This window comes from Furipterus horrens, unplaced genomic scaffold, assembly GCF_987537825.1.
Source record: "Furipterus horrens unplaced genomic scaffold, mFurHor1.1.pri manual_scaffold_10, whole genome shotgun sequence".
Taxonomy (NCBI): Eukaryota; Metazoa; Chordata; class Mammalia; order Chiroptera; family Furipteridae; genus Furipterus; species Furipterus horrens.
The window spans coordinates 46465403-46574272 of record NW_028327180.1 but is presented as its reverse complement, the minus strand read 5'-3'; the positions used below and the strand labels follow the sequence as shown (position 1 = coordinate 46574272).

General features: G+C 51.2%; 5 protein-coding genes across 9 annotated transcripts; 1 reads left to right on the top strand and 4 right to left on the bottom strand.

The window, feature by feature from the left end:
* Nucleotides 1-38375: 38375 nt before the first annotated feature.
* AP1M1 (adaptor related protein complex 1 subunit mu 1) lies at nt 38376-60033 on the bottom strand. Of its 2 annotated transcripts, XM_090289862.1 has the most exons (12): nt 59926-60033; nt 54229-54385; nt 53545-53612; nt 51785-51915; nt 50974-51121; nt 45439-45565; nt 44460-44602; nt 43883-43954; nt 43076-43234; nt 39886-40011; nt 39204-39279; nt 38376-39095 (listed from the first exon to the last, which is right to left on the bottom strand). In XM_090289862.1, exons 1-12 carry the CDS (start codon nt 59965-59967, stop codon nt 39073-39075), a joined length of 1272 nt encoding a protein of 423 aa, XP_090145988.1. In that variant the 5' UTR covers nt 59968-60033; the 3' UTR covers nt 38376-39072. The 2 variants fall into 2 exon arrangements, with proteins under 2 accessions (XP_090145988.1, XP_090145989.1); XM_090289863.1 differs by lacking the exon at nt 59926-60033 and having other exon boundaries at nt 53545-53616; nt 54229-54338.
* A 1497-nt stretch (nt 60034-61530) lies between these two features.
* On the bottom strand, nt 61531-67030 carry FAM32A (family with sequence similarity 32 member A). The gene is made up of 4 exons (XM_090289860.1): nt 66901-67030; nt 66631-66772; nt 62958-63011; nt 61531-62656 (listed from the first exon to the last, which is right to left on the bottom strand). The coding sequence occupies exons 1-4, from the start codon at nt 66972-66974 to the stop codon at nt 62588-62590; spliced, it is 339 nt and encodes a 112-aa protein (XP_090145986.1). The 5' UTR covers nt 66975-67030; the 3' UTR covers nt 61531-62587.
* Nucleotides 67031-69557: 2527 nt separating this feature from the next.
* CIB3 (calcium and integrin binding family member 3) lies at nt 69558-75309 on the top strand. Of its 2 annotated transcripts, XM_090288877.1 has the most exons (6): nt 69558-69608; nt 69811-69845; nt 71497-71608; nt 72546-72693; nt 73564-73759; nt 75209-75309. In XM_090288877.1, exons 1-6 carry the CDS (start codon nt 69558-69560, stop codon nt 75228-75230), a joined length of 564 nt encoding a protein of 187 aa, XP_090145003.1. In that variant the 3' UTR covers nt 75231-75309. The 2 variants fall into 2 exon arrangements, with proteins under 2 accessions (XP_090145003.1, XP_090145004.1); XM_090288878.1 differs by lacking the exons at nt 69811-69845; nt 71497-71608.
* Nucleotides 75310-76736: 1427 nt separating this feature from the next.
* Nucleotides 76737-85422, bottom strand: HSH2D (hematopoietic SH2 domain containing). 3 transcript variants are annotated; one of them, XM_090288876.1, is made up of 7 exons: nt 85149-85422; nt 82439-82588; nt 80568-80657; nt 79213-79378; nt 78609-78743; nt 78498-78503; nt 76737-77437 (listed from the first exon to the last, which is right to left on the bottom strand). In XM_090288876.1, the coding sequence occupies exons 2-7, from the start codon at nt 82561-82563 to the stop codon at nt 76874-76876; spliced, it is 1086 nt and encodes a 361-aa protein (XP_090145002.1). In that variant the 5' UTR covers nt 82564-82588; nt 85149-85422; the 3' UTR covers nt 76737-76873. The 3 variants fall into 3 exon arrangements, with proteins under 3 accessions (XP_090145002.1, XP_090145000.1, XP_090145001.1); XM_090288874.1 differs by lacking the exons at nt 78498-78503; nt 78609-78743; XM_090288875.1 differs by lacking the exons at nt 78498-78503; nt 78609-78743 and having other exon boundaries at nt 80606-80657; nt 82498-82588.
* A 3914-nt stretch (nt 85423-89336) lies between these two features.
* RAB8A (RAB8A, member RAS oncogene family) lies at nt 89337-107667 on the bottom strand. Its single transcript, XM_090289856.1, has 8 exons — nt 107501-107667; nt 103043-103103; nt 101142-101202; nt 97717-97794; nt 96212-96301; nt 95534-95599; nt 94057-94107; nt 89337-90635 (listed from the first exon to the last, which is right to left on the bottom strand). The coding sequence occupies exons 1-8, from the start codon at nt 107622-107624 to the stop codon at nt 90543-90545; spliced, it is 624 nt and encodes a 207-aa protein (XP_090145982.1). The 5' UTR covers nt 107625-107667; the 3' UTR covers nt 89337-90542.
* Between the last annotated feature and the right edge of the window lie 1203 nt (nt 107668-108870).

Here is a 108870-nt window from a genome sequence, read left to right as displayed (position 1 = left end):
TTCTTCTGATTTTAAAAGAAATTAAGGCATTTCTGTGGACTCTGAAAAGTCCTAGGGCCCTGGCCTACGGTCCCTGTAACAGCCGGCCCTGCAGAAGGCGCCTTCCTTCCAGCCATGTCCTATGAGGGATGGTGATGGCAGCGGTTTCCTTACGTGGCCCTGCATGACATCTCCCAGGCCCCTGGGTGTATGGGGCCTGGAGCCAGGTTCTGGGAAAAATCAAGGGGGAGAAGTGTTGCCTGTGCAGGCCAACCTGTCCCCACAGAGATGCTTCCGGCCCTAGTGGGCTCCGTTTGAATACAAGGAAGCGTGAATCAGACCTCAGCGCCCCAGGAGGCAAGCCTGAGTGAGGTGTCCTTTCATGGGGCCACCCTGTGTGCTCACCCCTTTGCTCACTGGCCTTCCGGCAGCCTGGGGTTGGGGACCAATTTAGATCGTTTGTCATCTGACTGAAATAAATGGACCTTCAAAGAATTCCCAGAGTCTTACCAAATTCTCTGTCACCAGTCCTTTCTCTAGGACCCCATCATGAACTGGGGACATCTCAGCGGTGCAGGCCCCAGTAGGAATGGCTCAAGTGAGGCAGGTGGGTCAGACACATGGGGCCACAGATGCACAGTTGCCTTTGCTTTCTGCTGGGCTGTGACTTCTGTGAGTTTTGGGATTTCTGCCCAGCCATGAGAAGCAATGATCACAAAGGCTGGTCTCCAGATTTAGCAAATAGAATGCAGAACACACAATTAAATTTGAATTTCAGATAAACAACAAAAATTTTCTTAGCATAAGTATATCTGAAATTTTGCACAGAATGGGAAATTTTTCTTGTTTATCTGAAATTCAAATTTAGCTGGGCACCCTGTGTTTTCTCTGGCAACACTACACAGAGGAAACAAGAAGCTCAAGAAGGGGGAATGGTGAGGGAGCAGCCATCTTGGCTTAAGGTCACCGTGGCTCTGAGGCCACAGCTGGGGCTTTGCTGACATCTTCTTAAAGCATCGCCCGACCTGCACAGATGAGGAAAAGGAGAACCAGAGGAGCCAGTGCTGCATGAGGGCCTTTCCTGGAGACAGCACAGGGAGCTGTGGGCAGCAGGTGTGTCCCAGGGGCATGGAGAATTCAGGCTTAATACTGTCAGGGTCAAAATGGAGCAGGATTCCTCAAAAAGTTAAACATGGAATTACCATGTGACACAGCTATTTCACTCCTGAGTATCAACCCTGAAGAATTGAAAACAGATGTTCCAACAAATTCTTGTACACACATGTGCACAGTGGCAGCGTAATCACCAAAAGGCAGCGAAGACCCAAATGTTCATCAATGGAAGAATGAGCGGATGAGCAAAGCCTGGTCCGTCCGCACAGTGGAACATTACCCGGCCATAAAGAGGACTGAGGCACTGACACAGGCTGCAATGTGGATGAACCTGAAAACATCCTGCTGAGGAGAGAGGCCAGACACAAAAGGTCACATAGTGTGCGATCCCGTTGATATAAAATGTCCAGAACAGGCACATCCATAGACAGAAAGCAGATCAGTGGTGGCCAGAGACTGGGGGAGGGGGACGGGGAGTGACTGCTCATGGGGATGGGGGCTCCTTTGAGGTGACGGGATGTTCTGGAACTAGATAGAGGTGATGGTTGCACAACAAACACCATGAATGTACTAAATTAAGCACCTCTGAATCACACACTTGAAAATGGTTAAAATGGCACCAATTTTGCATTATGTATATTTTACCACAATTTTTACAGAATCAAGCAGGGGCTTGGGCTCTCATCAAGCCCACAGCCAGAGTCGGGGTAGAGTTGTGAGCAGGAAGCAGGAACCCTCTTTGTCTGGGTAGCTGCTTCCAGGAGCCATGCTGGATGCATCTCAGCTGTCAGGTCCCAGTGAATCCTAGGAAGCAGGGGTCATAGGTGGAAACTGAGGCCCAGGAAGTCAGTGGACTTGCCCAGTGATGCAGCATGGCCCAGGACAGTCCTTCCAGGAAAATGTCATCTATAGTCCGAGGGTGCCCAAGTCACAGCTGGGGGTGGCCCATGGGAGAGCCACCATGGAACCGAGCCCCACCTGGTGGGGGGGGCATTAAGGAAGAAGGGGGCTTAGGGCAGGCAGCCTCCTGGGCTGTGATCCCCCACCCAGGCAGGAGCCGGGGCCCCAGCATAGACTCTCCATGTGGGGGCCAAGTGACAGCCAGCAAAGAGCTGGAATTTCAATAATCAGGAGACACTTTGGTAAACACCTCAGTTCCTGGGGCCAGGTTGCCCTGTTGGGCTGGGGGAGGGACTTCACCTCTTTGTGCCTCAGTTTCCCCTCTGTGCCTGCCCCCTACCCCCATGGGTTGGCAGAGTATTAGCAGAAGGTGCTGCTGCATGTGGGCCGGTATGCAGTGGAGCCCAGCCCCTCGGGAGTTTGAGGTCACCCAGGAAATCTCAGCAGGAATAGATACCCCTTCCCAGAGGGGCCTGGACACCAACTTATTTTTTTAATGGAAAAACTCAAATCACAGAGAGCATGGGTTCGTTTTGAAATGTTTGAGACAGAAGTCACCCTACTCTGCTGGAATGTGGGGACAAGGAGTGACTACTCAGAGCTCAGCCTGCACCCAGGCTCTGGAATAATCTATCGACCAGTCATCTAGTGACATTTTCTCCAAATAAAGGAAACGGGTGCTCTGGCAGGCATGGCTCAGTGGATTGAGCACTGGCATGCGATCTGAAAGGTCGCTGGTTCAATTCCTAGTCAGGGCACGTACCTGGGTTGTGGGCCAGGTCCCCAGTTGGGGCTGTGCGAGAGGCAACCAATTGATGTTTCTCTCACAGATCAATGTTTCTTTCCCTCTCTTTCTCCCTCCCTTCCCTTCTCTCTAAAAATAAATAAGATCTTTTAAAAAGAAAAGAAAAGAGGGCAGAAGAACTGGTCATCTTTTTCTTGGAATACAGAGTGGTTCCCCACACAGGCAGAGCTGTGCAGAAATGCATACATCCCATGGAAGAGATGCTGAGGGCTACAGAAGAGAGAGAGAGGCAGAAGGCAGAAACACAGAGTCAGAGAGAGGCAGAGAGAGCAGGGCCCTTGAGATTGATTGGTGATGGAATCTGGCCCTTGAGCTACTTGGAATTAAAGCCCCCGATGAAATTCAACCCTTCATTTGACAGACAAGGAAACCGAGGTCTAGAGCTCCACGGCAGACATCTACTCACCGTCACCCAGGCCTGTGGGGGCTGCCCTGGCCTGAGGCAGCCCTCGGCCTCACAGACGCCCCTCTGCCCCTTCTCACTGCATCCCCAGTCCATAACTAGTCCCCTTTGGCCAGTTAAAAATAGCTGGAGGACGCGATGACTTCTGAAAGAGGCCTCAGAGCCCGGGCGGCCATGGTCTGCGGGCCCCAGCCAGCAGCGGTGCTAATTGTGGCAGCCCTCGTGTTACAAAGGCGCCGTTCAGGAGGCTGGCAAGTCTGGATCCGATTTCTGCAGGGCAAACGTTTCTTTCATTTCCCCAAGCCCGGTGGGGATCTGCCCTAACGGTGGAAGAAAACATCCTCCCCTTGGAGGGAATGTTTTCATCCTCTTCTGGAGCGAGGGCACGTGGGGGGGCCCATTCTCTGTGAACAGTGCACCCATGGCAGCCCCCAAGCTAGAATGAGTTGCCAAGGCTTCCTTCCTCTCCAGTTTTATAAGAGCATCTGGGTAAAACCAGCATTTTTTCTTCCCTAAACGTGTGGGAAATTGACCAGGGACACCCTCCAGGCCTGGAGGTTTCCAACACCCTGCCGATGTCCGCCATGGATAAAAGGACTTCCTGGTGATCTGTTTCTTTGAGTGAGCTTTGAGAATTGGTGTCTTTCAGGGAATTTGTCCATGTCGTCAGAACCATTGATTGGCATCAAAATCTTGATAATGTGCCTTTGTGATCCTTTCAACATGTGCAGGATCTGTCATGGGGTCCTCGCTCCCCTTCCTGACATTGGTCATTTATGTCTTCTTTTATTTTCCTGAGCTGTGTGGCTCAGTCCAGGATGAGGCGCCCCAAACCCTGGTGCCAGGCTTGTCCCCCAATGCAGGCAGTGCCCAAGCCTTGTTGTCACTGTTCCGAAGGCAATGACGGTCCTATTGGAAGGCAACCCCCACCCAGCTCAGAGCATGGAAAACCTGCCTCCGTGAAGGGTGATGATCGTCCACCCCCATTCCCCACCCTGCACCCTCCTGACTCCCAAATGTTAACTTCTAGGCATAGAGCAGAAAGAACCTGGGCCCTGAAGTCAGAAAGACCCTGACCCAAATCCCTGCTCCTTTTCCTCAGGGCTGAGATAGAGTGAGGAGGGTGAGTGAGGCATCCAGGTACAAAATGGCAGGTGGTGTTCTATTGGCATGGGGAAGGCGAGGTTGGAAGAAACTCCCCAGATGAATTAGCCATGTGGTCTCAGGTCCCAGTGACAAAACATGAGGCCAGTCCTTGCTTGCTGTACCTGGTAAGAGGGGTGGCAGAGACAGATGATCCTAGAGCTGATTCACTGTTTAAATGAGATAATATACAGGCATGCTTTTTCCAGGGAAGTGACGACCCTGGGGGGTATGATAAGAAGTCATAATAATTGCTCAGCCCTGTATAGCACCCACTGTAGGGTCTCCTCTGAGTGTTTAGCATTTACATATGTTAGTCCTATTTTTACACATGGGGAAATTGAGACCCAGCGTTACAGGGCAGAGCCAGGATTTGAACCCTGCCTGCCAGCCCCTGAGACTGTGTGCACAGGCAGCCAAAACCACAGCTGAGTTCTGATAGCGCCTGGAGGTTGAATTCTCTGCTGGAGAAAAAGGATTTAAAACAAGAACACCCACAATGTCCCTGACTCTGAGTAAGCTCTGGAAGGGAGGCAGCCTTGGGACTAAGCTTGGATGTTTTTCCCAGTCCTGGGGCGCAGGGACAGGGGATTGGCCCCGCGTAGGCCCCAAACCACCTGCTCTGTCCGGCGTCCAGCCAGCCTGCACAAGAGTGAGGGAGAGAGGGGACCCTCCACTCTCTTTATATACTGGGGTTATTTTTAACCCGGCCTTCCAGAACATTACGAAGCTTCCTCTCTCCGACGCGCAGGAAGCCCTACTTGGCCGTGTTTCCTGCTAACACGCGGCTCGAGATTGCTGAGAACAACAGACCCAAGACTTCTCGGCTCCGGGTAGGGGGAAACCTGGCCCCCTTTCAAAGCCCTGACAGAAACCCTTTGAGAGCCCTGCTCTCTGCTAGCCGGAGGCGGCCCCTGAAGCGCGGACAAACTGGCAGAGGCCATGCCCAGGGTTTCCAGGCCAGGGCTCCAGACTCCATGGTCCCTTCCCAAGAGGGGAAAAAGTGTGTACCCACTCTCTCCAACTGGATAGGCAAATGCTTGCATTAGCGGGTTTTTCTTAGGCTTCTGTTTTAAAAAATTTTTTATCCGTGTATTTTTATGGAGGTGAAATTCACATAACATGAAGTTAGCTGTTTTAAAGTGGAAAGTTCAGTGGCATCAGGTACATTCACCATGTTTTGCAACCACCACCTCTTCATCACTGCTAAATAAAACCCTGTACCCATAGCACGTTTCCATCCCCCTCTCCACTCCTGGCAACTCCTGATCTGCTTTCTGTTGCTGTGGATCTGCCTGTTCTGGACATTTTGTATCAATGGAATCATTCACTCTGTAGCTTTTAGTGTCTGTCTTCTCTCACTCAGCATGATGTTTTCGAGGTTTGTCCGCGTTGCAGCCTGTGTCAGTGCTTCACTCCTTTTCATGACTGAATAATATTCCATTGTGTGGCTGGACCACATTTTGTTTATCCACTCACCTGTGATGGATGGATTTTGTGTTTCAACATGATTTTAAGACTTGGGTTTGAAAGAAATTATTTTTGTCACCGTCATGTCATTTTCTTTTTGGAAACCTTGCCATCTGCAGAAGAGCCATTCACAAATGCTGCCTCCTGGTCGATTGGCAGAAGGCTCAGAGGAAAGGCACTCAGAGCCAAAGTGACCTCAACTCTTCATTCTGCTGTGATGTGTTCTTCTCACATCCTCTATGCACAGCAATAATTCCTCTCCGGGGAGGCTGTGGGGTGCAGTGGGGAGCCAGGATCTGGTGCAAATCTAGCCTCCTTCACTTACCAGCTGACAGAGGCTAGGCAAAGCCCTTCAGTTCTCTTCAAACCTGTAACCCACCCTTTGTGCCCTGACATTGGCCCCAGTGTCCAGAGGAACTCTGCACAGGAAGGCCCTCCCTGTCACAGATGGGAAAGTGAGGCTTGAAGAGGGTATGTGGCTAGCCTAGGTCTCACAGATACAAGATGAGTAGGGATGCAGCCCTGGGCCCCACTTGGGTGGGTTCCTTTCCTAGGGTGGGAGTGGGAGGTGTCATGAACCACCCCATCTGGGCTCCACACACTTTTATTCCCAGAGCCAATCTGTGTGGTGTGGTCTGGTGGGGGGCGGGGTTGGGGGGCTGCGAACTATGGTGCGGAGGCCAAATCTGGCTCTGCGCCTGGCTTTGTACAGCCTATGAGCTGAGGGTGTTTGTTCTCCTTTTTTTTTAAATTGTGAAAAAAATACACATAACCTAAAAGTCACCAGCATAGCCATTTTTAAGTGCACAGTTCAGTGGCATTAAGTACATCACATTGCTGTGCAAACATCACCACCATCATCCAAGAACTTGTTTATCTTCCCAAACTGACACTTTGTTCCCATTAAACACTAACTCCCCCTTCCCCAGTCCTGACACCCACCTCCTACTTTCTGTCTTTATGGATCTGACTCTTCTAGGGACCTCACAGTGTTTGTCCTTTTGTGTCTGACTTCTTTTGCTCAGTATGTCTCCAAGGTTCTTCTATGTTGTAGCAGGTGTCAGAATGTCCTTTTTTTAAAAGTATATTTTATTATGTTATTACAGTTGTCTAAATTTCTTTTCCCTTTATTCCCCTCTTCCCAAAATCCCCCTTCCTCCAGCAACCATGCCCTAATAGTTCATGTCCATGGGTCGTGCATATAAGTTCTTTGACTCCTCCCTTTCCTATATTATTCTTAACTTCCTCATCTATTTTGTACCAACCAAATATGCTTCTTAATCCCTGCACTATTTCCCCATTTCTCCCCCTTCCCCCTCCCAGCTGATAGCCCTCCAAGTGATCCCCATACCTACAATTCTGTTCCTGTTCTTGTTTGCCTAGTTGGATTTTTTTATTTTTTAGATTCAGTTGTTGATAGTTGTGAGTTTGTTATCATTTTAGTGTTCATAGTTTTGATCTTCTCTTTCTTAAATAAGTCCCTTTAACATGTTACATAATAAGGGCTTGGTGATGATGAACTTCTTTAGCTTTACCTTGTCTGGGAAGCACTTTTACTGACCTTCCATGCTAAATGATAGCTTTGCTGGATAGAGTAATCTTGGTTGTAGGCCGTTGCTTTTCATCACTTTGAATACTTCTTGTCAGTCCCTTCTCGCCTGCAAAGTTTCTTTTGAGAAATCAGCTGATAGTCTAATAGGCACCCCTTTGTAGGTAACTCTCTGCTTTTCTCTTGCTGCTTATAAGGTTCTCCTTATCTTTAAACTTTGGCATTTTAATTATGATATGTCTTGGTGTGGTCCTCTTTGGGTCTAGCTTGTTTGGGACTCTCTGTGCTTCCTGGACTTGTACGTCTATTTCCTTCACCAAATTAGGGAAGTTTTCCTTCATTATTTTTTCACATAAGCTTTCAATTTCTTGCTCATCCTCTTCTCCTTCTGGCACCCCTGTGGTTCAGATGCTGGCATGTTTAAGGTTGTCCCAGAGATTCTTAAGCCTCTCCTCATTTTTTAAAATTCTTATTTCCTCACTCTGTACTGGTTGACTGTTTTTTCTTCCTTATGTTCCAAATCATTGATTTAAACCCCAGTTTCCTTCTCTTCACCATTGGTTTTGTGTGGGTTTTCCTTCATTTCACTTAGTATAACCTTCACTTCTTCCCTTATGCGTTTGCCATACTTAAGCATATCTGTCAAGCTTGTGAACATCTTTATCACCAATGTTTTGAACTCTATGTCTGTTAGGTTGGCTATTTCCTCATTTGTTAGGTTGACTATCTCCTCGTCTGTTAGGTTGGCCCTCTCCTCGCTGCTTAGTTTTCCCACTGGAACCTTGATCCATTCCCTCTTTTGGGCCATACTTCTCTGTCTCCTCATCTCAACAGGCTCCTGTGTTTGTTTGCCTCTTGTTTGACTTCCGTGCAGCTTCATTTTCTGCAACTTCTGAATGTCTCTAGTTTTGAGGTAGTTGTATTCTTAGTTGTGGAGGGAGACACAGGTAGAATGTCCTTTTTTTGTGACTAATAATATTCCATTAGCCCTGGCTGGTTTAGCTCAGTGGATCGAGCGTCGGCCTGCGAGCTAAGTGTCGCTGGTTCGATCTTCCAGTCAGGGTACATCAGAGAAGGAAAACTCTGACTCCAAAAAAAAACCTCCGCTGCCTTGCGGCATACCTCTTCTGGGGAAAGGCTAAGGGAGTAAACCCCGACAGAAAATCCGGAGCCGGAGTCCCTAAGGCGGTTTGACGTTGTAGTCAACACCGGCAACTCCTGCGGCGCACCTGAAGCCAAGCTGTATCGACTCCGTCTTTCCCTTGGACCCTTCAGCTGCGAAGAGAGGGGGGGTCTGCTGCATGGGCAACAGCGGACCCTCCATATCACCCTGCCCAGGCTCTGTAGCTTCAGCTCCACTGGAGAGGACACTCCAGCGTCATCGCAAGATGTCGATTCAACACGGGAGGAGACAGATACCGTGTCACTCCCGAGTCGGACTGCACAGCCATTCTCGGCGGTGCAGATAGACACTTAAGAAGCTACACCATCGTCTCTCGAGACGGACGGCTGCCGACGAATAATATTCCATTGTATGGATGACCCATATTTTGTTAATCCAGTCATTTGTTAATGAATATTTGTGTTGTTTCCACTTTTGGCTAGTGTATGTTTTTCTTTTATAACAGCTTTACTAAGATATAATCCATACACCATACAATTTCACCCACTTAAATTGTACAATTTAATGATTTTTAGTACATTCACAGAGCTGTGCACATCCATCACTATAGTCAATTTCAGAACATTTCATTAACCCCCCAAAAAACCCCGCACCCCTTAGCTATCACTCCCACTCCTGGTAAGAATGGTGTTTACACTTTTTAACAGTTGAAAAAATTTTTAAAGAAGAATAATATTTCATGGCATGTAAAAGTTCTATGAAATTCAAATTTTGGTGCCCACCAATAAAGTTTTAATGGCACACAACCTTGCCCTTTTGTGTACATCTTGGCTGCTTTTGAGCTGCAAGCAGAGTTAAGTCATTGGACAAACTGTGTGGCCACAGAGCTATATCTACCTCGCCCAGAGATGCCGACTCCAGCCTCCTATTTTCTCCCCTGCTGACCATGGTGCCCTGGTGGGAGTGTCAACTGTACCCTCTGCCTAGGTCTACAAGTATCACCGAGGGTGGCATGTTCATGTCTCAGCCCACATGTCCCCTTTGACGGCTCCCTTGGTTCAGGAAATTCTCACGGTTGGCACCACTGACCCCTGGGCTGCATCATTCTCTATGATGGGGGCCTCCTGTGCATTGCAGGGTGTTGAGCAGCAGCCCTGGGGGCAAAATAGCCCCTGGGTGAGAAGCACTGCTATATAACCCATTTGTTTTTAAGAAAAGCTTTTGTTTGCTTATTTTTAGAGAGTAGGGAAGGGAGGGAGAAAGAGAGGGAGAGAAACATCAATGTGTAGTTGCTTCTTGTGCTTCCCTAACTGAGGACCTGGCCCACAGCCCAGGCATGTGCCCTGACTGGCAGTTGAACCAGCCACCCTTTGGTTCACAGGCTGTTCGCACTCGATCCGCTGAGCCACACCAGCCAGGGCTGAACCCCTTCATTCTTTTTTAATCTAAGCAGTTTAATAGTCAATTTTATAAATGTATGAAGTGTGTAGTTAATTGTTTCCCTACTGATAGATGCCTCAGGGGCCTCCAATTTTTCAACATTATTAGGAATAATGTAACATACATCCTTGCATGTAACACTGGACTATAATTAAATCACTGTCACCTACATGAAACTAAACTGGATACAGATGCAGTATTTTTCTATGGTAGGTTCTCCTCCTCAGCACTGCTGATGCTGGTAACTCTTTGGGGTGGGCAGGATGTTGGGCAGCATCCCTGGTCTCCACCTTCCTGGTGCCAATAGCACCCACTCCTGCAGTTATGACAATCCAGAATGTTTTCAGACATCACCCAAAGTCCCCTGGAGGTTAAAATCACCATCCCCCCACCTCCTGACACAGACAGACAAAACCCCAACCAAGTGCTGACTCTTGGGTGGACTTTCTGCATTCAGCATCTCCCCAACCTTTCACCACCCCCTTGCAAGGTGTGAATTACCTGCCCCTTTAGCAGATGGGTAAACTGAGGCCCTGTGAAAGAAGCCTCATTGTCATCCTGCTCCCCACCCCCCAGTGTTCTCAGAGCAGCAAAAATTATGGCCCTAAGAAACCAAAATGCTTCCCTGCCCCTCTCTCCCTACAAGGCAGTCACTGAACACAGTGGCCTGTGGCTTAGACTCCAGAGCAGCAGGGATAAAATAAGAGATTCAAATCCCATTCCCTGGAGATCACAAGCTTCAAAGAAGGCAAAGGGGTCTGGTCCCTGAGGACGGGGACCTGAGTGTGTTTGTACTCTGCTCTGGGAAACTGCCACAAGTGTCTGGTTGTGGGGGTTGTCAAAATGAGTCACTGGCTGGGTGAGCTGAGAAGGAGACTCCTACAGAATTTTGGGGGTGAACCTAGGACTCTGGGAGGGAACGGGGTGCAGCCCATTTGTGGGCATGGCTGAGAGGTCACCCCCTCCAGGAAGCCTCCAGGAGTGCATCCATCTGTCCTCATATAGTCCCCTTTATGGCTCTTGTCAGGGTCAGGGAAGCGTCTAGGCTGCCCCTGGACCCTGCTGATTCTTTACCACCTGACCAGATAACACATCAGGGTGAGGGAGCCCCAAGATAGACATGGAGGCTGTGGCTAGCAGACCTTTGTGAGTTCTGTCCAGCTGTGCCTGAACATTGGATGCCTGGAGAGGGGAGATTTAAGGCATACACATGTGATTCCACCAACTGAACCAAGAGAGCACAGTTTTAACATCACCAGCAATGAAGTGAGGCAACAACAGGTGCCTCCTGAGATGATGCACTGGGGAGGGTCAGCATTGCTTCTGCAGATCCTTCCTCAAGACGCACAGCCTGAAGCTGGGCAGAAGTCCCAGCAGTCCAGGCCACTGGGGGTCATCCTGCAAAATAATTGCCTAGACTCCCTCAAAATGTCAACATGTGCAAGACAAGTAAGAGCTGAAAAACTGTTCCTGATTAAGGGGAGGCTAAAGAGACATAAAAACAAAAGACAGCAGGTGAGCCTGGATTGGCTCCTTAACTGGGAAAAGAAAAAGTTGCCATAAGGATCTCCTCTTAATCCAGAATACCCAAGGCTGAGCGGTACAAATTTCTCTCTCTCAGTTCTGGAGGCTGGAAGTCCAAGATCAAGGCACCAATGGAATTGGTGTCTGGTAAGGCCCACCTCCTGCTTTGTAGATGACACCTTCTCACTGTCTTCACGTGGCTCTCTGGGGTCCCTTTTATAAGGGCACTAATCCTGTTCATGAGGGCTCCACCCTCATAACCTAATCACCTCCCAAAGGCTCCACCTCCCAACACTATTATATTGGGGGTTAAGTTTCAACATAGGAATTTTATGGGGACACAGACATTCAGGCCATAGCAGATCTAATTAGGGCAGCTGACTACAGAATGACTAGATACTGACTTTTCTCTATGTGAACTTTGAGGAGTAAGACATTTTCCCTAGTTCTTGGGAGATGCAGGTGGAAGAATTTAGGGGTCATGGAGCATGACGTCTACAGGGCACACTCACCTGATTCAAAATGATATCCTATTGTACTGTCATGGACGAAATATTTGCCCCTCCCCCCTGCCCACCCGCCCCAATCTGTATGTTGAAATTCTAACCCCCAGAACTTCAAAATGTGACTGTTTTTAGAGGTAGAGCCTTTAAAGAGGCTATTAAGTTAAAATTAGGCCACAGAGTGAGCCCTGATCCAATTGATTGGTGTCCTTATAAGAAGAGGAATTTGACACAAAGAAACGCCAGGGGTGGGTTTGCACTCCAAGGAAAGGTCATTCAAAGGGGCAGCAAGAAGGAGGCCACCTGCAAACAAAGGAGAGAGATCTCAGGAGAAACCAGCCCTGCTGACATCTTCATCTGGAACGTCCAGCCTCCAGAACTGTGAGACAGTCATTTCTGTTGTTTAAGATACCCAGTCTGTGGAATTCTGTGATGGCAGCCTGAGCAAATTAATACAACATAAAAATATATAAACTATATATCATTTATATTAATTGTATACATATATACATATATACAGAGAGAAGATGTGGGGAGATTGTTGGCCATATGTGAGTCTGGGTGTTGAGGATTTCACTGCATTTTTTTAATCCACTTTTCTATAGGCTACGCATTTTTCTAAATAAAATGTTGCAAAACACAAAGCAGAGCCTTGATTCCCTGGCCCCACCGAACTCATTTGAGTCAGACCCTCGGGCATGAGGTGGGCACCAGGATTTTTGGAAGCGGCACACCGGCTTCAGAACGGGGGTTCAAGGTGATGTGGGAGCATCCACAGTTGCAGCAGGGGGAGCAGAGCAGGGGTCTTTGTCCAAGGGCCAATGAGGGGGTGTTGGGGGGCATGGGGTGTTGGGCATAGGGTGGAGGCCTGGGCAGAGAGCTGGGCTGCCGCTTCTCCACCCCATCGCCCATCTGGGTGACTCACATCTACTGCACTGTCTGGTCTCCTGAGTGGCCCTGCCCTGTGTGACAGCAACGTTCGCTCCACTCTGCAGAGGGGGGAAGGTGGCAGGTCTGCTACATGTGCCTGAGGACAGGGAAACTCATCCCATTAAGGTTTCCCACCCTCTTGCCTCTCCCACCGCCCCTGGTAAGTGCCCAAGTGCTCTCTGCATCTACGAATTTGCCCGTTCCGGACATTTCATGTAAACAGAGTCACACAACACGCGGCCTTTTGGGTCTGGTTTCTTGCACCTGGTGGAACAGTTTCAAGGTTCATCTGTGTTAGAGCATGAATCAGGGCTTCGTTCTTTTGTATGGCTGACCAAGTATATTATTGTCTTTAAATCAGGGCTTTGCTCATAGAAGAGCAAAATGCTATATTTGGCAAACATGAAATGGTGTTTGGTTTTATTTATTTCCATTCCCACCCCCCCACAAATAGCTCAAAATAGACTCAAGCTGCCAGACACCACACACTCCTAGCGCTCAGCCCCAAGCCTGTGGGTCTCCTGTGTAAGGGATTCCGGGCTCAGGCAGCCTTGGACAGCCCCCGTAGGAATAACATTTTAATTAAAAAGTCTTACAATTACAGACTCCACACGTAAACTTGAGTTGGAGGAGGCCCCAGCCTGCCAGGGCGCGGGCATGCCTGACATTCCAGGCTGGCCTCCTTGGAGCCCCAGCAGCCGCAGAAGTCCCCAGGCCCAGCCAGGAATAGCTCTGCCTTTTATTTGGAAAGAGAATTACAGGGCACACAGCCCAGCCTGAGCTTGCTGCCTTGAAGCCGTATTTTTGAACATGACCCTAACCGCACACTTGCTTTAGATCATCTGTGCCAGGCTAAATGCTGCCAGCTGCCTAGACACTCGGCCTGTGACGCTAAACACAGGTTCTTTTTTATTCCTGTTTTAAGATCTATCTGACTATTTCAGTGCAAAAACACATTTAAAATCTTGTTGGCTCAGGAGCCCCAGGCAACCACCAAGCCTGCCCTCTTCTCTCTGCTTCCCCCGAGTGGATCTCGACTTTGTGTTGTCCACAGGGATTGTCTTAACTGGAGAAGCTGTCTCTGATCCCCCAAATCCCTCTGCCCCAGATGGGGGAGTGTGGAGCTCTGAGGTCAATAGGCCCACTGGCCAGGATGACATGTTTGGTTCCTGGAAGGAGAACTGGGTGTTACCAGAAAAGCAGGATGGATGATGGGAAAGAAAATGATCATGTAGTCACCATGGTTGAGCCAAGACTTGAACTTGGGTCCTAGTTAGGTGAAAGTCACAAGGATTTAAAAATGCTGAGCCCTTGCTGGGAGGAATGTAAAATGATGCAGTGGTTGAAGTTTGGCGATTCCTCAAAAATTTAAACATAGGATTACCATATGACCCAGCAATTCCCCTGCTAGGAATATAGCCCCCCAAATGAATCACAGGTGTTTAAACAAAAACTTGTACATGGATGTTCATCGAAGCACAATTCACAATTGCCAAGTGGTGAAAACAAACCAAATGTCTACCAATAGATGAACAGATAAACAATAAGGTCTGTTGAGAAGGAACGAAACACTGACGCAGGCTATAATGTGGATGAGCCCTAAAAGCATCGTGCTGAGTGACAGGAGCCAGACACAGAAGACCACATAATCTGTATATCCCACCTATGTGAAATGCCTAGAACAGGCAAATCCATAGAGACTGAAAGCAGATCAGTGGTGGCCAGGGGCTGGGGGCCATCACCTTTTGGGTGATGAAAACATTCTCAAACTAGGTAAAGGGTCTGGTTGCACAACAGTATGAATGCACTGAATGCCGCTGAATTGCTTACTTTAAAATGGTAAATTTTTATGTTATGTGAATTTCACGGCAATTGAAAAAAAAAAAATTCAGCCCTGGCTGGTGTGGCCCAGTGGACTGAGCGCCAACCTGCGAACCAAAGGGTGGCCGGTTCGATTCCCAGTCAGGGCACATGCCTGGGCTGTGGGTCAGGTCCTCAGTTAGGGAAGCACAAGAGGCAATCACACATTGATGTTTCTCTCCCTCTCTTTCTCTCCTCTCTAAAAATAAATAAAATCTTTTTAAAATTATTTTTAAAAAAAGAAAGCTCAGTTCTGCCCTTGAGTTTAAGGAAAGGAAGTGATCAGGAGCAAGTGGGGGAAATAATGGCATGTCAGCAGCACCTGTGAGAAAAACTTAACGTTCGGTTGGTTTGATATGACTCAGCAAGGGGAGGGAGGTGGGGCCTGGGATGCAGTGAGTCTCTGCCACATCAACAGAGGTATAGGATCCAAATAGAGTCAGGTGGGCTCTCTGGCCAGACCACAGTGGAGGAGTTGGGCTCAAATCTAGGGAGGAAGGTCAAGGACAAAGTGAGGCTTTGGGGAGGGGCTCAGCAGGGCTGAGAAAATTTGAAAGCCCATCCCTTTGAGGAGAAATAGTACAGTGTGAACTCTAGAGCCAGCTGGCTGTGTTCAAATCCCAGTTCTGCCACATACCAGCTGTGCGACCTTTTGCAAGCCACTTCACCTCTCTGGGCCTCAGTTTTCTCATCTGTAAAATAGCATAACAATAGTATCTGTTGGTCAAGTTGGTCAGACTGCTTGGTTCTCGGGCGCTTGGGCCTGTGGTTACCCTGGGACCAAGGGGACTGGAGAGAGGAGCAGCGGTGGAAAGGGGTTGGGCCTCTCAGAGACATGACAGACAGGCACCCAACGCCTCCTTCTCCCTCCCTTCCTCATCCAGCCTATGGAACCGCAAAATCAACTTGTGGACACATGTAGAGTGGCAAAAATTTGAGTCATTGACACACATCTTCCCAGCTGAGCTGGACGCTGTGCCCTCTTGTTCTAGCTTTCAGATTGGAAACAAGTGTCTTTTTTTTCAAGCCTTCATCTAGTGCCATATTTCTCCCATTTTTATGCTTTTTCTTGGTGATTTTGCTGTTTAAAATGGCCCCAACCATAGTGCTGAAGTGCTGTCTGGTGTTTCCAAACACAAGAAGGCTGCCATGGTGTTAGGTGAGCTTCATTTAGGCATGAACCATAGCACTGTTGGCCATGAGTTCAACATTAACGAATCAACAAGTTGAACTAGACAAGGTGTCTTTAAACAGAAACACACACAAACTCTGGCTGATGTGGCTCAGTGGATTGAGCATTGGCCTGCGAACCAAGTGTCACTGGTTCGATTCTCAGTCAGGGCACATGACTAGGTTGCACGTCAGGTCCCCAGTTAGGGGTGCGAGTGAGAGGCAACCACACAGTGATGTCTCTCTCCCTCTCTTTCTCCTTTCCCCTCTCTCTAAAAACAAACAAATTGTTTTTAAAAATTTAAACAATAAAAAAATTTTTTAAAAAAGAAACACAAAACAAGATCTTGCATTGACCCTTTGATGAAAATGTGACCAGAAGCTCATAGAAACCTAACCCTGTATTTCCTGTAGGAGCAGTGGTCCAGCATTTGCTAATTCACTGTTTTCAGGCAGTCAATTTATATATATGTGTGTGTGTATAAATACACTTGCATATTATATGTAAATTTGTTGTATATGTAAATATATTGGGTATAAGTATATGCTTACATTTATATATATATTACATATAAGTTTAAAATATATATTTTATACTATATACCCTTTTTTTGCAGTTAGTTTGTTTAAATCCTTTTCCAAGTCACTGTGGCATTGGGTTGAAATGTCTCCTATGTTCCTTTAAGTTATAGCTTCTCCTCTCTCCTTTTTGCCCCCTTTGCTGTTCCTTTGAGGAGGAACTGGGTCTCTTGTCCCACATTTTCCCCTAATCTGGATCTTGCTGCTAGCATTTCTTTCCTTTCCCTCCCCTACCCCAGAGTTGCCCAGGGAGTTGAGGTTGATTTTCTAGCCTGTGGCCACATTGGCTGACCTCCCTGACACACTCTGTGGGTCACTGAGCTCTGGGACATTGGCAGGATGCCCTCTGCCCCCATCTTTTGGCAAAGCCTCCCAGGATCTCTGCCTGGAACTATGTCTTCTCAGGGTTTTCATTTGGGGCTGGACACCTGTCCTTCTGAAGCAGGTTCCCCAGGGACTGGGGTGAGGACATGAGAGGGACTCTTGCTCAAGCTGGGTCAGACTTGTCTTTATTTAGAATGTTGATAGTTTCTTCATCGTGGAAGTTTTTGTACTCACTGTGATTTTTACAAATATTGCCTGGGCCTCCCACCTCCCCTCTCTGGGCCCCTGACTTTGTTCCTCATCAGCTTGAGAGAATAATAATCATCTCTCTTCCCCCTGCAGAATTGGGGTGAGGCCCAAAGGAACCCACAGGCAGGAGAGTGTTTTCTACCCCATCCCCCCAGGACAAGGTGCCCTGGAAGGGAAGTGGTTCAATGGAGGAAATTGAGAAAGAAGAGGGGCAGCGAGGTCAATGGGGCAGCAGGGGGGTGGACTGGAGACAGTGGACTTGGCCGCATTTCTGCTGTTCGTGGCCCCGTTGCTGCCTGCGTCATGAGGTCTCAGCCCTGTTTTGTGCCTCCTTCTCTGTCTAAAGACTCAGGCTTCCAAAAACTAATATCCCTTGGTTCTCTGAGTTTACTGAGCACCTACTATGTGTCAGGCTTGGTCCCCCCACCCAGGGGACACAGCAGCTAACAGGACAGACTCAGTCCTGCCTCTGATAATTTCATTACAAGTCATAATAGAGCCAGGAAATTCTATAAACAGGGCACTGAGAGAGGGGACTCTGGAAAGCTGCTGTAGTCACAGTGAGCATGTGTGGGTGCTGAGGGCCCCTCTCTGAAGAAGTGACATTTGAGCTGAGGCCTGAAGGAGGTGAGAAAATGCACTATGTGAGGATCTGGGGGAAGGGCGCTCCAGGCAAAAGATGGCACATGCAAAGGCCTGGTGGAAGCCAACAAGCCGGACATCCAAGGAGCCACAAGGCTGCAGGTGTGCGGTCCAGGCAGAGCGGGCGAGGTAGGCGGATCCAAGAGATCAGTTCAGGGGAAAGCACACTAACATGCCTGCCAGACATAATTTCTCACAACATCTGCCATTCTGGGGCCCACTGGCTGTCTTGTGCCTCTGAAAGCCCCCGGAAAGGGCTGGCCTCCCTCTGAAGAGGGAGCATCTAACATATAATAATAGTAATAATGGTGACAATGATATGAATGCACAATCTAAGTGAGACAGAATACTGTAGTGAGAAGCTAGGAAAATTCCTTGGCAAGTGGAATGGGGAAACAGAGACAGAGAGCTGAGGACCAGGGCCGAGCAATTTACAGCCAAATAGAGAAGGTCACCTCCCTGGAGGTGACATCGAGGCCTCAGTTGTAGTTCAGCTCCAGTTCCAGAAAAGCAGCAAAACCAGGTGGGTGATGCCAGGACCAGCTGCAATGACTAAGACCTACCCTGGCACTGACCAATCAGTGGAGATCAGAACCCTACAAGAACACACCTGGAAAACTGATGACTGTTCTGCTGAAACCCTCCCCGGAGACCTCCCATGAGATTCCATCTGCAAGAGAGAAATAAAAACTCAAGACAACAGACTCAGCACACAGGAGCTCTCCTTCTGGGGAGCAGCCCACACCATTCCCTTTCCTGTCTTCTTCCCTCACTTCTTCCCCAACAGGCATGTGTCCCCTAAACTTAAGGGACCCCGAGACTTGCGATCAGGGGAGCAATGGGCAGCAACAGTTTGTCCCAGGCTAATCCCCTGAACCTGTCCCCAAGGCCCCCTTTTCTCTGATTTCCCAGTGAGTTAAGGCAACTCAACCTGGGCTCTGGCATTGCTTCTGTGCTGAGCCCCTCCTTGTTTCACTGTCCTCAGCTTAGGAAGCATATCCTCACAGTCACCTGGACTCGTGTTGTGAAATCCTTCCTGCATGAAGTCAAGAACCCACAAACCACCGCTGGCCCTCGGCAGACCAGGCCCAGGCCCCTTGTCCGGTACCAGAAGCAGAGGCAGGATTTGAACCCAAGCCTCATCTGTTGGCAATATGCATTTATTTGAGATCAAAAGAAGAGCTGTTTAAGACTCGCTGATTCGGGCCGAAGCCCGAACAGTGTCTGATTAGGAGAACAAGGCGGGGGGTGTTTATGAGTCAGCGAAGGGAACAGTGGCATCAACAGCAGGAAGGTGTTTCTGTCGGTGCAGGTGACGTACCACAGCGGTGCTGGTTCCCAACAATGTTTTTAATGTTCAGCCTGTAGTCCCAGTCTGCTTTCTCGTTGTCTCTGCAAGTGTTTTTGAGGCACAAGTTTGCATGGGCCCAGTCCAGAGGTTCGGGGGCGTCGCTTTGCCTTGTTCCAGGGTTCAAGGTATAAGACGTGCGCGACAGTTTTTCTGGCATGGCAGCCCCGACTCCGTTTTAAATGGCTCCATTTATTTATTTATTTATTTTGGACACATCACTTTTGATTGTTTCTTCGATCCCGTCTTCCAGGGGCCCTGCCCCCGCCAGCCTCCACACTCTCTCACCCTAGCTGGATAAATGCCTGCCTGCCTCCCCATCTTGGCGCTGTGTATTGAGGATCACAATCGTCCCCACTGGCCTGGGAACCAGCTGTAAATGCTAAGGGCTGGGGACAAGGGGAATGGTGATTTCTGTGATGCCAGGTCCCCTGGGGCTTCAGGTGTGGGGGCGTGTAGGAATGCAAAAAAGCCACAGGACCCCCAACCTGGCCCAGGGATAGGCATAGGTATGCTGGAAGCCTTCTCAGAAGCGGCGTCCAAACTGAGGCCTGTTCCCAAGCAGCCTTACTGGGAGGGGTCTTGCTGAACACTGTATCCCAGGCCCAGGCCTGGAGCTGCCCTCAGCCTTGAGAAAGCTCCACCCCCACCCCCTGCAGGTGATTTCTCTGATCAGGCCCTGGGCTCAAGGAGATGGTCCCTGAAACACAGGAACAGAGCTTCTGGCCTGGAGCAAAGGGTCCTTTTTCATTTCTTTCTCTAGTTTTGGGATTATTTGAAGGCAAGGGGAAGAGGGAGAGATGGGCGTGGAGGCCTGGACAGGCCTTGGGGGCTTCCCAGGGTCCCACTGCACAAGCTTTGCCTCTTGGAGGTGGGAGATGGGGCTGGACCCAGCCTGACACCTCCCAAGCACAAGATCTTTGGGGTTTCAGGGTTTATTATGAAAACTCACCTAAATTTTTTCCTCAACTCCTTGATGTTTGTTTGTTAACTTGACTATAAAACCACATGCTATCTCCCCCTCGAATCTATGGGTACAGTTCCCCCTGACCCACTTCCCTAATCCTTTAATAAATTGTTTCTGGTCCCCTCCTGGGAGCCAGGGATAGTCAAAGCCACTTCCCTGTGGGGTTCTCAGGCCAGTGGGAGGTGAGTCCCAGTAAATAGACACTTATTATAATTCCAGGTCCTGAGGTACTCAGGAGAAAAATGAAGATGAGGGGGAGATAGAGTGCATGGGTGCGTGTGGGTGCCAGAGTCAGGGATGCTTCTCCCAGGGGGTGAGAGAGACGGTGGAAATGATGCCAGCAGAGGGAACAGCCAGTGCAAAGGCCCTGCACTCACACCCATCCTGAGTGGGTGGTGATTTAGGCCCCATTGCTCAGGTGAAGGTTCCGCTATCCTGGAGGACCCCCAAGGGGACAGAGCAAAGCTGCTCTAACTCTGCTTGGCCAGGCTGTGACAGGAGCTTGGGGAAGCCAGACAGACAGATAGGCAGGCAGGCGACAGTGCCCTCAGAGGAAGTGGCTTAGCAGGTAGACAGGTAGTAAATTTGCGGAAACCCCAGGCTGGTCCCAGTGTCGTAGGCAGGCAGGGGGCCCCATGCTTGATGCCACATCTGAGGGACAGCCCCTGGCACCTGTCACATTGGAGGAGGGGGAGAAACAGTTAGGGAGGTTGGGGTTCCCAGTGGAGGCTCACCTGGTTCTGGCTTGGGTGACGGGGAGCTCACTACCTCCCTCCTCCAGCACCGCACAAAGCTGGGAGGTTTGGAGCGACCTCCTGCATGTTCCAGCCCTAAAGAAGAAAAGACCTCTTTTCTTTTTAAGTATTATTGAGATATAAATGTATATACCATATAATTCTACCCATTTAAAATGCCCAATTTAATGGTTTTTATAATATTCAGAGTCATACAACCATCCCCAGGGCGCATTTTAGGATGGTTTCATCACCTCAGGATGCAACCCTGTCCCCTTTAGCTCGCCTTCCCTGCCCGCACCCAGCCCTAAGCAACCGTGGATACACTTTCCAGCCCAATGGATTTCCTATTTCTCGATGCTGCTGCAGTTCAGCCTCCTCCTGCGCATCCCTGCAAGGGGCTTCTCCCCAGTGCCCCTCTCAAATAGTCTCACTTGATTCTCACGCCACTCGGTGGAGTGATTGCTTCTACCCTCCCCATTTCAGAGAGGGGAAACCTGAGGCTCAGAGTGTGCAAGCTGCGTGTCCCCTCACAGACCCCAGGCCGAGAGGGGGTTGGAACCTCACCCTTCCTCTTGACTTCCCCGCTCCAGGCTGAAATTCTGCAGAGTTCCCACAGCCCTTCAGATCAGCCCCAGGTCATTCATCTGAACTTGCCAGGGGGCCTCACCTCCAGACATGGGTCCCTCACTCATGCCCCAAGACCCTCTTTCTGCATTTCTTCCTCCAGGACGCCTTCCGGAAGCCCCTAGCTCAGCCCTGCCTCCCCTCTCCAGAGCCCTGACCCCCTGGCTGTGAGACCAAGAGGCATCCGGCCAAAATCTCAAAAAGAAGGCCTGTAAACAAGTCCCTAGGTGCATGGGAGGTTCATAGGCCCGAATCATGATGAGGGGCCCGATAACCCGCCTGTTTTCTGCCAGCTACCCTGTGATGACACAGGCCAGCTCTTCTGAGAAGCGCACACAAAGAGAGGCCCCAAAACCGCCCTCAGCCGCCGCTGATAGCAGATAACAGCCTCCACATTGTGGTTTTCACAGAGATCAGACTTGTGGCCCCAGGCCGACCGAGGAGGCAGAGATCAAAACAGTACCTGGGCCCTGCCGTGGTCAGGACCAGAGGGCAGCACGTGGGGCACTCCGAGATGCCCGGGCAAGGCAGGCCTCCAGCACGTGATGGTGGCTTTGGGCTGGGAGCTTTTTCTGTCTATTTCCACAGATGTGGAAACTGAGGTCCCTTCGGCCCTCCTGCCCCCTTTCCTGGGTCTGGCTTGGTCAAGTATCGTCATTGCCAGATGAGTCTGAAACATCTTTGCTCCATACACAGGGTTTGGTAGTAGTGGAACAAACCCCCATCAGGCCCAAAGCTGTCCAGGGAAAATGTGTGGGTTGTTGGGGGACTGGCAGGGAGTGCCAGCAGCTCTGGTTCCTCTGTCCAGGACAGTGGCCTCTTCTCTGTTTTCTGGTTCAGGCTTGAGGCTGGCAGGAGTTGGCTAAGAACTCTGGCCATGAAGAGGCCAACTGAGCTCAGTCCTGCTGGAGACAGAGCCCTGGTTCCAGAATGCATTCATGCTGTTCCATGCAGTTTCACGCTGTTTCAGCTTCCTCCGGAAGGCATGCACAGGCCTGAATTCCCTACACCTGGAGGCTCCAAGGGCTGACACAAAGGTTCTGAAGCTCCAAAGGCAGAGCTGGGTCTGTGGTATGCCCTCCCACTTTCAAAAAATACATTTTTTAAGATTTTATTTATTTAGAGAGAGAGGGGAATGGAGGGAGAAAGAGAGGGAGAGAAACATCCACGTGAGAGAGAAACCTTGATCGGTTGCCTCTCGCAGACACCCCAACTGGGGTCTGAACCCATAACTTACGCACGTACCCTGACCAGGAATCGAACTGGCAACCCTTCACTTTGCAGAATGACGCCCAACCAACTGAGCCACACTGGTCAGAGCTCAGCCAATATTTTCTGAGCAGCTGTGGTGTGCTGGACCTTGTCCTGTCTATATCCACAGCATGTTTGGAATAAAATCTGAACCCCTCACTGAGGCCCACAGGACCCAGTGACCTGGCCCTGGCCACCCTCTGACCTCATCTTTTCCCATTCCTAACACATCAGCCTTCTCACTGTTCCATAATCACACCAGGCACAGTTCTGCCTCAGGTCCTTTGCATTGACTGTTCCTTCTGCCAAGAATGCTGTTCTCTTGGCTCACTCCCTCACGTCATGCTGGCCTCAGCTTAAACAGGCCTTCTTAACCTTCCCAGCTACAATAAGCTTTCCACTTCCACACATTTTTCTGATCCCAATTCATTTTTCTGTATCACAAAGATTTTACCTATTGTTTCTCTCCCTATTGACAAGAATTTGGGTCCCTCTTGCCCACTGCTGTACCCCCAGCTGAGCACATAGCAGCTGCATAATAAGTACTGTGAATAGGGGTATAGAGTCTGATGGGCATGCGTCTGGTGAGAGGAGGCAGGTTTGGGTTGGGGAGGTCATGGGACCTCAGAGCTGACATTGAAGGCAAGGTGTGAAGAACTTGCCTGAGACAGAGCGTGCAGGGATTGCAAGGTGAGGGCTTAGCTGGAGTCCCCAGGCCTGGTCAGGTCCTGTGTTCTGAGGTGATTCTTTTTCTGTTTGCCACCATGGGATTTTGGGAGTTGACATGTGTTTATATCCAGGTAACTCTTTAAATAAATGTTTTATTTTGGAATGATTTTAGGCTTCTCGACAAGTCACACAGACGTTCAGGGAACCCTGTATGTCCACCCCACAGTTTTGAAAAAGACAAATTTTCATAATACCTTTGCCAAATCTAAGGAAACAATACTGGTGCATTTACATTACTAGTCACTGAGCACCAGACTTTATTTGCACACCACCAGCTTTTCCATGATGCCCTTTGTGTGTCCCAGGATCCCACGCTGCATTTGGCTCTTCTTAAAATAGTGGATTTTGCCCTGACTGGTGTGGCTCAGTGGGTTGGCATTGTCCTGCAAACCAGAAGGTCACTGGTTCAATTCCCAGTCAGGGCACATGCCTGGGTTCCAGGCCAGGTCCCCAGTTGGGGGCGTGTGAGAGGCAGCCAATTGGTGATTCTCTCACACATCGATGTTTCCCTCTCTCCCTCGTTTCCCCTCTCTCTAAAAATAAATAAGTAAACTATTTTTTAAATAAAATAAAATCATATATTTTAAGTATCAGAAACCTGATTGTGAAGCCAGAAAAGGCTTGAATGGAGGCTAGGTTGTGTTTGTGGACCTCTGTGAGGCTGTCCTTGGACAAGGGGTCCTCAAGGTCAGGGGCAGGATGATGGGGGTCCAGAGGAGAATTGAGACCCCATCTGAGAAAGAACCTCCTAACCCTGAGAGTTGTCTGGGACAAGGGTCCCAACAGGCTGCCGTGTAGGTAGTGAGCACCCTGTCACTGGGACATGTAAAGAGGTTCTGTTTGAATTCCTAGAGAAGATTCTATGGGGTCCTCAGCCTGCACAGAAAAGCTGGACAGGATGCCCTCCAACCCAAAACTTCCAATCCAGGTCTCTGATTCCCATTTGGGGAGAATTCCTTGGAGCTCATCTGCCCCATTTCCCAGTGACGCACTCACATCCCTCTCTGCCTTCAAGTCTGAGGAACTGAGTTTTCACACTTGGCAAGCGAGTGCCCCTCGCTGAACCTCAGTGTTCCTGTCTATAAAACAAGGGCTTCCACTTCACACCCAAGAGGATGCCTTTCATCAACAAGACAAACATGAACAAGTGTTGGCAAGGACACGGAGTTGGAACCCGCCTACGTTGCCAGTAAGAAGGTAAAATGGTTCAGCAGCCGTGCAAACAAGTTTGGCAGTTCCTCAACAGGCTGAACACACAGTCACCGTATGACACAGCAGTTCACTCCTAGGTACAGACAGACGCAAGGGGCGTGAGGACAGGCATCCACGCAAGAACTCGCACACGATGTTTACAGCAGCACTGGTCACAGTCACAAAAACATGCAGAAAACCAGATATCCATTCCTGAATGAGTGGACAAGCACGAAGCGGCCCGTCCTTTCAGAAGGCTATTGCTCAGCCATAAAAAGGAGCGAAGCGCTGCCACAGGCTACAACGCGGAGGAACCTCGAAAACATCCTGCTAAGGGAGAGAAGCCAGAACAGGCAAATCCACAGACAGAATGCAGATGGGTGGTTGTCAGGAGTTGTCAGCGTGTGTGGGGAGTGACTGCCCATGGGGACAAGGTGTCCATGGGGGTTGGGCTGAAAATGATCTGGAACTAGATAGAGGTGCTCGTTGTGAACGCACTAAATGCCACTGAAATGTACACTTTACAATGGCTAAAATGGTAACTTTTATGTTGTGTAAATTTTGTCTCAATTTTTAAAAAATCAGATCTAGCCTCTCTGATCATCCCCTAAAGCAGGTCCAGAAATGGTCCCCCTCCCCTCCGTCCCAGACCCTCACAGCAGTTCAGAGCAGGGTGGGTGCTGGAAGCCAGTCCAGTCAGGGCAACAGGGTGTCCATCTGCCTTCCTAGGCCCCAGCCCTACGAGCCCACCCCCAAGGCCAGGGTGATAAAGGGGGAAGTGGGGCCTGCTGTGGTTCCGAGGCCCCTGGATTTGCATTGACCACTTTTACATAAAAATCTTTCCAGGCTGGGTCCAGTGGGCCCTGAAGCCGGCCAGGGGCAGGGCTGGGCATGGAGGTGGGGGTAGCCTTGCAGGAGGGTGCTGCAACACCCGGCCTACCCACTGGTTCCCTTTTTAGAGGAATGTTATCACCGCTGGCTTCTTAGAAAGAACTGAGGTGGAGGAGCCTGCCAGCCCCTGTCAGACCCTTGGGGCTGCCTCTGCTCTGCTTTCTTCTTTTTGGGGGATAGAGATCAGAGCCCCATCTCAGGGGTGCTAGGCAAGGATGGGGAGCTGGAGGGGGGAGATGACAGTGACCATCTATCGAGGGCTTTCCGTGTCCCTGGCTTTCCATGTGCCATGGTCATCTCCTGGGACTCCCATAAGAGGACACTGGCATTCCTCTGGTGGCCAGACTGAGGCCAGGCTGAGGTTGAGCCCAGGCCGATAAAGCCCCCCTTTGAGATAAGGGGGGGGGCGACCTGTCATTGTTTATTCGGAGAGCAAATAGTTAGTGAGCCCCTCCTGGTGCCAGGGTTGGGGCTGGGAGCTAGAAATTCGATAGGGTGGCAGGGTGTGGTGCCAGCAGGGTCCCAGATCTGCAGCGAGGGGCCAAGCCGGGGAGGCAAGCAGGGGAGGCTGGGGGTCGCCGGCCCCTGCCAGGCATCTCTTTAGTGGCTCTCTCTTTCTTGCTTCAGTTTCACCCCGTGGGCTTGAACTTGCATTATTGGGACATCATTTTCTTTTTAAAACTTCCACCTTCTGCTCTCTCTGCAGTCTCTTTTGGTACAGGATGAGGGGGCACCCTTACCCCACAGTCCCCCACCAGCAAAGGATTTCCTCCTTGGCTTTGGGCTTCTCAGAAGAACCACTGCTGTGGTCCCTGGTTATGATATGCCCCTTGGGCTGGCCACATGCTCTTGAGCTGGAGGACCCCCTCTCAGCCCTCCCAGGCCCCCATTTTACAGATGAGGACCCTGTGAGTTCATATAGGAACTTGAACCCAGAGTGCCTGCCTGCTTCTTGGGTGTAAAGATCCTTCCCGCCCTCCAGGCACATGGAGAGTCTGGAAAGAAAGAGGCCTGGAGAGTCAGGCCAGGCTCACATGGTGTCTTTACCACTACATGTGGCCAAGCAGCAGGCCTCGCTGGACCTCAATTTTCCCTTCTGGTGAATGCGTTGCACGCTCTTCACTCACTCAATCATAAACACTCCTGTTTGTGGCTTCAGTGGCCTTTGCATGTATCCACCCCACATTGTCAGCCTCCACTTGGTAGCACTGCTTTGGAGGCTCGATGTGGCCAGTCCCTGCCTCCTGTCCTTTTTTTCGTTTTAAGCATTTTATTCAAATATAATATATAGACATACAAGCACCTAAATCCTAAGCCTACAGCTGGATAGATTTTTGCAAAGTGAATGCACCCAAGGAACCAACACTCATATCAAGAAACAGAACACCCCAGCATGGCCCCCTCGTGCTGAGGCTTCCGCGGGGACTCACTATTTTGAATTGATTATTAATGATTGTACGAGGGGCCCTGGCCTGTGATGAAGCTGCCCAGCAAGCTGCTGGGCCCCCCAATTTGCAGTAAGAAAGGCACAGACTGCAGAGCGAGCTGGTCAAAGCCTGCAGGCAGCTGGCCCTACCACTTTGAAAGAAGCAGACGGGTGGCAGCAGGTTTGGGGAAGACCCTGTGGTCTTCCAGCACACACCACCAACGTAGTCATTGTGTGTGCGTTGTGAATGTGTGTGTGCAAAGACCAAGTGGTACCCTGGGAGAAGGCACTGGTGGCTTCAAGGCGTTTAACCTAGAGGAGGACAGATGTAGGCCTCTGTCATCTGTTCCAGGTGGCTAGATGGCAGAGCAGAGCAGGATGGGACCTGATAGAGGCACCAACTTTCACCAGAGGGTTTCTAAGCCACAGACCAGGCTGCTTCGAAGGGTGGTGAGCCTCCCGTCAGGAGAAGCATGCAGGCTGCTGGCCCCTTGGCAGAGAGGTGAGCAGGAGCTCATGACTGCAGGCTGTCCTGCCAGGCCTTGTAGAGAGAGAGGAATGGAGGAGGACTGCAGGGGACATGTGGGTCTAATGAGACCTTTCCCAGGGGAAAATGAAAGCCTGACCAGGGGGACACTGACCTGCCCAAGGTGATTAGGCCAAAACTAGCTTTCCAGGCACGGACCTGGCTTGGAGCTCTAGCTTTGGGTAAAGTTCAGGTCAGGTTATATCTGGCATGGCCGTTCCCTCTCGCCAGCTGCAGCTGTCCGGGGTGGGACTGCTGGGCATGCTCCATCAACCCGCAATGGCAAGCGGCCCGCAGGTGCGAGGCCACCATTTACATAGCCACGCTTGGCCTCCTGCACTTGGCCCGCTGTCCCGCCCCCGCCCCACTCCCCAGGAAAAGGCCAAGGGGCTGAGGACGTGCGCTGACTCCGAGCCCCAGTGAGCTCTTGAGTATTTTTATTTCACTTCTGCATTTCACTTTTACTGATCTTGAGTGAAATGTGCCTGTTAGTCCAATCCCAAGCGATAGTTGTCAGGCCTTGCAGGCTCTGTTCTGTGATGACCAGGGCTGGGGCAGGGGGAGCAGGTGGACCAGGCTTAAATCCCAAAACCACTGCCATGTGATTATTTCTGGAGCCACGCCGCCCCTCAGGAGGGGACCCCGGGCCTGGGTTCTAATGTCACCCTGCCTCTGGGCCTCAATTTCCCCCTCTGTAAACTGGGAATAACTACAGCCACATTTTTATAACATCCTCTCTGATCCGGCGCCTGTGTGGTGTCTGGCTGGGTGCTGGCCTGGGGACTTGGTTGGACTGGGAGTAACGAGGAGTCCTGGAGAGGCCTGGACCAGTTGTGTCTCTGAATTTGAGAAACTTGAGCTTGTATAATGACCTCATCATGGGGCTGGTTTAAAATGCAGATCCCCCTGGGCCCTGCCCAAGGGTGGGAGGAAGGGGAGGGTGGGCCTCTAGGTGTCAGCAGGAGCCACATCAGGCCCAGAAACTTCAGGAAAGGCTCTGGGACCCATGAATGTGTTTGGAGTCAAGTCTGTGTTTCCTGGGACAGGACTGGGGAGGGGGTGTGGGGAGGAAAGAACTGAGTCACAGGGAGGTAAAGACACTTGGTCCAGTGTCGTTGCAAGCATGTGGCTGCATAGGGATTGAATGGGGGTTGGCCTGAGCCCAAGCAGATGCCCCACCCCTCTGCCCTGTCTGAGCTCCCAGGTGCCCCTGCCCAGCAGCCACAGGCCAGCAGGGCTGCAGGGGAATGTGAAGCCTAGGGCTTCCCCCGGGAACAACTTGGGAGCTGAGTTGGGGTTATATAGTGGCTCCCAAAATATCTGGCCATGGATTGGCCAAAGCTGGGAGGGCGCGGCTGGCCACTGCAGTGGCTTCCTGTCCTGCCAAGCTGTTTCCTGCTGATAGCCAGGCCCAGTGACCTTATCTGTGACCCTGGGGCCACTGGGAAGACAGCCCCCCTCCAACACAGGACACAGTGTTCTGCCCTCGGCAGGGGCTGCAGGGACTGAGGCGGGGGTCAGAGTGAGCAGCCTGAGGCGGGCGGTGGGTCATTCGATGCAATACGAGTTTTGGAAAGGAGCACTGTACTTGGAGTCCCACTGCTCCAGAGCTTAGCTATGGTTTGGGGTTACATTTCTGCATGACACTGGGGAGTCGGGCCCCTCTCAAAGTTGCCCTCGTTCATCAAGTGGGGAGGGATAGTGGTGTCTCCATTGTCCTTCAACACCTCTACCCCTGGCCCCTCCGTCTAGCCCTCAAGGAACCCCAAGTCTGGGGGAGACAGAGCTGCACACAGATGACCCCTTTAATGCTTTCAAGCTATGTGAGCAGAATGTGTAACTTTGTTCAACAAATCAGCACTCCCTCTCTCGGGCCTGAGCCACCTGACTCCCCTGGTCGGAGAACACAGAAACAAGTGGAGGGACAAACACTGGGCATCAGCATTCACTGCAGAGCGGCTCACGGCAGCCAGAGGCGGCAACAGCTCAAATGCCCTTCGATGGATGAAGGGCAAACACAGTGTGGCCCATCCACATGGTGGAGCAGTCCGGAGTCACAAAAAAGGAGGGACGCGCTGGCACGGGCTGCAATGTGGGCTGAGGGAGAGGAGCCAGGCACAAAAGGCCACATGTTGCCTGACTCCCATCGTACGAAGTGTCCACAGACAGGCAAACACTCAAAGACAGAAAGCAGACTGGTGGCTGTCAGGGTCTGGGTGAAGGGGAGTGACTGCTCATTGGGTGGGGTCTTCTTTCAGAATGATGAAAATGTTCTGAAACTAGATATTGGTAGTGGTCGCACAACCTCGTGAATGCACAAAATGCCCTGAATTGTTCATTTTGAGATGTTTGCTATTCATTTTATGTCATATGAATTTTTTAAATGATTTTTTAAATGGGTGGCGGTTTCTTGGAGGTGGGTTTTTAAATTTTTAAATGCCGAACATTGCACTATCTGTTTTCTGGTTCTCTAGGCTGGGGGTGGGACTGGCTGCCCCCTCACAGGCCTTTGGCGCTGAAGAAGACTTGCGGTTGGAGCTGCAGGCCCCGACCCTGCTGTGACAATGACCAGGATGAGCTGACACCTGCAAGTGTGTTAGGTCTCCCAGCCCACACACGTCCCCCGAGTGCCCCCATAGAATCCTCCTGGGGAGGTGAGGGCCATGTGAGCCCATTTCCCAGGTGACGGACGAAGACTCAGACGCCCTTGGTCGCCCAGGAGGCAAGTAGCTGAGGCCAGGGTGCACACAGCTTGGGCGCTCAGATCCTCCCAGGTCCCTGCTTGGTCTGGAACCTGTGGCCCCTCCCTTCCCAAGTATGGTGGGAGCTGCAATGTGACCTCAGGCCCCCACACACACCCACTCACGTGGCTGGACTCCTGCTGCCTGTGGCCTTCTGGGAAGCAGTGCCAGGTGCAACCTGTTTCTGTTGGAAACGAGCAGAGCCAGGAACGGGATGGGAAATGTCTCAGTGTCTGAGCACAGACAGGCAGGGGACAGGCAGGGCAGGAACTGCTGTGAGGCTGGGAACGCTCTGGGCTGGAGGAAGGACAAGGGAGGTCTCCCAGCCTGTGGTCACCAGAGCTGGGATAAGCCAGTCCCTGCTTGGTGACAACGGGCATGTCATTTCTACTTCCCAACCTCAGTTTTCTTCTGTGAAATGGGCATCAGAGCAGATCTGTGGGATGAATGGAACAATGGAGGGGTTCAGCTGAGGGGGAACCCCACTTGTCAGACAGAAGTGGGGACAAGGAAGGCTGTGGGACAACTGAGAAACATGCTGCGTTTAAAAGCAAACAACAGACAGTAGGGCAGCTCCTTCGAAATTGAAAATGGATTCCTGACAGATGAATAAAATGGGGTCCATCCATATAATGAAATATTATGCGGTCATAAAAAAGGACTTTCTGACACCTGTTACAGCATGGATGAACTTGGAAGACATGATGCTCAGTGAAATAAGCCAGATAGAGAAGGACAAACACTGTGTGGTCCCACTTACATGAGGTCCCGAGAGGAGTCAGAGTCATAGAGACAGAAAGTAGACGGTGGGCACCAGGGCTGGGGGACGGGGAGTTAGTGTTTAGAGGGGACAGTGACAGTTTGGAAGGATGACAAGGTTCTAGAGGTGGGTGGTGGTGGCTGCACAACAATGTGAATGTCCTTAATGCCACTGACCTGTCCGCTTAAAAGTGGTTTAAATGTGCATATTGTTATGCATATTTTACCACAATAGAAAAAAAGCAAATGCCCAATGATCCCTCCCATTGGAGCTGCTCTGGACTCAGGCTGGGCTAGAGGGATTTACTGGGTGTGACCCCTCCCCATCTGCCTGGCAAGCCTCCAGCCCAACCTACAAAACCCAGTTGTAATGCCCCTCCTTCAGGCAGCACTCCGTAATCTCCAGGGTAGATCCTAGCCCTGCCATTGGGCCCCCCAGTTCTTTCTCTGGCTTGTCCCTGACACCTCGGAGGTGGGGTGTCTGTGCCTGGCCCCATCAAAGGGCGAGGCTAAGCTGGGATGAGGGTCAGGGGGTAAGGAGCCTGCTGTGAGGAGGGTGAGTGGGGCCGCAGTGGGGAAGGGAGGCGTAGGAGGCCCAGACTCGTTTGCTCAGTAGGTGTTGTTGACTCCCCTTCCCACACCCACATGTGCCCTGAGGAGTCCCCAGTGTGGGGGACAGAGCAGGACACACACCATCCTGTGGTCAGGACTGGGCAGGGGCTAAGGGGCAGAAAGGGACATCTGACCCTGGCTCAGTGACACTGGAATGTGGTCTGGCCCTAGGAGGGAACTGGGGATCCTAGGGGAGAAGGGGTGGGGCAGAAAAGCTTGTCCTTTCAAAGACCAGGCTTGAGAGTGAGCATGTGTCTCTGTGCTGTATGTGTGTCGCTGTTCGCGTTGGGGTGCGCGTGGCCCTTGTGTGTGCATGCATGTATGTGGCATTTTTGAGGAACTGAATCCCCTAGTTGGATGTGTTTGTTGCCCAGAGGGTGTGGGAGTCTCCTTCATGCTGCCCTCACCCCCAAGGCCGCTCCACCCACAGTCCCACTGTCCCCAAGGCTTCTCAGCTCTCTCTGGATAACCCCCAGATCTGACCTCTCCACCCCTTCCCCCCACCCTCAGGTGAAGCTGTGAAAACCCAAAGCCCTCCATGGCTCCCCAGCCCCTTCTGAAGGGCCCCAGTCTTTATCCTCCCCTGCCATCCTGGGCTGGCTTTTACGCCTGTCCCTGCCCCACCCAGCACCCCACGTGCTGTAAGCGTGGACATCACTTGTGGCCCCCACCCCACTGCCCCCAAGGAGAGGGGCTTAGCTGTCTGGATTAGTTACCTTTCTGCATGAGAATAGGGCCCTGTAAACAGAAGGTGCATAATAAATACTCGAATTAATGAATGAGGACAGGGACAGGGGCTGGAGAGGTCAGAGGAGTCAGAATGGGCAGGAACTCACCTGCTGGCCTGGCCAGGAAACAAATGTGGGAAGTCACTCAAAGCCATAGCTGGGCGCTGCTGGTGATAGGAGCATCACTTGGGTATGAGCTGAATGAAGAGGCATGTACCACACGGGGAGTGGGACCTGTTGGGAGCTGGGCCCATCAAGTGATGCGGGTGAAGTGGCTGAGGTTAGGTGGGTGCAGGAGGGGAGGCAAGAAGCGCAGGGGGGTGAGATTCAGGAGGCAGGAAGGGCGGTAATATCACTGGTCAAGGTGAAGGAGGGGAAGCCTTGATTTCCCTTTTGTGCTCTGGAGCCACTGGGCCATGCTCACCAAGACAGGCAAGTTCATCCCCCCAGGGGAGGAGAGTGTCTGGCTCTGTTGGGGACCTCTGGACTCTGTGGTCATTTCCTGGGAGGCAGGAGACTTGGAGACATCCTCAGTTCAAGATCAAGCTGAAAAAGGATTCAGCTGAGAGGATAAAGATGGAGCAAGTGGGAGGAAACACAGACAGAGACAGTGGTCCAAAGCCAAAAACAGAAGGCAGAGGTTTGCCAGGTGGGACCCTGGCGAGGAGCTTGGCGGTGGGCACAGGGTCCGGTTGGCAGTGGGGTTGGGAGTGCATGAACCACAGCCCCAGCAGGAGGGCTGCTGAGGACCTCTCACTGCTGCTAAAATGGTACCACCACTTTGGAAGACTATCTGGTAGGGTCCACTGAAGCCAAACACAGGTCTCCTTTCCTCTATAACCTGGACATCCAGCCCCTGGGCATTCACCCACAAGAGATGAAAACACGCAGTGGGCACAAGACATGTGTGCAAAGCAACTTCCTCCCTAATACCTCTGGACACAACACAAATGTACATCAACAGAACTGGGTAAATGATGGCATTAAAAGTCACGCTGTGAAATAGTATGCAGCAAGAAAAAAGACTGATGACCGTGGGTGACTCGTAAAGGCACGATGCTGAGCAAAAGCAGCCAGATCCTAAACAGAACCACAGAACAGGAGAAATGAGCCAATCCCGTTAGCCAGCAGGACCCTGGTTTGCTCTGGGAGGTGACACAGGGGAGCTGCCCGGGCCTGGGGTTGTGTGACATGTTGGTCTGAGCAAGCACAGGGGAAAGAACGCATCAGCCACATGCTTTAGATCTGAGTGTCTGAGTGTCTGGCACGGCTTGTTGCATGTTATGTCTCAACCCAAAAGTGAATCTATACAGTCCCTGAAACAAAACAAAAACAAAAAACAAAAAAACAAACAAACAAAAAAAATGGGTAGTACTTTAAATACATGAACTATCTAGCATTTAAGGTGTGTGGGTGGTGAGGATGTAAACAGTGTGGATACTGCTCCGCGGTGTGGCTGGGAAGGGAGGCTGGCTGGCTGGGGTCTCTGTGGGGAGGGGGTCTGTGGTCAATTAGGGTGGAGCAGGCTGATGGGAGGCTCAGGGTGGCAGAGGGAGGTGTTCATTGAAAAGAAGATGCCAGAAATTTTCAGGCACAGCTTCTCAGTTTGGGCAAGAGCCGTGGTCTTTTAGTCTTATAAAAATCAGTGAAATTCCTCAAAAAGTTAAACATGGAATTACTATATGACCCAGCAATCTGCCCCCCACTACCAGGTATAGACCCACAGGAGCTGAGGGCAGGGGCTCACGTGGGGATTTTACAGTCACATTCACAGCAGCCCGAAGGTTGCAACAGCCAGATGTCCATTCATGAGTGATGGATAAACAAAATATGGTAATTCCACACAATGAAATATTACTTGGCCATAAAAAGGAGTGGAGCACTGCCCTGGCCGGGTGGGTTGTTGGTTGGAGTGCTGCCCCATACACCAAAAAGGCTGCAGGTTTGATTCCCAGTCAGGGCACATGCCTAGGTTGTGGGTTTGATCCTCAGTCGAGGTGTGTACAGGAAACAACCAATTGATATTTCTCTCTCATATCGATGTTTCTCTGTCTCTCTCCCTTCCTCTCTCTCTACAATCAATAAATGTATCCTCGAGTGAGGATTTTTTTTAAAAAGGACTGAAGCACTGACAGGCTCTAACATGGGTGAACCGTGAAAACATGGTGCTGAGTGAGAGAAGCCAGACACAAAAGGCCACATGTTGTACAATCCCATTTATATGAAGTATTCGGAATAAGCAAGTCCATGGAGACAGAAAGCAGATTGCGGCCAGGGGGTTCGGGTAGGGAGTAACTGCTCATGGCTATGAGTTTCCTCTTGGTGTGATGAAATGTTCTGGAATGAAATAGAAGTGGTGATTGCACAATTTTGTGAATGCCCTAAATGCCATGGATTGGCTCACTTTAAAAGGTTAACTATATGTTATGTGAATTTCACTTCATTAAAAAACAACAGTAAATTGGCAACACCAGGCAGGGACTTTGCATCCTCTAAAAAGATCTTGGCCCCTAGAGAGGGCAACTGGTTGACAACAACCTAGAACTTCCTTCTTCAAGAGACCATTTCTTCTAACAAAATGGCATGCAGAAGCCCCATGTGGTCATAGAAATGGGCCCAGAGAGGACAAGGAGCCTGCACAAGGTCACACAGCAAGGGGAGCTATTCTGTGGGGCTCAGCTTTAGACAGGAGCTTGCTCTGAGGTGAGCCTGGGAGGGGACCAACCCAGGTGCCCATCTGTTGACTAGGGAGCTGGAAGGAAGCGGGTGAGGGGTGCCCTGCTTTCTCTCCTGACTTCACCCTAGTGGGCAGCACTGGGTGCCCTGAGGACTGCTCCAGTCTGCCTCTGGGCCTTGGTTTCCCCATGTGTACAGTGTGGGGGCTGTGGGCTCTGGCAGGGGCTGGGCAAGCTGCCATGAGCTGAGGTTTCCAAGTTTGCGAGGGACAGCCTGACCCCTCACTGGCCCTATCTTGTTGGGGATCACAGGCACCACCCTGAGACCAGGGTCCTCAGTGCTCTTGCCCACCCTTCACCCACAACTTCCCTAGCTCCCTCCACAACTGTGTGATGGAGAGGGGAGGTTAAAACCTATTACCTTTCTAAGACCTTTCCAAGCCTTGGTTTCCACATCTGTCAGGTCAGGCTGCAGTGAGAACCCCAGGGAGGGATAGCGCAGGGTTCTGGGGCGCCCTTGTGCTCAGAAAGGTCCTGACCCCACCACCACCACCCAAGGCCTCTCTGGCACATCTCCCCCTGTGGCCTTGGTCCAGGCGGAATGCTCCCCAAACATCGATTTCTGACCCATGGTCACCCCCTGGTGGCCACAACTGGCAGAGCCACGAGGGTGTACCTCCAGGTCCCAGTCTCAGCACTGCACTGTCCTTGACCCTGTGGACACAGCAAAGACAAACCAGGCAGGGGATCCTGCCCTTGGGGGGCTTCTAAGCAGACAGGGCATAGGAAAATGTGAAACGAAAGACAAATGCATGCAGTGACAAGCTGGAGTGGCCAAAGGAAGGTGACATTTGAGTTGAGCTGTGGGTGTCAAGGAGGAGGTAGCCGAGAGAAGGGTGCACCAGGCAGAGGGACCGCCACCTGCAGAGTATTCGAGGTGAGAATACTTGGGGCAGAGACAGGAGTGGCTGAGCAGAAGGAAGGAGGGCGAGAGTGGAAGCTGGGGAGGGTCTGGGGCCACACTCATAGGGCTAGGGTGAGTGTTTTACCCGGAGGGCACTGGAGAGCCATGGAAGGACTTTGAGCAGGGTGGGGACTGATCTGAATTACAATCTTAAGAGCAGTCCTATGTCATCACAAAAACATCTGTGATTATTGAACAAATGTCCAAGTATTCACACAGATTGGAAGAAATAAAACTTACCAGATGCAATTGAAGCCCAAGGTCCCCAGGTCAGGCCCATTCCTCTCCCACCCCAGAGGGTACCACAGTCTAGTTTGGAGTTAGTCTCTTTTTATATAATTTTATATTTCATTATATACCGTGTGGCCATAAAGAATGTTTTATGTGATTTTAAACTTTGTATAGATAACAGGACATCCTTCTGTAATTTGCTCATTTCATTAACATGGTTTCTAATTTTTGAGGTATACATACTTTACTTTTAAGCTTTGAAAGCTGAGGTGTAACACACACACACCTACACACACACGTGCCAAGTGCACATCTGTAGTGTACAGCTCAATGTGTGTTAGTTCCAGACTCTGATCACACGAGACTGAGCAGCACTTTAACCTGGTAGTCTTGCCAATTTTAAGAAGTGATTATACAATTTACACAACTACCAGCAGCATGAACATGTCCTGAAGCTCCACTTGTTCAATATCTGGTTTTGTCATTTTAATTTTCTGCCGCCAATCTGATGAGTATGAAATAGTATCTAATTGTGATCTTTATTTCCTTAATTATGACAGGATTAAACATCTTTTCGTGTTTACTTGCCATTTGTTTCTTTTTTATTTAGTCCTCATCGAGGATATGTTTGATTCATTTTAGAGAGGGAGAGAGAAACATCAGTGGGTTGCCCCTGCCCCATACATGCCCTGACCGGTGTACAGGACGATGCTCCAATCTACTGAACCACCCAGCCAGGGCTGCCATTTGTATTTCATCTTCTCAGAATTGTTTGCTCTCACATTTTGCCCATTTTCTAGTGGATTCTTTTTTTCTGATCTATATAATTTTTATAATTGTTTGCCTTATTAGATGTTATAACAGTTGTCTTAACAGCATTTTACTTCTTCCTAAATTCGAGTCCTTTTGCCTATAATCATTTAGCGCATATTTACTGTGCACATGACATGTCTGATAATCTTTATAGGTCTTGGGAATTTGATCCTGCTGCTCAGTGTCTGCTCTCACCCGTATTTTGTAACTTTCTGGATGTGCTTTTGTGTGCAGGGTGGCTCTATCTCACTCAAGCTGGCCCTTGCGAGACTTCAGGGCAGTCCTTTCCTCTACCAGCTCTCCAGCCAAGAGAGTAAAAAGCGCTAGTCTCCAGGGTCAGATAGCAAGCAGCTTTTCTAGTCTGTCCACCTTCCTAGTTTGAGTGTAACTATGCAGGGTTCTCCACGGCTTCACCAACCTCCACAGGCCCAGTCCCACCCATCCTGGCCCTTCAACCCAAATTCCTAGGCTCCAAAGAGCACCAACTCCTGCTATTTCTTTGGTGCCTGGCTCCTGTTTTAGACTGGTGCAGATTTCCCTTTCTTGTGGGCTCAGCTGTACACATTCACTTTATTTTATGCATTTCTGTGCACTTACAGTGGGCCTGTCAATAACATTGTCCCATCGTTACTGGAAGCAGAGGGTCTGCTCTGCACTGTGGATGATCTCTCCCCACCCCTTGGGGCGCCGGAGGCTGGAGTCTGGCCTCTGGGAATGGCAGTGAGAGTGAAGACAGGGTCAGCACCAGGGAGCTCTGGAGGGGCCTTCATGCTTGCTCCTGCTGCTGCTGCTGCTGCTGGTGTGGGTGTGGGCAGTGAAGGGGCGGGGCATCACAGATGCCTCAGTGTGGGGCCTGAACCCAGGCTGGTGTGGGGCTGGGTGATTTGGGACAAGGAACAACTCTTAAAGGTGAGGGGGGCAGGGTCAATGGGGCTACCAAGGTTGGAGAAACAGCGAGCATGAGGGGAGGTGCCTGTGGAGGGAAACACACCTGCCCACACACCTGCCACGTTCCCCTGTAGACCAGGCACCGGTTACATGCAGTCTGTTAACCGGTCTCCTGGGCCCTGTCCCAAAACTACCTTGGCAGGTCAGGGTGGGCCCATAAGCCTGCGTGTCCAGCAAGCTCCCGGAAGACGGTGATGCTGCTGGTATGAGGGCCACACTCTGAGAAAGACCATCAGGCAGGGGACAGATGGGCCAAGCGGTTGGCTATCTGAGGGTTGGGGTGGGAGGGAAAGAATTTGCCTGTGTGCCCCCCGGTGATCCAATGCAATGGCTCTGCTGTCCACTGTCTGTCTATTCCCTCCAGCTGGGGACAGGGTGGCAGAAATGCCAGGAGTTGGTGACACACACAAGACACGAGGCCACCCACAGGCTGGCATGAGCCCTGGCCCTGCCCCTGGTCTCCCTGGTGTCTGCACCACAGTGCACTCAAGGGAAGGCAGGCAGAGGGTTTACTTAATGAAATTTAATCTATTTATGACACAAATGCGACAGGGCAGGGGTGACCAGGCACAGATGCAGGTGGCCTGTGCCCTCTGAGGCCAGCGGCCCTCGCTGGATCCACCTCCGGGTGGGACAAACACTGGTGTGGCTGAGTGACAGCACTGTGTGGCACAGGCTGGCCCTGGGAAGCCCCCAAGGGACCAAAGTGCTGGGGTTCTTCCCCAAGTGGAGGAAGGCTGAGGAGGAGGGGTCCTGTCCTCACTCAGTGCTGCCTGGAGCTCCAGGACGAGGAGCAGGAGGAATGGACAGCAAGGTTCACGTAAACAGCGACGGAGGAAGAAGACAAAGCCCTGGAGACCCGTAAACCCGCGGCGAGCACAGCCGCAGAGGCCCGGCCAGCACCCCCCACCTTTCTGGCGCCTGGGGCTCAACAGCCTGGGGGCTGCACGTGACCTGGTGCGGGGAACACTCCCTCCCCCGGCTGACGGGGGCAGAGGCAGGGCAGCTGGGAAATGAGCGTCTTCCAGGAGGACGGGCTGTAAGAGCGGTGACGGCAGAGCAGGTATGCCTGGGGAAGGAGGGGGGCTCCTGGCAGAGCAGGGGCGGCAGCCAGTGTCGGGGTGCCCTCTTCCTTCCGGTGGGCTAGACAGGCCTTCCAGTGCTTCCACCAGGGGCTCTGGCACCAGGGCTGGGGCACTGAGCCCTCACTGGGTCCGGAGCTGGTAATCTAGGAGTCAGGGGAGTAGTATCCATGAGTGCCACCCTGGGAGCAGCCCCCTGGGGGCAGTCACTTGGCCACTGGGGAACCCCCGCCCCCCGGGTAAGCTGTACGCACCTCCATTCTGAGTGATGTATCTGACCCATGGCAGGGCCTGGTAGCCGCTCTTCTCAATGATCTTCAGATAGCGCACCTGGAACACAGGTACCAGGGCCCTGAGCATACCACGCCGCTGCCCCCCACCCCCACCAGAACCCCTTAATTATCCCCCTGGGGCCAGGTGGGGAGGCTGTGAGTGAGCAGAGGTGGGAGGAGGTGAAGGGCATCAGGTTGTCTGCACCACACAAAGGCTGTAGGGGAGTGAAACCACTTTTAACTCAGGGATGCGGCCAAGAGCCAGGATGTGTGCTCACAGGTGTGGCCTCTACAGGATTCCCGGAGAGGGATCCGGGGTTCTCCTCCCCGGAAGGTTTCCCAGGGAGGTGCCCAGGAAGATGCGCTCCGCAGGGACAAATTAGTGGACACGGACACTGGAGGCTCAACTCCAGTTCTGCAGGCTGAGTGCACCTCTGGGCTTGGAGCTGAAGCACAGCGTCAGGTCTGGGGAGACGGGTGCGGACGGGCCTCGGTCGGGGCCTCAGGTGCCGGTGGCGAGAGACAGAGTTGCGGCAAGCCAACGAGAGCCCTTTTCTAAGCTGGCTGTGTTGCTGCATGTCACCTGCAGCCCTCTGGGCCTAGACCGACTCTGGGTTCCTGTTGTCCGCGTCTGCTCTGGGCCCTGGCAGCCCTGGACACGTACCTGGATGCCAGAGGTAGTGAAGTAGGGGATCTCAAACTTGACACTGATCGGGGGCTTGCCCTCCTTGTCCTCAGCCTCCACACTGGGCAGGCCGAAGTGGGCCCGCATCAGGTACTCCTTGCCGCCCTGGAAAAGCACACAAGTGTGGGGGTATTCAGGCCGAGGCCGACCAACAGCTGTCCCTGAAGAACACAGGCTGCCAGCCTGGCCTCCAAGCCCCTTCCTGTGTGGCCGGCAGACACCTGGCACCCAGTGCCTCTACACGTCTGTGTATCCACCAGGCCTCCAGGCCCCGCACGCCCCACTGTGTAGACGGAGGCCATGATGGGCAAAGCTGTTGAATTCTAAGGATCAAGAGAAAGTTAGTTTCACAAGCTCCCAGGGAGAGAAGACAAAGTGCTTCAAGGCAAATGAGACCAACAGGAAGGAAGCAGAGAGAACACAGGTGCGGGCTGCCCTGGGACAAGAGTCCCAGCGAAGAGCCACATGCCCAGTGTCAGGAGGGTGTGCAAGAGTAAAAGGGACCTGTTCAGACAAGCAGCAGAGAACAGGGAGAGGTAACACAAGTCAGAGACTGAGGCTGAGGACTGACCAAGGAGCTGGTGCCAGGTCCTGCTCCTAAGGGGTGGTGGCTCTGGCCCCAGAAGCTGAGCAATGATTCTCGGGATGGGGCTCGGAGCAGGGCCAGGAATCTAAGGTGGAAAATGCCACTGGATAGGTTCTAGAAACAAACGGGTGAACTCCTTTCTAACTGGGAATGGGGAAGCCTTTCAAAGCATTACTTGAAATCCAGACACAATAAAAGGAAAAGACTAAAACACCTGACTACAATAAACAACGACAATAAAACAAAGAAGCAATCCAGAAAAATTACACAGGAAAAAAAAAAAAAAACACCAGAGGCCAAGTCAAGATACACACACTGGGGAAAATCCTTTGCAACTTGTATTTTTAAAAAAGTACTACTCTTGTCCATGTATAAAGAGCTCTTGGGAACTAAGAAGACAGTGACCGAAGTTCACAGAGAAACGAGAGAGGCGGCTACTACACTATGCAAATGGTCCTGAGCTTAAGGAAGGAATTTCCTTGTCTGCAGGGAGAAAGGGCTCAGAGACCATGTTTCTGCCGAGTCTCTGTCCTCAGGCTGGCGGACAGCTGGAAGCCCCAGGCAGCTGCGCTGGGGAAGCCTCGCAGGGGCTGCTACCGGGATGGGAAACTGCTTGCAGGGAACTGGGAACCGTCCCCAGAATCTCTCAGGTCTGTCCCCTCGAGACAGCAATTTCATTTCTGGCACTGACTCCGAAGCTACACCTACAAGTAAACAGTGACACCGGTGCAAGGTCAGTCATCAGAGCGGCCCCACTAAAGCCCAAGACTGCGAACAACCTAAATGCCCTTCAGTGGGCGGTGGCTGAATAGACAGAAAAAAGGCCAGAGTGGAATACTAGGCAACTGAAAAAAGAACAAGGAGGATCTTATATACCCATTTCTCCTAAATGGTTAGGAGAAAACAAGCAAGAGACAGAACAGTATTTCTCCTCCTTTGGTAAGAAAGTAGAAACAGTAATGTATGTAGCCATTTACATGTGTTTCTTTGTACCACAAGACACTGGGAAAGTTAAGACACAGGAAAGGGGTTAAGGGGAAAGGGATGGAAGGGAGACTTCTGGGTCTCTCCTACCCCAAAGATTTTACACATTTAAACAACTGAATTAAAAAAGCCAACCCTGAGTCAAACGGTGTATTGAACTAGTGGTGTGGAGAAATATAAGACAGGGGAGGAACGCGTATACATGTATATATTTAAGCCTATTTTTCACAGTTCTTTTTGTCCCTGGGGTAAGCACTTGAAGTAATTCATCTCCGTGTGGTGTCTCAACTTGGTCCACCAAGGCAAGTTCGTTTGGCTTTTGGCTTTTAGGAATCACTTTTTGTTTCCATTTTTATTTAATTTTGTTTTATACTGATGAAAAACACTTTAACGGTTTCAAAGTCAAATGAAAATTTCCAAGGTTAGACTGAACCAAACCACAGGCCACGAAATCAGGCCCAGAGCATGCCGCGCGGCCCCAGCCCTCGGCCACGCGCCCTCCTGCCCCTACAGCTAACCATGCGGCTTATCTTCTGGTGTCTTCTCTCCATGTTTTTAACATGAATGCTATTTTAAACAGCGGAAACAGCTGACAATCCAGGACGGTTACTGCCACCTCTGTGGAATATTATATTGCTGACAAAGCTGACCACCAGGAAGATGGGCAACGACCTGAAAAACGCTACTGATACCAGGCCGAGTGAACCAAGAGCAGCAGACTGTTTCTACTCCTTGTTCACAACATCAAACAAAACCACACAGAAAGATTCACTTGAGACACACCAAAAGTCTAACAGCAACTGCATTATGGTGGCAGGATTATAGTTTTTTCTCCCCTTCCTCTATTTTCTACATTTTCTGTAATGTAATTATAGTTTTGAGAGGAATTACTAACACAAAAAAGAGTAAGGGACTAGAATGGCTGCACGTCCAACTTCTTTAACTCAGCTGGGATCGTCCCCAAGCCTCGCCAAGGGCCACACAGACAGCGTGGGAACGCAGTGACTACGGGAGCCGACACCAGAGGATGAGGATGATGCAGTCAGTGGGACGCACACCTGCCTTCCAGGCCCTCTGGGCACTGTCCCCAGAAACTCAGACTCAAGTGCTCAAAATCCTGAACACAAGCCAAGCAGTCACGCCAGTGGGCAGAGCGGGCACGGGGCACAAAGTGCTACATGCTCCTGGAGCTGGATTCCCGGAACCCATGCTGCTCTGGCCTCAAGGCAGCCTGCTCCCCTCCAGGGAAGCTGAGTTCCAACCAGTGTCAGAGAGCAGGAAGGGAGGAAGGAAGGAGGGAGGGTTCACTGTGCTGATGCTGAAGAGGAGGGTGGCGAGGGGCCCACAGGGCCGACCCAGCCTCTGCTTTCCCAGAAGGCTCCAGCTTTCCCTCCTTGCCCAGCCAGCTCTTCAGCTCGCTATCCTCCCTCCCTCTTGATCCTTCCAGAAGCTCCAGGTGAAGATCCTAGCTCTGTACCCTGCCTCAAGGCTTGAGGGGTATCCCACAGCTGTCAGGCCACAGCACTACACAGGGCACGGAGTGCTAGTGGACTGTGGGCCGAAATCTGGAGGGGGTGCCCCACTAAGAACAGTACTTACTGGGAAGGACTTGATGGACCACACGATCTCACTGTTTTCAGGGACCCACTTGACACTCCCCACTGTGGTCTTGAACTTGGGCGAGTCGGCATCATTGGGCACAGGGATATGGATCTCCACGTTGTTGGCTGTTGACCGCCGCTTAAACTGGCTCTTAGCCTGGAGAAGGGGCCCATGTGGTCAAGGTTGCAAAGGGTGAGAGCAAGAAAACCCGGCCTCACTCCATCCTGTGCCCACAAAGGCCAGGTGCCCCTCAGCCTGGCCTGTGGGACCTCCACCAAGCTGAACCCTGCCCATTCTCAGACACTACCTGTGCCCCCTCTTAGCCCCTGAGTCTCCCTACGCTTGACTTTAAAAGTTGTTTCTGCTTTCCTGTTCCCTTGGCCTTCAGGGTTCCCCATCTCTCCCTCTGGCCCAGCCCTGGCCTCCTGGGACAAGTTCTGTGTTGTCATGGCTGGCCTGGGCTAGATAGGGTTCACGAGTGGCAGGAATACTCCACTTGGCAGGTAGTAGCCTTCCTGGATGCCTGGCCATAGGCCACCACCACAATGGCCATACCCAGTAGCTGGGTGGTGTCTCTCCTCCCTGTGCTCCAGTCCGCTCCCAAACCTGAACCCAAGTGAGGCTGCAAGGATGACAGCCACAGGCATCATCCCCCAGGATGGAGTCACTGAGCCCCATGGCCGCCCCAGCTGCGTGTTAGAACTCTGTGCCAAAGGCCCTGGGCAGGGCAGAGACACAGAAACACCCTCCCCAGGAAGGACTTTCCCATCCCCCAGTCTGACTGTCCACAGGACATACACGCACCTTGATCATGTACTCGATGCGGCTGTGGGAATGCTTTTCAATCACCGACTCAATCCATATCAAGGGCTTGACCTGTCAGGGAGGCGACACGGTACTCACACCTGGTCGTTTCACTGAGGGGAGACAGAGGCCCAGGGCAAAGGACCGTGTGCCCAGCTGTGAGCCCAACACACTGTTGCCTGTGGCTCTCGGAGGAGTCTGCAGCCACACTGGGTCAGATCAGAACACAGAGGCCCAGCAGGGAGATGCCAGGGGCCTCCGTGGGAAGAAAAAAGAAAAAAAATTCAGAGAACATCATAGGCCGTACTGGTTGTGCTCCCAGGAAGGGGCAATGATGCCAATGGGGCCTGGTCTCTCACAAAGCTTTGGGTCTTCAAACACAGGGTCCTTGGAGCTGGGCAGCCACTGTGCCCGCCCTGGGTGTCACCTCATGGACGTGAGACTCATCCTGGATAGGCACTGTCCCAACCATGGGGAAAAGGAGGCAGAAACCCACCCCCATGCCACCCCAGAGCTTCCACGGCTGCTCCCCGGCGGCGAGAGCCAGCCCCCCAGGAGAGGGGCCTGGCGCACTCACGTGGGTGTTGAGACGGTAGGACATGAGCTCGAACTCGCCGTCAGGCGGGATGAAGGAGATGGTGCGGTCGTTCTCGAAGCGGGAGAGCCGCACACACTGGTGGAACTTCACGTCCTCCAGCTCCACTGACTTGCTTTTGCCGCCTAAGGGGAGTTGGGGGTCAGGGCCCTATAGTCCTGAGGCCTCTGGTCACTGCTGGGTACCCAACCCTGGCGGGGTGGAGCTGCCCCCACATCTGCGAGAGCGCCTTGGGCCACGAACCCACAAACACCAAAGGGGCCTGGTTCTGAGACAACCCTCCCTGCCCCAGCCCACCCCTGGAGGTCCCACTTCACACCCAGACATTGGGCTCATGCTGAGAGCGGGCTAGATGGCCTGGTTCACACCAAGTCACCAAGTTGGGTGGCTGCTCAGAACACGTTTGTTGAATGACCAACAAACCCAGCTAGGGGGTGTGGTGATGGCTTGGGGCTCCTGAGGGGCCCTGGCCTGTTGGCCCTGGGTCCTCGGGTCCTGTCTTAGCTTCCCACCCCACAGAGGGCTGTGTGGGTTGAATGCAGCCCCAGAGGGGAGCCACTCTGATAGGTTAACGCCCCAGAGGCCCCGACTACTGCTGCTGCAGAGGGAACTGGGACCAGGCAGACACTGCTCCCGCCGTGCGGCGCTGCTGCGGGGAGGCGGGTGATGCAGTTTGCAAATACAAAGCCCAACAACCTGGACCCTTGAGGGCTGCTCTGGCCCTACCCCGCCACAGAAAATTCTACTTTCAGGCCAGGTCTCACCTATTAATTTTTGGTGTCATTTCTAGGTATTAATTTATTAATTTTCACAGTCATCTTATAAACAATGTGCAACTATTTCTAAACCATGTGCTTGAGATCAGCGTATTCCCTCCCTCAGCTCTAACCTGAGCCCCTGATGCGGCCGCCTGCGGGGTGAGGGCTGCTCTGTGCCCAGGGCCCAAGGCCCAGGTACTCACGGCCTGTGTTGTCGAAGAGGACCTTGTCGTTGAGGCCCAGGCGCAGCTCTGGCATGCCTGAGAGGAAGACCCGCATCTTGATGGAGCCCACGATCTCGCTGCGCAGGACATTGCCGTTGGCACTGACCTGCGGGGAGGCGGTGGCTGTGAGGGGAGGCCGCGGCTCAGCAGCCACTGTGCCCCACCGGGCTGCATGACTCTCCTGGCCACCTCACTGTCCCCTGAGCTGAGGGAGCCTCACCCGTGCCATCCAGCCTTCATGTCAGGGTCAGCAAGGCAGGTACATGTGGGCCCCACCCTCTAGGCCCTAAGTCACATGAGCTTCTCCCTCAAGGACAAGCCTGGTGACCTGGACCTGGAATCCTGGTGAGGGCTCTCCCAGGCACCATCCCTCAGACCAGCCCCAAACGCCCCAGGGCAGACCTGGAGGCTTGTCCACTTGTCCACATCCCTGAGGGCTTGTAAAAGATGGAGCCTACTGAGCTCTGAGCCCTCCCCACTCCCCATGGCTTCCCATGGGGAAGTCTGACAGCCATGGATCCAAAATAACAACGCACTTAAGTAGAGAGAATTGCAGCGTTCACGTGGACTGAAAAGTTCCGCTGCTCCAGGCACCCTCGTGGCAGCCCTCAACCGCCTTGGGGCAGCGACCCTATAACTCACATGCCAACAAAGAGGTATCTGAGAGTGTGATGACAGCTCACAACAGGCTGCTGGGCAAACTGAGACTGTCCCAAGCTGCTAGAGCTACTCTCCTTGAGTCGCTTTTAGGGAAAGTACACTGAGGTAAAGAGCAGGAGTCATGCGCCAAGGGATCAGAGCAGCTGGCCAGCAGGCCCCGAGGCCACAGTCCTGACCCTCCCCCACCCCCCGTCCCAAGCACCACTCTGCACAAGGCCACATCCACACCAGCAAGCGGTGACTCCACAGAGGCACCCGCCGCACTCAAACAGTGGAGGGGCTGAGCTTCCACCTCTGCAGAGAAGCAGGAGATTCTGTCCAGTCTTTAACTGGAGGATGCCAACAGCGCCGCATACCCACGAAAGCCCTTTGCCTCTGATGGCCCAGAGACCCAAGGCGCTGAGTGGATGAAGGTCCGAGAAAGGCACAAGATAGGACAGAAGGCCCTGCAGATTCTGGCTCTGTCCCCTCCACCGCTCTCTATACTCTGGCCACTTGGCCTCTCACTGTCCTCACCCCAGCAGGCAGCTGCCACCTCCTCTGCCTCTCACTAGCCCTGTCTGCCTGTCTCATCCCATCTCTAGTGAAGGGGCTATGCAAGCTGCTTACTGCTGGCCCAGCAGGGGGACAGTGCCTAAGGGCAGGGGACACTGTAGCTGTGGGTCCTCACTCTGCAGGCTCTGGCTGGCTGCTACTCCCACCTGCCTTAATCCACAGGTCCTCTGTGCTCCCCATGACTGCCCCTAGATCCCCTTCTCTGGGGAGTTGTTTTCTCCTTGGGGAGTTGGGACCGTGTGGCCTTCTGCAACTAAACACGTGAAGCTGTGAATGTTGGAAAGGAGGCCCAGGAAGTGGAGACAAAAAGCCACGCAGCCCATGAGGCTAATCTGGGCCCTGCAGGCAGCAATCAGGACAGCAAGGCCTTCCCAGCTGAGGCGTGACAGGCAGCCCAAAGCCAGTGCCTTCCGCAGGGTGGGTGTGGAGGTGATGTTTGCACAGGCACTGGCTGCTTAAGTACACCACTCCATTCAGATTTCCAGAACCTGGAGGCCAGTGTTGACTGGGCAGCCAGCTCTGCAAACACACTGAGGAATAAGACGTTCTAACATGCCTGGATGTCCACACCTGCCTCATGCTGCCTCCATGTATGTAGGAACGGAGTTCTTCAGGCACAGCCCCCAGAACATGCCACGATTTCCCACACAGCTGTTTATAAACTGCTTTTGGGATTTGCTTTTCCACCCAGGACACCACAGAGCCAGTTGGACTATATTGGGGCTCAACAAGCAATTTAGACCAAGGTCCTCAGGCAGGAGGGGAATGTAGTTAAGAGAAACCATTATCTTGCCCTTGGCTTAAAATGTATGAAGGCAACACAATTACATTAAGTCCACTGGGAGCATCTCACTGGGAAGCACTCTCAACAGTGCCATGTCTGGGAGCTCAGCCTCCAAAAATCCCGCCCACATAGGAAGATGTCCAAAATGCATGTCTGAGGATGCATGAGCACGCTCATTTCTGCACCGTTTGTCATAGTCGGAATGGGCACACCTGAGTGAGTCACATGACAGGACTGGCCCAGTCACCATGGGCCACCAAACGGTGGAGGTGGTGCAATCTCTGATGTGGAGACAGGCAGAGAACAAGTGAGGTAGAGTTGGCTATTCTTCCTCTGCCACCAAATCCAACGACGGAACCTGGGTAGGAGGCACTGGCAACTACGGGAAGATGGGGAAGTTCTGCAGGAGAATCCAGGAGGAGCCAAGAAGGAGCAGCACCCCTCCCTCCATGTGAAACGCACCAACTTAAAAGAACTGAAATTTGTAGTTAAAAATATTCTGAAAAAGAAATCTCCAAGCTCACTTTCACTGGTGAATTCTACCAAATAAAAGTAAAAATATAAATTTATTAAAGCTTCAAAAGATGAAATACTTAGGTATAAATCTAATAATACATGTATTGGGTTGGCCAAAAAGTCTATCCTGTTTTTTCCATATGATGGCTCTAATAGTGCTTGGTCTTTAACTTCATTCAAAACAAATCTGTTAGACTGTACTGTGACAGCTGTCATATCAGCGTGCATTAAAAAAACTGATAAAAACTGGTGAATTTTTGTGCAGCCACTGTAATAATGAAGATGGAAGAAAATATGCAACATTTTTGGCATATTATGCTTTATTATTTCAAGAAAGGTAAAAACACAACTGAAATGCAAAAAAAATGATCTGTGCAGGGTATGGAGAAGGTGCTGTGACTGATCAAACGTGTCAAAAGTGGTTAGCGAGGTTTCTTGGTCCTAGTGGACCAAGTCATTCTGGCCAAGTCATTCGTTGCTGTGGGGCTGTTTAACGCACTAGAAGATAAGCAGCACTAGCAGGAGACTGCGACATACTCAAAATATCCAAGTCAAGAATTATTGGTGAAAATGAAAAATATGTCTTTTCTTTTATGGGAAAAACTAAACAAAATTTTTGGCCAGCCCAACACATGGCAAAAAACTACAAAAAAATGATGAAAGTAATCAAAGATGTCCTAAATACAGGGTGGGGCAAAAGCAGGTTTACAGTTGTGAGTATGGAAAACACAAAACCTATTCTTGTATTATTATTTATGAATTATTGTATTACTTTCTATACTCACAACTGTAAACCAACTTGGTCCCACCCAATACACAGAGACATACTGTTTCACGGAATGTGAGACTTAATATACTAAAGATAACAATTCCCCCAAACTGAATACTAGCGTTATTTAACATAATACCAATCAAAATCCCAGCAGACTTTTCTGTAGATACAGGCAAGTGGATCCTAAAATGCTATACAAAGGAATTGAACAGTTAAAACAATTTCAAAACAAAGAAAATGTTGGGAGCATCACATTATCAACTTTCAGACTTACTACAGAGTTACAGCTATCAGGACAATGCAGTACCTGCAAACAGATCAACGGAACAGAACAGATAGTCCAAAGACAGTCTTACACAAATAGGGCTGATTGATTTTTGACAAAAATGCAAAAGGAATTCAATGGAGAAAAGACAGTCTTTTCAAAAAATGATGTTAGAACAACTGCAAAAAACTGTGCTATGTGCAAAAAAAAAAGATATAAACCTCATAGCTTATGTGAAATTTAACTCAAAATTGTTCATAGATTTAAATGTAAAACTACAAAGAAATAAATTTAGAATCAATTTTTAGAAATCAACAAGACTTTATAAAAATTAAAAACTTGTGCCCTGTGAAAGACACTGCCAAGAGAACGAAAAGGCAAGCGACAGATGGGGAGCAAATATTTGCAAATCACGTATCTGACAAAAGAATTATATCCAGAGATTTCAAAACTCGATAACCAGAAAACAGAAGCCCAGTTTAAAAATGCTCAAGAGACATGAAGAGACACTTCTCCAAAGAGGCTATATGGGTGACAAAGAAGCCCATAAAAAGATGTTCAACATCATCAGCCACTAAGGGAATGCAAAGTAAAGCCATGATGAGGTACCACTGCACACACATAAGGATGACAAAAATAAAACCACTGGTCAAGGACGTGAAGCAACCAGACTCTCAGATGTTACTTGGAGTGGGGGGGTGGGGGAAGGCAAAATGGTGTGGCCACTCTGGAAAACAGTCTGACAGTTTCTTATAGAATTAAATATATACTTACCATGTGACCCAGCAATCCCACTCCTTGGTATCTGCCCTTGAGAAATGAAAACTTCTGCCCACATATAAGCCTGTACACAAAATGTTTATGGCAACCCTATTCACAAATGCCAAACACTGGAAACAACACAATATCCTTCAGTGGGTAAATGCATAAACACTCTGTGGTTCAGAATATAAATATAAATAAATATAAGAAGAAATAAACTTCTGATAAACATAGCAACATGGATGTATCTCAAAGGCAATGTGCTGAGTGAAAGAAGCCAGACTCAGTCACATACTCTAGGATTCCACACATATGACAATCCCAAAACAAAACTATAGTGACGGAGACCAGAGCAGTGGTTGCCAGGGGTTGGACAGGCAGGAGGGTGCAACTACCACAGGGCAACAAGAGGGAGGCTTTTAGGTGATAGAGCTGTTCGGTATCCTGATAATGATAACGGTGCACAGATATGTACATACTCTAAAATTCACAGGTCAATTTTACCTAATGACAATTAAAAATAAAATTTAAAAAAAAGACAGATATACAAAACAGTAAAAATAACAACAACTCTCCCTACCCACGCCAAAAAAAAAAAAACACGGTGCAGGAGAACCACACCTTATGCTCTCAGCTTTATAGAAAAACAACATATGTTTGTATATCTATAGAAGTCCCAAAGGATGACAATGAATTCTTAAGCAAGGTGGGCTTTCTGATTATGGAGCCCTTCACTTTATAACTTTATATATGCTTTAAAAAAAAAGAAAAGGCAACGTTCCTGTGTTGGTTCTAAGGAAGAAGAAAAGCTCATGGAGATAAAACTAGCCCGAACTGAAGCCTGCTGATCTATCACATGGAACCTAAATATTTCTCAGGGCTTTGCTAGTTTTAAAAAGCTAGCTGCAGCCCTGGCTGCTGTGGCTCAGTGGATTGAGCATCGGCCTGCAAGCCAAGTGTCACTGGTTTGATTCCCAGTCAGGGCACATGACTAGGTTGTACGTCAGGTCCCCAGTTGGGGGCGCGAGTGAGAGGCAACCACACAGTGATGTTAGTCTCCCTCTCATTCTCCTTTTCCCCTCTCTAAAAATAAGTAAATAAACAAATAAGTAAATTATTAAAAAAATAAAAAGCTAGCTGCTTTTATAACAATTATGGAGAAGAAATTTTTTAAAAAGAAATAAAAAAAAGAAAGCCTACCAAGAGATTGACAGACTCAATGACGTCCAAGAACACCTCGTTTTTCCGGTACTTGATGCCCTCAGACCGCCAGGACACTGCGTTGGTGACAGTGGCTGGGGGCCGTGGGGCCCCCGTTTCCAGCTTGTGGCCTTCCTGAGTGATGTACCTAGGGGACCATGGTCAGATTAAGGCACAGCCAGTCTTGAAAAGAGCCCCTCATTGTGGCAGGCTCCAGAAAAGGCAGGCTCTGGTTTCACTGGTGGCTGTTTAATTCAAGAATATTACAATTTCAAAAAACCCAACACACTCAAGTTACAATGAGCATAGGACATTCATTTGGGGGAATCAAAGGAGACAGTGGTAAGGAGGAAAACCACTACTGGTGTGCAGAGGGGGGACTGACCCCCTGGGAAAGTAACCTGTTAACCCCACTCCCACTGGGGAGCAACAGATATGAGATATGGGCATTACGTGGCTTCTTTGAGCTCCTTTGCTCCCCTGTACAAGTGGGAAACAGTGCCTCAGGCTGTGAATTGAATGGACATAGTGTCATACAGGGCCCAGTTCACTTATTCCATGGTGGCCATTTTTGAAAGGCAGGATTCCAAGAGGAGGAAGATATTTTGTCACAGCCTCCTCTGTGACAGTAAAATCAAAGGCAGGTGACTGACTCCCTAAACCAAGCATGTAGGGCACCTTAGTGGATAGAAAATAATGACCTAGTAACAGGAAACTTCTCATGCTACGGCAGGGTTGCTATGTGGGAAAGGGTCCCCAAACTGCCTACTGATGTGACCCACCCCCCAGGCCCCCTGCCCTGCCCACTCACTCCTGTAGAATCTTGCTGTCTGTGGTCTGGGGGTAGCCGAAGTCCATGAGCTCGTCTAGCAGCTCGTAGATGATGACAAAGTTGTCGCGGATGCTCTCCTCCTCCAGCTCCTTGAAGTATTCCGAAAAAACCTGCAGTGTCAGCAGGGTAGGCAGGCAGGTGGGTGAGAGGGAGGAGGGAGGAGCGCCTGCACAAGTTTATTTGCCCTTCACGCCCAAGGCCCAGAGACAACTGCCCTTGTACCCACAAGCTGCATTTGCCCATTTCCTAGGCTTGGTGACACAGTGTGGACTAGACCTTTGACTTGGGGAACAAGAGCAGCCACGTGGCTGCCTGAGCAGTACGACCAGGCGTGGGGTAGTGGATGTCCTCTGAGGCCTGGTCAGAAGCCCTGCACCCCCATCCCTGTGGCCCACTCTCCTCCCCTCCCTGACAGATGACCCAGGCGTGGGGCCCCTCCCCAGTTTCTCTTTAATCTGAACTGTAACTGTCACCCTTTGCCTCAGAAGTGACTCAAGTGAGAGGCAAAAGCCACTGGGGATAGGATAAGTGGTGCTTCTGGACATTTCCGGCCTCCTTGAGCTGCCAGTCTGTATGGCTAGGCAGGAACGTTTATCTTCCCTATTTCAACGGGAAATGAGAAGGCTCATGGAAGGAATGCCCATGCAGTGTCTCATCAGCACTAACACTAAGGGTAGGTCACCAAAGCAGAGAGAACTGCCAGACACTCCAGGAAGGAGAACCTCTCCCTCCCCACTTCCCTAATCCCAGGCCATACCTGCAACAGCACTACCACCCCAGAATGAAGGCCCACTGAAGGCTCTCCTCCTCATGTGCCCTCTCCACCAGGCCAGCCTGTTCCCCAAGGTTTAGCACAGGTGGCTACTGAGCTAGCTGCACATGGTACCACTGGAGATATAAAAGCTTTCCTGGGCTCACCCTGGGCCTCCTGGGTCCAATTCTCCTCTTCAACCCCAAACTCCAGCTTCAGTCAGGTCCCGCCTCACTGACCTCCCTGCTGCCCTCACATTCCTCCTCTACTCAGCAGCCAGAGAGGATCTGAACTCAGATCAAGTCTGGGCAGTCTTCGCTAAAGGCCTCCATCATCTCTCATCAGACCTGGACTGAAATCTGAATTTACTAGGCCTTGTATGCCTCTCCCCATCCTCACCCATGGTCTAGCCCTGCCAACTTTGCTGACCTCAGCTCCAAACACTGTCCCTCTCTCCCTGTCCTGGGCACATGGGCCTGCCTGAAGTTCTCTGACTGCACCACATGTACTCCTGACCCAGGGCATTTGCATGTGCTGCCCTCTCTGCCTATCTCACTGTCAACCTGGGCCTGGCAGGCCTCTGCTTTGAAAGCCTCCCAGGAGATTGTGAGCAGAGCTTGGCTCTGCCCTTCTCCTGCTTACCTCACCTCTCCAAGCCCTGACTCTGCTGGCCAGCCTCCAATCTTCCACAGCCAGCTGGGGAGCATACTTGTCCCTTCCAGGGTCGGGGGCACCCCTGCCTGTCCTCAGCCCCACCTTCTCCTGTTTACTTTCCTCTCCTCACCAGGGCTTGGGGGATGGATGTGGGGGAAACTAAGGCTGTTGAATCCCATATACAGGACAGCTGGAGCTCCCCTAGCCCACTTTCTGTGAGCTCAGCCCCAGAACTCCCTGGGGATGCTGCAGCTCTTGGGTGGCTGGTATGGGGAGGCACACAACAGAGCCAGGCTGACCAACACCCCTCGGGGGCCCCTGTGGCTGGACTCACCTGCACCACCTTATAGAGGAAAGAGAAGACCAGTGACACACAGGCATTCTTCTTGGAGGTGGCGACCACTGCATGGTGATCACAGTTAAGGAGCGTTCAGGGGCCTGGGCCACCACCTCGCAGACCTGGGGCTCAGGGCCTCCCCCAGCCCTGCCCTAGCTATTCACTTCCCATCACATCTAAAGTGAGGCCCAATGAGACCCCACAGTACGTACCTGCTGACCACTTGGGCCTCACTCCTACCACATATCCCTTCTCCATGGTCCAGCCATCCCCACCGTAGCTTCTGGAATGAGCCTTGCTTTCCCTGGCAGAAACTTTGCTTAGGCCTAGTGCTCCTTGGGCCTGACCACTCCTGTGGTTGGCCAATGCCTTGCCATCCTGCAAGTCCCCTCCAGAATGTCACCACCTCAAGAAAGCCTTCCTGGATCCCCAGACCAGGTGAGGTCCCCATCACACCCCCTCCCCTTCTAACACCCATCACCCTTGGCCATCCACTCAGGTAGCAGGGAGCTCTAAGAGAGCAGGGCAGGGCTGGGCCCCACAGCCTTGCTGGGCCTGGGACAACTCTGGGCCAGCCCAGGGCAGGTGCTGGCAGCTCTCAGCTGTACGTGTGCATGCACACATGTGCACACATACATGCCCAGAAAGGAGTCCCCTAGAAGCTCCCCCGCAAAGGGATACGATACAAGTTGTTGTGCTTAATCCACATGAAGCGGACACCCCCATGGGCCAGGATGGGAGACAGCATCCCCTCCTCCTCTTTCTCCATCAGGATGGGCATGAAGTGCTCCACTTCCGACATGTCCACATCACCTCGGTAGTTCCGACAGATGAGTACCTGGGCCAGGCAGAAGCGAGGGAAGACGCTTTCATTCTGAGTGCCTGGGCATGAGACACGCCACCTTCCCTCCCTCTGGGGACCCCAATCGTGCCCTTATACATCAAAGGGCACAGACTGGAGGCCATGGACTGCCATTCCCCAGGAATTTCTCAGAAGAGTGTTTCCTAAGTTAGCTTCTGCAGGGGTGGCAGGGCTCTTTGCAGGGGGCGAGGGGGGGCGGAATGTGGGGCAAGGGTCTGGGACTAAATTCCTCGGGAGACACCTGGTTCAACAATGTCCCACAGACTCTCACTGCACACCCTGTCCGAGCCTTTCCTGGCTAACTCACCCTGCTCTCCTGCCTGTGTCAGGGCACTCACATCTGCTAGAAGCCCTCCTCCTGGTCTCTCTTTCACAGCCTGGAGGTTTGGATATGCAGGACCCGGAGGAAGAATGGGACAACCATTTCGATAAAGCTTGACTATGACCCAGCCATTCCTCTCTTAGGTATTCACGCAAGAGAAATGAAGCCCTACTATCCATGTGAAGATCAGACACAAATGTTCATGCAACTTGACTTTAAATCAGGGGTCCCCAACCTCCAGGCTGCAGACTGGTACTGGTCCAGGCCTGTCAGACACTGGGCCACACAGCAGGAGGTGAGCTCGAATGTGATGTGCTTGAATCATTCAAAACCATCACCCCCAACCCTGGTCCATGGAAAAATTGTCTTCCACAAAACCAGCCCCCGGTGCTAAAAAGATTGGGGACCCAGGCTGGAGAGACACTAATGTCCTTCAACAGGTGAACAGAGACACACACCATGTCCATCCACACCCCAGGACACTCCTCAGCCATGAAACAGTGACCACTGACACACGCAGCAGCATGAAGGAACTCAGGATGACTGGGCCATGTGGAAGAAACCAGACAATGAATAGCATATCCTGCATGATGCCACTTTTATAAAACCCTGGGAAATGGTGACAGAAAACACATCAGCGGCTGCCTGGGGACCAGCTGGACAGAGGCTAAACAAAAGGGGTATGAGGAATATTTAGGGGTGACAAAAGGTGTGGCTTCCGGGGTATATATGCTGACTGCCTCCTCAACCTCTAGGCTTCAAATAAGCCAGTTTGTTACATGTAAGTTACACCTCCCTGAAGGAATAAAAAGGAGGTTTGAGGCTTCGTGAGCCTGAGCAAGACTTTACTTGGAGATGCCGCCTAGAGCTGGTGCCCCTCTCGTGGGCCCACGAGGACAGCCAGCTACAGGACTCAGAAACACGCGGAGGCCATCACCAAGCTGACCAACCAGGGAACCGCCTATCTCAGAACCTGTTTCCCGCCTAGGGGCTGAGGAAGAGAAAAGGAGAGAGAATAAACAACTTCCTTTCCTAGTTTCTCTTTCCTGGCCTACGGGCAAGGGACCCTGCACCTTGTTCCTGCTGAGACTCAGGCTTCTTAGGGACCCAGCACCCAGTGGGTGAGCTTGTGGACACCTGGACCAGGTTAAGGGACTCCCTGTACTCCCTCACATACTCCTTGCCAAGTATACTGCCTCCCACACTGCCTCAGCCATGCGGTAGGGCTGTTATTTTGACAGAGCTGAGTAGTGATGTCCGGAGGTCATCACCAGCCTGAGGTCACAGAGTGGGATTCTAGCCCACTTCTCACTCCCTGGAAGGTCACTGCTCCTTGCTAAACACATTGTTTTCTTGGGCCTCCCAAGGCCCGCCTTCTTCCCTAGGTATCCAATTTGGGGGGTTGCCACTGGCATGGATCCCCTGGGCCCTCGCAGTGCTCAGAGCTGGGGACAATTTATTTGCTCGCTCTCACCAGGGATGCACAGAGGTCTGCTCACTCGATAAGCATGAACTCTATGTCCCTCTATGGTGGTACTGTGCTGAGACTGGGGACACATATGTGACCGAGACAAATATGGTCCCTACCCTGGTATACTTCCCTGGGGGAACTGAGGGCTTCCCTGAGGATATGACCTTCAAACTGAGGCCTGGGGGGACAAGTGGGATATACGCAGAGGAACCAGTGTGACTGAGGCCATGGGTGTGGAAGACATAGCCCATAGGGGACCCTGAGAGCACTGGTTAGGTGGAGAGAGGATAGCCTCTAAACTGGGTCCAAGAGGAGAGGACAGAGGCAGGAGATGGGACAGACAGGAGGAAGCAGGCAACACTGAGGTGACAATCTCCTACCCCGGCTGTTGCTGCTAACCCACAATTCCTTCAAGAGCAAGAAGGGATTTCTTAAACAGAAGTCAGACTAGGTTTTCCGCCTGCTGAAGCTGCTGTCCAACCCAGCCTCCTCCTACACAGAACAAACTGGAAGTCTGACTCTTCACAGCTCCTCCAACGCCTCTCCGTCCATGTTCCCCTGGCTCATTCCACTCTAGCCATCCTGGTCCCCTTGTGGTCTCTGAGCAATCCACATCTGCTCCTGCCTCAGGGCCTTTGCACAGACAGCCCCCTCTGCCCAAAATGCCCTAGCATGGCTCTTCCCACTTCTCAAGCCTCAGATCAGATGGCACAGTCTCCAAGAAATCTTTCCTGCTTGCTCTGAGAAATCATATCCCATGCCTTTCTACCCCCAACCCGTTTACTTTCACTGCCCACATCACAGCTGCATTGTATTGAATACACTTATTTGTATCCTTATTTATCACCTGTCGCTTCTACCAAGTCAAACACTCCCTGAGAACAGTGTGACCACTTCCAACTCATTCATCACTGTGTCCCACCATCCAGAACAGAGCCTGGCCTATGGTAGCTGCCCAGTAAATGTCTGTGCAGTAAATGTGGGGGTGAGAAAAAGACGTCCAGAATAACTCCCCGATCTCCAATGTGGGCAGTTCTATGGACAGCAGTATCACTCACTGAGAATGAGAGAGCAGGCCCAGGGGTAGCAGTTCGTTTTGGCAGGTGCCTTGTTTGCAGTCGCCGTGGGACCTCTGTGGTGTCCCACACAGGCTGGTGCGTTTCCAGATAAGGACTCTGGACTACAGTACAAATTTGAGAATCATTGGCACAGACATGAGTCAAAGCCAGCCCGAGGAAAGGGCAGTACAAGAGGCACACGTAGGCCTGAGCCTGAGTGGCTGACATTCAAAAGGAGGGGCCGGCAACCAGGGAGAGAAACAGGAGGAAAATTGAGTCCGGTGACCCGGAGGCCAGCAGAAGCCTGCTGAGGAAGAGAGCGGTTGTGGGGTCAGAAGCTACAGGGAAGGAAAAGGGGCAGAGGAGAGTCATGGAGGGCTTTCTATCAGCCAAGTACAGCCATGCTGGTCTCCTTGGTGATCAGAGGCTCTGGCTGCAGATAGATGTGTGGTTGTGAATTCCTTTTTTAATCCTCGTCTGAGGATATGCTTTCATTGATTTTTAGAGAGAAGAAGGAGGAGGGTCAGGAGGGGGCAAGAGAGAGAAACATTGATGGGCTACCTCCAACCAGGGATGTAACCCACAACTTGGCATGTGCCCTGACTGGGAATCAAGCCTGCAACTTTGTTGGTGCATGGTACGACACTCCAACCAACTGATCAACCTGGACAGGGCCTGGTTGTGAACTGCTTCGTGTACTATGACCTTATTTTGGATTAAATGCAGTCTATGCAGGAGGCAAATTTTCAAACACGTGGTCTGTGGGGAAGTGGAATAAAAAATGACATGATGGCTGCCCCAGGAGCTTCCCACAAGGTAGAAGTGACCATGCTTCTCCTGAGCTACCATCTCCTTGTGGTGGCTCCTCCTTCCTGAGATCAAAATGGTCCTCTCAGCCCTCTTTTCTGTCTGGACATCTTCAACACCCACGGCCCTCCTCATGCCATCCTCCACGCCCCAGCATTACACAAAACTTTTTGGCTGCTCCTCACCACTCAAGCCCATTGCGACGCCTTCTTGCCTACTTGACTGCTACCTGGTCACCTTTCTAGCTCTTCCCAAAAGTCACAGTCACAGTCACAGTCACCTCTCCAGCCAAAACCGAGGCTGGGCAATTACATTACCTGGAGCCTTGTCCACACCCTATGGCTAACTGGATCTGACCATCTGGATCTCCAGGCCCATGGGCCCAGGGTGGTGAAGGCACTTGCCCAAAGTCACAACACTGAACTTTGACCTCAGCCCTAACTCCACAGTCACGGTGAGATGGTCAGCACAGGGCTTGGTGGCTTGGTGCATGATAGGTGCTAATGAAATGTCTGCTGAAAAACAAGTGAGCCTTAACCGCCAGCCTGCGGAACCTCTGGGGACCCAGTGGCTAAGGTGGAAGCAAGAACATACGCTACCAGGATGTAGAGACCCACTTAGCACCCACCTAGCCTTGGCATGTCCTGTGTCTTCTTTGCCTCTAATAAGCCTGGGGAAGAAAGCCCAGCACTGGGAATCACTGGTTGTTGACTCTGGTTGGCATCCAAGGCAGGCAACCCACTCAAGGAACGCTGGGAAAGTACTGGGGTGGAGCATGGACGGGAAGCAGGAGCCACTCTAACTTCACTTTCCTCGTCTTCTGAGCAAACTCCCGTCACCCCCACCTAGGCCTGACACCCACGGTTCTCTCACTGATCAATGTGGGACTTAAAGTTTAATGTCGTTGGGCCTCTTCTTGTGGCTCCCAGGTGCAAAAGGCCAGATAGTCACTTGTCTTCCATCCAGCAGGATGCACTAGGGGGAAGGCAGCAGACTGCTTCTAAAAGGATTCAAGAGCTAAGAAGCTTTCTCAGATACTCCTGGAAAAGACACCTCGATCCTAGTTATGTCCAATTCCTCCTTCATGCCTCAGCCACATTTGTTACTCCCTCCAGGGAGCCCTCCCAGGCCCTCAGCTGGGGTTGAGTCTTCCTATTCTTTCCTCACTGCAGCACCATTACAATTTACATTTATTTGAGCTTTTTGAGATCACTGTCCCCCTCCCCCAGACTGAGCTCCAGAAGGACAACAACTCTGATTTTGCTCACCTAAGCAGGCCCAAAGCTTAGCAGCCTACCTGGCACCTAGGAGGAGCTCCTCGAATGATCAGGGTTCACTCAACCTACCACTGCTCTGTAGCCAGTGTGACCCTGAATGGTTTGTGGAACTTCCCCGTGCTTCGGTTTCTCCCTTCTGTAAAATGGCTCTCCCACCACCCACCTCACCTAACCCTCGTAACTTAATGTCACAACGAACGTTAATAAATTCATAGAGCTTGGCACAGAGAAATAGCCAGGTAAACAGAAGGTGCAGCAATCCCAGAGGGCGGGACTGGCCCGAGGGCGCACTAGTCTCAACACGCCTCGCCACCTCCGGCCCAGGTCGCGGAACAGCTCGGCCCTAGGCCTGGCTCCCAAGCCAGCTGAGGCTCGCCCTCCCCGTGGGCCCACAGAAGCCTGAGAACCCCTTCCCACAGGAGGAGCGGGGTCTGGCAGACCGGTTACCAAGCACCTATCAGTTTCTTTGCTTAGGACCAGGGTGGGCCCCATTGGGTGGTTACCCAGCAACAGGCTGGGTCCCCAGGGGCGAGATCCTCGCCAGTTGCCTGGCAACGGGGAAGGTGGGGAGCCCTCCGTACCTTGCCCTTTAGGTCCAACACGTAAACGGCACTAGCGGACATGTCGGCTGCGGGAAGCCTCGGAGCTGGCCGAGGGCGGTGGCGACGGCAGGAACTGCCCGGCGTTAAGGCCAGGCACTCCCCACGACAGTTCGCCTCCACTTCCGGTCCGGGGAGCTGCGCGCGGACCGTTATATCCGGTTTGGGCGAGGCTGCAGAAATACGCAGGCGCGGGGCGGAGTTTGCGCAGGCGCAATACCCCGATGAGACCTTATTTCCTACTCCCACCTAAAACATCTAGGAAATAAGACCCAGAGGGGTGGGGTCGAGTGGAGCCGACTAATAAGAAGGCACCCTCTAGCCGATTAGCCTAGCGACAAAGACTGGGCAGCTGGGAACTCTGACCTGTGAAGTAAGTTAGGTGAGAGATCCCCTTGCTGGATCCACTTGGGGCCCAGCCCTAGGGAACTCCTATTCTGGTGGGGGAGTCTAGGAAACAAATATGCAGCCGCCAATTGTGATACACTTTACGGGGAAGGGTAAAGTGGTTACTTGGAAAAGAGGGCAAACAAACCCTGAGTGGTTATCAAGCCTAATCAACAGTCACTACCTGTCACTTGATAGTGTCAACATTCGTCAATGAACAAGTGTGCCTGTCTAATGCCTGGAATGATCTGAAAACCACGCCCCATTAAAGCTGAGCAAAAAGCACGTGTTTTACTTCTGTAGTTGAGTAATCCCTGATTAATCAATTGAATTGTATTTATTTGCTTTTATGGACATTTAGACTGGGAAAATGCCTACATTCTGTCCCAATGAACCATACAGTGCCGTGCTGATTGATCCCAACCCTGCAATACCAGAGCCCTCTTTACTTGTGCTGCCTGCCTCTCACTTTTGATTGTTTCTCCTTATCTGTCTGGGGTTTGGAAAGATGTCTTTTGTAATATGTCCTCTGCTTAGGATAGAGATGTAAGTGCAGGAAAATCCAAGAACACGGGAATATTTCCTGGTCTGGAAGCATTCTTGCACAAAGCAGCCCAGGGAGGCTTCTCGACACTTTCCTTTTAAGAATCACTGGTGTTCCCTCCCAGACTGGGTGATGTGCTCTGTGTTGGCCAATAAAGTAGCCTACATGGAGAGAAATCTTGAGAATGAGATGCCATCTTGGACTTTCTGGCCCTAGGCAAGTCAATACAGCAATGCAGGGGAACTAAACAACACCACATGGAGTAGAACTACCTGGCTGAGCATAACCAACAGAATTGGGAAAGAATTCCTGTGGCTTTAAGCCACTCTGTTTTGGAAGGGTTTGTTAGAATTGGAATGTTTATCTCCTACATACTGACTTTTTACAGCACATCATGCTTCAGATCCCACTGCTGGCTCATGGATAAAGAGACCTGCAAGTACCTTTATAGCAGGCAGTAGGGAAGGCTACCCAAAGGAGCCAGTGCTAGAGTATGTCACCTCTCTTAGGTGGGTTGTGAACCACAGGTGGAAACACATCATCTAATTTTCTCCAAACTGGGGGCAGAGTCATTTTGCAGTACACATTTTTCATGTACAATATATCCCAAAGGCAGTTTCTAGTGATAAACAGCCTATAATTTAAAACACTCAGACTTATATTTAATAACTGGTTTGTTTTATTCTGCAGCTCAGCCCCAAACCCAACACTCAGATTTCTCTTCTGAATCTGTAGTTTTTTTCAGATCTATGTCAACAAAGACTGTTTCCCCCACTCTGATCCTCATGTGATAGGGACAAGGGGGCCCACAAAGACCCTAGCTCTCCAGCACCAGAACCTGGGCCCTCCCCTTGGACTGCACCCATATGTCTTTGCTAGGGCTCTGCCCTGGTCCCGCAACCCTTAGGTGTCCTTAAGCCAGGAATGCCAAACAGGTTTCCATACATGTGCCAACTCTGAATAAACATTGGGGGCTGCCCGGAGCCCAGGGGTGAGAGTAGTGAGGGAGGTGGCATCTGGGTTCCATTACAAAGAACACAGTACTTGACTGGCAATATCTGCCATGGTAACACCTACTTGACATGTATGGAATGAGGATATTAGGGAAACAGGCTGCATGCCGGCCACCAGCTCAGCTCAGAAAGGGGCAAAGTGTTTGTCCCATCCTTGTCTTGGGTGATTCTTCTGCCTGGCCAGGTGGCTGAGGAGGCAGTCTGAAAGCCACAAAGCTACAAGTGGCTTCCTCAGGCCCTGGATGGAACAGCATAAGCCCCACGCTAGAGAGAGCTGGAAGGGCAGCCCATACAGAGCCCCATGGGGGTCTGCACATTACAGCAGCTTCTCCTTGGGAGTTAATTTCATCCAGGCGAGGATAGGTGGCTGTCAAAATGAGTTAAGACGCAACTTGGGTGTAAAAACACTCCATGGCACTAACACAGAAATAAACTTAATCTCAGGATAAACTCAGTAATTTCCAGTCCAAACTATGAAGGTTCACCTTCAATGTGCTGAGAAACTAAAATAGAGTAAAAGGATAGCCTTAATTTAATCACATTCCAGAAAGAGGGCACACCGCTTTGAAAAAGCAGTCTCAGCAAAAGATGCAAGGGCGTATGTAAAAGAATGTTTCTAGAAAATACCAAAGGCACCAAACATAGCCCCAATGTGGCCTTCTGTTTCTCCTGGTGCCACTCCATACCCAGGGTGGGGAAGCTACTTCGTCCAGCTGACTTTGGGAATGTCATAGTGCTCTGTGAGTGTATCCAGATGTCTGTTGAAGTCCTGGAGAAGTCAAGGAAAAAAGCCCATGTTATCACAGCACAGAGCATGGTACTAGGAACATGTGGCACCATCCACTTTTACTCTTCCACATCCTGTTTCCCCTCAGTGAGCCCCCCTCTCAAAGCCACCCTGCCAGGCCTCATAGCTGCCTGAACCCTGGTCTTTCCCTTCAATGACCCCAGAGAAGCTGGGTAACCCCCCTTCCTACCAACACTCCAATAGCTCCTCTGCCAGGCTCCAAGCTTCTGGGCCCAGCTAGAACCTACGTGGCTCAGCCTCCCCCACTAGGCATGTGACTTACCTCCACTCTTTGCTTGTGAGTTTTGGAGGCTTTCTTCAGGATCCTTTCCATTTGCTGAAGAGAAGAGAAAAATGCAAGTGAGTCACATGCTCGACACAGCCCAGGCTGGCAGAGGATGGAAGATGGGAGCCCTGGCTGCTGGGCTCTCATTCCTAGAACAGCTGGATGTCCCAAGTCCCTCAACTCCACTCAGGCTCGTCTGACAAGGATACTTGGCTACAGTACAACCCACTAGAAACCTAGGTCAGCTGCCTTTGGTCTGAGTGGCAGGAAATGTACTAGTACCAATGTAGGCAGGCTCTGCAAGGAGTTGTACAAGTGCTTTCTGCTTCCTTGGGCAATTGAAAGAATTCCTATTTTGCAGAAAAAGAAAGAAACAGATGGGGTTTAAGGATAAGAAGTAAGCAAAGGGCCTAACACAGAGTAGGTGCTTCAGTGACAGTATATACCCTGATGCTCACAGTGCCAGGAGGGACACAAGATCCAGATAACTTTCATGAGTGATTCTAGATTATGCATCCAGCACGACTGTGACCTGCCCCTCTACTCACTCCTAATCTCCAATGGCACCTGTTAAGAGTTGGGTTTGGGATGCAGAACCAGACAGACCTGGGGCTGCACCTGGCTCTACATTTATTAGCTAGGTGACTGTAGCCAACTCACTTGGGTGGCCCATACCTACCCCTGTACATCTAGGTATTCATGGCCTTGTACAGTTGTCTGCCACACTGACTCTGGTTTGGACCCATGACTCAGTTTACTTAACATAATGTAGTGTCAGTACTAGGCTGGCCTTAACAAGACCCAGCATCTTTTGCTTTGTGCCCTTGGAAGCCAACTATCCTGCAGGAAGTCTGATGACCTCACTGGAAAGCCATCTTGGATGTTCCAGCCCAATTGGGCCTCCAGCCCCAGCTGCCATCTGGCTGCACCAGACCCTAAGCAACGTCAGCAGAACCACCCTGTGAGCCCTGCCAATCTACAGACCCATGAGATAACACTGTCAGCTGCCACCTGGCTGTTGCACCCGGTCCCTCCTCCTCCTTTGCTGCCTCATCTTCCTCTGTCTCCAGTCACCTCCCAGCTGGCCAACCCTCCCTCTGGAGTGTCTGCCCCGTCTATCCCCGCCTCTCTTCCTGCTGTTGTGAGCCCACATGAGGCCTGTGTCTCTTCACAAGAGGCCGAAACGACTTGACCAGCTGTCACCAATGCCAGACCCTTGGCAGGGCTCTGCCTTCTTTCTCCCCAGTTTGTGCACCAAGTTCACAGCATGTCTTGGGTGCTGTCACCATCTCCGTTTCACACACAGAGAACATAAGGACCAGAATTCACAGGGGGTGATGGGCCTGGAGGTACCAAGCCCTGATCCCTTCCATCAGGCAGGGGCCCACCCCAAGGGGCCTGCACCCAGAAGCTGCCCAGCCTTCATGTTCCCTGTGCTCAATCAAACACCCTCCATGAAAGATTCTGCATTGCCCAACTGTACCTAGCTTTGCCCACACCTCCCTTCTCTCTCATCTATCTTACCTCTCTCTCCCAGGTCAAACAAAACTGGCAACAGTAGTTTTAATTTTAAATGCCAAAACCGAAAATTTCCCTTTGACCTTCCACCACCTCCACCTACAGGCCCGTTTTTCTGTTCCCCTTGACAGTAAATCTCCCAAGTCATTTCTATTCCTCCTCTGTCTTTCCCCATCTTCTCTTGGATCCACTCTAATCCACCTTCCTCTTTAAATTTATTTTTAATTATAACTGACATTCAACATTATATTTAACCAGTCTTCCCTCCTCCTCATTCCAAATGCCAGTTAAGGGTTCTCAGTGCTCATGCCACACGACCTCTTGGCAGCGTATGACACAGCTGATCACTTCCTCCTCCTCCTCAAAACACTTTCTCCACTCGGCTCCTAAAAACACGCTCTTTCTCCTGGTATTCCTCCCCATGTTCCTCTGCCACCCTCTAATCACCAGAGGTTAGACCTTAGACCTCTTCTCTGTCGCTGTCCCGCCTCAGAGTTCATCCAGTCCCACAGCAATTGAATGTTTGTCTGGGGCCCAGACCTCACCACCAAACTCCAGGTTCGGATGTCAAAATGTGCATCCACTTGGACTTCTAAAAAGTACCTCAAATTTGACTTTTCTAAAACCAAGATCTATTTTTTACTGATTGAGTTGAGAGAGAGGAAGGGAGAGTGAGCAACAAAGAGAGAGAAACATTGATTTGTTGTTGCACCCATTGATGCATTCACTGGTTATCGTAGGTGACCTGACAGGGAATTGAACCCACAACCTTGGTGTATAGGGATGACACTCTAAGCAACTGAACTACCTGGGCAGGGCTAAAACTAAGGTCTTGATACCTTCCCTTAGAAACCTGTTTCATCCACAGTCCTTCCAATCTAAGTAAACAGTACCTTCATCCACCCAGCTTCTCCTGCCAAAAATCTTGGTCACCCTTGATTCTTCTTTCCTAGCCCATATCCAGTCCATCAGCTGATCCTGCTGTTATTTCAAAATCTTTCCCAAATCCAATACTTCCCATAACTGATGCACCAGTAACATCCTAGCCCTGCCTTTGACTATAACCTTAGGGAAGGGACTTAAGTGCATTCACTTGTTAAATCCTAACCACAAACCAATGAGGTAAGAACTTCAGCCCCACTTTACAGATGAAGAAACTGAGGTGTGGAAGGGTAGCCAACTTGCCCAGTTACACCACCAACAAATGGTAGAGACAGAGTGGAACCCAGGTCTGTCTTGCCAAAGCCAGTGCATCTCATGTTTTTTGTTTGTTTTTGGTACAACTGAATTAGGCCTGGTAGCAATGAGTACGCGTTTCCCTAATGTCACCGGAACAAATCCCCCAGACCAGGATTAGTTTCTCAGCCTAGGCACTATTGACATTTTGGGTCAAATCATCCTTTCCTGTAGGGGGCGCTGTCTTAGGCACTGTAAGATGCTGAGCAGCATCTCTGACCTCCACCCAGTACATGCAAGGAGCACACAGCCAGAGCTGTGACAAAACGTCTCCAAGCATTGTCGGAAGACTTCTTAGGAATGTAAGTAGGGGGACAAAACGGCCCTCAGCTGAGAACCACTGACTCAGACCTATTAATCCCTAATCCCAGCACAAGAGACCAAGCTTGCCTGTCTATAGCTGATCCCTATCCCCCACCGCCTACACTTATTATGTGTTTAATATTAAGATAAGTAACTTAATAGAGCTTTAAAAAAAAAAAAAAAAACAATATATTTGAATCTGACAACAAAACTGTCACGGAAGCAGACTTTGTGGTGACTTACAGCCGGAAGCATGGCCATTTAATATCAACAGCTAACATCAACTGGGCGTTGACTGTATACCGGACCAAGGGACAAATGCTTTACTTGCATCTCAAAAGTCTCATCCCTCTTAGGAAAAAAGTACTATCCTGACCCCTACTGATGAGAAAACTGAGGCAGGGGCAGACGAGTTTCTGGCCCAGTGTCACAGGGCAAATGAGGGACAGTACTGGAATCCTAACCCGGGTCTCCAACTCTGCTTCCTTTCAACGCACCTCTAGCTCTTCCCCGAGCAATCCGGGTTTCGAGTCTCCCGGCCCTTCCTAAACACCCACTCCGGGAGACCCAGACCCATGGAGAGGGGTATCCCCAGCCTATCAACCCGCCTAACCCGCTTCTCCTGCATCTTCTCGAAAGCCGTTTGGGCCGGGGTCCGCTTGTCCAGGCCGCGCCGCTTCTCCTCCTCATTTTTTTTGCTCGTTCCCATAGCTTCCAGGAGTTTCGCCTTGTCTTTGTCCTTCTTTTTCTTCTTCCTGGAAGAGGAGACGATACGAGAGTGAGGGGAGATAGGGTAAAGGTGGGTCAGAGAGCAAGAGCCCACGGTCTCGGAAAGAGGCTTAAGGGGGCAGAAGACGGGTTCCCGTGGTCTCTTGGGACTCACCGCTTGGTCACGCCGAGCTCTGCGACGCCTTTCAGCTTCAAGGGCGCCTTTTGGACCTGCTCGTAGGCCTCCATTGCTCCCGTCCGCCGTTTAGTAGGTAAACTGCCACACTTCCTATTTGAGAACACTATATCCGGCCGAACTCCCGCCTCTCTTCGTCTTGATTGGCCGAGCTAGGTGGTGCTCATACACCTTTGGCATCTGACGCGGGCCATACTTCCGAGTTACGGACTGGGCCTGGAGAGTCTGGCTCTACGGCTTCCTTCGTATCCAGTGTCCTGGCACACTTCCGGCTTTCGTGCCCACTTTTGGAGTCTCTGCCTTTGGCCTTCCTACCCCCACGCTACAAGTGAAGCCAATTTGACAAACTCCATTTCTTAAAATCTGACGTCTTTTTTGAGTGTTTTGTGTGCATTTGGATGTCCTGTCTCTTTTACTGCCATATTTTGAGGGTTCAGTGGGTAATTTGCATTTTAATTTGTACTGCTGTTGCCCGAATTGTGCCAGGGACTTTGGGCAGGAGGAAAGTAGGGGACGAAGGAGGGAGAGAAAAAGCAAGCATCCCCTAAAGTAGACGACACTGGACAAAGGAAGTCTCGGTGTCTGCAGTTCCCATTTCTGCCTGCAAGAGGCAGCAAGCTACTGCCCGATGCTTCCGCCCTAGGCTCGCCTTTCGGCATTCCAGATTTGGAAGGATATGAGTGCCAAAAGAAAAGGATGGGGGGCTGCCAGCCTGTGTCAGCTTCCTCTTGGGGCCGTCCATGACAGAATCAACTCCTCAGAGAGGGACAGAACAGACTCAACTGGAGAAATCTGTTCTCCCCCAGCCAACCCAGCAGCTGTGGCGCTCGTCCCTGGCGCTTCCAAGGCTTTGTTCCCTGGAGAAAGTGTCCTGCTGTCTCTGTCCTTCCCTTTCCTCACAAAATGGGGATGATGATAACAACAACTAATACTTTGTATGGGCTTTTATAGATCATCTCATTTATTCTCACAGCCACCCTATTACATAAACCATCCTGATTTTGTAGGTAGAGAAACTGATGCACGACTCTAATCCAACCTATGCTGAACGTTCCACCCTTGCTTTTGTCACCACACTGTGAAACCATCCATTGTAAATGCGTGTAAATACCTTTAAGACAGTATTTCTCAATCTTTTTTTCTCATTATTACCCCCTAAAAAAAGAACGCTTTAACTTAATTTAGTTTAATGAGAAAAGTTAATACTGATGAATATGATTTTGTCTGGGAGGGTGAAGCTTTGAAGGAGCACAGGCCATTGAAATATCTAAGACTTTTTAGCTCCACCCTGAACCCATTTTTGTCCATTTGGGGGTAATATTCCCCCATTGATAACTTCTGCTATTTTTTAAATTAAATCTTTATTGTATTTTTTTTTTCATTTCCGTTTAGACCCTTTATAGATAACTGGAGTCAAGGGGGCAAGGACACATGGGATGTTTCCCATGTGGGGCTATTATGAATGAGACATCCATTACAGGTTTTTGTGTGAACATGTTTCCATTTCTCTGGGACTGCCCAAGAGTGCAAGTGCTGAATCATAAAAGGACAAAAAAGCTCCTTTCAGCCTAGCTTATCTCTCTTTCCTTAAGTCCGACAGGCATAATTAACTGTTGTTTCTCTGAGCCTCTATTCTCAGGACTGGAGAGATTACTGGAAAGCATCCCCCACACAGGTGTTTTAAAACTTATACAAACAGAACATACCAGACAGCGAAACAAACTAAAGCCTGCACTCTCAGCCTGAAACCTGATTTACAATTAATTGCCAAGACTACCCAGCTACAACCCCTGCCCCTTTTTGATCCAAAAAAACCCTTACAGCTCCTACCCCTCAGGACTGGTGCATTTCTCCACATCTAGCCTGTTCCCTCTCTTGGGAAAGTAAAAATAAAACTTTGTTCTGTGCACTTTCTTCTCTTTGTGAATTCTTTCACAGCCTGCATCACCAGACACCCTAGCAGATCATATGATAGTTGTATGTTTTTATTTTATTTTATTGTAGTAAGAACACAACATGAGGAGCTATCCTTTAAAAAAAATTTAACTGTACAAAAATACATTAATATTGACTATAATAAGTACTATGTTGTGTAGCAGATCTTACAACTTATTCATCTTGTTTGACTGAAACTTTATGCCTGTTGATTAGTAAGTCCCATTTTTCTGGTTGCATTAATGACCATTAGATCTTCAGAACGACTCTATGTGGTAGGTACTAAAGTAATTGGCATCTTATAAAATAAGGCTCAGAGAGGCCAGGTGACTTGCCTGAGGCCACACAGCCAGTGGCTGGAGGACTGGTATTTGAGTTGAGGTATGCTTGCAGCCTCTCCATCACCCTGCGTGTTTCTGGAAGGTGTCCCCTCCCCACAGGCACACCCAATGATGGCAGATGTGCTCTGAGGCTCTGTGACCTCCCACAGCCCTGGTGGCCATGGACATACCTCAGGCTGTTGGCCAAAGAGCTTGGCTGTAACTTGAGTCTCACCCAGGCTGGGGGTGATGGGGCGGGTGGGCGGGTGACAGCCAGGGCAGGGAGATTTTCCCAGACACTGGTGTGTGGCAGCCTGGCAACCGTGTGGCCCTGAGGAGACTGGGGGCTTCTGGAGCCTGTTCCTGGCAGTGACCTTCACCATGGGCAACAAGCAGACAGTCTTCACTCATGAGCAGCTGGAAGCATATCAGGTAAGAATGATGTGCAGAGCCCTCAGCGGGTTTGGCAGCCTTGGATTCCCGGCCTGGGGTTTAGGGACAGCACCCCTCAGGGCTGGGTGTGCAGTCAGCAAGGGTTTGTGCACAGCTTCAGCAGAGATGAGCATGGGTTGGTGGGGAGGGGAAGGAGGCCCCCCAGGCAGGGCCTGGGCCAAGCCAACCTCTCTTTCCACAGGACTGCACCTTCTTCACAAGGAAGGAAATCATGAGGTCAGTCTGGAGAAGAAGGAAGGAAAACCTTGAGACAACTTTCTCTGCATTGCGGGAGAGTGTTTGCAATTTGCCAGGACTCAATGCTTCATGGCAGAGCACTAGTGGTCAGGAGACAGAGGCAGAGATGGGGAGGCTGAGAAGTTACATCTCGTCATGTTGTCACGTCTCTAGGCTGACAAGCTTGAGCTTTCTCCCAAGGGTGGCAAGGGGCCATGGAGAGCGTGTAAGCAGGGGGGAAACAGACCAGCATGTTAGAAGGTCCCCCTGGAGACCAGTGTGGAGGCTGGGAGCCCTGAGGCAGAGTCTGCAGCCAGCTCTGGGTTATGGGGTTGCCATCAAGGTGAGGGGATGGGAAGGTGCCCTGAGGCTGCTGCAAGGCCCTGGCATGGGCGAGAAAGGCATAGGTGGGTATCCCACATCATCGACCTGCCCATGGTGCCATTGTTCAGGGGTCCTGACCCAGGAACTTGGAGCTGTGAAACCCAAGCTCGCCAGGGTTCGGCTGCAGAGTGATCGGGGCCAAGGGCCCAATTGTGTGGGCATGGGACATCCATTATTGATGGGCACACCTTTCATGAGTGAGCCCCATTGTCTGGGCGAGGACAGTTTGCAGGGTCACCCTGGCCATGATGATCGAATTACTGATGGAGAAACTGAGGCTCGGACAAGAGAGGTTGACCCCAGCTTTGCAGATAGGCCAAATCCCAAGGAGTTGGAGGGCTGACGTTTCATCTGTCCCAAGCTTCTCACTTGTTAGACAGACTAACTGAGGCTCAGAGGGGAATAGGGACTGGCTCAAGTCCATGCAGAAACCGAAACTCAGGTCGTTCCCCAAGGGGACCCAAGCAAGGAACCAGATGGTCGTGACTGAATTGCAGGTACTCCCTCCTTAAGCTCCTAATCATCACATGACCCAGGGGCTCCTATCCCCTTCTGAGATGTCCCTAGAAGTTTGGGGACCTTTAACTCATCCAGGCTTGTCTCTACGAGGCTGCTACTCAGCATGTTGCAATGAAGGTATGGCATCACCAGGTGAGCATCAGACTGGAGAGCTGGCCTCCCAGACTAGGTTGTATGCATGGCATTTGGTGTTTTCCAAATGCATCTCAGTTACCCTTTCAAAATACCTGAATACTGGCCTTTGTCTCTGCTCTGCCCCATCAAGGGAACCCTGCTTCCCATTATGGAGATAGAGAAGGGAAATGAGAGGATGCGAGTCTTTAGAAGTATGGTCTTGCCAATAATGTGATGATGTTCAGAGATTCAAAGATCGGCTCAGATTCTCTAAATGCTTATTGTGAAGTGACTTCACCTTAAGCACTCTCTTCTGCCAGCCCCATCTACCTGGTGAGCTCTTACTCATGCTTCAAAGCCCAGTGTCAATGTCTCCTCCTCGGGGAAATCTTTTCTCCTCCCTGGCTTGCTTTCCCCAATCTAATCTCCCCAAGCTCTGGGGTCCTCTCTCTACCTTGGCCGTGACCCCAGGGAGATAGAGGTGTCTGTATGCTTGAAGGCAGGGCCCAGGGCTGATCATTAGGGACCCAGAATCTTTTAGTATAGAGCAAGCAGCTGCAAGTGAGAGAGGAGGGTCAAGTCACCTCCTTCCCATCATCCCCAAATCTTCCCGGTGTTTCCACCTCTACACCAGGCTCTTCTACCGCTACCAGGACCTGGCACCCCAGCTTGTTCCCCTTGACTATACCAGCTGCCCTGATGTGAAGGTGCCCTACGAGCTCATCGGCAGCATGCCTGAGCTGAAGGTATGCTTAGGCAATGGGGCAGACAGGGAAAAAAATAGTAGCGATGCCACATTTCTCTGAGGTGAGTGCTACAATTATTCCCATTTCATGGATGAGAAAACTGAAGTTCATGACCACCCAACCAGGATGTGAGAGAGACAGAATTCAAACCCTGGGCTGTTGGGAGGATGAGATAGGATAATGCAGCCAAAGGACTTAGCACAAAGCCTGTTGCATGGCAAATACTCAAGGAATGTTTGTTCTTTTCATAGTAGGAGCAACTAAATGCAGGTTCCTCTCAGCTGGATATTCAACACATGGTTTGTGTCTCTGAAGGGGACTTGTGGAGGGAGTGACTGTGCATAGAGATTATTGTATCACAAGGTACAAAAACCTCATTCAAGAGGGACAGAATGGGTTAGATCATGTGAGCAAAAAATCTAGGGACATGGCGAGCACCAGGTATAGCTGGATCAGGGGCTCTGAGGATGGGCTTGGGAATCTGCTTCCATCTCAGTTCCTCCCAGGAAGAGGCTTCATCTCAATCAGCCCTTCTTCTTGAGGTAGTGAAGGGAGCTCCCAGACCCCAGATTCCTTCCGTCAGTTCTGTAACCACAGGTCCCTTCACCCCAATTTTTCAAAAGCAGCCCAGGGCAACCTCTGGTTGTCCAGTCAAAGTCACATGCCTATTTCAGAGCCAGTCGTGGCTGCCAGTGACTAGAACTCTGGTTGTCCTCTCCGGGGTCATGTGGCTGCCTCTGTAGCTGGAAGTAGGGACACCACCACCCAGACCACTGGGCAGAGAGTGAAGGTGCCTGAAGTCCCATCCAGGGACCATGGGAGGGTGAGAGGCTGGGTGGGGGGTACCTGGAGAGTCCCAGAAAGGTGAGTGCTGAGAGTGAGACCACATGGAGCCTGAGACCCTCGTCAGAGATGGTCTCCCGATTCCTGTCCCCAGGACAACCCGTTTCGACACAGGATTGCCCAGGTCTTCTCCGAGGATGGGGACGGCCACATGACCTTGGACAACTTCCTGGACATGTTTTCTGTGATGAGTGAAATGGCTCCCCGTGACCTCAAAGCCTACTACGCTTTTAAAATCTATGGTGCGTGCGGGGCCCCGGGTGGGGGCTGTGCAGTGGGGATCGGAAACAAGACCAGCCGCAGGGCCAGGGGCTGCTCTCCTGTCACAATGTCTTCCCAGGGGCTTCGAGGCCCAGCTCGGCCCTGTGTTCCACCCAGCCCATACCTCCGACTCATTTCCCTGCTCACTCCGTTCCAGCCACACTAGTCTCGCTCTTCCACCGACACACCAAACTCTTCCTGCCTCCAGGCCTTTGCCTCTGCTGTATCCTCTGCCCAGAACACCTTTCCTCTGGCTTCTTCTCATCTTGAGGTCTCGGTCATTTTTCACCCCCCATTTTATTTGTCTCTTAGCATGGAATAACTGTGCTTAATTTCTTGGTCACTGATATGTTCACTTCTTATTGACTTTCCATCTGAAGAGACCCAGGGCAGCAACAGTGTCTACTTGGCTCACCATCTGTCTCCTGTGCCTGACACATAGTAGGTGCTCAATAAATTCTTGTTGGATGAATGAATGAAAATGTATCCCAGTGCCTGACGCACAGCAGGCATCCAGTGAATACTTGTTGACTGAATGAGTGAGTAAAAAACAGTCATCTTGGTGTCTGGTACACAATAATTGGTCAATAAATACTTGAATAAATAAATGGAAATTTACCACAATGCTCAATAAATAGTAGGTGCTCAATAAATACTTGAATGAATAAATGAATGAATATGTTCCTGCCCAATTCAAAGAAAGACCTAATTTTTCTCTGAGGGTCTTGGGTTCCCTCCAGTGCCTCAGTTTCCTCCACTGTAACATGGGGACAAGACACACCCATGCTGGCCCAGCCTGCCTGCCACCTGCTGTCTGCTCACCCCACGCCCCCATCCTTCCTACTGCACAGACTTTAACAACGATGACTACATCTGTATGTGGGACCTGGAGCAGACGGTGACCAAGCTGACACGAGGGGAGCTGAGCGCCGAGGAGGTGAGCTTGGTGTGCGAGAAGGTGCTGGATGAGGCCGATGGGGACCACGATGGGCGGCTGTCCCTGGAAGACTTCCAGAACATGATCCTGCGGGCACCCGACTTCCTCAGGTGACACTCCCTGCCACCCCACACAGTCCGTTTCCACGTGTGAGAAAGGATCTATGGAGCTAGTTCTTAAGACTCCATTTGAGAAAGTTGTCTTGTTCATGCATGTGTAACCTTGAGGAACTTTTCTAACCTACCTGGCTTCAGTCTCTGCATCTTTAAAACAGGGATGATTAGGAAGCCAGTGGGCACCTCCTGGGGTGGGCACAGCTCTGTGGGTGAGTGGAATGTGGATGGTCTTCAGCCCTCACCTGCCTGAACATTTTGCAGTGAACAGACAGCACAGCTGTACTGGGCAGCCCTGGCGGAGTCAGAGCCCCCAGCGCAGGGTGGAGCGCACAGTTCCAGGAGTTAGTACAGGTGATGGCCGATCACATGTTTTTTGTACCTCCAGTGAGCTACGAATAGTTTTTAAATTGCTTTTTTAGCCCTGGATGGTGTGGCTCAGTGGGTTGAGTGCCAGCCTACGAACTGAAAGGTTGTCAGTTTGATTCCCAGTCAGGGCACATGCCTGGACTTTGGGCCAGGTCTGCCAGTTGGGGCTTGGGGGAGGCAACCAATCAATGGCAACTGATCAATGTTCTCTTGCACATTGAAATTTCTCTACCTCTCTGTCTCCCTCCCTTCCCCTCTAAAAAATAAATAAAATCTTTAAAATAAAACATTTTTAAAGAAATAAACTGATAAAGCAATGTTGCAATAGAAAAAAATTGCATTTTTAAATGTCTGGGAAGAAAATCAAAGAGTGATAATAAATACTCCAGGACATATAAAAGTGATATGAAATTGAAATTTCCGGGTCCATCAGTGGTTTTCCTGGCAGATAGCCTTGCCCTTTTGTGCACATATGGTCTATGGCTGCTTTCCAGCTACAAGGCAATTAGTCATTGTGCAAAGTTGGAAATATCAATTATTTGGCCCTTCCCAGAAAAAAACTGATTGACCCCAGAGTTAGTGCATGGAACAAATTTAGAGCAGTGCCTGGCGCACAGTAGGTGCTCAGTAACTGTGTACCATGGTTGCTGGTGTGGCTGTTACTGCTGGGGGTGTCCTTACCTGCACAGAGGGCCTCTTTTCTCTACCCGGGTAAGTGAGCCTGGTCTCCTGGCAGATGGAGACATGAATAATGACAGTGGGACGATGGCACAACTTCTCTGTGTCCCACTCTCAGACCTCAACACAGCCCCCCTTCACAGGGGAGTAAACTGAGGCCCAGAGAGGGGCAGCCCCCACTTACTCAGAGTCCTAGAGCAAGTCGGGGTATTAAACTGATTCAAACAGATGTGCTCCCAACCCTGGGTGGGGGCGGGGCCTGGAGGGCTACAGCTGGGGCTCCATCTTCCCTTGTGACTACTGGCCTGCTAGGGGACTCCCAGTGGGAGTGTTGAGGAGGAAGATGCAGGGGGCCGCCCTCTGCCTGGTGACACTCACTTGTTTACTCTTTGCACACAGCACCTTCCACATCCGCATCTGAGGACACCATGGAGGAGGAGCTGGGCCTAGTAGGGCAGGGTGACCCCTCACCCCCTTGTGGAATTTGGACTCTGGAAATAAACACATGTCATTGAGTCACACCTGCTGGGATGACACATTTCTACCTTAAACCTGGTGAACTGGAGGGAGGGGACCTGGGATCTCATCTCTGCCCACCCTGGGTTCCCCTAGGTATGGCTGCACCCTCTCTGGGCTACCATCTCCCTGACTACAGGAAAGTCTGCCTTCTAAGTCTCACTGCACTGAGAGGGCTGGACCTGCCTTGCTGTGGGTCTTGGTGAGCGGAGGTGAGGTGCGCAGATGAGGCCCATGCTGCCCCAACCCAGGACCCCCCAAAGCCAAATCCTATCCCAACTGCTTGAGGCCCCTTTTTCCTCAGTCCCTGAATTCCTCAAAGGGACTGCTTATTTATTCGAGCTGCTGGAGGAAGCCTCTGAGGGGTGGCAGAAATGTCACTTCCTGAGTTGGGCGCAGCACTTCACAGTTCATTAAGCACCTGCCCCTCTGCCATAGCATCCCGTGCCTGGCTGAGGACCAGCCACACTTTCTTCAGAGGGAACAGAGTGACCTGCCCGAGACCACAGCTCAAGTCATCTGCAGAGGCAGACTTGACTCCAGGCGCAGTCACTCCAGGTCCCAGACACCGGCATTCTGTGGCTTTGGGAAAGCCTCACACCCACTCCACCAGTGGTCATCCAGGGGCTCCATCTGTGGCCCCAGTCAGTCCAAAAGTAGTCATTTCCAATGGGGCAACTGAGAGCAGCCCCAAGGACCTTCTCAGACACTCCCACTGCATAGCATTTCTAGAGAGCCCACTTCCACCCTAAACCCCACCAAAAGCACCTACTATGCACTAAAGCCCCAGGATTTATGCACATCCTACTGCCTCATCCTGAACAGGAGCGACTACTCTTTCCCCGACTTTCCAGATGAGGAAACAGGCTCAGTGAGGTCTAGTGACTCACCAAAGGTCACACAACCTTGCAACCCAGGATTCCCTACACCCTGGATCCCACCCCGGAGCCCACCCCAACCACAGCCCTGGCCTGCCTCTCCCTTTTTAAAGTAAAGGATACATTTCCTTCGCCTAAAGTTGATGTTGGTGTCCAGAGTGCTTACCGTGCACCAAGCCCACCACCAGCTAATCTCCTTCCTTTGCATGAGAGCCTGGGAGAGGGCATGGCCAGGACTTAGACTTGAGCCCAGGTGCAGGGAATGTGGGGGAAAGGACTTCAAATTCTGTGACTTCCAATCCTCGCACTGATGCTCAGTAGCTGGTGACTTTGACCATGCCTCTCCTCCTCTCTGAACCTCAGTCTCTTCATTAAAATGTGCAGAAGGTGCCTACCTGCTGGGCCTGCTCAGAGGCGTAAAAGAAATAATGAACGCTGAGATCTGGTATGGGGCTGGCACACAGTAGGTGCCCCAGACCTTTACTGTAACTGATTGTTATTCTTACTCAAATAACCAGGTCACCCCAGTGACATTTGCAGGACCAGCCCTAAGCGACGTCTTTATTACATTTCTTGGGTTCCAGAGGGCTGGTGTGTAGAAAGCAAGGGGGCCAGGTGTGAGCAGCCCTTGGCAGCAAGGGTTCCAGAGCCAGAGCGAACCTCTTCTCTATCAGTACCCAGGGGCAAAAGGTGGCGGTGGGCGGTACTCCTCAGGGAGACAGTCCTCCTGAGGTTCGGCGAGGCCCCTCAGCTCCAATTTGGACAACTGTGAGGACAGGGCCTTCACTACCTGTTGGTGCCAAGCCCTGGTTCTCGGGCTCTCGTCGCTCCAGCTGGTTGACCTCGAGGCCTTCCTGGAGGAGTTATCTCTGTCTCTTGGAGCCTGGGGCTGTGAGGGGCTCTCTAGTGATGTGGCCACAGAGGGGTCTGTATAGGTGTTATTGTCCCAGACTGCATCATCCGCCCCAGTCCTTGAGCTGTGAGTCACCTCTGATCGCTTGGAGTCCTGGAGCGATGACAATCTCATGGCTGCCAGTTGGGATTTCAACTGCTGCTGGACCCTCTTGCCCGTCTGGGGAAGTATCTTGAGGTTCCTCCACAGTTTCTGGCAGGCCTCCTCGAGAGGGGCTTTTGGAGGGCAGGAGGAAGCAGCTTCTTCCATGGGCACTCCGTCCATCTCTGCGGATGCCTTCCTTTGCTTTCGCTGGTGGAGCAGGACGGGCTTTCCAGAGATCTAAAACCAAGAGTAGGCAAGACCTGTGCCAGCACATCCACCAGAGCTCTGAACCTGCCCTGGGCTGAGAAACGACTCGATATGAACCCTGGAACCTAGTCTCATGCCCCACCCTTCTCTTTTCAGTAGACTCTTCCCAACTCCCCCAGGAGTCAGCAAAGCTTTTCTGTAAAGGACCAGGGAGCAAGTATTTCCCATTTTGCCTCCTGTACAATCTGTGTCCTTACTCAGCTCTGCTGTTGTCAAGTGAGTGGGCCCAGGTTCCAATAAAACTTTATGGACACGGAAATCCAAGTTTCATTAGATTTTCACAAGCCATGAAATATTATTTTTCTCAACTATTCAAAAACGTAAATGCCATGTTTAGCTGGCAGGCTACATAGAAAGAGGCAATGACCAGATGTGGCCCTGAGGCCATGGTTTGCTGACCTCTGACCAACTGTCGTTCAGGCCCAGTGTGTGGCAAGTGTGACAGGTGCTGTTGATGGCCCACCCATATCCTCTTTGTCCCCAGCTCCACTCCCAAATGCTGGCACCAGGGACTCTGCCTGGGGCCTTCTCTGGCCACCAGTGCCCACTGTGCCCACATGCCACACCAGAAGTGTTAGAGAATAAAAGCCTCCCAGGAACAGTGCTTCATCAATTACTGGTGGAATTTGGAGAATAAATACTCCAGCTCCCTCACCCCTAAGGGGTGATAACTGAGGAGGGAGGCAGACAGGACACATGAAAACCTGTAAATAAACAAGACTTTGCAAATTCTGAGGAGTGCTCTGTTGCAAGTAAATAGGATGATGTGATGGAGTGGGCATTAGGGGGTGGGGAGTACTTTAGGTCTGGAGATTGGAGGGAGACCCCTGAAGAAGAACTGATGAAAGACATCAGGCATGGAGAATCTGGAGGCGGAGCTTACAGCACAGCATGTACAAGGCCCTGAGTTGGCCTCGTGTGTGGTGGCAGAGAGGCTGAAGCTGGGCTGGCGATGGGCAGAAGGAGGAACTGAAGTCGCAGTCAAGATTTTTATTTTGGTGCCTTGGGAAATCACTGGAAGGTTTTTAACTTGGAACTGCAGGATCTAATCTTCATTCTAGAAAGTCTTATCCAGCAGCTGTTGGCCCCCTCTGCTCTGGACCCTCCCTCAGGTTGGAGGTGCCAGCTTTCTGTCACATACCTCCTTGGGTCCAGCTGCTGAATGGGAGGAAGGATTCTGATGTTCGCTGCAGCCAGGGGTGAAGCTGGCAGCTTCCTCAGCCAAAGCATTGTAGTAAAGGAAGAGATCCTCATAATCCACGTTTGCTGGATCCTTCTGCAGGAATGGGGACCTGCAGCTCAGCCCCAGGGAGGGGAACTGGGATGGGGCTGAGGTCCCTGGACTCTGGTAGTTGGGGCTCAGGAGCTGCTCTACCCACAAACCTTGTAAAGAAGCACGCCACTCTCACAGTAGCTTCTGAGGGCCGAGGTCCCGCCCACAAACCCTTATAAGGAGGCCTGTCGCTCTCACAGCAGCTTCTGAGGGCTCAGGTCCCACCATCTGAGGCTTATCAGGAAGTATGTTATTCCTATAGATCAGCTAAGGTTATGCCTGGCACATGAATCCTCCTAAAAATTCAGCCTTTGGAGAAACTAGGACCAGGAGGAGTGGGGCCATGGGAGGACAAGGACCATGAAAAACCAGAATCACAAGAGATTGAAGGGGACTGGTGGGAGCAAGATGAGTCTGGGGGGGGTTGGCCCCTGGGAGAACAGCTACTGCCCAATTGGGTCCCGACCCTCACCTGCCCACAGGGCTGCTTCAGCAGCTCCCCATGTGGCTGCATCGGCTGCTGCTGGTGGAAGGTGACCAGGGCGTCCAGCGAGGTGTGGGTGCTTTCCTCCCCAGGGATGAGAAAGCTCCCATTGTCCAAGAGCTTCACCATGAAGTGGCGGTAGCAGTTTTGGGCTCTGCAGAGACACTGCCAGGGCTGAGACATCCCACTCCCCTCATTCTGTCCCCATCCCGTGGTCCCTGAAATGGCAGCATTACAGCTGCAGCCCAATAGCTCAGGGTCTTGTGTAAGCTTCTCCACTCATTAGCCATATGACACTTGGTAGGTGACTAGCAACACTGTGCCTCAGTTTCCCTATCTATAACATGGGGTTAGGAAGAGGAAACAAACTACTGCAGGAAAAGCTTAGCCTGGTGCTTGTCTAGGGCTAAGTGATCAATAGAAATGATCATGAAAATTGAGTCAGGCTTCAGCCTGAGGCTGTGTTGCCTGGAACACTGCTCCACTAAAGAATGGGTAGAATGGGTGCATTTCTTAATGGCCTTCTACTATGTGCTTACTATATGTTTTTTTTTTTTTTTTTATTCTCACCCAAGGGCATTTTTTCATTGCTTTTAGAGAGAGGAAGGGAAGGAAAGAAATGTTGATTGGCTGTCTCCCATACACACTTGGACTGGGAATCGAACCCACAACCTAGATATGTGCCCTGACCTAGAATGGAACCTCCAACCAGCTGAGCCACACTATATGTTTTAATCCTCACATGAGTAATTAATTTTAGCATTTCTATGTTAGAGATGAGGACTTTGAGGGAGACACAGAAAGGTTGAGTAACTTGCCACGGTTATATAGCATGTAAGTAGCAGAACCCAGCCTTGGATGGTGCAACTTGGTCCTGAGGTTTTCCCACTGTAGGTAATTCTGTAATGGAGCCATTGGATTTTTTTGTATTCCTTTTGCCTGAAATCGTTTTGAAAAATAGTTGGTGCTGCTGAATCTGCTAACTGGGACGTCAGATCAGGCTTTGAGGCCTCAAGTAGCTGGGGTGCCCTGGGTTTCCAGCACATCCTCCTGGGTGGAGTCAGTGTTGCCAAGTAGATGGTGGCAGGGAGGCAGGTGGTTACAGAAAGGGTAGTAGCCACTCTCAGGTCCCCAGTAGCTCCTGTTCTCAGACACACAGTCTTAGCTACCACCAGATCCAAGTCTGCTGGTTACAGCCAGACCTGCAGCTGCTCACTTTTCAGCCAGATCTGTCCAGCACTTCATACCGGTTGCTGACAATTGTGGTATAAGGCACACATTGCCCACTCCAAAAAAGCCTGGCACCCTTCTGCCCCTGCCCTGTTCCCTAGCCCAAGCCTTACTTGTAGGAGAGTGTGTAGCCCACATGACTGTGACTGACCCTGATGAGGAAGGATCCCAGGGGCTGTGACTCCAGCAAGCTCTCCGCATCCCTGGAAGAGCACACACAGGAGGAAGATGGCTGAGGTCCAGCCACCCAGTGTACTTCCCTGACCCTTAGTGTACCTGTCATCCCAGGACTGAACAACCTAAAACATTTTTTTTTCTTGGTTGTTTCAGAACTTGGGATATTCATGGACAGGATATCCATGGGGATCCTGGAACCAATCCCCATGGACATCGAGGAATGACTGTAATTAAGTTTTTGAGAAGTCAAGTTATATAAGGATTTAGAGTTGGCACCCCTAAATTCCACATTGTTCAAGGGTCAGCTATATTACTATCAATTACTATCATTATTACTATTATTTCTGGGATTCACAGAGAGTAAGGTGACCTTCTATGGCGGGGGGGTGGGGCTCTGGACTTGTGTTGTCCAGCACAGAGGTCACTGACCACATGTGGCTACTGGGCACTTAAAATGTGGCTGGTCTGAATCAAGATGTACTTTTCGCATATAATACAAACCATATTTTAAAGACTCAGTACCCAGAAAAGGAAATATAGTCAACAATATTGTAATAATTATGCATGGTGTCAGATGGACTAGACTTATTGGGATAATCACTTTGTAAGTTATATAAATGTCTAATCACTATGTTGTACACCTGAAACTAATATAATATTGCATGTCGACTGTAATGGAAAATATTTTATTATTAAAAATCTTTTAAAAATATTTTGCCCTGGTTTGTGTCGCTCAGTGGATCGAGTGCTAACCTGTGAACCAAAGGGTCACTGGTTTGATTCCCGGTCAGGGGACATGCCTGGGTTGCGGGCCAGGTCCCCAGTTGGGGGTGCAATAGAGGCAACCATACATCAATATTTCTCTCCTTCTCTCTCTCCCTCCCTTCCCTTCTCTCTAAAAATATATAAATAAAATATTTTTAAAAATTAAAAAATAAAGAGTACAAATAGAAGCGTATATATATATATATATAGTCTCATGAATTTTTTTTTAGTACTAATTACCTGTTGAAATGATAATATCATGGATGTACTGGGTTAAATACTGCAACCTTTTAGTTATGGGATGACACTCCAACCAACTGAGCCATACCAGCCAGGGCAAATAAAAGATGTGATTAAAGTTAATCCTACCAGTTTATTGTTGCTTCTTTTTATATAGCTACTAAAAAATTTAAAAGTGCATTGTATGGCTTATATCATATTTTATTGGCACACTCAGAAACCATGCCCAATTCTGCCTCTCTGTGGCTTTTGCACAGTTCTCTCAATTTCCTGAATGCCCAGGGTGGCAATAAATGTTCTTTTCTCCATTTTTTTAGAGCCAAGTCCTGGGGTGACTAAGTAGGTAAGTTTGCTCATCTTACCAACTTTGAGCTTAGAGCTCAGTCTGATGTAGAAAGTACATGTTAGCTATATGTCTGATGGATTGAGATAAGCTATTTGGGGCACTATGTTAAGAAGGATCCTGAGGCTGCATCCTGCCATCGTTGGTTGGTGATAACTAGTCCGGTAAGGGGCAGGAGAAGGTTGGGGGTGTGGGCTCTCCCAGGACCCTGGCAATTCTGGTCTGGTGGCCACCTGTACAGAGGAAGCAGAGGTCCAGAGAGGAAAAATAACTTGCCCAAGGGCACACAGCAAGTCCACAGAGGAGACAAGAGTCAAACCCATAGCTCTGAAGCTCTTTCCATCCTCTTAACACACTTAGGTGAGCTGAGCCCAGAATTCGACAGTGAAAACTTGCTCAGGGTTGGGGAAGACAAAGAAAAAGGGTGAAAGGCAAGGTGGAAGGTGTGGGTGTCCTCACTGTCTGGAGATGGCACCATGGAACCATGAAGGGACTCCTTCTTGGGCCAGCGGGCCCACCTGTGTCTGCACAAACCAGTCCATTCGCGGGGGCAGCGGTGGGGGCAGCTTTCTGGTCTCTGTCATGGCTTCCTGAGAGGGAAGGTGTCACCTGGGGGCAGGAAGGAGGAGAGAGAGTCAAGCCTGGTTCACCTCCCATCTTTATCCTGTTCTTGCAGCTTATGGTGCCTCCGCTTTGGAGAAGTCCTCCAGGCTGGACAGAGCAACAGGCTTGAAACTGATTTGCATTTCTTGAACACCTATGTTCCAGCACTTTATGTACACTCACTTATCAACTCCTCCCCAAAATCCTCCAAGGATAATAAGAATAAAAGAATAAATGGAAATAAAAAGAATAAAAAGGGAGTAATAATAATAAAAGCAAAGCCCTGATCGGTGTGGCTCAGAGGGTTGCGCATCTTTCAGCAAAGCAAAAGGTCACTGGTTCGATTCCAGGTCAGTGTATGTGCCTGGCTTGTGGGTTTGGTTCCTAGTCGGGGCACGTGCAAGAGGCAACCGATTGATGTTTCTCTTCCTCTTTATCCCTCTCTCCTCCCCTCTCTAAAAATAAATAAATAATATCTTTAAAAAAATAATAAAAGGAAAAGAAAAAACATCCTCAGATTTTTTCATTACTGCAAATGTTGGAAAGTTATCTTTATAGATGTATGTATTTAAGTCTAAGAACTGAGTTTATTTAAATATTAAGTAACTACCAATATCCCTGGAGGGATGTGGCGATGGCAGAGTGATAAGTGAATGAATGAAATAGTGGTCACTCAGTGGGCACCATAAAAGGCTGCCATGGTACATTAAACACCGCAGAGATGTGGCCCAAACAGTTGCTCTGCCACCAATGTCACCAGGCAAGGTGGCCACAGATAGCACACCTATAACATGTCAGGTTCATAGTTAATTCACACTCATTCTCAACAATTTTAAGCTCAGGTACCAGTGGACTTTGTAAGCTAATGACACAGAGCTGGAAAACAGAGAAAACCACCAGCACCAATTTGCAAAACAGTACGAAGTCAGTATAAAGCCAGCAGGGTTGTGCCCTGCTGGGTTGACCCCTCATGCCCACCTTAATTCTGTCCGCAAACTGGCCCCACCCCTCACATAGCCCAGGTCTAATTTTTCAATACTGCAGAAGGTCAGTGTTACCAGGCTGTTTCCACAGAAACCCAGTCAATATTGACTTTTTCCTGCCAGAAGATAGATGGTAAGAACACCCCTCCAGGGAGTGGCCCAAAGGAATTCTGGGGCAAGTTAAATTAAATCTATTAAGAAATGTTTAGCCCTGGCTGGGTGGCTTAGTTGGTTGGAGTGTCTCCCATAAACTGGAAGTTCAGGGGTTTGCTTCCCTGTCAGGGCACATGCCCAGGTTGCATGTTCAGTCCCAGGTCGGGCCTCGTGCCAGAGGAAACTGATCAACGTTTCTCTCCCTCTCTCTCTCTCCCTCTCTTCCCATCTCTCTAAAATCAGTAGCATGTCTAAAAAGAAGAAAAGAAAGAAATGTTTAATGAGGCAGAGCGACAAAGCTGTTAAGAGCCTGGAATCGGAGCCTGGGTTCAAACCCCAGCTCCCCCACTTAGCGGCTGTGTGATCTTGGGCAAATCAACTTAACCTCTCTGCCTGTATTTTCAACTGCAATTTGGGGAATAATGATATTTACCTGGTGTAATGTAAGCTCTGACAGTGTTTTTTCTTTTCTGTAATGTTAGAATCTGACTTAAGTTTTGATTGCTCAGACATCCATTTCAAGGATGGCAATCTCCCATCAACATGGCCAGCCACATGACTGAAGAGCCAGGCTGCCTTCTCCCAGTGAGGTTCCTTTGCTTTAGAGATCTTGGTTGATTTCAATAATTGCCCATGGGTACACTTGCTCTCTCTACCTTGGAGCCTGGTGCGTCTTCCCAGGTGTGTGGTAAATTTCAAGGTCCTTAAGTAATATATAAACCTTTTTTTTTTTAAGTTTCTTGATGGTTATTGCTGAAGGGCATCTTAAAATCATAACAAGAACCACAAGGGCTGGTCCAGTCACAACATTGGTATTGATTGGCAGAGACCAGCACAAAACACCTCTATGTACAAAAAATATTCATGGGTCCAGTAGTGACCCAGCACGGGGGACTATTTCTTGGCTTGTTCTGTCTTTTATGTGGGAGACCTCCTACTTATCCTTCAAGACCCAGCAAAAATATCCCCTCCTTCATGCAGCTTTCCTGCCTCTTCCCATTAGACAAAACCCTGGCGACTGTCTATGTCCCCTACCTTCCCCAGTTCTTGCCTCTGGCCTAGCCTTGCCTCATGAGCTGGAGTGTCTGTCTGGCTCTGTCTCCCTCATATTAGGAGCTCCCAGGGTCGGTGCCCAGGGCTAGGTTCTTGGGGATTTTTCTGGGTCGCCAGCATCACCTGGAGCTGTGTGGGCACAGAAGCGGGTACAGGTGAGTGCTGATGATTAGATAGTTTAGTGAGGGATGAAGTTATACTAAGTTTCAAGTTCCTAACCCTGGCATTGGGGCCTCTCCCACCTCCTAATCCCCTGTTCCAGCCCTAAAAGCATCCTTCCTTTACCAAAAACTGATCAGTTCTCTTTCTCCTCCACACCTTTGCCCAGGAGGTTCTTTGCCCTTTCCCCAAGTCCAGTTCCATTTTCCAATGATTACCTCCAGAAAATTCCTCATTCATCTCTGGTCCCTGCCAGCCCCATTCCACCCTCTGGCTCAGCCTGGACTCGATGCTCTTTCTTCTAGAGGCTCTCAGAGGCCCCAGCCTCACCCAGCATGGGGCAGGCACAGAGGTGGGCATGTGGTTGACTCAGGAATCCCAATCCGGGAAACATACCTGGAAGACCCCTGAGTGGCCGAGGCCCTCCGTTCTGGTTATGCCGTGCGGGTGCCTGCAGGAAGCCTGGGTTTCAGTTCAGGGCCAGCACGTCAGCAGGGCTGGGCGGGGCCACTGCCCCCGGTGGTTCCTGTTTCCTTAAACACAGGAGTCCCGAGGGTGGGCGGGACCAAGACAACCCCAGTTGCCTTCTGTCTGTACTCCAACAAAGCCACTGAGCTGCAGGTGGAGGGGTACCCTTGCTCCACCTGGACCTGAACAAGCATTTATTGAGCACCTGTGCTAGGTCCTCAGGGGACAGAGAAGAGACCCCAAGAGAGTCATAAGCCCCACTCTCCTGGTATCTACAATCTAGCGAGCAATGAAAAGGAGTAGGAAATTATGAATGTTTTTTCAAAGCAAACAGCAGGTCAGGAAACAGAGACTGAAGTTTCAAGAACCCCCAGAGGGGACCTAACTGGTCTGGAGAAAGTGGCTCCTGGGGGCAGGTAGGAGTCAGCTCCATTGGGTGGGTGGTTGAAGAAAGAGTGCCTTAGGTAGAGGGAGCCACAGAGACCTAGGGCCTGAGGCAGGATGGAACCTGGATAGGCCAAGCCTCACTTTGCATGTAGAGCCACATTATGAGTTCTGCAAAAAAAAAAAACAAAGAAGCAAGCAAAAAACCCAGAACAACAACAACAACAAAGCAAAACCATTTAAAATGATATTCTATGACTGTGTTAGCATGATAATTATATATTTATTATTATTGTATTAATGTTTTGTGATTAAAAAAAACTAAAACATTTCCCATACAGATTGTGGGCTCTGAGTATGGGAATCTGTGCCTAACAAATCAGCCAGCCCCAGATGTATGCTGGCTGCCCCTAGCCATCCTCCCAGCACATGGGCAAAACCACTTCCTCCTCTTTCAGGCAGAAATGGCCCAGATCTTCATGGCTGAGCTGGAGGGGGGCCTCCTTGCAGGCCTATCACCCTGACCCAGCTGGTTTAGATCGCCTCATTGCAGGCTCGAGCTGGGGGCCCCACCACTTCCTGCTGTGTGTGTGTGTGTGTGTGTGTGTGTGTGTGTGTGTGTGTGTGGTGGGGGGCTGCCCTGAGTCTGCAGGTCAAGAGCCCCAGGCAGAAAACACAAAGAACCTGTTTCTCACTCACCCACTGTGTGGCTTTGGGTGAGTTGCCCAACCTCTCGGGGTCTCAGTTTCCTCGTCTGTGAAGTCACATTATAGCCCTCCTTAGTCATGTGTTGATGATAGGAGAGACAAACTTGGGGCAGGCAGCTGGGGGCTCAGTTGAGATACCAGGACTCCTCACTGTGACTTAATCTGTTGCCCTTGTGTCTGGCTGGGGGGAGATGCAGCTTGGGCTCCAGACCTCCCAGGCTGGGCAACGTTGGGTAGCTCACTTTGCCTCTCTGATCCCCCGTGCCCTCCACAGCTCAAGGAGCCCACTTCTCACCTCTATGATGAGGAGCAACACTGTTGGGAAGGAGGACAAAAGGGCTCGACCAACCCTTGTCAGTTAGAAAGCCTGGCCATTGCGGGTATCATTTGTATGGAATTCAGTCTCCAGGAACATGGGACCTATCAGTCCACCTCTGGCCAAGCCCCCTGAGGTCCCACCACAAAGGGCTCCACCCTGACTGCCCAGATCAGCTTGGCGGATGTGGTCTTCCGCAAATTAACGGCCTCCCCTGAGAATGTCACAAGAGAATTACTCCTCACCCTCACCCTTCAGTGACCACAGTCCTGGATGGAACCTGTGAATGGATACGTGGTCCCCAGAGAAACTTCCAGAAGAGAACCAGCAGGAAGACTGGGTGGGGCTGGGACTCCAAATCTCCGCCCCCTTTGACACAGTTGCCTTAGCTGGTGATTGGGATTTCCATGGCCCTCAGTAGGATTGGTGGCCCTTGGAGTCAGTGACCAGAATGCCACTTCACCATGGATGTCAGGGATGGGGAAGTCAAGCTAGTGGAACTTCCACGCTGAGGGGGAAACAAGAGTTGGCCATGAGAAGTGAGTTCTCATAGATACTACAATGATGAGGTGGGAGGAGAGGGGGAAATGGGGGGCCTCTCTGGAGAGGCTCTCCTGGCTGGTCATGACCTGATGGACAAGTGGGCTGTGCAGATTTTAGAGGACGGCCAGACCAAGGGTGCAGCACATGCAGAGGCACTGGGGCAGCAGTGAGCATGGGGTATAGCCAGGGAGTAAAGCAGTACAGGGACTGGGGTGAGGTGAGCCAGGGGAGGGTGGCAGAGAAAAGGGAAGAGATGGGCAGGACCACAGCATGCAGGAGCTTGTGGCCCATAGTGGAAGGTGAGTTGGGTGTGACACCACCTGATTTCTATTTCTCTTTTTTTTAAATTTAAGAGTTAGAGAAATACTAACTTGTTGTTCCACTTATTTATGCATTCATTGGTTAATTCTTCTATGTTCCCTGAGCAGGGATCAAACCCACAACCTTGGAGTATCAGGACGACACTCTAACCTAATGAGTACCCAGCCAGGACTGACTTCTATCTCTCAAGGATACTTTGAAAACACACTAAAGGACAAAGGGAAGGCTGGAACAGAGGTCCAGGGGGTAATGGCCACAATGTGGGAAGGGGGCAGGGGCATAACAGGGCACCATGGAGGATGGAGGACAAAGTAAGAGCCCTTTCTTGGCTGTTACGTTTGTGGTGATCAGACATCTGAATTGGAATAGACAACAGGCAAGTGAACATGGGGGTCTGGAGCTCAGATTGGAGTCTAGGCTGGACCTGCTCGCCAGGCTGGCCATTGGTTGGCATTCAGGAACTTGGTGGTCAAGTTCCCTAGGCTGAAATAAAACCTTCCCTATGTGAGGAGTGGCTCATAATACCTAAATGTTTGCATTGTACAAATGATGTGGTTTAGCTGAACGCCTGGTTTCTTTCCAAGTTGCTGAAATTGCTGGTGCATGCCAGGCAGAGGTGCCGATGTAACCAGCCCCAATAAAACCCTGGGTGCTGGGCCCTGGCTGGGTTACTCAGTTGGTTAGAATGTCATCCTGATACATCAGGGTTGCAGGTTTGATTCCCCGTCAGGGCACATACAAAATTCAACCAATGAATGCATAAGTATAACAGATCTGTTTCTTTCTCCCTAAAATCAATTAAACACCAATAAATAAAAACCACCCTGGGTACAACCTCCAAGGAGTGCCCTGGCACACTTCATGACTTGTCACAGCTTGGAGATGGAGGAATTAAGTGTGACCCTATGTGGAGAGGACTCCTGGAAGTTTGCGCCTGGTGTCCTCTGGACATGGCTCCAGGCATTTCCCTGAGCCTGTTTTCCTGTATCCTTGGGCTGTAATACATTACTCTATCTGAGTCCCAGTGACCCACTGACCAGGGGGTAGTCTTGGGGACCCCAAAAGAGTAGAAGAAACCCACTGGGGACAGCCTGGAGAAGAGGCGATGGTGGCAAAGTCATGTGCCAGAAGCCAGAGGACTCAGGACCTCAGGCATGGGGGCAGGGGGTGCTCCTGACAGGTGAGAAAGGGGTCTCAGAGCTAAATTTCCAACATGGTAAATGGACACCAACAGAGACCAAGATGAGAGAATCTGGTGGCACCATGGGGTCTAGTACTGACCAAGCAGGCCCATATGGGACATGGTAAATCCAAAGTGCTGAGAATAGAGCGCCCTGTTTTCCTGTGGGTGGAGGCAGAGCTGGGTGGGGGCAGGAAGCTTAAGTTTCTCAGTCTCTCGATAATGGTGTCATCTCCTCAGAGCCTGGGGTGGACACCACCTCTACTTTGATCCTGTCCAGATCAGCGGCCCCAGCTGGCCTGGGGTTTTTAAATAACAGGTGTTCTGCAAACCCACCACCTAATGCCTGGCCCTACCTGTCTACCTACAGGTTAACTGTGGATATCAAAACTTGTGAACTCTAAAATGAGCTTTAATTTGTTGTTTTCCTTAAGTGTGTTTATTGATGTAAACAGAACATGTTAAGAGACTCCAGGGAACAGCAGACTATGGCTGGTACATTGGTTTTTAATTCAAAAAAGAAATTACGATGCCAATGGCTTAGGTGGGCAGCAGCTTGGGGTGGGGGTGGGGGTGGGGTAAGAAAAAGAAATACAAAGGCTCCCTAGTGACACCCCTGGACACAGTGATCTGGTCCCAATTGCACACTCTCTACAGGAAGGCAGAGCTGTCAAAACAGAACCAATGACAGCAGCTAAAACCAGCCCAGACAGCTCTGTGGTCAGTCTGTTGCCAGGGATGCTTCATGCTCTCGGTCACACCCAGCCACAGGTGTGCATGTGTCCCCAGTCACCTGGGTCTGCCACTGGAAATCAGAGATGGAATTACTTCATGGCACTACAGATCTGGACAAATAAACATCTCAGCTAGAAAGAACATATGATTTGGAGACTGTGGGAGGACGAACAGAAGTAGGGGCTGTTTGGGGGCTAAGGCGCAGGCGCCCTAATTGTGGGTGAACGGTGTGTGGTTGAGCTTTCAGAGTCACCCATGGGATGCATGGTGTCCCCTCGGTGATCAGACAGGGACTGCAGACAGAAACCTGGTGTGAACAGGAAAGGCCCCTCCACTCCTCTTCCCTTCTGAATGCTTTACACAGGATTTCCTTAATTTGTGCTTCCCTTTGGTATGAGTCAAAAAAAGAGAGGGAGGGAGAAAAAGAAACATAACAGTTTTTGTCACTTGTCCAAAACAGAGGAAAAGGTGAAAGTGGGAGTCAGACATGTCGACGGACGCTTCCTGGGCCTGGTGTGGGTCACCTCACTGTGGGTGCAAAGCACAGCACTCCTGGAACCATCAATGGCCTCTGGGGACCTCGCTTCTGTGGTGGGAGATGTAGACAGGCTTTGCGGTGGGATCTTAGTTATGTCACACCCCAGAGATGGAGGCCCACTGTGCTGGTCACTGCTGACGGTCAGGTCATCTCCATCTTTCTCTCCAGGTACACAGTGCATGGGCCAGTTTGGCGGACCTCGCAGGAAAAATAGCAAATCCTTAACTTATTCCATTTCCAAAGTTGAAAAAGATCAGACAGTTACTAAAATAAACAATTTCTCAATTGTGTTCTGGTGGCCCTGGGCCCGGTGGCCGCGACAGGGCGTTGGAGGGGGGAGGGCCCCAGCAGTGTGAGGGGCTCACTCAGGACAGGCACAGTCAGCTCGGTTGAGCAAGGCTCAGAGTAAGGCGGCGTTCGTCACAGAAGAACACATCGGAAAAAGCTGGTCTTCTTCTGCTGGTCTGGTGTGATTTTGACTCCCTGGTTGCTCCCTTGGGGGCTGTTGCCTTCCTGAAGTCACAAGAGATTTTCTGAGGTTATGGCTGAGCATCAGCATTAAGCCTCTTAACCGATCAATTGACCAACCATCCATCTGCAAGTCTACCCGTCCCCTCCCAACCACCCATCCTCTTCCATCCAACTATCCGTCACCTTCAACCAACCATCAACGAATCCATCCCCCTTCCCACCACCCATATATCCATCTTGTTTCTTCCTTCCCCTTCAAACTAACCACCTGTCTGTTCTCTTCCTTCTATCCACCGATCCCCTTCCTATCAGCCATACATCTGCCCATTCCCTTCCATCCATTTATCCATCCAACCATCCCTTTCCCTCAATCATCTATCCAACTGTCACTTCCACAAATCCAGATGCAGTTTTTTCAAATACCCACCAATCCTTCCAACCTGTCATCTTTTACTTATTCACCTATTTTTCCCAACACCTTTCCATTTATTCACCCATCTCACTCTTATTTCTTTCTCTCTGTTCATCCACCCTTCCCTCCCTCTTTCTATCCCTACCAGTGAGGCATCCAAGGAGCAGCACACTTTCTCCCTGGGAGTTTGGGGGCCTTGGGGCACTGAATTAAAGGTCCCAACACCACTCACACCTGGGTGGTCTCCATGTCTCTGTGCTAAGCCTCTGGCTTATCACTTCTCCCCAGGTCCACCTTCCACTCTGCTGCAGGTGATATAAACCAGAAACCCTACCTTTGTCCACTTGAGCCTCACTGAAAACACACCAGAACCCCCAACTGTTTTCAGAAGGACTGCCCCAAACCTGTCGCCCAGCATTCGAAGCCTCTCTGATCTGGCCCCTGCCAACTCTGAGAATGGAAATCCTATTTTCTCCCATGTCACCCTGTTTGGAAAGGTTCAGCCCCCTTTTCTTTAACTAATTCTTTGTCATCTTTCAGCTCTTAAGTAAAACCTGAATTTACTTAACTAACTCTTGAATGCCTATGCTGTGTCAGGCATTTTTGTGGGCACTGGGCATGCAGTGGCAAGTAAGAGCCCCTGCCTTGGGAAGCTCACACTGTATGCGGGTACACAAAAAAGTGATTTCTCACCATGGGGAGGAATGAGAAAAGGCAGGGCAAGGGAGTGGGAGTGCTCTGTTGAAGATGCCAGAGACCTCATGGAGTGAGGAAGTGAGACCAGGGACAGTTCACATGGTCAGCAAAGTAATGGCCCCCAAAGATGTCTGCACCCTAATCCCTGGAACCTGTGAGTATGGCACCTGACGTGGCAAGAGGGACTTTGCATATATGACTAAGATGAGATGGGGAGAGCATGCTGGATTATTCAAGTGAGTCCCATCTAATCCTGTGAATCCTCAAACGCAGAGAAATCTCAGCTGTGGTCCAAGAAAGAGGTGAGGAAGGAAAAGAAAGAAAGTGGGGTCAGAGAGCTGCTGAGTGGCTGGTTGTGAAAACGGAGAAGTGGTTCTAAGACTTGGGATGCAGTGCCCTCCAGAAGCTGCCAGGCAACGAAATGGATTCTGAGCCTCCAGAAATGACTTAGGCCCTGCTGACACTCTGATTTGAGCCTGGTGAGACCCATTTCAGACTCCTGACCTCCCGGACATGAGGATAATGACTGTGTGTGGTGTAAGCTGCAAAGTTTGTTATGGCAGCCTTAGGAAACTACCCCGCAGGGTGCTCCAAGAACAAGAAAAGACCAGCATGGCTGGTGCACAGCAGCCAGCAGGGAAACAGCAGGGTGACAAGGTGAAGCACGTGGCAACAGCCAGAGCACAAGGCCCGCTCTGGCAGTGTGTGGAGTCTGCTCTCAGTGCATGGAGAAGCACTGAGTTGTGCTGAGGGGGAGGGGGCCAGAGGTCTGGGAGGCGGGTGGGCACCAGCAGAGCCCGGCTTCCCGTGACACTTTCAAGAGAGAAGACATGGGTGGGCAGAGCTAGCTGCACAAGTAATGAAAAAGATAAATGTGAACTTGCAACGAGTAGGTAAACAAGTCCTAGGGAATCTAATGGAGAGCACTGTAATTAGAGTAAAAAATATTATACTTTAAATTTCCGTTTCTAAGACACTAGGCCTTGTTTTCAATGCAAAAAAGAAAAGAAAAAGAAATAATAATTGCGTACCGTGATGGAGATGTCAACTAACACTACCATGATGGTCATATTGCCATATATTAAAGTATGGAGCTAACGTTGTACACCTGAAACTTACACAATGTTGTGTGTCAGACATGAGACAGATATAAAATGGCATGCGGCTGCAACACTACACATAAACACAGATGGCAGGAAATGGGCAGAAATGTAACTGTCAGTGATTTGCGATTCCGTAAAGACAAAGAGAAATCGCAAGGATTATGGCTGCGGACCAGCGCCCGTACACTGCGCCCTACTAGGCTGTGGCCCATCCTGGATGCAGTCACCAGGCCAGTATCAAAAGCACGGGTAGTGTCACTGCAATGCTCGGCCTAACTGCCAGAGGGCAAAAGGGAGTCTGAAGGAGCATTAAGAATCAAAACTGGACCACTGTACTCAGGGAAAAGAAAATCACAGTGGTAAGAAAATTTCTGTGAGAAAAGGATGTTGCTTTACGTGAACTGTTTTCCGTTTTGGCCAAAGAGCTGCTATTAAATCCATCTTGTGCCTCACCATTCAATTCATGAATCTTAGAATTACGAAAATACATTCGTTTTAAATCCGGTGTGACTGACTTGCATGGCATTTTGTGTTATGAGTATGCGCGCTCTTGTGTGACGAGACCTAACCGAGCCACAAGTAGAGTGCTGGGGGGGCGTCACCAAGCCGGGAAAGAGGGGTCACTGAACGAGGCTCCCAGGCAACACTCACGACAGAACTGAGATGCTAAACACACCCGAAGTACAGCTGAGCTTTCAGACTCGACTGAGTCAGCACTAATGGCGCTGACTATGAGGGACTAGGAAATGCATGTGGTGAGCAAAAAAGCCAGAAACCAATGCAAGGGTGGACGTCTAGGACTCAGGGAGGACGTCCTGGAGGTTTGACAGCCCCGGGACCTGAAAGGTAATAGAGCCATTACAACCTGAAGAATTTGGGGCTGGCGGGGGAATAAAGCTACCAATCTGCCAGACTCATCAGGACAGGTATGCTGGGGGCTGTCATCTCCAGAGCAGGATGGAAAAGGCCATGTGTCCCCTGCGAGCCAGTGCACTCAGCAGGCAGCACCTCGTCTGCCTGGACAGCCTGCAGCCGAGCAGCTCTGGGCCACAGAGGAACAGCAGAGCCCACGAGCACGCCTGGGAGCCCATGACCCAGTTACACCTGCTACCTCTTCACCCTTCCCAGCCATGCCCTACCGGGTCCAGCTGGGCCCTGAAACATAGGATCTGCCAGGGTTCAGTCACACCACTAAGGGGGAAAACGGCAGGCTCCAATAGGCAACCATCAGGGATCAAGGACACAAACTCACCAATTTTTTGTCCATTTTTGCTTTGATGTCTCTGGCGAGAGTGAAAAATGCCTATGGATAAAGCACACTGTTAATGCTCCATCAGCAGGAAGCAGATAGGGGTTGGCTGGTTCCTGCCTGCCACTGTGGAATGGGTATGGTGGGCCAGCGGGGTGGGTGTCTCACCTGTCCAGCTCCATCTCCTACCCCCACCTGCCAAGACCACCACCTCCCCTGAGCCAACGACCATGGGAGGTAAATCACCCTTGGTGAGGGAGGAAACTGAGGCTCAGAGGGACCAGTCACCTGGTCCAGAGGCATCCAGAGGTTAATTGACCAATCAGGGAGGATCCAAGAGGAGAACCCGTCCTTGACGCCTGTGCTCTGCCTGCCTGCTTTGCCCTCTTTCTGATGGTCAGGGGCAGAGCAGAGAGAAAGATGAGCCAAACAAGCTTCAATTTGGGTCCTCACCTGACAAAGAGGCCTGGAAGGGCTGGGACGGGGTGAAAGGGCTGCCTTCCAGGGGTGACGAAGGCTCCAGCTGGCCTGACCCCAGGCTGCTGCCTCAGTTGCAGCCTCCTAACCCATTCTCCCTTCCCTCGTCTGCCCTTCTGGTGAACACTCATAAACCACACTCTAGCCCCTGGGCCTCATGCAGAAATGATCTGATCTCAGCACTTGCACTTGAGAGGCTCCTGGTTTGGTGGCAGGGGAAGTGTCTCAGCAAACACCTATGTGACGTGGAAGTTCTGTCGTGGAGCGGGGATAGGGGTGCTGGGAATCCAAAGTGGTGCGCTAAGGGTCTAAGGACTGGGCTAGGCCCTGATGGAAAATGGGGTGCGATGTAAGGGACCATAAGTGAAGGCCTGGAGTTGGCCTAAGATGGAGATGGAGAACAGTGGGTGAGGCCTGATCCATGGGCTGCACAAACAGCTGGGGCCTGATGGCAAAGGCCTTCCAAGCCAGGCACAGGGGACTGAAGTTGGGAGTGATGTGAATGACCCATTTTCAAAAAATCAATGTGGTGGTGGGATGAAGGGGAAGGCAGGTCAGCTGCAAGGCTGGCATTGTCTGTGTAGGGGACAGGGTGGCCTGGACCAAGGGTTGGCCAGGGCTCCCTACTCTGTCTGGGCTTGTGACCAGGACCTGTCTGTGTGGGTGGCATGGCCCAGAGCACCTACCCGAAACTGGGCCTGGGTGTCAGCCAACTGGGACTCAGTTTCACCATCTGCAAAACCCTGTCTGCTTCCCAGGGCTCCCAAGAGCCAATGAAATAATGTCCTTGGTGCTCAGCCGTGGCCTGCACCTGCTGACATCAGGGGGAAGGGGCCAGCTGGGCATATCAAGGGGCCTGACAAATGGCCCTGCCCAGAACTGCCTCTTCGTCAGATGGGCAACAAGGCAGCCCATAGCCAAGGGCCAGACTGTGGCAGTCTCTCCGGAGCTTGTAGCCTGACCCTCAGCCTGAAGTGGCTGGTGCTGTGGGCCTGGGACTCACGTTCTCCACGTTGATGTTGGCCTTTGCACTGGTCTCCATGAACTTGATTCCATAGTCCAGGGCCAGCTGTGAGGAAAGGAGACACATATATGCACATATGTTAGCCACCAGGTGTCCCTGACCCCCAGGAAGAACCCTAAGGGGGGAACTCCAATGGGGGAATGGGCTGGGTGCTGTGGATCTGCTCCCTGGAGTCACCAGTGGACAGCAGGCGGTGACTGTCCCTGGCAGGAGGGTAGAGGGGGCCTGGCTCAAACCATGGCTCCATCCTCTGCTCCCAGTGGCCTTAATGGGTTCCCAGAAGATGCCATGTAGGACTATATATAGCACAGCCTAGAAGCCCCCACTGCTCCCAGTCTTCAGCCTGAAGCCTAGATGGGCACACGTGCTTCCCACCCTCTCCTCCCATGGCACATGCCCCACTGTAGTGACCAACTTATCCCCTTTGGCCTCGCAAAGTCCTGTGTCCTGGAACCACCTGTCCCAGTCTTGGACAAGCGAGGATGGTAGGTCATCCTCAGAATATGCTCATGAATATTCTGAGGGGTTTAGCAAGCAATCAGGGAACCCTCTGGGGCACAGAAGGGCTGGCCTCCATGCAGAGAACCCCAAAATCCCGAGGTCCGTCTGCCCTGAGGTGCCTGGCAGTGCTAGGCCCAAACTGGCCACCATGCCCACCTTCTCTCCCCGTTCCTTGGACACTTGTCTCTTGTCATTCACGTCACATTTGTTTCCAAGTATCATCTTTTCAACATCTGCAGAGGCATGCTGCGGGAGAGGACAGATAGGGGAGGTGAGAGGTGCAGTGAGACTGGTCCACAGGCCAATTTGTGGTCTGACCCCCGATATCAGAGTGGTGGGTCAGGACTGCTGGCACACTCTTGTCCAGATGACAAGCTGAAGCTCAGAGAGGCCGAGTGGCCTCTCCCTTGTCACACAGCCAACACCAGGGTGAGGTCCACAGCTCTGGCTGCTGAGAGTGGCTTCTCTATGGGCTGTATCAATCAGGGTCCTGTGTCTGTCCCTGGGCTCCTGGTGGGGTCTATGGGAGGTACCCCTGCTCAGCTCCCTCTTTCCCTCCCTGGCTCCTCTACTGGGAGCCCCAGCTGCTGTTCTGGAAGCTTCTGCCTTGCTCTAACTCACTCTCTTTGGGCTCTGGAACTGGGCCATGCCTGGGGTGATGGCAGCCCTGGGTGCTCTGCCATCACTTAGCATTCCCTTAACTCTGCCTTCACACCTGAAAACAGCACCTCTGTCCCACCCAGCCCATTCCTCAGTCCAGCAGTCCTGGCTTCCTGAAGGCCCGAGGCACTGAATAGGACCCTCTCCTTGCTGCAGCTCAGACCTGAGCTCACTAAAATGCCCTACATTGCCCCCTGCCTAACTTCCTGCCAACTGGAAGGCCCTCTCGCCCACTGGCCAGAACCAGAGCTTCCACAAAGGCCACCATGAGCATGGGTAGCTTTTCTTCTCAGCCAGGCACAGCCTACTGGCAGCAGATGTGGAGTTGATGGGAGGCAGCCCAGTGCAACTGCTCATCACCCCGGGGCTGGCAGTGAGTGACCTGCTGCTGTGGCTGCCAGGAGGGGGAAAGTCCTCTGGCCACACCTCAGACCCCTGCCCCCCGTCTGACCTGGTGAGTCATCAAAAGCTGCAAACACCTCTGCCCAAGAAAGCTTTGGAGTGAGATAAGCTCTTTGGGGAGCAGGAAGATGACAACACTGACTTTGGGACGGGGAGCTGGGGCTGACCACTTTCTCCTCCCTTCATGGTTCAAGGTCTCCTTTGAGCCAACTGTGGTTTGAGTGCTGCTGGCCTGAACACAGGGAGCTCACACCAGCTCACACCTCCTCTGCTGGAGCTCAAAGTACAGCTGATACAGCTTCTCACTACACCCTCCAAACACAAGGGTCACACCTATTCTAGAGCCTTCCTTTTCTAGAGAGCACCACACCAAACAGCCCAGATGGGGTAATGGGAACTCGAGACACTCCGTGACCAGGCCTAGGCCAGCATGGTCTCCAGGGCAAACCGCCTGGGTTCCTGTTCCCACTCTGGACAAGTTCCTTGTGGGTGTCTCTGTGCCTCAGTGATCTCATCTGTAAACCAGGGACTCCAGGGTGAGAACTGAGGAGAGGACAGGTGGGAAGTTTCCATTTGCGGACAGCGCCCTCAGGCCTTACCTCCTCAATGTTCCGAATCCAGTTCCGGATGTTGTCAAAGGACTTCTCATTGGTGATGTCATAGACCAGCATGATGCCCTGAGCAAGGGGGGACAGAGATATGCTCTGGACAAGCTGAGAGCTCCCTGAGGGGGAGATCCATCAAGGGGGGCAGCAGGAACCTTGACATGACCCTTGCCCCCACAACTGCCTCCTCTCTTCCTCTGCTAGGCTCCAACACCAGCCTATCCCTGGTCTTCCAGGCTCCAGTCCTACCCCTTCGGTCCACTGTGCTTGGCTTCCTCCACATTCTCACTCACCCCCCTGCTCTGGCCCAATTCAACTCCCGGGTTCAGCCAATGCCGCATCCTCTGGGTGCCCCAGCCTTGCCCCACACCTGGCACCTCCTATGTGCCAGGCAGTGAGGTCACCCTGAAGCCTTACTGTGCAGGCCCAGATCAGGTGGTCCCAACATCCCCCATTGGCAGATGGGGAAACTGAGGAGGTGGCGTGACAGGGCTAGGTCCCTGTCTCTGGTCCCACAGGAGAGTAAAGGGCACAACTGGGGTCTGAACCCTGGGTGGTCTGATCCTAACACCCTTGTGCCTTCCAGCTACCCCACCAGCGTGGGGGCTGGCAGCTCCAAGGCCCAGTGGTTCCACAACCAATGTGTGAGTGACTGGGTATGGTCCATGGGTCCCCAGAGAGCCACAGAGTAAACCCTGCCTCCACCTGAGCCCATGATCTCACCATCACAGCCAGGGGCAAATATCCCCTTTTGTTAGAGGGAAACTAAGGTACAGAGAGAAATGACCTTTAAGATTCAAGCCCAGGTGGGGCAAGCCTGAAGGAGGCTCTGGGCCTTCCCCAGGACCAAGCACTGCTCAGGGCCACCTCTGGGTGGTCCCCACGTGGCCCCAGACATCTTGAGAGGTGCCCATGGCCAACCAGCCTGCAGTGCCATGGCAATGTCCCAATGTAGCTTAGCACCTGGCCTCTGAGCCACCGGCCTCAGCTCTCCTGCCCAGGTCCGGCTTGCTCTGTTCCCTCACTGTCCGCTCCAGGGCCCAGCCCTGCACCCACAACCTCTGGTGTAGCCAAGACCTGGGCTCTGAGGCCACCTGAGTCTGCAGCGTAAGAGCACCAGCTGGGTGCACTGGGCAGAGAACCTCGGGGATGAGGTGTGTGACAGGACCACAGAGGCAGGGCAAAAAAGCCACAGCACTTCCAAACCCCCACTGTGACCTTAAGGATATGCACAGTGGCCTTCCATCCTGCCACAGCCACAGCCCTTCAAAAATCCCATCTAGGGCCCTCAGTCAGGGTCTCCTGGGGAAGTGAACAGACACTGCTGACAGGCCTTGGAGAGGGTTTTGGTGGACTTGACGTCCGCCTCGCCCAGCCCAGGTCAGCACAAGCGGAAGACACTGGTAGGCGGACTCCGTGAGCTGAGCATAGTAGGGGTCTCTCTGCCCAGCAGCTGCACTCTGGTCATCAGGGGCAAGAATGCCACAGGGCTGTGAGGCCTTTCCAGCCCTTTATGCAGGGACTGGCCCCTCAGCTGGCCTAGGATTCTCACTGCTACCACTAAGTTGGTACCATGTGCCAAGATTCCAAGGTCCTGGGTTTTTACCTATAGGTTAGGGGGCAGGGGTGAAGAGGGCAGTGGATAGAGCTCTCTATCAGAAAACAGCAGTACCTGGAAAACATGGTGTCACCCTATTCCAGGTCCTCCCTGAAACTCCTTTTGGGGCACCCAGTGACATTCTCCTGGCCCCTCTCTGGTCACAGCTCCCCATGGCTGTTTATAAGCTCAAAATGGGACATCCAATGCTCCCATTTTTGAGACCCCATGGTCTAGTACCACACAGAAAGAAAGGATGATGGGGCAGCAATGGTGGCAATGTTCTCTGCACTGTCCTGTGAGGTCACTGTTGGCCAAGCACAGCTCTGGGGCACCTGAAATGTAGCTGAAGAGACTATGGAGCTGGACTGCCTATTTTAACAGATTTAAATTCAAACAGCCCCATGTGGCTAGTGGCTTCTATATGGATTAGTGCAGGCCCAGGAAGATCACAAGTCTCAATGTCACAATGGTCAGGGGTGGCCTGGAGATGTGGGCACTGGAAAGAGCATGCTAGGACTGGCCCAGCTATGTACTCTCTGCATGAACTTAAGCAGGACATGCAAGGGTGCCAAGCCTCAGCTTCCTCATCTGTATAATGGGGTAACCGTGGCACCCACACTTGGAGGAATCAGGGAATTATGGCCAAGATTTGAGCCCAGTGCCTGGCATAGGGAAGGGTTTTGTGAAGGGGGCAGGAAGGACGCTCTTCCAGCCTAGAGAAGGAAATGACCTACCTGAGGCTACATGGCAGAAACTCCCCCAGAACCCCAGTGCCCTGATGTCCCCGCCTCAACAGAGCAGAGCCAGGTGAGGGGACAATTAGTAAATTAATTTTAATGAGGAGAGCTAAGGTTGCAATCCTTGTGATTGAGTTTCTATTAAGTTTCAGACACTGTGTGGACATTCTAAATACTTAATGCCTCCATTCATTTCTGTAGGCCACAGCATTTCCTGAGCTCCCGCCACAGACTCAGCATAGTCCCAGGCACAGGGCATTTGGTAGCGACCAAGACCTGGTCCTGCCCTCATGGAGTCTATAGCCTGGTGGAGGACACAGGAGTCTATACAATTAAATGACAGGGTGCGCCATGGAAAGGGTAGGGTGTGGTGGGATCTGGAAATGAGGAGATGGCCATCTATCCTCCCAGCTGCTTATTCCCTGTTCCACTTTGCAAGTAAGGAGACGGAGTTCAGAGGGTGACCTAGGATGATGAGACAGGTCCCGGGGATCTACGTCCGCTCCCTCTGGCCCAACTGCCCGGCTTTGTACATACCTCACACATGTATGACATGGTCAGGGCCCTCATGGGCAGGACCCAAGCCCATCCCAGGTCTCCCCCTGCATCCAGTTCAAGCCTGGCCTGGAAAAGGCACTCAGTAAAAATATTTGAGGGATGATGAACCAGTCTTCTGATTACGTCACCCCACATCAAGCCCAGGCAATGAATGTAACGGCCAATGGCCCAGAGCAAGTCAGCTTTTGGACCATCTTCAAGTTTTTGGTAGCAATTCCATAGACTGACGTGGGCCAAATGAAAATACTAAGTGTTGGGGCATGCCGTCTCTGATTTCACTAACCTCACCTGGAAGAACCGGCTTCCTGCATCTTCCTTCATTCTCTAAGAATTAGGTTTCCTTAAACCCTGCATTGTCTCTGAAGCAAGGAGGTGATGAATGTATATGGGGGAGGAGCGCACAACCTTTTCCTAAAACTAACCCAGGACCAGGAACCCCCAAGGAGCCAAAACATAGGGCTCCTCAGAAATGGCCAAGTAGCAACTTCCACTTTGATTTAAAAACAATAAACATCAATCCATACCATTGCACCCCTATAGTAGGCTGTTGTGATCGTCCGAAACCGTTCCTGGCCAGCTGTGTCCCTAAAGACAAGGAAAAGGGATATTAGTGACACTGTCGTAGTGGGAACAAAGGGCATTTAGCAGGGGTGGACGCCTGGCTTTCTCACGAGTCAACTGACTCATTGTCCTGCTGTGGGCAGCACTCCTTGCTTTCCCTATTCTTACATAGGAGACTGTGGCTCAGATGGGTTAAGAACATGCTGAATGTTTCCCAAGTGGGGACGTGGCAAAGCCACCACTTCGGCACCTCTGCTTCCTGGGACTCACCCCTGAATTCCTAGGTCACAGAAGGGCCACAGTCAGATGTTATTATCTGTGAAAGTCTGGGACCACAAGTGTGAAAGGCGCTAGTCACGCAGCATGGGAACAGAGCCCTCACTGGCGGGCTGAGCTGGGTGACCTCAGTGGCGACTCAGGAAGCACTACCACACCACCTCAGTGGAGGCCAGGGAGAAAGTCCTTTCTCATCGGTGTGGAGGAGATAGCTGGGTAAGACAGGCCTGTGCCCAGCTCAGCTCCTGGCATGGAGGGCATTCAGTCCTTGGCTTAAGGGTGATTTAACAGATCAGTGGCAGAGCCAGGACAATGTCTTTTGTCTCTGGGCCCAAGGTTCCTCCTGTGACTCTGCACCCACCACCCTGGGAGGGCTCTGTAGGCCTACACTCAGCCTCATGCAGTGCTAAGCTGACTTTCAGACACCGATAACATGCGACATTTGTGGTTAATCATCTTGTTTTTAACCATGGCCTAGAGTCTAGAAGTTTTAAGAAAGTCACTAACCCCACTGAGAGTGCTAATAAGAGCAGAAGCAGGAAGGCAGGAGGAAAGGAAAGCGAAACTCTGCTTGCTGGTACAATGCCACTTTGGACTTGGGCACCAAGGCTGCTGGGGAGCACAAGTTCCAAGTGGAGGAACTTTTATGGCTTGGGACTTCCAAGGTGGCTAGAGCTGGCAGACCAGGAGCTCTGTAGAATGGGCAAGGTTTTAGGCCTCAATCAGATTCAGAGGCGAACACCACTGTAGTAAAGGGGGACTGTGAAGCAAGCTGGGGTGATGCCCATGCTCTGAGATTTGAAGATGAGGGGGACCAAGCTGCAGGGGGAAGGACCAGCTTTACAGCCTCACGACACTCCTACCCACAAGCACTCTACTACGCTGAATGGATGGTGCCACCCTACAAAAAATGACTTTATTTTTCTCAGGGCTCATGTTTCCCTGCAAGTGATGTGGCTGCAAGGCAAGGCTCCCCTACATCTGACCGTCTGGGGTCAGCCCAAGCTCCCAGAGCTGTGGGCTGCAGCCCAGCCTCAGTGCCAGGGAATCACAATTCTCTAATTTTATGTGGCACAGAGGTCAGCTTCAGGTGAGTGAATGGAAATGAGTCTCACCATTGGGCCCAGCCTCAGCTTATTTTGGGTTCTGGGGTTTCAGATCTGCATGTTAGTAAGTGAGGCCTAGAATGCCCGGGAGAGAAAAGAGGAAGCAACATAGGCCTTCCTCAGTGAGCTGACCGGCTCAGAAGGAAATGCTGGCCAGGGTATCTCGCCCTCTTGGCAGCTTCCAGCACACCTAGGCACAGAGGGTGCTCTCCAAGTTCAATGGCAGCAGTCCACTCTGAAACCCAGACCAGGCTGTGCCCACACTGAAACAATGAGCTGACAGGGCCTTGCAGCTACGTCCCCGGAAGGTGCTGACACAGACTCCCTAGCAGCCAGCAGAGCACAGTTCATGAGGCTTCTGAAGAAAGCATCTAGGCTGGGCACAAAGACGTGGAGGCTGTGGCCACAGGGAGTGGGACACCAGGGGCTTCTGCTTGTAGCATTCTCCTGCTGAAGGTGCTGAAGAAGGCAATGGCTCTTACCATATCTGTAATTTAATTCTCTTGCCATCGAGCTCTATGGTCCTAATTTTAAAGTCAATTCCTGAAAGAGAAGAAGAAAAAAGGCACATCACTGTCAGCCCATTCCCAAGCTGCACCTGAGGTGGGTGCTGCCAGTCTATCAGGGCATGGCTGCCACAGCTAGCGCTGGGCACAGAGGATCGTGAACACATCTCAACAAGTCAGAAGGCCCCTGGAGAACTTTCTCCTCTCAGGGAAGGGGAATCTGAGGTTCAGAGGGTGGACAGGAGCTGCCCGAGTGAATCTGGCAGCTGGCAGGGCTGGTGGGCAAAGCTAGGTAGCTCAGATGCCAAAGCCTTGCTCTCTTCCCTCCCCCAAAAGGCAGCCTCAAGGAGTGGGCCCAGCGGAGCCCTTTGCAGCCCTTCACTTCCCCACTCTTCCCACCACCCCACTCCTGGCCCTCCAGACACTCAGGGCAACAGGCCCCAAGATGTTCCTGATACATGTAGGCCTCAAGCTTTTGCAAATACTGTTTCTTCTCTGTGGTGGTCCCCACCCTGTCCACCTACCAGCCTGGCAAATGCTCCTCTCCTTTAAGAGATGCTTTAAGGTCACCTCCCAAGAAGCCTTCCTGACTCTACCCTCCTCTTTCCTACCCACTCCTTTCCCCAGGACCAGGGCGACCTCTCAGCCTCCTCGGTCACTCTCCAGGCTCCCACCATTGCTCCCTCAGTCCCTTCCCCAGCTTCTAAAAACACAAACTCAACACCTCACAAAGTTAAGCTCTGCCCCAAACCTTCCAGTGGGTTTACCAATGGATAAGTGGATAAACGAAATGTGGCCCATCCGCACAGTGTAATATTACTCAGCCACAAACAGGAACGAAGGGCTGACACACAGAAAGGAGATGAGCAGTTGCCAGGGGCTGTGAGAGGAATGAAGAGATGGGGCCCCAGGAGTTGGAGGGTAGGGTAGGGGTGTGACTAAAGGGTTTGGGGTTTTTTTTTTGGCACAATGAAATGTCCTAGAGTCAACGGAGATGATGGTTGCACAACTCTGTGAACAGTAAAAGTCACCGAACTGTACACTTAAATGGGTGAGTTGTACGGTTTGTGAATTATATCTCGGTAAAACTATTGCAAAACACCAATAAACCTTCCCAGCATGTCCCACCATGCCATTGGCTTCAGAATAAAGTGAAAAAAGTTGCTATCTAACCTGCTCACCTCTCAGCACCCACAGCTCATGCCCTCCTCTCCAGACACATCTTGGCCACACTGCCCACGTGGCTCTTTTCTAATCACCCCAAGCATACAGTGGCCTCAGGCCTTTAAGCTTACTCTTCCTTCCCTTGGAATGGTCTTTCCTCCCATGCTCACCTGGCTTTCCCCTTCTCTCTTCACTCAGATCCCTGTTCAAGTCACCTCCTCTGGGAAGCCTTCCTGAGCATCCTCATTCTGTCTCCCCTACCTGCTTTTTCTTTTTCATACACTCATCCCTGACACTCTCTATTTGGTCATTCGCTCCATGAATGTTAGGAGCAAAACCTGCCTTTCTGAATGGCCTGTGTGAAGGGAACTGGCCAGCCTCTGCCTCTGGGAGTTTGTTCTAACTCTCTGCCTGTGAAGCCTTGAGGCTCAGGCCCGACTTGAACCCTTGGAACCCAAGATGGAGATGCTGATTCCTTCCCTGCCCATGTCAGGATCTCTCCCGGGGACCACACAGAACATAAGCTTGCACTTGAATTATGTCCACTAGACCATAAGCTCCAGGAAGGCAGGGATGCAAAAGTTTTATGGCCCCATATCCAGTGACAGCGTGTCAGGGGCTGAATATGTACTTTCTAGAAGCCAACTGCCCAGTCCCACACACACACTTTAACTAAGGCCTTGTTCTAGTTCCACTTCCCTCAGATTCATCCAAGTCATCTCTCCAGCCACCATACCATGGCGGACACCTGACATGTAGCAGGCGTCAGGGAAAGATGACTGAATGAAAGGTTGAAGAGCAATGGAATCTACATGGTGCTGCAGGGATTACACAGCACCTTCCCCTATGTCATCTGTCTCTCTGAAGAAATGAATGAATGGGGTCCTAAAGACGTGTGTGGGGGTGGGGCGCTGAGCCAGACTGGGGGAACTAATTCCAGTAGTCACAGGGCCAAGTTCATACCACAATCGATGAAGCTGCAAGAAGAGGTTTTGGCACAATGTAATCTGGGTTGAAAACGAACAGCCACTTAATCCCTGATCTATAAAGCAAACCCAGAAGTAAATTCAGGGTCAATGGAGAATCCCTTTACGCATTAAGTTGCATTTAAAGACTAGGTGGCCCAGTAACACCCCTTCCTAAAACACTCACTTCCCCATCACAGGTGCACCAGGACCTATGGAATCATAGAAGCACCACTCAACCAGCAGAGCCCCACATCACTCTGCTGTATTCTCCTCCTGGGTTTTATTAACACGCCAAATTTAATTAGGAAGTGTAAACTTTACAAGGCCTAAGAATTATGAGGCTGTAACTTCAAGGTCAGAGTAAATTAAACTTTCCTAGAAGACACAGACTAGCAGGAAAGCGAAAACGGAGTGGGAGGGAGAGATCCTGGGTTTAAGTGCCACCTCTACCTTTCTAGGTAACTTTGCTCAAATCATGGTCTCTTCCACAAGTGGAGGCCAGCCCCTCACAACCCTAAGTGCCAACCTGGATTTTCTCATCAAGAATCAGAAACCAAACAAAAAACCCACTTCTGAATTGATCTTACTAGTGCTTGTGCTGAACAGGAAGTTTCAGATACTGGGAAACTGAGATAAGAGTTGAGAGTGACCCGTAGTATGCCAGATGTTAACATCACTTCCTGATTGGTGAGGGCACAAGGGTTATCCTAAAGTTTGACCTTGGAGTGGTGGAGGGGAGGGATCAGAAACACCTGTGCCCTGGGGAGGAATGCTTTCACTACAGGAACCACTCTGGTTCCCCTAGACACCCCCAGGCAGTGGCGACAACCCCCTACTCACTGTACAGTTCTGATCCTCAACTACCCAGGGCACAAAGTCAGGCAGAGAGCACCACTCCTAAACTGAAGAAACAGGGCTCAGAAAAGTGAAGTGATTGTTCAAGAGTGAACAGCAGCTGGAAATCAGGCATGAAGATTTCCTCTATTTTGCACCTGGCACCTACTTATTTTCTAAAGTGCAGCTCCTGAAGGAGAGCAATCAGCAGCCCATTGTGGGGCTCAGACGATAACCTGATTGGGTTCAAGTTACACAGGCCTAAGGGAGAGCCTGTTCCCTAGGCTTTCTCCATTCAGAAACAATGCCTGGGCTTGGCAACTGCTCTTCCGCTTTCCCACTGCACAGCAAGACTGCATAGACTGGTGTGACTGGGACCCAGGTCAAAACTTCCCACATGGGCAATAGCTGTTTTTGTGGCATGGAGAGCAGTCAGCTCCACTTTTGTGACCATCAGAACTGAAAAGCAAGAAGGCATTCTTGTTCAACCACAATGTGAGCTGGCTTTGCAGGAAACGCTGTTCTGCAAAGTGACAACTGGCATCCTGGGCCTAGCGATAGGGAAGTCAGGGCTGTCTGTGGCAGTGGCTGATTTTGGTTTCTCACTGAAGCTTTTATCTAGCATCTCTTTGGGGATGACAGGTCCCAGGGAAGGCAGCTGTCACTTGCCACTGTTATGACCAAGTGGGATAGAAAGCAGGGAAGGGAAAGGCTCTGGATTCCCTCTCATCACTCCTTCCAGAAGAAATTCACCCATGGGGGAGAAGGGGCTTAACTCCTGTATATTTCAGAGGAAAGAGCAGAAGAGATGTGGGTTAGAGTCCTGGCTCCAGGGTGGATCAGCTGCACCAGTCTTGTGCTCCCACTTTCTGGGATGGCTGAGCTTTGAGTTTTGGGATCAGGCACACATGGACTCAAATCCCATCTCTGCCACCTGCAGACTATGACCTTGGGCAAGTCCCAAGCCTTCCAACGCCTAAAATTCCTCATCTGCGAGATGGGCTCATAACAGACCTAACATAGAGGACTGGACAGTGTGATAATGAACATACAGCACCTGGCACACAGTAAATTCTTAATAATGTCATTGGCCCTTTCCCACGGCCAACTCCCCATGCCTCAGTTTCATTTCTGCAAGACGACAACCCTAAAAGAACAACTTCAAGAGCTGCTGTGAGGGCTAAACGAGATGGCGGGCGCCAAGACCCCAGCCCTGGACATATATGAAGAGCGGGCCGAGAGTTGGGGCCTCAGTCTCCTCATCTGCAAAATGGGCATTTGGTCCCCTCCCCCATGGCCCAGGAAGCTACGAACGGCGGCAGAGGCCGCTGCTCTTCCCTTCTCCGAACCCCTCGACCCTCTCAGACTCCTGGGTCCATCCCGTCCGGCTGCTTCTTCAGCCCCAGCCTCTCAAGGGCGCGCCCAGCCCGGGCCCCCGGCGACCCCGGCCGCTCCCCGGCCCCGCTACCTATGGTGGAGATGAAAGTGGAGTTGAAGGCGTCCTCGGAGAAGCGGAACAGGACACAGGTCTTCCCTACCCCCGAGTCCCCGATCAGCAGCAGCTTAAACAGGTAATCGTAGGTCTTCGCCATATTACACTCTTTCCCCGACGGGAAGTGCGGCCAGCGCCTCGCCACTGGCCGCTGGCCCCGTCCATCAACGCCCAGTCCGCTTCCCATTGGCTTCCTGCCTGCCGCGCGTCACCGCGACTATCACCCGCCCCCGCGCCCCGCCCGTCGCGAGGAGACGTGGGGAAGGGGCGAGCGGGGCGCGAAGCCGGAAGCGACCTGAGAGCGCCGCTCATTGGCCGACGCTCAGGACAGGGCGGGCTTCGATTGGCTAGCGGTGAGTAGGCGAGGGGCTTCAAACGAAGACCAGGGCAAGGGGCGTGGCACCCCGCGTCCCCGCTTTCTTCCCTGGACTCTAGGGAGGCCCCGCCTCGTTCCCTGAGGGGAGGGGAAACGCTGGGAGGGGCGCCAACTGCTTTGCGCCCCAGCAGACCGGGGGGCGGGGCCGTCTTGCGCACGCGCGAAGGGGAAACCGTTAGGCGCCGGCAGAGGGCGTAGGCGCGTGGGGCCTCTGGCTCCCGCCTTCTCCGTCTGCGCAGGCTCCGTAGGCACCGAGGAGAGCGCGGGAAGGCGCGGTGGCTTAAGCAGTAGGGTTTGGAGGCGTGCGCGTCTGGCCAGGAGAAGCCAAAGAGAGCAGGGGGCTCCTTACAGTCGAAGCGAGACCACCTCCGAGGCATGCTCCGGGATCTCGGCGCTGGCCAGAGGACCTCTTTAAAGGTCCCAAGCCTTTGCCACCTGAGCGAGCAGGGACAACTCAGGACCGCCCTCGGACCTAATTAGAGATTGTCCAGGACTCTGCCTCGTTTTTACCCTGGAGCGTCGCCCGCCCCAACCTTGTCAGCCATCTGGGACACAGAACCCGCCCAGTGGGTTAGGATAGTGAGAATTTCAGGTAGTATTTGGAAACGCTGGTTCTGTGCCCGCCAGTGGTGGGAACAATTATTTTAAAAAAACATAAAATGTTTAGTCCCCACCCTAACCCACTGAGGTAGGAATTACTGTTTAATGACCTTTTATGGTGAGAAAACTGAGGCCAGAGAGGCTAAGTGACTTCCCCAGGCCCCCAAATGGGCAAGTTGGGATTTGAATGCAGACCCACCAGCTTCTGAGGCCAAGGTCTTGCTTGCTAGGTTTCTTGCTTCTCAGAGACGGGCTGAATTTCTGCGTGGCCTCATTGCTTTGTCGCTCTGGGGCACCAGCCAGCAAGCAGGACCTTCCAAGAGATGGCCTCCAGCTCTCCCCCCTTGCACTTCAGCTCATTCTGTTCATC

Coding starts and splice junctions, on each gene's coding strand:
- AP1M1 (XM_090289862.1), bottom strand. CDS start 59,967: ATGTCCGCTAGTGCCGTTTACGTGTTGGACCTAAAGGGCAAG. Junction 54,386..59,925: donor TGTTGGACCTAAAGGGCAAG/GTACGGAGGGCT, acceptor TGCCTGGCCCAG/GTACTCATCTGTCGGAACTA. Junction 39,096..39,203: donor ATACATCACTCAGAATGGAG/GTGCGTACAGCT, acceptor CCTGACTCCTAG/ATTACCAGCTCCGGACCCAG.
- FAM32A (XM_090289860.1), bottom strand. CDS start 66,974: ATGGAGGCCTACGAGCAGGTCCAAAAGGCGCCCTTGAAGCTGAAAGGC. Junction 63,012..66,630: donor AGAAGATGCAGGAGAAGCGG/GTTAGGCGGGTT, acceptor TCTTCTCTTCAG/CAAATGGAAAGGATCCTGAA. Junction 62,657..62,957: donor CTCACAAGCAAAGAGTGGAG/GTAAGTCACATG, acceptor TGACTTCTCCAG/GACTTCAACAGACATCTGGA.
- CIB3 (XM_090288877.1), top strand. CDS start 69,558: ATGGGCAACAAGCAGACAGTCTTCACTCATGAGCAGCTGGAAGCATAT. Junction 69,609..69,810: donor AGCAGCTGGAAGCATATCAG/GTAAGAATGATG, acceptor CTCTTTCCACAG/GACTGCACCTTCTTCACAAG. Junction 72,694..73,563: donor CTACGCTTTTAAAATCTATG/GTGCGTGCGGGG, acceptor CCTACTGCACAG/ACTTTAACAACGATGACTAC.
- HSH2D (XM_090288876.1), bottom strand. CDS start 82,563: ATGACAGAGACCAGAAAGCTGCCCCCACCGCTGCCCCCGCGAATGGAC. Junction 79,379..80,567: donor GGCTACACACTCTCCTACAA/GTAAGGCTTGGG, acceptor GTGTCTCTGCAG/AGCCCAAAACTGCTACCGCC. Junction 78,744..79,212: donor TGAAGCAGCCCTGTGGGCAG/GTGAGGGTCGGG, acceptor CCATTCCTGCAG/AAGGATCCAGCAAACGTGGA.
- RAB8A (XM_090289856.1), bottom strand. CDS start 107,624: ATGGCGAAGACCTACGATTACCTGTTTAAGCTGCTGCTGATCGGGGAC. Junction 101,203..103,042: donor AGAATTAAATTACAGATATG/GTAAGAGCCATT, acceptor CCTTGTCTTTAG/GGACACAGCTGGCCAGGAAC. Junction 96,302..97,716: donor GGATTCGGAACATTGAGGAG/GTAAGGCCTGAG, acceptor CCTCTCCCGCAG/CATGCCTCTGCAGATGTTGA.